At 42.4% G+C, this 118,189-nt stretch overlaps 2 protein-coding genes across 3 annotated transcripts; both read left to right on the forward strand.

Annotated features, from left to right (window-relative positions):
• Nucleotides 1-51,672: 51,672 nt before the first annotated feature.
• IL1RL1 (interleukin 1 receptor like 1) lies at nt 51,673-67,521 on the forward strand (the record flags this gene model as incomplete). The annotated part of the gene is made up of 10 exons (XM_082851688.1): nt 51,673-51,734; nt 53,909-54,080; nt 54,613-54,823; nt 55,798-56,231; nt 57,621-57,692; nt 59,224-59,365; nt 59,459-59,604; nt 62,931-63,077; nt 64,089-64,406; nt 67,124-67,521. The coding sequence occupies exons 2-10, from the start codon at nt 54,020-54,022 to the stop codon at nt 67,519-67,521; spliced, it is 1,929 nt and encodes a 642-aa protein (XP_082707814.1). The 5' UTR covers nt 51,673-51,734; nt 53,909-54,019.
• A 12,116-nt stretch (nt 67,522-79,637) lies between these two features.
• Nucleotides 79,638-111,945, forward strand: IL18R1 (interleukin 18 receptor 1; the record flags this gene model as incomplete). 2 transcript variants are annotated; one of them, XM_082851396.1, is made up of 10 exons in its annotated part: nt 79,638-79,720; nt 83,737-83,980; nt 87,234-87,399; nt 89,888-90,038; nt 96,693-96,755; nt 100,739-100,859; nt 104,027-104,166; nt 106,170-106,331; nt 109,118-109,276; nt 111,539-111,945. In XM_082851396.1, the coding sequence occupies 10 exons, from the start codon at nt 79,663-79,665 to the stop codon at nt 111,892-111,894; spliced, it is 1,620 nt and encodes a 539-aa protein (XP_082707522.1). In that variant the 3' UTR covers nt 111,895-111,945. The 2 variants fall into 2 exon arrangements, with proteins under 2 accessions (XP_082707522.1, XP_082707523.1); XM_082851397.1 differs by having other exon boundaries at nt 79,663-79,720; nt 83,740-83,980.
• Nucleotides 111,946-118,189: the final 6,244 nt, after the last annotated feature.

Genomic DNA, 118,189 nt, shown 5'->3' on the forward strand with positions numbered 1-118,189 from the left:
GAATGTTCCTGTCCGCAAAGTTCATATGTTGGAATCCTAACACCCAATGTCATGCTTTAGGAGGTGAGGCCTTGGGAGGTGATTAGGTCTTAAGGGAGGAGCCCTCATGGATGGGATTGGTGTTCTTTTTTTAAACACCTTTATTGGAGTATAATTGCTTTACAAGGTTGTGTTAGTTTCTGCTGTATAACAAAGTGAATCAGCTATACGTATACATATGTCTCCTCCGTCTTGAGTCTCCTGAAGCACTTTTAAAAGCCAGGTGAGGGAGGGGTGTGGCAGGGTCTGTGATCAGCTGTGCACAATTCTCTGATTAGCTGATGGTAAGGTAGCAGGGTGGTGTCACAGGGGTTAACACTATCAGTCTTGGGACTTCCCCGGTGGTCCAGTGGCTAAGACTCCGTGCTCCCAATGCAGGGGGGCCAGGTTCGATCCCTGATCAGGGAACTAGATCCACATGCCGCAACTAAGACCCTGAACGTCCAAATAAATAAATATTTAAAAACAAAACAGAACAAAACATTATCAGTCCTTAGACTCCAGGAAGCCTGGGGCTATGTGCTCACGGTCATCAGTCCACGTCTTCCATTTGTTGGAGAGGGGGAGGTTTTTTACATCTGTAACAACAACTGAGGAAATGTGCCTCAGACACTGTTACCTGGGTACTTCAGAGAGGAGCTACGGCGGAGGATATGATGGCGGGGGAGGTCTGTCCTGGGAAGGCCCCATGGGGTCCTGCTCGGTTACAGTGAGAGGTGAATAGGTCAGAGTGAAGGTGAAATACAGGTGCTGCGCCCCTCATTACCTTCTGGTTCACCTTCCTGTAATGACTGAGCTGGCCACAAAACCCACTTCCTTCGGTCTCCCACCTCAAACACTGTGAGTCTGCCCATGAGAAAGGGCAGGGTGAAGGCTGAGTCACATCATTTAAAGGGTCCAGGAAGGGCTGGTCTTTTCCCAAAAGACTGAGATGCAGATACACACGTGTAAGTGCTTGGCACGCTCTGTGGTTCCACGAGGCACTGTCTGACTAATGTGGGGAGTGGGCAGCGGAGCCCCTGTCCCTTCGTGCCTCCTGCCATCCCCCATGCCCCCCCGCACACTGACTCACAAGGCTTCCTGCTGTGTCCCAGGCCACTGACCTTTCCTCAGCTCTCCATCCTGCTTCATGTTTATAAACTTTCCTCCAACACTCATTTGTGTGGTTGATTTATCCAGGGCTGTGTCTGGAAAGTTAAGAAAGTGGATAATTCCTCCCTGGTTTCCTTTTTAGAGACTATTCTATAGACGACAAAGCCACAACATCTGGAATAAGTGACGGGCTGGGTCGGGTGGTGACCCGGGCTCTCAGAGCGGCAGGACATTGGGCCTGAACTGCTGGAAGCCACAGATCTCAACAGGAATTCTTCTGGGGCCCTTCAAGGAGGGAAACTCTGAGTGCGTCCATCCCTTCTCTCTTGCCGAACCCAGGCAGCTTCTAAGGGATGCTGACGTTGTCGTAGTGAAACTGAACCCTTGTCCCGTCCTCTTCCTCCTCTGAGAGGAAGGGAAAAGCAGACCTTGTAGCCCTGGGTCTTGTCCTGAGTCACCTCTCCCCAAAGGCTCTTTTATTGGTTTTACTATTTTTTAACTCAAATCCACAAAATCGAGAAAGCCAACACGATGCCTGCCTGTGAGTGGTAAAGGGAAGTGCGGAACCCATAATCTGCATGTTTGCCGGCACAAAACCAATCCATTCAGGTAGATTTTTCAGTAATGTGTCTATTTTTTCCTCGATAATCTGTTGGTTTGGGTCAACCATTGACTCAAACTCTGACAAAACACAAAAATTAGCTCTTTTCTACTTTGGCAGGGTGTAAACAAGATGCTTTAATATGACAAGCAGCTGTTTTGTTTTTCCTGCCTTTCTTGACTGCTGTGGAAGGGTTTGCATTCTAAGCGGTCTTTGTCAGAGGCTCTCTTGTTAATGACAGTGGCCACTGCTCACCTTTGATGCTCTGGCCTAACCATTCTTAGGAGCAGAGCTGACACTTATCTGCAAGGACCAAAAAGCTTTTACCGAAGGAGAAGGGAGAGCAAGAGAAAAGGGAATCCACCGGGAGACACCATCAGATGATTGGACCACAGGGTGGAGGTTTTCTTGTCTTTATCAGGAGGCTGCCCAGCCCCCATCTCCCACCCCCCTCAGAAGACACGTAAGTGCATCTTTTCGGATTTCAGGCCCAAAATGGGGCCAAGGGGGTTAAGAGTGCACTCACACCGGCCGAAACAGGCGGTACTAAAGTGTTTCGCTGGATGGGTCGTGCTGTGTTTTGGTCTGTCTCATCTTCTCTGCCTGCTTCCAATTTCCTGCTGCAGGAGGGGCTGGGGGTGGGATTCTGGAGACCCAGCTGGGCTCAGCCACAGAGGAGAGCTGGATGGGGTGAGAGCCTGGGGTCTCGGTGGGCAGGAAGCCTGTGCCTGTGCCCCTTCCCCTCTGTGTCCACAGTGAAATAATAAGCTATAACTGTTGCAAATGTCAGCAGACCAGGAAGAAAATTTCATTCTCAATTTTGAAATATACATAATAGTTGTTTTTGTTGAGCACTCATGAAAGTGATCAAAGTTCTTTTTTATCCATTGAGAAAATTAAAACCTATTTCTATTACGTCTAAGTAACCAGCTGGTCACCATTTAAGTATTTATACTTTGGCGCTGGTGTCAACTGAAAAACTGGCAAAACCCAAAGTGTGGTTACAGTTATAGAAAAATGTGAGGATAATGTGCAAAAGAAAAAATGTTCCCCCTTACTCAGTAGATGTATTATTTCTTAATCTGCATCACTGGGATCTACTGTTTTATTGATTTATTCATGTTGTCCCTGAACTTACCTGGAAAACCCTGGGGATGGAAGATTCATATGGTGATGGTGCTGTGGTTCCCGCGGGCCCTCTGACCCCCATTTCCCCCCATTTCCCTCTGTTTTTATTGCTGTATCAGCGGGATTTACTCGCCCTCCCCCCAAACACCACCATCTCCGCCGTCACTCCCCTTAGCTTCTTTCTGGAAAATAAAAACATTAATAAGGACCGAGGCTTGGGCAGGGGCTGGATGATTTTTCAAAATATCTATCAAACATGGCCAGCTCCCCAGACCAAGCCACGTGCAAGACAGACCAGGGCTGCAGAGCCTGGCTTCCCAGGATTTGGCTGAAGGACTTGCCTCATCTACCAGCAGCTTTCACATTTTTTAAACTGCGAACTACAGAATTAGATATGTTTTACATTGCAACCCAGTAAACACACGCACGCACACAAAAGAATGAAAAAAATTTTCTGTTCTATTATTGGTTCTATTCTATTCTGTTTAGTTTTGCTTAATTTTTTCGAAATGTGGAGCCCAGTCCCTCGATTGTTTAATGACCCACTTACGTGTTTCCAAAGTAATTAGACAAACACAGATCCAGCTTCCCAGCCTGCGGGTCACCACGCAGGAATGATAGTCCGCTTTCTTCAATCGACAGGCTTTATCGAGTAGCGATTTCGGCTCCTCTTTGATTGCCTAACTTCTGGGTCAATTCGTTTTATTTGTTGTTTTGTGACCGCAGGGCAGGAGAAGTCTTCCCAACAGCCAAGTGAACAGAACTTCCTGCCTGTGTAACAGGATGACATCGAGAGGAAAAGAAAGTCGCCCCGTGGGTGAAGAACCTTGGGAAAGAGAAAAGCATTTCCTCTCTTGAGACCCAGGGAAAGCGAGGTTCACCCCCCGACTTGGAGACATCAGACGACACGTGGGTCCTCCCCACGGCGCCACTGCGCCCTCTGCTGGTGGCCGAGACGCTGCTCTCCATCCCTCGGCGCGGAACCCCCTGGGCCAGGGGCTGCATCGCTGGGCCGAGAACGCATCCTCTTCTTCGCTGGCGCTCGCGTGCAGCCTGTCGGTGTCTCCACCTTAAGACCAAGAGTCTCCTTCTTCTTCTTAGGCTGTGGCAAACGTTGAGAGAGTGCCATTTTCTAAATCTGTCACTGTGTTCCTAATCCTTGGGCTTCTGAGACTGTAGCCATCTGTCCACAAGTTGTGACGGGGAACAAGAGGTCCTGATTATATGCCCACAAGGCAGGCATCTAAGGTGGTGGTTCCAGAAGGTTAGCCCTGCCATCAGCCTGCCTGGATTCCAGTCACAGCTCCACCACCTACTAACAGTGCATTTGCTAAACTGGTGACTTCTTAGCTTCTCAGGCAAGTCACAAACACTGTGCCTCAGTTTCTTCCTCTGTAAAAAGGGGATAATAAAAGTACCTACCTTGTAGGATAACCAGCAAGTAAAATGCTTCTTGGTGCTTAGCAATACGTCAGTGAACATTGGCTTTTATTATTATTATATTGTAATAATTAATATTATTTATACTCTATTCGTTTGCACTTATTATTTTTGTTACTACAGTAATCATGACGAAGATGAAGGGTAACATTTATGGAGCGCTCACAGCATTTCAGACGCTCTTCTGCATGCTTTATACTTATTGACTCATCGTCAGCCCTGTGAGGTGGCCCCCTAAGGACCTTCCTCACTTTGCAGGTGAGGAAGGAGGTATAGTCTGGTGTTCGAGGGGCTTGGGAGGCAGATAACCTGGGCTCAAGGTAGCTAATCTCTCTGTTCCGTTAGCCCAGTGTTCCATCCCTAGAATCCAGATAGAATAATACTTCCTTGATAAGAGGATGGTACGTATTAAATGCAATATGTGGAAAGCACTTTAAGCCCTAGACAAAACGGCTAGTTGGTATTACTGTGAATATGGTAAACCCAAGATTACCCTATATCACTGAGTACATATTTAGAGTAGTTCCACCTTAAGAAAAACCTGATTCTACCAAAAAATATATAAGCTCATGAATTCAGAGAGTGATTATATTTTTGCTTTTTTAGTGAAAGTATAGATTACAGGGCTCATTTGATGAGTGATTCTCAAAGTTTATATGAACCAAATTAAAAAGACACAAAACCACAAAACACTGAACATATATAGATGTATATTATATTGGATCCAAAGGAAAGGAAGGACATATTCTACTACATAATCACAAGTAAAGTAGAAAAGTGTAGAATAACCTGAAAAAGAATGTAAGCAAGCATATGAAAGATAAAGGTTGCCGTTCTTAATGCCCCCTAGAAAAAAGGCCAAAGGATATGAACAGGAAATTCACAAAATAAGGGCTAATTCGTGCAAATGCCTAGTGAATGAGAAAGTGGAAAACATCGTAAATCACCCGTTGCTACTAGTTTAGGACAGTTACAATGTGCCAGACTCTATGCTAACCTCTTTAATATACTCTCTCATTTATTACTCTCAATGATCCTATATTTTCTCCACTTTAAAAATGAATTAATTAAGGATGGAAGAGATCACCCAGGGGTAATGCAGTTGTAAGAAATGCCCTAGGAAAAGTATCACTAAGTGTTTCATGATACTGTAACATTACCATTAAATTTTTTGGTGTGATAACAGTAGCATTGTTAAGTTTCCAAAAGAGTCCTTGTGTTTTAGATGTGATATAGTGAAGCATTTATGGATGAAATACTAAGATGTCTGAGATTTGCCTCAAAATAATTCAGTGTAGGGAGAGGAGGAACCCTTTAGAGAATGGAGGAAACAAGATGGCCATGAATGAGGCTCATGGGGGCCCATCGTATTATTTTCTCTATTTTTGGATATGTATGAAATCTTCTCCAAAGTAAGCTTGAACGTTAAAGTAGTTAAAAAGATTTTTAAAAAAACAACTAACTCTCAGACACTTGAGCAAATTTGCCTATGAAAAAAGAAACACATTTTTCTTTTCTAGCTAGGGAAAAAGGCATTTGGTTGTCTATTGTTTTCAAAATATAATCAGCTTCTTCTTTTCCTGATTATTTGCTCATTGGAAAAATTCATAAAAACATGAAATTATTTTAAAAACAATATTTATTAGCATTTTGGTGTATATATGGCTATTTACATGGATTTGATCTTGCAATACATATCTAATTGTTCCCCAATAAAATATGAATATATCAGCATAATAACATATCATGGACATAATTACAAGCCAGTAACATAGAACTACATCTTTTTTTGTTGAAATATAATCGACATATAGCATTATGCTAGTTTCAGGAGTATGACATAATGATATAATATTTGTATATATTGTGAAATGATCAACACAGTAAGTCTGGTTAACATCCCTCGACATACATAGTTACCATGTTTTTTCTTGTCATGAGAACTTTTAAGATCTACTTTCTTAGCGACTTTCAAATATACAACACAGGATTATTAACTATGGTCCCCACACACCATTTTTAATGGTTGCATAGCATTCCCCTGGATAGATGTATTATCATTTTTAAACTAATCCTTGATTTAAGGATGTTTAGGTTGTTTCCAATTGGTTACTTTTGCAAATGTGGTGCATTCGTCTGATGATTTGCCTTGAATAGATGACTAGAAATAGAATTTCTAGGTTAAGACATCGGAAACATCCTTCCAAATTCCCCTCCAGAAAGTTTGTGGTTGTGACTCATACCATGCGTTGGTTGAAGATGCCAGAGAGTTAAGTATTTATTCTAAGGTGTCCCAGTGAAGAATTTCAGGCTCATGTTTGAGTTCCTATTTTGGTCATAACAATGGGAAATTTCTTCTTTCATATGTTTTTGCATGTTTCGAAAGAGATGATCAACAAGATGCATGGGGTGGGATGTTTGGGGTCTTGAAGGATGCAGTCACACACTTCTCGGTGCTGGGGTGCAGCTGTGCAATTCCCAGGCCCGTCTCCCTGGAGCGGGCACGTGTGGGATCCAGTGTGCTGTGCTGCTGGTGGCCCTGGAGGGTGTGGTCTCAAGCAGGACTTTGACGTGGAGGCGGGGCCACTCCTGCAGGTTTGGGTTCTGTTGCTGCCCCATCCAATTGGCTGCATCCTAAACCTTGAGGAGCCATAGTATTGGGTTGAGGAGAGGCCCGGGGCTCCAAACGAAGGGGAGTGGCATCTAGGCTGCTGCTACCGCTACCCACTCTGGTAGCGTAAGTTACTGCCACAACAGCAAGTCACAACCCGACTGTGTTTTCTCCTTTCCCACCCCACCCCAGGTGAGAGAGGCCAATGTCTTTGGGGTCTTTGGTTTTAGGGCCCCGTGGGGAAGAGGATGGAGTTCGGTCAGATAGGGTGCAGTGGTGAGCTGCTCTCCTATGAGGCAGAGCCCCTAAAACTAACAGGAGGCTTGGGCTTTCAGGATGTCCCTGCCCTGCTTCGATGTCACCCTCTCTGAGTTCATTTCCCACAGCATAGTTGATAGGGCACAGACATTCTTGAGAAGAGATGCTTGGGCCCTTGAGAAGGCTGTAGGTCTTGTGTGTAAGTATTAATATCTGCTTGTTGGAATAAATCAACAAAACCAAATCCTTTATTGGGGGAGGGGTGGGTGCACAATCGCAGGATATGTACTCCTAGCCTTTGTGCTTGAAAAACCATTCCCTTCTCAGTTTTCCCCCTTTTCGGTTTCAAGTAACATCAGTCAGCTTGGAAAATCCCCACAAATGACTAACTGAATGAGAGGCAGGCTCTGTCCGTTTCATTCAGGGTAAAAATAAAGCACCCACATCCCTTGACTCTGACAGCGGCCGTGTGTGCCCCCGGGGACACAGCCATTGCCTCCGGGGGAGTCAAGGGCCTCCAGCACAGCATGGTGCTGGCAGATCGGCGGATGAATGAGCAACGGGAACGTGGGACGCAGGGATATTTCCTTTTGGCCTGATGTTCTTTGTATCTATAATCTGAGACTGTGCCAGATTTCCGTTGCACTGCTGCAGTGCTGGTCTCCCTTAGGAAATTTTGCCCAGTGTGGCTCCCGGGGAAGCCGGGAACAGGTGAGCAGCCCAACACTGGGCGGGAGCCCCTCCCAGGGCTGTGCTGGCCCCGCCTCTCAGGGTGTGGCCAGGGAACCCGGAAGATGTGCTTTGCCTGTGTTCCTAGAAGCCCCATCTTTCACACACACACACACACACACACACACACACACACACACACCCCTGCTCCAGCCTTCACCTTCCATACCAACGGCGAGAGTCCAGTCTGTAGACACTCAAGAGACCAGGAAAGAGCCCTGGGAGGTCGTTTGTCAGAGCTACTGTGCTCCAACACGTGTCCCAAACAGGACTTTTGTGGTTTTATTGTCATCTTCTACCATATGTTCATTCAGCCAGTGGGCCTCCTACGTAGATACAAAGATGAACAAAACAGCCCGGTCTGTGCCCTGATGGTCTGTGCAAGCTGGTCGACAGGTGAGGTAGCAACAAGAAGGGGAGAGGAGGGACTTTCCTGGTGGTCCAGTGGGTAAGACTCTGCCCTCCCAATGCAGGGGTCCGGGAACTAGATCCCTTCCCGCATGCATAACACAACTAAGAAGGCAGCATGTCACAGCTAAAGATCCCGCATGCCATAAATAAATAAATATTTTTTTAAAAGGAGGGGAGATGGGCAGAGGGTGCAGGGGGGTGCAGAGCAGAGGGAGAGAAGAAAAAATCATGGGGGAGAAAGTTAACTGACTGGAGATCGTATATCTTATCTGTATCTCTAGCTATCTGTATCATCTGTAATATTTTAAATGCAACAAAGGTCACAAGGGGACATGGCTGGCCTGGATGTTACCTGGCTAAATGAAGAGGCTGCGGGGACCCAGCTGTTTTCCGTTGAGCACCCCCGTCCCCCATGGTCCGGCTCCCCACGGCCATCAGGCGTCCGCGTGGGAAAGAGCTGCGGCCAGAAGCCACTGGGATCCTTGAACAGGGCTGTGGCGTCTGCCAAGCTGGTTGGTTTAAATTAAACCTAAGACTAAACCCTCCACCAGACATGTCCGTTTCGGAGAATGGGGAATAAATCATTTAAAGTGGTTTTCCCTTAGTACTCGGGGAAATTGTCCCGAGGTTGGGGAGGGTGGCGGTAGCTGCGGGAGGGGGGAAGATTCAGCCTTGCTGACGACAGAGAATCTGGAGAAGAATGGCTTGTCCTCAGGGCTGCTGTCCCCTCCTCTGCCCCAGGGCAACCCCCAGCGCCCCAGCCCCGCCCCCAATCACGGCTGGCGGGTCGCTGTGGCGCAGCCCCTCTTGGGAACGCCACCGACTCCCCTGGGAGGTGGCTACCTGTGTGCTCCCAAGGACAAGATCGGACTGTAAACCCCCCTGTAGACAGCTTAAAGCTGGTGCTGAAGCAGGCGGCCCACGTGGCACCCGCGATTGCTCCAAGTGTCCTGCAGGGGTCGCCCTGGCGTTTTTTCTTCAATTTCTAAGGGTTCCTGTAAAGAACTGTAACGTTGATTTGACACAAAGCAATAAAAATCTATGCTAATAAAATACGGGGGGAGAACAGACTGGCTAGCTGATTCTACATTCCTCCTCCTTGCCTCAGAAACACAAGAAACGTCCGCTAGAGACACAACTCACAGCCTTAACTTCTGGTACGGTTGGATGGGTAAGTGTTTCGCTGGTGATTCTTCTAGAGATGGCCCATCAAGGATGGAAAAGTGCAACATGAAATCTCACTCCATCATCCCAACCACTCCCTAAGACTGGCAGCAGGTGGAAGACCCCAGGCAACTGAGCTACATGACTGTGGTACTAATGTGGTCGCCCCGCACCCGCCAATGCTGAGCCCTCTTCCCCATCAGCTCCCTTAATGAGCACTTGGCAGGATTTGATAGCTTCGTAGTCACTTTTGGTGCTTTGAAGTGTCATTTGGGGTCTAGAGGATGCAGCTCTAGTCCAGATTACGTCATCATTTGAGTCAGAGCCTTTCTGCTCCTCTCTGCCGCTAGGGGGAGGTGGGAGCTGAGCCTCCAGTGGTCGGATTGACGGTGGGTGTAGGTCATGCCCCCCTCCTCTTGCTCTCTCTCTCTTACCTTTGTTGGAGCAGTGAGATGGAAAAGATAGAAGCCTGTATCCTTGACTGTGCAAGGTGGCAGCCCGCTCCCTGGGGCATCTCAGTGGCTGTCCTAGCTCGTTGCCCACGGGACTGAGGTGGATGGATGGCGAACTTCATGTCTTACCTACAAGGAGCTCACACCTGGCTGTCCTTCCAGGCCCGGCATGCAGTGTGGGCCCTCACACCACATACCTCGGTGTTTGTGCTCCCGGCTCAGCTTCCTGCCATGGTCCCACACGCGCGGGATCCATCTTTCCAACTGCTTGGAAGCCAGAACCCCTGGTGCTGTGGGCACAGGTGGGAGTGGGCATCCCTGGCCTGCTCCACCTGGCAGTGCCCACCAAGCCAGCTCTTCTCAAGTCAACTTTTATCTAGCTCAGAAGCACAGGGGCCCTTCAGTCAATCTACCAGCGAAGCGGACACACAGCAGGAATTGAGATCCCGTCCCTCTTTCTTGCTAGCACTCTTAAGATTTCGGAACAATTCTCTTGGGCTTCCCCCACCAGGAGAGTAGAGGAGAAATAGTCTCTTTGCGTGAACCAAATACTCATAGCAGAGGTGGCCCATGACTTCTCTCCGGACGTGGGTGGTTGTTCCTCGGGGTGGGGTGTGTGCGCTGCTGAGCAGGACTTGGGCCAGCTCCTCTGCAGCATCCCTCCCTCTCAGGGGGCCTGTGGCCGAGCTGTCTGCTCTTAGATTATGGGGAATTAAGCACATTCTCTCCTCAGTCTTGAAAATCAGGGACAAGAGAAAAAAAAATCTGCTTGGGTTCCTTTTTCACAGATTTTTAGATGAGGAAGACGGAAGGTTTTAGGTGACGAGGTCGACACTTTATGAGCAGAGTTAGGTCCCTTAATTCGGTGCTCTTCCCAGAATCACCCCATGAGGCGCGATGCTAGAGGCATCCCCTCGCCTCTGTTCACCCAACTCTGACCCTACACACCTGTGAATCAGTGTCAGGGAAAGAAAGGAGATGGAAAGGCTGGAGGAAAGGGCTGTGAGAGGCATTTGGGGTCATCCTGACATGGACTGGAACAGGCTTTAATGGGAGAGAGCTCTTAAGAGAAATAGTGAATCAGCTATATGTATACATATATCCCCTCTTTTTTGGATTTCCTTCCCATGTAGGTCACCACAGAGCACTGAGTAGAGTTTCCTGTGCTACACAGTAGGTTCTCATCAGTAGTCTGTTTTATACATATTAGTGTATACATGTCCATCCCAATCTCCCAACTTATCCCACCCCCACTTTTCCCGTTAGTGTCCATATGTTTGTTCTCTACAACTGTGTCTCTATTTCTGCTTTGCAAATAAGTTCATCTGTACCATTTTTCTAGATTCCACATATATGCATTAATATATGATATTTGTTTTTCTCTGACTTACTTCACTCTGTATGACAGTCTCTAGGTCCATCCACCTCTCCACAAAAGACCCAATTTCATTCCTTTTTTATGGCTGAGTAATATTCCTTTGCACCACATCCTCTTTATCCATTCATCTGTCGATGGGCATTTAGGTTGCTTCCGTGTCCTGGCTATTGTAAATAGTGCTGCAATGAACATTGGGGTGCATGTGTCTTTTTGAACTATGGTTTTCTCAGGGTATACAGCCAGTAGTCGATTGCTGGGTCATACGGTAATTCTATTTTTAGATTTTTAAGGAACCTCCGTACGGTTTTCCATAGTGGCTATAAAGCAACTATACCCCAATTAAAAAAAAAAGTCATAGGTCACCAAAATATTTAGAGTAAGAAAACTATGCTAATTTTAAGACTAGCATACATAAACTTGGCCCAAATCCAAAAGAAAATAAGTACAGATATTGGTTAAATAACTCTTGGTTTCAAAGATATATTAAGATATGTTTTAATAGAATTCCCTTAAACAGTATATTCAAAAATATAAACATATGATGAAATATCATATTTGTCAAGTGTTAATTGTAAGTTTGAGAATTGTTCAACTCAGTAGCAAAAGTTTTCAGTGAAATTGTTTATGGTTTTAATGATTCTATATATTACAAGTGAATTTCCTTTTACTCTTATTTGAAAGAATAAAATGTGATATCTCATAAAAAAATAGTCTCTTAATTTCCCAAAAAAAAAAAAAAGTGAAAAGCTTGTGAATGACAAGAATCCGACTTTCAAGTTACAGAAACACAGAACCTCAGATCTGTCTTCTGGGTCGTCACTTAGCAGATTTGTGACCTTGGACAAGTCATTTATCAGAACTGAGCACTGGTCCCCAACGTCCTATCCAAAGCGGACACTTTGCTGGCTATTGCCAAACGCTCTTCACAGTGATTTAACCAGTTTGCAGTGCCACCAGCAGTGGAGGAGAGCTTGTAGCTGTCCAAGGTGTAGCCTGAAGAAATTCACATATGTGCAGAAGGACACATGTGTAAGAGCACTTACTGATGCATTGTTTGTAAGAGAGAAAATTCGGAAGCAAATTAAATATACCCATGGATAGGAAAACATCTAAGCTGTGGTATATCTCCCAGATCGACTATTATTCACAGTTTAAAGAGAATGAATTTGAGCCACATATATGAACATGGGTCAATTTCAAAGCAATGTTGATGGAAAGTTTCAGAAGAATACACACAATATTTAAACTAGTTACATATAAAAATACAGTAACATACAAAACAGTACTATATATTACTTATGGATATGCCTAGATGTTATGAAATTGTGAATGCAGTGGTGACCCTGGTGGAAGGAGACAGTGACATGGGCTGGGTGGGCCACATGGGGGTGCCTGGTTGTATCAATAAGTGTTTCATTTCCTTAAAAAGAAGAAAAGGAGAAGGGGGAGGAGAACTGAAACAAATGTTACAAACTGTAATTTGGGGAAGCTGAGAGATAGATGCATATATGTTAATTATATCATTCTCTGTATCTTTTTTACATGCACGAAGCATGCCATTATTAAACCAGACTCAGATGGGTACAGAGTTTCAGCTGCGGAAGATGAACCAGTTCTGGTGGTGATGGTTGCACAACAGTATGAATGGACTTGGTGCCACAGAGCTGTACTCTTAAACATAGTAAAATTTACGTCTTGTATATTGTACCATAATTCTTAAAACCTGAAATGGATCTGTCTCCGTGTGGCCCTTGCATGCCTACACTATGTCCTTGAAACAAAACAGTCATCTTAGTTGTGAGATTATCATCATCTTATTCACCTCTGAATCTAATGCAGGATCCTTTGATTGTCACATGTCATTCTGGGCTCAAGCTCTTGGGAACAACAGTGACTCTCAGCGACAGTCACTGAACACCGAGTATCTTTGATTCTATGTCACAGACAAAAGCTCTTTATTGACTTGAATGGTCCTTGAGGCCTAATACTTAATCCTGTGTCTCAATTAGATTTGGCTTTCTACATAGCTGGTTGGCCACCTGGTCAAATTTTAGGGACTCTAGAACTCTATGTTCCTCCAGAAAATCTCCATCAGTCTACTACTACCCTCGTCTCTGGAATTAAATGAAAAAAACAGTTAAGTGTGTGCAGTACCAGGAAGAGTAGTTTCTTAAAATGAAGATGTCCCCATTCACACACATGCAGGGGGAAACTTTGTTGATTGTGTCACAGAGTGATGGGTAGCTGAGGAGTGGAGGTATGAAACAGAAGCTTTGTTACAGGAAAGGACTGTAGTGTGGACTGTAGTGTTACAGGAAGAACTGACAGTGTGGACTGCTGTGGGGAGAGGGTATACATGGGCACCACACTGGGGTGCAGTGTATGTTCTTTGTAACCAGGAGGAAGGACAAAGTCGAATGAATGCGGGTGTTTGTAAAAACATGTAAACATGTCACAGGACACTACACCTGGTAACTTCAAATGGTACTTCTGATGACTACAGGGGCTAATGATTTGTTGAGCATCTACTATGCGCTGGGCACTTACCTTACAGATGCTCACAACACCCAGGTACATTTTGCAGATGCAAAAGTCAAGCTTTGGAATTTCAATACCTTTCCCAAATACCTAATAGTATTTGAACCCAGGGTTAGCTGACTTTAAAATTCAATATGCCATGATGTCTCTAAATGACGGTTTTCCTCCTGTTTATTCCTTGTTCCTAGACAGGACCTGGGTGTGTGGTGGACCACACTTCTGGTCTAACCCATACATTTTCTCACCCTTCTTTTGATTCCATTGAGAAACTCCTTCTTTTATGCATATGGACCCCGTGGTCTGTGACCCAGGCTTTGTCAATCCTAATACAGCATTGTCTGCACAGAATTTGAAGATAGCCTTGTGACCCAGGATGGGTGAGCGAGAATCCTCCAAGGTTCTTTTCAGCTGGACTAAGTGGGGAAAATTGTCTGCTTCTCTCTGTGTCTCTGTTTTCTTTCTCTCTTGGAAGTAGATTGCCAGTAGCAATTTTTCTTTCCATAAACATAGAAATTGTTAGACTTAAGAAAGAATCATGCCAAAAATGAAAAGCTACAGAGATAAGCAGAATCAGAGAAGGAGAAAGCGTGCTAGAAAGAGCAAGCCAGACTCATGACATTGTTGGAGACCCTGAATTCTGCCGTGCCTGAATTCCCTTAGAATACTCAAGTTCAGGAATTCGATCTTCCTCCTTTCTACTTAAATTGGATTTCTGCTTCTTGCAATTGAAAGAATTCTGACAAATATAAACCTCATCAACACTTTAACCTTTTCCTTCAGATTTTCTTTCTTATTGATATACAATCCAATTGTATATCGATGCATAAACAATGCAATTTTTTCTTCAGAATAATGTTGCTTATTTCCCCCCTTAACAAAGGAGATAAAATAACCATATTAGGTTTGGAGCTCCTTGGATGAGAGTGTTTTGGTTTAAATTATAAAATGGCTCAATGGCTCAGAAGCAATTTTTAATGTATATATTTGGTATAACCTAGCCACATAAATGCTTTTGATAGCCAGTCAAATGAAATGAAAGCTGAACCAACAATGGCAGGCTTCCCTACCCTTCTTCACTATGTCCGCCCACCACAAGTCTTAGGAATAAACGAGTGAATGGGGGCTGATCCCTGCTACTAATATGCAGCTTGGAGCAGACAGGTTAGTTATTAATGGGTCTCTTCTGGGCAGCTGGCATCTTCTTCTCCTCCTCCTTCTCCTTCGCCTTCTCCTTCTTCTTCTTCTCGTTCTCCTTCTCCTTCTCCTTCTCCTCCTTCTCCTTCTCCTTTTCTCCTTCTCTTTCTCCTCCTCCTCCTCCTCTTCCTCCTCCCCCTCCTCCTCCTCCTCCTCCTCCTCCTCCTCCTCCTCCTTCTTCTTCTTCTTCTTCTTCTTCTCCTTCTTCTTCTTCTTCTCCTTCCTCTCATTCTCCTTCTCCTTCTTCTTCTCCTTCTTTTCTCTCTCTCTCTCTCTCTCTCTCTCTCTCTCTCTGTTGTTGCTGCCTAACACGTACAGGATAAATTGCAGAAATACAAAACAAATTCTGCTGATAATATGCAGTTGTTTCTTCTGGCCAGGAAGCCCTGGTTTACTTACCACCTCACCACTACTACCATGTGTGAATTCACACATGAAAAGACAAGTTTGTTTACTCCTATTTGTTCCTGAACAAAAGAGTTTATTTATTTTTTACTCCCTTCGCTGGGCTCCCTAATAAGATGCCTTCCTTAAGAAAAGGAAAACAAACAAACAAAAAAAAACCCAACAAGCAAATATTGCAGAGGAGAAAGAAGAATCGTAAGGTACCTGTTGAGGGGGCAGTTCCAAAGGAAACCGTTGAAGATCAGAAAGGTCAGAAAGAGATTTGGATCATTGATGTTAGGACAAACATAACAGGCAGTGGTCAGAGAGTGTTTTGAACAATAAAACATGAAAAGTTAGTGAAGGCCCCAATGGAAACCTGTTCTGCCTTAGAGATCTCAACAGAGAGCTACTTATAAAGACTTAAAAAACTCTGTATTTTAAGTTTCTCTATGCCTATTTTCAAACAGACTACTGAAATCTGACTGAAGAACAGAACTATAAACATCCCTCGTAATGCTACCGATTTGTGTTTTCACAGATATTTTGATTGGGAGCAATAATCTGGTTTTAAGTCTGAGGGTTGGAGAGGAGCAAACTCTGCCACCTCAAAATCTGCCTGTTTGGCTTAAGGAGTATTTTGAGCTGATTTTTTTTAAGAAATGGCAGATACAGGAGAAGCTTGGAACAGAGTAGAAATTACCCTTTTCTAAGAGATATTTACACTTATAAAGGAAGTCTCCATTTGTAAGTCTCCCCTCAGTACCAGGAAGAGGATGACTGAATCACAGGAAACTCATCCAGGGAGAAGGCACCCTTCTGAAATCTGCATAACAACCTTACCCTTGTTTATTGTACTTTTTCTGATAATTTCCCATAACTGGTCCCCGCCCCCAACATCTTTCTTTTGTCTTTAACTGGAGATGATATTTAAGGTGGTGGCTTGGGCCATTTCAGGGAGTTTTACTAAGTTTTCCTGGGTTTCGCGCATATAGCAGAAGGTGTACCTGTTGTTAAACTTTTGTTTGTTTTTCTCTTGTGAATCTGTCTTTTATTGCAAGGAGACCTCAGTTACAGAATCTAGAAGGGTAGAGGGAAAACTATTTTTCTTCCCCTACAAGATTAAAACGTGAATGTGACACAGATCTTGAAAATAATCTGATTAAGAAATAAATTGAAGTGTTCTCAGCATAAGATAAAATATATCTCCCTCTTGCAATGAAACACCATCTTCAATCTGAGTCTGTTCTTCTTTCATCAATGTTCTTACCTACACATGATTTTAATGTGATGTAGGAAGAGCAGTGAGGATGGGGCACAGCAGGTCAGAGAAAACTTTTGGGAAAATGTGATCCCCAATCCAGCTGGAGCCAGAGCATGAAGCTGGAAGGAGGGTGGGGCTGAAACGTGGGTGAGCAGAGGGGGTGATGGAAGCGGGTGAGTGGGAGCCTGCAGCAGGGCACAGACTGAGAGAGGGTTAGGATTTCGTATGTGGATTACATTTTAAAAGACTTTTCTGATTATAAATACTCGAGTAAAATTTGGAAAATGCAAAAAAGCACAAGGAAAAACATTCACAATCTTAGCATACAGACATAAACACTGTTCATATTTTTATACTTTGTTTTCACACCTAGAAATGAGAGCTATCCCTTACTATTATACTTATTACTATACTTTCTTTCAGCACTTCCTTTGTTTATTCATTCATTTCCCAAGTTTCAACACATTTCTAAAGGTATTTTGATGTGAACTGCTTTGGATTTATGCATTAATTTACATTATGCCTCTTTAAAAATTTGTAATATCTCTCAACTCAATATTTCTTTAAGGTCCCTTCATATAATTTAATAATTTGTCCATATAGGTCTTTGCCCAAGCTTCTTATAGAGTTCCTTCTCAGGAATCATCTTGTTTTTGTTGTTATTGGGACTGTTACTAGTATCTTTTTTCCCTGGTTTTCTTTTAACCGTTAATTCTTGTTTTTTTTTTTCTGTTTTTTTTTTTTTTTTTTTTTTGCGGTACGCGGGCCTCTCACTGTTGTGGCCTCTCCCGCTGCAGAGCACAGGCTCTGGACGCGCAGGCCCAGCGGCCATGGCTCACGGGCCCAGCCGCTCCGCAGAATGTGGGATCCTCCCGGACCGGGGCACGAACCCGTGTCCCCTGCATCGGCAGGCGGACTCTCAACCACTGCGCCACCAGGGAAGCCCTAACCGTTAATTCTTGACTAATGGGGTACTGCTGATTTTTGTATTTTTATTTTATAACTGGCCAATTGCCACTAGTTTTAATATTTGGGGGCAGATTCAATTATTTTTCCTACATAGATGATCATAACCAAAAATAGTAATAGACTTGTCTTTTTCTTTCCATTATTTATGGTACTCGTTTCTTTTTCTTGTCTAGTTGTTCGAATGTCTAGAATTTTATTAATAGAAATGAGAATAGATATGTCTGTATGTTTTAACTTTAGCTATGATGTTGGCTGTTAAGATTTTTAAATTATTTCAGATTCAAATTGTTTTAAGTTTAATAATCTTTCAGGACTAATTTACTAAAAGTTTATATTGGAATGTGCTTGGATTTTATCATGAACCTTTGACATACATTAAGATGATTATATGCTTTTTCTCCTTTGACTTTTTGATGTGATTAAACATATTAATACATAACCTTGTATTAAACCACTTTTGCATTCCTGAATACCCATTGTTCTCTTATTTGTTAATACATTACATTTATCAAATTTTATTTGGAATTTTCATTTATATTTACAAATGAGATTGATCTTTACTTTTTAAAACTCGGTCCTGTAGAAATTTTGCTGGCTTTATAAAATGAATATGAAGATTTCCGTCTTTTATTGGCTCTGGAAGTGTTAACATAGACTGGTAACTCTTTCTTCCCTATAGGTTTGAAGACTTTGCCCATGAAACTATCTGAGTACAGTATCACTTTGGTGGCGATCCTTACATTGTATTTGTTATTTCTGTCACATTTATTGATTAATTTGGTTTTAAAAGTTTTCTTTAATCAATTTTGCTACTTTACAATTATCTAGAAATTGTGAAGACATCAAAAAATTTAAATTAATTACCATAAAGAGATATAAGTAATCCTCCTAAAAGCACTCATGTCCTAAATGTATACACTGTTGTTCTTTGTTTCATCTCTAACTTTGTTTCCTTTTGCATTCACTTTTCCCTCCTGCCTTTTGACCAGGCAGAGATGTCTATTTCACCTTCTACCCTCCACACCACTTGGATTTATCAATGCAAACATTTTCTCCTAGTCAATTAATTTCTTTTTATTTTTATCTTTAAGTCTTTCTACCCTTTTTTTAAACTTTATTTGTGACTGTTGATTTTTGTAACTTCCCAAGATAAATACGTAATAACTTAATTCAAGTACTTTATTTTTAAGATATAAAGAATTGTCCCCTCAGTACAGCTTTAGCTGTATCCCAGAAGTTTGATATGTGACATTCTTCTGGCTAATATTTAAGTTTTGATTTTTAAGTTTTTTTTCTTTCCAGTTTTATTGAGATATAATTGACATACAACACTGTAAGTTTAAGGTGTGCAACATAATGATTTGACTTACATAAATCACAAAATGATTACCACAATAAGTTTGGATTTTTTAAGTCTCAATTTCCATTTTCACCAATTTTAGTGACTTTCTTTTTTTCTAGTGGTTCTTTGTTTGCATGTAACATTGTTAATTATTTCTAGTCTTATTGCATCATGGCTAGGAAATTTATTCTTTACCATTCACAATAGAGTAAGTCCCCTACATATGAACCTTCAAGATGCAAACTTTCAAAGATGCAAACATGTGTTAGCATGTCCAATCATGTAAGTTAGTTCACGTGTCTGGCGTACATTGTCATGTGCGTGCATCCTCTACAAGTAATTGTGCTTTTGTGTACTTTACTGTACATATTGTATAGCGTACAGTAGTACGGTATCTTTATTTCAAGCCCAGGATGTCCGGAGGCAAGCATAAAAGCAGCGGTGATGTAGCTGGTACTGCTAAGAAGTGTTCTACTATACTTTTCAAAGTACTTGTACTGTAAGATGAAATATGCTTATCTTTTGTCTTTGTTTTTCATGTATTATTAGTGTGAAAAGTATTATAAACCGATTACAGCACAGTACTATATAACCAATTGTGTTGGTTGGGTACCTAGGCTAACTTTGTTGGACCTAATGAACAAATTAAACTTATGAACGCACTATCAGAATGGAACTTGTTTGTATGTAGGGGACTTACTGTAGAGTGTTAAATAATGTCTTGCACACATTGTTTTAATCCCATTGGCATTAGAAGGAAGATGATAATCTTCCTGTTACTACTTTGATTCCAAGTTTGCGCATTCTCAAATCATTTTACTCACAATTTGCTAAGTACTATGTCCAGCCAAGCATAACTTGGACATGGTTCAAAGTGCATAAAACAGATAACTAATGAGAACCTACTGTATAGCACAGGGAACTCTACTCAATGCTCTGTGGTGGCCTAAATGGGAAGGAAATCCAAAAAGGAGGGGATATATGTATACATACAGCTGATTCACTTCACTGTACAGCAGAAACTAACACAACATTATAAAGCAACTATACCCCAATTTAAAAAAAAAAAGGGCTGTAAGCATATCTGTTGCCAGAGGGCACATGTGAAAGGTACCTTCACCTCTAACCTGTCACTTCCTGTCCCTCACAGCTCAGGGACTGATAAGGGTGCTGTTACCTCAGGGGCATGTGATGGTGGAGGTCTGGGCTACAGAAACCTGCATTCTGAGCTCTGTTGTAAGTACAGGGTGGTCGGGATGACGGGGGTGGGGATCCATCTAGTGAAGTGCTGCTCTTGAAGGGCACATCTGGAATATCACAGGCGAGGCTGCGTTCACTGTCCTGGCAAGTACAGTGAGCTGAGGCAGGTGTCCTTCTAGGGCATTCTACACTGTGGACCAGAACCCCCATCTGTGCTGGTCTCTTTGGCCATAATTCATTCTCCTATGTGGGGTCATTCTTTCCCCCCCAAGAAAGCCACTGCTCTTTTCCTCTTTTCCCTGCATCTACCCCTGTAAGGGAAGACCTTGCCAGTGATTCAAAGGTGATGTGACTTTCTAAATGAGGATAGCCTCGCAGGGGATCCCAAGAGATTTCTTATCACTTATATTATGACATAGTGGAAACTTCTCTCGTTTAAGAGAATCAGTCCCTACATATATATTCAAGTTTAATTTCTGGCTAGGTGTCCCTCTGGTAGAGCCACTCATTACATACGAAAAAAGAAATATTCCCTGAATCTCTATTTTCTTTCCTTTATGTAGAGACCATTAACAAAATTTCATATGTATACCTTTAAGCTTCTAACTGGACCATAACTGGTTGCTTTGCTATTACTCTATTCTTCTTCTTTCTTTATACATTAATTTTTATTGAAGTACAGTTGCTTTACAATGTTGTGTTAGCTTCTACTGCACAGCAAAATGAATCAGCCATACATATATATCCCCTCCCTTTTGGATTTCCTTCCCATTTAGGACACCACAGTGCATTAAGTAGAGTTCCCTGTGCTCTACAGTATATTTCCATAAGTTGTCTATTTTATACATAGTATCGGTAGTGTATATGTGTCAATCCCAATCTCCCAGTTCCTACTCTATTCTTCTTTAATATTTGTCTTTACCTTCTTAATTATCCCTGAACATTCTTTTCCTAAAATGTACAATTCTTGCTCAAAGCTAATATCCATTACCTGTGAAAAAGCGACAAAATGAGTGAGAAGAGTGTCACTTGCATTTAGAAAAGCCAACTCCCATGCTCTTTCTAATATGACCCAATTGCACCTTATTTTGTTCAAAATGCCACAGTTTATCATTAGTTCTAGTTGTTATAGCAACAGAAAGAGCATGGATGACTTGAGTTCAGATCTCAACCCAGGGTCACAATATCTGGATGACTTTAAGAATACTTCTTAGCCTTTGCTTTCCGATCTGCAAGATGTAATAACATGTGGACATGTTTAGGGATAAAAATGAGAACCTGTAACATTGTTGGCTCTCAAACTGTAGCTGTTGTTGTTATTATTACCAGCCAGCCCGGCCTCCTCATGATGCTGCAGACAAGACTCTCCTTTCTCCAGTCTGTGCCTTTGCTCTGTCCCCATCTCTGATGCTTCTCTGTGCACACTCTCCCCCAGAGCAGAGCTCTCCGCTAGAACACGGTTCTCAACCAGGGGAGGGGGGATTGTGCCCCAGAGGACATCTGGCAATGTCCGGAGACATTTTTCTTTGTTATAACTGGGGGGATTGGGGCAGCTAGTGGCATCAGGTGAGTAGAGGTCAGGGTTGTTGCTGAACACCCTGCAATGTACGGGACAGTGCTCCCGATGAAGATTACCAGGAAACACCAGCCCAAACGGCAATCATGCTGAGGTTGAGAAACCCTCAGAATCACCTGGGGAGTTCCCTCCAGGTGTGGTCACTGAAGGATTCTGATATGCCATATGGAATTAGGGCAGAATAAGCCAGAAGGTTTAGCATCACTGACCCATAACAAGATGAGATCATCTCCTGAATGAAGCTGCCCTGGTTTCTCCAGCCTCTATTGACTGCTCTTTCCTTTGGTCTGATGGTACCAACCAGCAGAATGGCTTCCAAGAATGTCACTGGGCTTTGATTGTCTCCTGTGGGGAGGTTCAGTGAAAGCAGAAGCTTGACTGGGGCGTGAGATACTCCATGAAAGTGAATTTACCTCTCTTTTCTGTATTCTAAGCCCTTTGGGAATCTGAGGCCAAGTCTGGGGCCACTCTTGGCAATGCCGGGGGTGCTTATTTACAGAGTTGCTCATTGGTTGACTAATACTGAAGAAATAGCTCTTCATTTCACCAGTGGGAGTGGTAAGATGGATTTAGTGACAGGCAATTCAGACTTTCAAAACCACAGCAGTGTATCTCCTGAAAGTAGCAAATAACAAAGCAAAAAAAAAAAAAATTTCTTGCCTTTCTGAGAACATTTCCTTTCTCAGAAAAAAGGTGTTACAATCACTCTTTCTTGTAAAGTGGTAACTGAAAGCAGCCCTTTATCGTAATTGCTGATTCAGCTGGTCTCTAGAAGCCGTTGTGTCTTAGGCACAATTCCTCAGCCTTTCCACCCCCTCCCCATCTCCTTCACTCCTCCCCGCCACACACACACACACACACACACACACACACAATTATTCTTCCCTATGTGCTGAACAAACACAGTATTTTGCTGTATCTTCAGGATTGATATTTGTTTAAAAATGTATTTTTGCGTCTTTTATACCCCACTCATGTCAAGTTCACCTATAGGCATCCATGCTCTTTCCCCCCCTTGTTATAAGGATACACTTTAAAAAGTGCAAGTTTTTTTTCTCAAACTCCTGAGAATTTATTTGGGTAGAATTATCCATTGTCCCTTCATGTACTACCTTTCTTGTGTCATCATTGATGAAGGATTTTTCTTCTATTGCTTACAAAAATTAAACTATAAAATTTGGAAGTTAGGTAAATCTAAAATCTTTTGTAAAATCACATCAGGTTAAGTATAAATGCTGGATAAAAATGAGAAGCATTCAGATCGAAATTATAATTTTCAAAAAAAGTGCAAGTTTTAAGATGAACAAATGGTTATGAATTGATATGATAAGAGTGGTTCTTCCATGGAGTAGAAGAAAGATCAGCATTCTTTTCATTCTGTGTTCTTAAATAGTCTGCAGACTTAGAATGAAATTTCAAATATAAACACCTAGGGACTTACCAGTTCTCTTAACAATAATTACCTATAAATGACTACTTCTTAATTTTCCACCTAAATGCATCATTTTCTGTCTGCATATTTTGGAGACATTTTCATTTGTCTTCCTTTCTTGGGTCAATTTGTTACGTACCTTTCCTCGTCCTTAGTTTCCCCAAACCTAGAATGTGGAATATGGACAATATTAGTGGTTCTCAAACCTGGCTGCATAGAAGAATCACCTGGAGAGCTTAGAAAACTACATAATGCCCTGTCCCCAGCCCCAGTTGATTCCAGTGGCAGCAGGTGTGAGACATTTGGGCGGATCTCTTAGATGATTTCCAGCTTTAAAATTCTGTGATCTGACAGAATCAGATCCGTTTTGGTGAGGGTGGTGAAATTGGCAAGTCACTGATCTCAAATGGGATGGGTACGTTGCTATGGTGATTCTCAGGGCTAGTTTAGTTACAGACAGCTAACCTTTGACCCAGCAGTTCTGCTTCTAGGCCTTTATTCTTAAGAGAAAATTCATTTTGTTCCAAATATTTAGTTACAAAGATATTGACTTCAGTATTACATAAAATAGAGAAAAATAAAAATTAACCTAATTAGGGTGTGTTTAAATAAATTACAGTACAGCCATCCAGTGAAATACTATGCAGACAGTAAAAACAATAATTCTATAGAAAAATATTTTATATCATCAGAAAATGCTCATGAAACTAAGTGAAAAAGTAGGTAATATAATAATCTCATTTTGGGGTTAAATCATATATATATGTAAATATATGTATAATGACGTTTGTAAGGTTACAGACAAAATGATGACAATGGCTATCTCTAGGTATAGGGATTAGAAGTAATTTTGACTTCTTTTTACTTATCTATATTTTTCTAATTTACATATGGTCATTGTATATTATTTCTATAATTTAAAATGTTAGTTTCAAACAATTATTTAATCTGGCTTCTTCAAGACTTGCATGTATCCTCCTTAAGGTCTGCTCTATGCCTTTGCTTTCCAAATTGCAAACTGCTAGTGCTACAAATCCAGGTTTGCCAGGAATACTGAGCTCAAACCAGCATCAGGAGTGGGCTCCACTCCGCATCTTGCTGTCAGATCACCCAACATGGAGGAGATAGATTCCTAATCAAAATCACAATGCAAACAAGAGTGACCTAAGTGCTCAAGAAACGTGCAACCATTTACACAGTGGAGCTAAAGAGGAAGTTCTGAGCTGGGAGGATGCACAGAATCTTCCCAGGCTGAGGGGCATTGGAGAATGAGGTTTTCACCAGGTGGACCCTGCTGCAGAGATGATGGAAACATACACTCTAGGTTGTTTGAGTGCATGGCAAATTTGGAAAAAATAGAAGATTTGGGTCTGACTGTCAAGTAGGGAGAGGAATATGTAAGTGTTGAAGGGGGAAGTCCCAATCCTTACTCTACCTTTGGGCAAATTAGGGAAAGGAGCTTCCTCTTCTGACCAGACTCAGACTCAGCCCAGACCAGGGAACCCATTTGGTGATTAGAGCATGGGCTGGATTTCAGTTTCCACATGCTCCATCCACTGGGCACACTTGTGCAGTGTACAACCTGAGCAACTTTTCCTGCGGCAACACTATGAGGTAAAGCTACAGAAGCTCAAAGAAGGTAAATAATTTCTTCAAAACCCACAGCTCATCTGGAACAGGGACACACATCCAGAGAGAAGACCCTTAAGCAATGAATTTGGACATTATTGTAAGGACTGTGTGACCCATCGCTGGGTTTTGAGGAAGGCATTAAATTGAGTTCCCTAAGACTAGGGCACACGTGGAGGATAGTTAGGAAGCTATTGCCATAGTCCTGGTGAGATGATGAAGGTCTGAACTGGGCCATGTGGTGAGTGATGAAAGAGGTGGCTGAACACGATGCATGTTGTGTAGGTGGCATGAAGAGATTTGCAGGTAGGGTGACGTGAGGAGGTGCGAGACCTCGACATGGATCTTGACCATCAGCATCTGCTCATAGTTGTGATGCCAGAATGTTGGCTCTCTGTGCACCGATGTCAAAGAGAAGCATGGAGACAGAGTCTGGAGGAAAGAGAGAGTAGCTTTATTCTTTGCCGGGCAAAGAGAGAACACAGTAGGCAGGCGCCTCAAGGACTGTGCCCTCCTCCCCTGCGGAGTAGGGAAAGGTTTTTATAGCTGGAGCTCGTAGTCTGGGGTAGGTGATAAGCCTCAGAATAATGAAGGTCTTACATTTTTTTCTTTTCTTCTGTAAATTCATGGCCAAAGCTGGTGGCAGGAGGTTTAGCAACTGGGTCTGGTGTCCCTGAAGTTATCGGCCCGTGACCTTCTTTCTGCAACGAAGAGTGCTACAAGGGAGAGTAGGGGGAGAAGAATGCCAGGTGCAGGGTGTAATTCATATGGAGTCAGAGGGTAATTAGCTCTGTGAAGGACACATCTAGCTACAAGTGTTTGTTAGTAGTAACAGCTAAAGAATAACCAAGATTGCTTAACCCTTTCAGGCCTGTTTATGCTGTTTCCCCAGCCTGTTCATTGTTTCCTTATTTTCCTTATTTATCAGAAAAGAAAAAAGTCTCATTTCTATTTTTGCTGCAACATTTGAAGTGGGAATCCATGAGTGTCCCTGGAGAAAGCAGTAAGGACAGATCTTTAGACGATGACTGCATTAAACTGTGGGGCTGGCGAGAGGAATCAGTGAAGCATTCAAAATGCACCATCAGGGTGACAAGAGGGGGACCCGGAGGGGAGTGAGGTGTCACGGAGGCCGTGGGTGGCGTTTCGAAGAGGAAGTTGACACAGTGTCAAGTGGTCCCAGTGGAGAATAGAATGTAAACCAGGAGATTTTCGGGTACTTTTGAACTAGCAGTGCAGGCAGTACTGCAGAATCAGACTCTGAGGGTCCGAGGAGTAGGTATGCAGCGGGGGTGGTGAAGGCTGGAGCAGAGCCTTCTTCTCTAAGAACGTGGGCAGGGAAAGGAAGGAGAGAGGGGACAGCAGTTTCATAGGAATGTGAATAATATAAGGGAAGGCTTTAGTTATGGTGGGGAGCCCAGAACATCGTAGACAATGGGTGGAGGAAGCCGGTAGAGACAGATGTAAGAATGACACAGGGAGAACCTTTGAGAGGTAAGACTGCATCTGGGCTGGGGGTTGAGAGATCAAATTGAAAAGAGGCCCCCTTCTCAAGGAGGATGGAGAATATGGGTGAAGAGTCCGGGAAATTTTGAGTTGGGAAAGAGATATTGTGTCAGATGGTGTCCCTTTTCTCAGTGGCTAGGGGATGGGACCAGTGGCTCATAGCGAGGTTTTCCATGATGAATTTTCAAGCCAAACAGAAGGTCTAAAAGATGCTATGGGAACGTAAAGGAAAGGAGCCTTGGGTGAATAGAAGGGTGGGTCAGGACTGTGGCAGGCCTCCCACTGCAGTAGGGTAACTGTGGATTTGTTAATTTTATGAGGAGAGAAACTCTATTCATCCTGCTGATAAAGAGAAATTAATGTTTATCTCACCAGCCCATTTGTACGATATCACACAGTGCCTGGCCAGAGCAGGGGCTCCATAAATACCTGCTTAATGGATACTTTCTGTAATTGTGTTGAGCAGTAAAATGAGGTTAGCACTGCCAGCGTTATTTAGTAACCAGTGGAGAAAACAAGATTAGGGAAGATGCAGGGCCAGAAGGTAACCGCACCCTGGGTCCACCACCAAATGCAAGTCCCTTTGTTGTTGACGCCAGTGACCTTCCCCTGGTCACTCTCAAATGAACAGAGGGAGATATGGTGCCCTGAGGTCACAGAAACTTCCCACTTTCTCTTTTTTGTCAGTTTTCTCTCCTGAATCCGGTCCACCCAGCGAAGTGCAATCCATCACGTACACAGACAATGCCTGTCAATCGGGGGGCTTCCCCTGTACAGGTGACCTTGGCCTGGGATGGGCGGGGGCCCAGACCTGCTCTGGCTCAGCCCCCATCCTCTGCCTGCTCTTCATTGAGGCTTCAGTTGCTCTCTGCAGCAAGATGTTTCCCCTTTGGTTTTCAGTTCATCTTTAATTTCTGTCCTCCAGTTTCATACTAATCCATTCGCATCGGCCTCATCACGACCCTCCTCCACCACCGCATTTCTCTTTCGCTCTTTGAAGGCTGAAGACCTTTTCCCTGCCTGGAATCTGTGTGTTGATTCTCCGGCTTCCGGCTGGAACATCTTTCTGGGAACCGGTGGCCTCAGCGATGTGACTGATGTTCCCTCGAGCAAGTCTTACATGAAAATTTATGAATCTCATTTCTAGTAATGGGTGTTCTCGCTCTCTTACGTTCCCTGTGTTGGGTTACACATTTCCAAGGCCCCTTTGGGGGTGTAATCTTCCTGATCACGTGTCCTGAGTGGCCCTCGCTGAGACTTTTCTAGAAATTGCCTCATCTCTGGATAAGGTGTCTGGCTTTCTCTCCAGCTCTTCCACCCCCATTTCACCCTTCTGAACTCCTCTCAAGGCCATCAGCTTCCCTGGCCCATCTGGAGGCTGTGTTTTGGAATTTATATGCCTTAGAATAGGCAAAGAAAAAAAAAGGAAAATTCTTTGTTACCTGTTCGGCTGAAAAGCAAAAATTACACATACATTATGATACCAGAAAGGGGCAATTTCAAACCCAGTGTATTGAGAAATAGCAGAGAATCACTCTGAATCTGAGACCAAAGATTCTTGTCCCTGTGTTTAGGTGGCTGGTGACTTTCCCTGCAGGAGAGAGGGGCTCTTTTCTTGGGCCATGCTATTTTCCCTGTGAGCGTTTTCCTCTCCTAGAGCAGAAAGGCTGCAGAGGAATTATTCACACGGCTGGCGAATCCGTGACATTTCTGCGGGGCTGCCGGCCCTGGGAACGGGCGCTGCCTGGTGAAAATAAGGCAGGTTTGGCCAGTGAAACAATGCTTTAGGGGCCAACTGCAGGGCTGTCTTAGTGGAAACTCAGAGCTTTGAAAGGTCATCCATGGCAGACCCCTGGGCAGGCTTAGAAACCACGTCCCTCTCTGCATGAGACAGAAATGCAGAGTCAAGTAACCTCTGTGCTCCACGCCCACAAAAATCAGACTGGGGGTGGATTGCGGCCACTCTGGGGCAGGGGTCTTTCAAATCTGGTAACACGTAGCCACATCTGTATTAGTCAGCTCAGGCTCCATAACAAAATACCACAGATCAGGGCGTTCAAACAACAGGAGTTTTTCTTTTCACAGTCCTGGAGGCTGCAAGTCCAAGATCAAGGTGCTGGCGGGATTGGTTTCTCCTGAGGGCTCACTCTGTGGCATGCATACGGCAACCTCCTCCCTGTGTCCCCTGGGTCCTCCAGGGTCTTTCCTCTGTGCACCCATCCCTGGCATCTCTCTTCTAGCAGGGACCCCAGTCATAGTGGGTTAGGGCCCTGCCATGTGATTTCATTTAAGCTTATGAAACCATAAAGGCCTTATCTCTCAAGACAGCTACATTCCAAGGTATACTCAGGATCGGGGGTGAGGACTCCAGCCTAGGAATTTTTGCGGGGAGGGACACAATTCAGCCAATACCATTAGTGAAATCAAGAGCGTGGGCTTCAGTAGCAGCAAAAAATTTCACAGTGGAAAATGCTGGCCCCTAACCTCGAGCTTGTGGGATGGAAACCACCCTCTCCTATGGTTCTGTCTCCCCTTGAGGACATTATGCTCCGTGAAATAAGCCCGTCGCAAAGGGACAAAACTGTTTGATTTCACGAGGAACCTAGAGGAATCAGATCCATAGAGACAGAAAGTAAAGTGTGGGTGCCGGGGGAGGGATCTGGGGAGTTATTAGTTAAGGGGGACAGAGTTTCAGCTTTGCAAGATGAAAATAGTCCTGGAGATGGTTGGTGGTGATGGCTGTACCACAATGTGAATGTACTTAAAGCCACGGAACCTGCACTAAGCGATGGGTTAAAGTGGTCAGGTTTACGTTATGTGTATTTGATCACGATAATAAGAAAGAGTGGTGCTGAGGCCGGAGACCTGAGTTTCAGCCCGTGTCCCCCTTTCCCCACCCACACCATCATTTTATTTCATTAAGATGCAGGGTTTTGACCTACAAAGTTGGGGTGACTTTTCTTACTAGGTGATCAAAGGGGACAGTGAAGCTAAGGTTTTCAGCGAAGCCTTTGGGCTGTAATGAGCCTTCAGCCCAGGAGAGCTGAGGATGGTAACGGCGATGGAAGGACAGAAAATGTCATGTTCCAGTGGACGGTGGTGTTTCCTTTGGAGGGATTTGTTTGTGGCTGGAGTAGCAAGAACAGAGCACCCTGCCTGGGCTCAGGGAACTAAGGGGACTCCTTATCACATTGGAGCCTCTGGACCTGGGAGTCTCCCCCAGAAAGTGTCAAGGGAGTCCTATTTGAAAGAGCCTGTTGCTTTATCACACATGCAGCAAAGCCAAGCAAATGCAGGGGCAACGTGCCAGAGCTGCAGGGAACTGCCAGCTACTGCCTTGTCTCTCAGCTCTGGCCTCTGCCACTGCCCAGCTGGATCCTCACTCAGACCCCGCTGGCTGCCCGGCCAGTCCTGAGGCCACAGCCACCCACTAGACCTTGGCCTCATGCCTGGATACTCATGGCCTTTCCCAGACACCTTGCCGCCCCCAGACTTGGCTCAGTGAGGCTCCCCAGCCCTGGCTCCCCTCCTGCCACCCCGAGGGGGTCCACTTCCTGAGCCCTGAGCTGCTTCACTGTCCTAGCCTCGGCTGATGTCTGCTACTGTCACCCCTTCCACAGTTCCCTAAAAGCTAGTCCAGGGCCTAGACACTCAATAAAACCTTTATTGGGACACAAAGACATTCAGTTGCCCCTCATAAGAGCACAGCCCAGAGCAGAGGAGTGATTTCTAAATGTGGGTGTCGAGCAGAATCAAGCACCTGTGGGGTCTGCTTCACCCTTCCCATCTCCAGGCTCTGCTGTAGGAGTGGATCCTGACCTGCACCGCAGTTTGAGTATTATTGCCCCCAAGGGAGACCTTCCTGGGGAAGGGAGGGAGGCTGGATTGCAGAGCCACGTTGCTCTGAGATCCACAGTGCTATGAGGCTTTTTTTTTTTTTTTCCGGTACGCGGACCTTTCACTGCTGTGGCCCCTCCCGCTGCGGAGCACAGGCTCCGGACGCGCAGGCGCAGCGGCCATGGCTCACGGGCCCAGCCGCTCCGCGGCATGTGGGATCTTCCCGGACCGGGGCACGAACCCGTGTCCCCTGCATTGGCAGGCGGACCCCCAACCACTGCACCACCAGGGAAGCCCTTAAAGTTAGAGGGTTTTTTTTTGTTTGTTTGTTTGTTTGCGGTACGCGGGCCTCTCACTGCTGTGGCCTCTCCCGCTGCGGAGCACAGGCTCCGGACGCGCAGGCTCAGCGGCCATGGCTCACGGTCGCAGCTGCTCCGCGGCCTGTGGGATCTTCCCAGACCGGGGCACAAACCCGTGTCCCCTGCATCGGCAGGCGGACTCCCAACCACTGCGCCACCAGGGAAGCCGCTGGGGCATCTTCTTGATGGCAGCAGTTCGAGAAGTCCAGGTGAGCACTGGTCCCTCACCCGTGGTCAGGCCTCCCCAGACCCCCTTCAGATCTCGCTCAGCCTGGTAGAGGCCCCTCACCAACCCCCCCGCCAAGTACTGCTGCCCATCCAACTTCCTGTCTCCATCCAGGGCTGTGCTGTGCCCGGCCTGCTAGCTGCACATGGGTTGGTCCAGGGGAAAACCTCCAGTTTTCTCCTCCCCACCCGCTCACCCTGCCCTCTCTCACCCATCAACTTTCTTGTGCTTCCCGACGTTGCTGGTTTGACAGCTTGCCTCACATTTTCCTTATTATCCTTTTGGGTATCCTGGCTGGAACTAACAATGTGGCCCTGACCGCCCCTGCGTGGCGTGTAACATTTGTCTTTGCCTCCGTTTCCCTTCCAGTTTGTGCTCCATTTCTTTCTTCTCCTTTACAGCAAAATTCCCTGGAGTAGTTCTATATACTTACTGTCTTTAATTCCTTTGCTCCCACTCTTTCTTAAAATATTCTAAATAGGTCTTCATACCTACTATTCTACAAACACCAGCTTCTCAATGTTGCCGTGGCATCTATGTTGTTAAGCCAGTGATTTGCTTCCCGGTGCTGATTGGAACCGCCTGCAGCGTTGGCGTGATGAATCATTCCTTCCTCTTTGAAATATTTCTCACCTAGTTTTTAGACTCCAAACACCCCTGGTTTTCTTCCCATCTAACTGGTCTCTTTCTCTCTCTCCATTGCTATTTCTTATTCTACCCAGCCTCTCAGCACAGGAGGGACCCAGGGCTCATTCTGCCTTCTTTCCATCTGGGTGATCGCATCTAGATTCTCTCTCTCTCTCTCTCTCTCTCTCTCTCTCTCTCTCTCTCTCTCTCTCTCTCGGTAAGAACTATTAACAAGAGATCTACCTTACTATATTTTTCTGAACACAGTACAGTATTGTGAACTATAGACACAGTGCTTCACAGCAGGTCTCTAGAACTTATTCATCTTGCATAATTGAAACTTTAGACCCATTGAACAGCCAGCCCCTTTTCCCCCTCTCCCCAGACCTTAGCCACCACCATTGCATTTTCTGTTTCTATGAGTTTGACTGTTTTAGAAAGTGGAATCATGCAGTGTTTTTTCTTCTGTGACTGGTTTATTTCACTTACCATAATTTCGTCCAGGTCTGTCTGTGTTGTCACATATGCCAGGATTTCCTTGTTTTTTTGCAGCGGAATCATATTCCGTCGAATGTATAAACCACACTTTCTTCTCAGTTATGTGTTGGTGGCTATTTGGGTGGTTCCATTTCTTGACTTATGGGTAATATGCTGTAATGAACATGGGACTGCAGGTGTCTCTTTAGGATCCTGATTCCAATGCTGTTGAATACACACCCCAAAGTGTGACTGATGGATCATATGGTAGACAAGTGGGACTACATCAAGTTAAAACCTTTTGCACAGCAAAAGAAACAATCAACCGAGTGAAAAGGCAACCTATGGAACGGGAGAAACTATTTGAAAACCATGTATCTGATAAGGAGTTAATATCCAGAATATATAAGGAATTCCAACAGTTACCATTCCATTGTTAGTAGACATCCTTCACCCCTAAATTCTTCAGAGAACATTCTTTGTAGCTCCTGGACTTAACCGAGACCTGATTCTCCTCTGAGGACACCAAGTCTCCCGTGGGGTTTCTTCATCGCCCCTCTTCGTGTCTCTGAGAGGAGAAGGCAGGGGTCTTTGCATTCGTTACCATTTCCAAACAACCACACGTTGCACTTAGTGTTCTCACTTCTCCTAGCATTTCTTTCCAACTCACTGTGTCCTGCCTGGGCTACCCTCACCAGCTCTGAAGTCACTTTAAATGATGTCATTAGTGACTGCACTGGTTGCTGATGGGAACTTCTCCATCTTTAACCTCTTTTACTTTCCTGTGTGGGTGCCAGTCCCTCTCCTGCCCATCGGGTGTCATGCGTCCCAGAACTCCTTCCTTGTCCCTTGCAGTTCTTGCTCTGTTCTTTCCTCCTGAAGGGACCTGGATTATCCCCATGACTTGAGTACAATTTGCACACTGACAAATCCCAAATTAATAGGTCTAGCCCATAATTTTACCGACGTATTTCTAACAGCTTAATGTCAAGACAGCCCCTCAAAGTTAGCTTATCCAAAATTGAACCCACCATTGCTTTCCTACTAACTCCTCCTCCTCCAGTATTTGGTATCTCTGTGAATGGTTGTCAAACATCCCACCTGGTTTGAGAGCTATCCCCCAAACTCCTTTCCATCTTTCCTTCCCAATGCAAAATAACTTAATAAATCTAATTGATTCTACTCTTAAACATAGGAATACAATCTGTTCTTCCTTCCTACTTCATTCTAACAGCTGTTTTCCAAATTCAAGCCCTTACCACCTCTTGGTGGGATTCTTGCAGAAGGCTCCCAACTGGTATCTCACTTTCTGGTTGGTTACCTGGGATCCTCTAAGCTGTTACCACAAGAATTTAGAACCTAAACTGACTCTTGTATTTAATGATAACGAAGGTTGGGTTTCATAGAGCTGTGGGATAGAATGATGAGGACCCTTCCCTATTTCTCCTTTCTCCGTCCCTATCTCTTCTCTCTACACAACTCCCTCCCATCAACCCTAATTCCTTGGATCACTATTTTATTCCTCAGATATTCTTCTGAGTTCTTCCATAAACAAACAATGCCATGGATATGCATTTTCTGAAATAAAGTTAAAATAAAATTAAAAGAAAAAGTTTAAATTTCAATTTATAGTGCTCTTCGTTTTAAATAATCTCCCTTTAAAGAAGGATGAGCCATATCAGAACATGCTAGGCTTTAATATGGGGGATCCCATCATGCATGAATGCTCAGATGTCCATCTGTTTATTTCCCAACACACTGTTTTCCTAAGGTCCGTGGATTCTGTGGCATTTCTAATCATGTATTTTCAACATGTAGTTGTGGCCTTTTGTTCTTTTAACAACACATATGACAATTCATCTAGTTTTAAAATACTGTCATAAAGGAGAAACTACAAATTTTTCAACATTTCCTAAATAGTTAATTCATCTGTAACGTCATCTTTGCTTTGTACTTTATTCTAAGTATATAATCTCTTACAGTATTGGGTCAATGCATTATTATTTTTAAGTGTTATTGTTCAAGAAAACTCAGAGAATGCTGACCTAGAGAACTCTGAGGTCCTCTGTTATTTCTAGAAATGTGTTGACTTTTTTGCTTTCAAAAGCATTTCTTGAATAGTCAGTTCTGGGGGATCACATGATATTTATACTTCTCTGAGCATGTGCATTTATTTTGAGACAACTTATCTGTCTCTGCAAATGCTGTCAATACATCCCTCTTGGCACAGAAAGTTCTAGAAGGCAGGAAGCTTATGTGTGGTCTCTTCTCATATCATGTCTAGATCAATGATCTATTCAGGGCTACTGGGTGTCAGTTAACAAACACAAGGCAAACAAGATGCTGCAATAGCATTTGTTACTGCTAATGTTACTGATTAGATCACACCCTATGTCCTTACCCTTAGCCAAAGCCTCCCACCTCAAAGATGGAAGAGAAGTGGTCAATGAAAACAAAGGCTTGGTAGACAGAATCATGGTAGGAGCAGGTGTTGGGGTCCACTTGATTGAACCTTGATCATGGCTTTCCTGCTTCCTGACTATGTAACTGCTAGGTCTGTGTGCCTCAGTTTCCTATACCACCAGGGTGCTCATACCTTAATCTCAGAGTTGTTTTTAGCATGCAAATGGGGTATAAATGTGTATATGTAACATATGTAAAGAGCTTAGCTCAGGGCCTGGCACATACAAATTTCTCAATAAATGGTAGCCACTGCTGACAGGAAAAAAATCACACAACCAAAGTTGAGAGTTATCTTTTATTCAGGGACCTTACTGAGGACTATAGCCTGGGAGACAACCTCTCAGATAGCTCTGAGGAACTGTTCCAAACAGGTAAGGGAGGAGCCAGAATACATATGAGTTTTTGCTGAAAAAGAAAAAAAATCCAAGTAGTCGAACATCAGACATCTCAGTCGCTGATGGCCTGATGGAGGGCAGCATTCGTTGTTTACTGCAGTGGCGGGAAACATTTTTTTTTTGTCCACACACTATGATTTGAACCACAGTACTCCCTGCCATGTGTAACAGCCTCTTTCCCCACCACTTTTTTGGTAAGAAGTTGTGGAGTTATCTTTGTGTTAAACTAGTGCATGTGGGAACCTTGAGTGCATTGATTTCATCAGCTGCTCTGATCACAGAGGGAATGCTAGCTCCGCCCCCGGGAATGTTGAAGATTCAGGTACAGCTGAAGAGATGACATCTTTGGTTCTGTAGGAAATGCCCCCAATGGTTGTGGATCTGCTCAGCTTCCCCTGGAAGGTACATGTCATGGTTGCCAATGTACTGATGTCACAGTATATCAGCTGAACACCTGTCCTTATATAACAAGCTCTCTGACCCTAGAAAAGGGAAGAGGAAGTTATTCATCCAATTCCCCAGTTTCTAGAAAGACTACTTCCCAGGGTGCAGTGATTGAAAAAGGGACGTGAAATAAATATACATTCTTACCCTTCTTCTCTATAAGCTGTCAGCTGAGTTTGAATCAGTTGAGAGATTGACTTACTAATAAATCTCTGGACCTGACCCCTCTTGTTGAAAATGAGACAATATGTTAATAAATGAGAAATGGAACCGTCTTTCTGTTTATTCCCTAACTGCTTTCTGTTCAGGACTCTGCAGAGGTTGGCCTGATGCTTTCAGCCAGAGGGGTCTCTCTGAGGCTGGTGAGGAAGGGTGACTTGAATTAGGTCAGATGCCTGTCTGCGTACTCTAGATGCAGATGGAGGGCCATTCTCTACAATTCTTGCTCCAGGAATCTGACAGCAGGTGCGAGACCATGACCCTTGCATGAAGATTTAAGAGCACACTGAACCTTTCTCTTTTTTTTTTTAATTATTATTATTTTTTTGCGGTACACGGGCCTCTCACTGTTGTGGCCTCTCCCGTTGCGGAGCACAGGCTCTGGACACGCAGGCTCAGCGGCCATGGCTCACGGGCCCAGCCGCTCCGCGGCATGTGGGATCTTCCCGGACCGGGGCACGAACCCGTGTCCCCTGCATCGGCAGGCGGACTCCCAACCACTGCGCCACCAGGGAAGCTCTGTAATCATTTTTGATTTAAACAATCAATTATCTTTTAAGTGATTGAAACGATAAGTAAAAATCTCTATATTGACCTACATAGTTCACTTTTCTGGTGTCTGCATTCTTTCATGCAGTTTCAAATTTCTGCCTGGTATCTTTCTTTCTGTTTGAAGGGCTTTCCTTTAAAATTTCTCATAGCACTTTTCTGTTGTTGATGAATTTTTTCAATTGTTATATGTCTGAAAAAGTCTTTATTTCATATTCATTTTTGAGCAATATTTTAACTGGGTAAAGAATTCTAAGGTGACTTTTTTTTGGTACTTTAAAGATCTTGTTCCACTATCTTCCTGCTTGTTTCTGATGAGAAATCTGATATAATCTCTGTCTTTGTTGCTCTGTAGGAACATGATTTTCCTCCCATGACTTTTTAAAGTTTCCCTTTTATCACTTGATTACGGTGTGCCTTTTGGGGTACTTTTCTTCATGCTCTTCATTGTCGAGTTTCACTGAGCTTCCTGGACTTGGGGGTTTTATAATTTTCATCAAATTTGCAACATTGTGGGGCCATTGTTTTTTCAAATAACGTTTTTCTGTCCCATTTCTAGCTCCTCTCCTTCAGAGACTCAAATTACATTTGTATGAGATACCTTGAAAATTTCCCACACCTCCCTGATGCTCTATTTTTTTCTGATTTTTTTTATTTCTGTGTTTCATGTTGTGTAACCTCTATTAACATACCTTGCATTTTTTTATCTGAAATATTTTAGTTTTTAACTGTAGGAGTTCTCTTTGGGTCTTTTTTTTGTATCTACCATGTCTCTGCTTAACACTTTCAGTCTTTCATGTAGTTTTTTGAAACATATGAAATTCAGATATAATAGCTGATTTAATGTTTTTTACTAATTCTACCCTGTATGCCAATTCTGGGTCAGTTTTAATTGTTTGTCTTTTCATTAAGAGTAGTATTTTTCGGCTCTTTTATATACTTGATAATCTTCGGATGTCAGGCAATGTTCATTTTGACTTGCTAGATACTGAATATTTTTTGTATCCCTATAACTGTTCTTTATCTGTCCTCTGAATCAGTGTTAAGTTGCACTGAAACAGTTGGATTTTGGGGGTCTTTTAAATTTTTTTAGGTGTAACCAGAGCAGCATTTAGTCTAAGGTTAATTTATACTACTACTGAGACAAAATCTTCCTAAACAACCTATATGACAACTCATGAATTATATCATTTTCTATTCTGAATAGTGGGAGTAAGTACTATTCCTGGCCCTATATGAACTGTGATGATTATTCCCTGTAATCTTTTGGTGTGCTTCTTTCCTTGGCTTCAGATAATTTCCACATAAGCATGAGCTGATCGGCACTCAGTTGAGAAACTGAAGGGACCTTCTGCAGATCTCTCTATGCAGGGCTCTCCTTGTTGGTACTCTGCTTTCTGAACTCTAGTTACCTTGGCTTTCCAGACTGTCGGTTCTGACCCTCAACTCAGAGCCACTGCTGGGCTCCATCTCTTTCTCCCTCCCAGTGCCGTAGCCTAGAAACACTCCAGGCAGTAAACTGGGGCAATCTCAGGCTCTCTCCCATCTCTCAGAGTTCATTATCATTTATTGCCTGACGTCAGTATCTTGAGAGCTATTGGTTCATATATCTTATGCAGTTTTTAATTGTTTTAGAAAGGAGTATAAATCTAGTCCCTGTTACACCACTTTGGCTGGAAGTGAAAATCAGAAAACCTGTTCTTCAAACACTTAAAATATGTCACAAACATTTCCTGTTTCTTAAATATGATTAGCCTACATCATTTCTGATGATGACAAAGTATTTTATTATTTAGCAGTACCATAGATTATTTAATCAATTGTTCAATTTGTATATTTAGTTTTTTTCCCATTGTCCACAACACTGCCAATGAGAGGCTAAATATTTTTGAACATCCATGATTTTTTCAAACATATTAATAGAAGACAAACTATTGTCTTCTATTAAAAACAAGTTAAAGTATTTTGATATAAACTTCCAAATTATCCTCTGGAAAACTTGTACCAGTTTATGCATCTGTAATCTCCCCACACTTTTTGTCAGTATTGGATATTATAATTTTGTAATGTTTTTACAAATTTGAGGAGTGAAAATGGTATTTAGGGATTTAAATTTGAATTTCTCAATTACTTTTTGATGCATTATATTCTATTGAAGCTTATTGAAAACTCCTATACCCTCTTTTTTGAACTGCCTGTTCATAACATTTGCCTATCTTAAAAATTAAGTTGTTTTCTTTCCTGTTAGTGATTTATAAAATATACTTGTATAGAATATATATATTCGAGTGTGTATATATGCTAGATATATAAGCTATATATAAATTTTCAAACTTTCAAATATTTTCCCAGCCTTTTGCTTGCTGTCTGTTTATAATATATTCAGATGTAATGAAATTGATTTGATCTCTGCTGTTATGGTTTCTATATGTATTATTGTGCTTAGAAAACCAATATTACTCCCACTTCATAATCAAATAAACATTATATTCTATTTGTTTACAGCTTTAAATTTTTTCTGGGTAATCTCTAATCCATCTGGAATTTAGTTTTTTCATCAGTTGAACTTGATTTTTCTATTGCTTGTAATATATTTTATAATGCTTATATTAAAACATTTACAATGCTTGAATAAATCTAAAATGGTCTTAACACAATTTATTTAGTATCTATTCTTTTCCCCAGATTTGATATACTGGGTTTTTTTATCATCTTATGATAAGTTCTTAGGAATATTTAGATCTGTTTCTAGATTTTCCATTCTGTTCTATTAAACTGTCTCCTCCTGTGGCTGTTCCGTGTTATTTTGTTTTGCTTTTAATTTGTTTTTCTTTTTTGTTCCATATTATTTTAATTACTGAAACTTAATTGGACAACAGTAGGCCCAAGAGAAAACATGTGGAAGGATAAATCAGCCATTCCCTTAACTTTTTACTGCTTTTTAACATTTCAGTGGCTGGTCTCAAACATTCCTGGGAAGTCGAGAAGCCATGCAGACATCAGGTAGAGAGCAAGCTTCACTTTCATAGCATTCAGGTTCAAATCCCACGTCCCCAGCTGACTAGCAGGTGGCCCAGCAAATATACTCACTTCTCTGTGGCACAGTTTCCTTACCTTGAGAGTGTGGGTAATAATAGTCCTTACCTTATTAGTTTATTATGATGACGATGATTACGGTGGATGGAACCAGTGCCTAGCACACATGAGCATTGCGTAAAAAGTTAGTTTTGCTATTTTTATTTCTTTTTAATTCTAGAATTATTTTGTCAAAGTTCAACATAATTATGATTTTTATTAATTGAGTCTTCTCTAGAGACATCATAGGATTCTCCTTTTACTTTTTTTGTGTCTTTTACATCTTTTTGTTGTATGTGTATATGTGTATATATATATAAAATATTTATTCATGATTATATATACCTCGCACAATTGTATTCACATACACATTCTTAGAAATAGGGCTGACAGGAAATATGTGAGCATGTTTAAAATGATTATCCTAAGTATTATGGAGAATATTCAGAAATACTCAAAATTTCTTTACTGAATATTACTCATAATAGTCAGAAATACATGATTTTTAAATTAGTCTGGCACCCCAATATTCTATTGCTTTGTGCTTCAGACAAAAGTGTAGTGCCTGTTACATATTAGGTGCTGTGTAATGCACAAGTATATGGGCAAATTGTTTTTTTCAATGTGTTATCAATTAGGGAAGTTGATTTCATGAGACAAATTTCATAGGACATTGAGAAAACAATTTTAAGCGGATGATGAAAGTGAATTCCTGAAAATGCATGACTCTGGTTTCTGTGAAATTACCTTTTTTTTCCTCCATAATCCTAATCCTAATCCTCTTTCCTTCCTAAATCTAAATTTTCTTGGAATGCTTCAGAATATCTGGACTTGATCTCAGAAGATAATCTGAGAACAAGTATTTACAGGATTGGAGAATTTCAGCAAATGATAAACACATTTAAATTTTTACCAACCCTGGATGGAAGCTTCTAGATTGCTAGGTTTTAGAAGACATAGGGCCATGAAAGAAAATGTCGACATTTATTTAAACAGGAGGAATGAATGAGAACAGGACCTACAGTTGGGCCTTTCCTCTTAGGTTCTTACAAAGTTAGAAGGCAGGGGCTGTAACCGAGACTCCAGAGAAGAAAGGCCAGCACACAGGGGAGTATTGAGACCATAACCTACACATCAGATGTCCTCTCACACTCTCACTGTGTTAGAAGCTAAGGCATTTGTGTGAGATTCCAGGGAGCAAAGGCTGCTAGAGGAGACATCACATCAAGATGAGAACATTTCTGATCAAGGCAAAGACAGTCTGCCCAAAGTCATGAACTCCCTGCCCGAGCCACAGCCCCTGACCTCTGCTCTTCTGAACCCTTGGCTTTCCTCCTGTGACATCTGCTGCCTGTTTGCTGTGCTCCTAATACCCACAAGTGGGTCATCTCACTGCCCACAGAGACCTGTCCTCATGAGTCCTCTCAGATGCCCCTGCTGACCAGCATTTCAAAGGCAGCATGATGAAATGTTGCTTCCTGTTATAAAAACACTGTTTGCTTCCTTCTGATACACAGGCAATGATCTGTTGAATATATAGAGTGAGCATGTAGCAGAGAAGAAACTTTATCTGATTAGACTAGGGAAGGAGTGTTTTTAAGAACAGTGGAACAATCTCTAACATAGGAAGTTGCCTCTGATAAGGGAAACCCAAGAGATACAGTGGAGCAGCTTCCTGACAACACAGATAGCAAAAGGCCTCTTAAGTAGGACTGGAAGTTGTAGTTTTGAATGAAAGCCATTCCGTGCTAACAAGGACCCCTGACTTCTACCTCCTGTCAATAGATTCACAAGGAAAATGGAGATAGACACATTATTATCAGCTATCAGTAACCTACTGCTGTGTAACAAATGACTAAAATTTGGTAGCCTAACCTATAAACACTCCTTATCTCACACACTTTTTTGATGGTCCGGGATCTGAGAGTGACTTACCTGGGTGGTTCTACTTCAGGGTCTTTCATAAAGTTGTGCTCAACCTGTTGGCTAGAAGTTGTCATCTCTGAAGACCTGAATGCAACTGGAAGACCTCCCTCCAAGCTCGCCCATGTGGGTTGTTGTCAGAAAGCTCTGGTACCTCTCCATGTGGAGCAGTCATGGGGCTGCTCCACACATGGCTTGTCGGAGACAGAGTGATTCTAGAGAGAGAGCCCTAGACGGCAGCCACATGCCTTTTATAACCTCATCTTGGGGGTGGCATGTGACTCCTTACTCCGTGATTTACTGGTCACGTCGACCTCCCTGGTACAGAGTGGAGAGGACCCTGCGAAGGTGTGAACAACAGGAAGCAGGGATTATTGGGGGCCGTCCTGGAGCCTGGCTGCCACACCTGCTAAAGGTGCTTTTTATTGGGACCTCACAATTTCTAGAGACTCAGTTGCTCATCCTTTCGTTTAAACTGGCAGGGAACACATGAACCTTGAACCTTGTTGAAACACGGAGGGAGCTAAACATATTTTATAAAAGCCATTGACTAAACATTTTCCGTTCTTTGTTGTTGTTGTTTTGGAGGAGGAGACGTGTGTGTGTGTGTGTATGTGTGTATGTGGGAGAGAGAGACAGAGACGGGGGGGAAGGAAAGGGAGAAGGAGAGAAAGAAAGAATGTAAAAAACTCTAATTTTTCAGATCAAAATGATCTTTTCTTCCAATTGACATATGGCTTCAGCATAACTCTTATTCTTCAACTCCCAAAGCAAGCACCTCTGTGAACTCTCACTTACACACAGGCTTTTTGTTTGGAACTATGGGATAGGAGTAAGAAGGAAGGGACAAAACACTAGCTTTCGTGCTTGGTTTTAAGTTCTAATTTCTCAAAGAGAGAGAGAGAGAGTACTGCAAGCCAAAGTCTTTGACTTATACGACTCATTAGGGTGAGTAGAAGTCAATTATTGAAGACAGTTGCTTCAGAAAGTCAAGAATGTAGAAACTCCTGAAAATAGAAAGCTTGTTACCTCTTTATGTGATCATGAACGATCTGAAAGAACTTTCCATAGTGTGACTGTGAAATAAGGTTGAGTTTTTATTTCCTGTTAAATAGGATGAAGAGGACAGTGACCCACGTTGAAGGGTGAGGCAGAGACATACAGAGCTCGTCTTACAAGGAGGGAAAGTTTCCGGTTATGTATTAGATTTGATTCTAGTTTTCTGGGGTAAAACATTAATCCTACAATCTTCTCTTTTTCATAGATGCTGAGATTCCTTTATAAGCTATTTGGATACCTGTATTTATAAGTTTTTTCTGATTTTCAAGAAACTCTTTCCTTCTTGGGGGAGTGAAGCAGCAGGTCTTACTGGTGAACATATTTGGTGAGTTGTAGTAACCAGGTAAGAGGAGAGAAGGTGCTAGCAGGGGAAAAGCTCTCATGGGGAGGGGAGGAGAGCAAAGGCAGATGTGACAGAGAAATGAATTTGCCATCTATAGCCTCAGCTTCTTTCTAGAAGGGAGCCGCTTTCATAGCTGCCTAGCGCCATGGGGGATTTGGGGTGTGCACATCTGGGGACAGACACTGAGGAGAAGTGAGAGGCTTCTGAGCACCTCTGGGAGGGAAGGGGTGGTGATGACCAGGTGCAAGAGGGGAGGAAGGAGGGGAAGCTGTGAGATACTGCAGGTGACGTACACGTCGTCAGCTTGGTGCCCCACATTTCAGACCTGTTGGTGTACGTGGATTTCTCGTGCAGGTTGGAGAAAGGGCGAGTCCCGGACTGATGCTGAGCGGAACAGAGACGGGACTCCCGGGCACAGAAGCCTGAGGCAGAGACACCTCGAGATCAGGAGCCCCCGGAATTAGGAGACCTCATAGGGAAGACTCTGGGTGGTTATGTGGTTGTGGAATTGGCAGTGGGTCTGAACTAATTATTCCTACTTCTCCAAGGCGCAAGGAAGGCCCGCTAACTTTTCCGTTTTGGCAGGTCAGTGCGATTTTTGACATTTAAAAGCTTTTGGTTTGGGTACAGAGCTAAGATGTCCTCTCCACGTGGATGAAACCCACATGCAAACACAAATAAGCTCTTGTACACGTGTGTGCATGCACACACACACAACAAACACATTTCTGCTCTTCCAGCTGCACCAATCTGTTCTCATTTCAGACAAACAAGTCTGGCCAATTTTGATCTTTCCTTTCATGTCGTTGAATGGTAAGTTGTCACAGATGTTCTGTGCCCCCATAGAGAAGCATTGCCTTCCATTGGTTCTGGGTCACTTTTGTTTAGGAGAGTCACCTCCAAGAGGTACAGTCATTTTTAGTGGGTGTGGCCTGAGAGCAAATTATGCGTGGGGTGCAGTGTCAGATCTTTGGGCCTGGAGAGAGATCCTCAAGGGAGCAGGCTGTGTCCCCTCCCAGGCTCACCCAGCTTCTCCCTGCCAGTTGGATGCATCAGCAAGAATCTCTGGATTCTACATTTTGCAGAGCCCTTGAAGACAGAAGGATAAAGAGGAACTTCCTGAAGCAACCCATGGCTACTGCGGCCCCTCTATCTTACATCAAATGTTCCCTTCTCTATTACAAAACCTCATAGGCCTTGATAGATGCTGGCCTCCCTGGACTTCACGAAATGTCTTGAACAGTCAATGGAAACATTGAAGATGCTGTTAGTCATCTTGGTAACAGTCAAGTACGTAAGTGCCAGTGCTGACAAACTCTTTGAAAGACAGATTCCACAGCAGAGTTCTCTCTCTTTTTTTCTGGCCACCCCATTTAATATTGATAACCATACCCTTTGCACCAGAGCTTTAGAGAGGATGGAGAGCTGGACCCAAGCTACACTGTCAGTGAGAGGAAAAGCAGCTGTATCTAAAGGTCCTGCTCCTTCTACTATATTAGAGAGTTCTTTGGCAGCTGGCACATCCTGATCATTTGGAAGTCACCAACAGTCTGAAAAAGAAAATCACATCGATGATTAAAGTTGGTTTATTCAGAATTCTAACAGGTGCAACATGAGTCCACAAATCTGTATCACAGCCATCCAAGACAGGCCATCTGGAGACACATGGAAAGAGTCCAGTTATGGAGGCTTTGGATTCTGGCTTTACCCTGTACTGGCTCTTGCCTTGAGTAAGGTAATTAATCTGCCTCTCTGAGCCTCCGGTAAGCCTCTGAGGAATGGAAGTGTCAGCGTGTGCAAGAGTGTCTGCACACAGAGCCTGGTATACGCTTAACTCACCCAGTCGTATCAGATGTTTTCAAAACATTGACGTTGAAGCATCAACAGTAAAACTTCCCAGAGAAAAGTGCACCGTTGTTCTTAGAGCTGCAGCTTTTGGGAGGTTGTAGCTGCCAACTCGCACTGTAAGGGCACTGAGGGACCTGCCGCCAAGAGAGAGTGGAGGTTTTGCTGAGGAAGTCACCCACAAGGGAGGTAAGATAGAACTAGAGGAAATGTGACCATCTATGGAGATAACGTTACAGCTGGAAGTGCAGCTTCATCAGAGACCTTTCGAGTAGAGAATGTGATGCCAACTGAGTTGGTCTTTGTTAACAGTACCCTGAATCAGTGTTAGCTTATCAGTAAGCTGGTTCCTGTGTCTTCACTGATAAGGAAAATGGGAAGTTTTAAGAGAGAGGTGGCTGTCGTATTTAGCACAGAGCTATTAGAGAAATTCGTTTTTAGAGTTAACAAACTCTGTTGGTAGGAAGTTGAGGAAGAAAGAGCGCATCGGACTGATGGTAAGTGTCTTTCCTTGGGGTGTTTTTCAAAAATGCATTTATCTCAAAGGGAATGGAATTTTAAAACAAAACTGTGGGTTAAACTTAATCATTGCTCTCAATTTTCTGTTTATGAAAAAGATAGTGTTACCCCATGGGAAACCCAAGTTACAGACTCATGAAGTCCTGTGAAGTCTTGTTTGTATGAGGTGGAACTTTGCCTCGTGTAATGGAAAATAAATGGGGGAGGATGGGCTTGGGAGGGGGCCTTGCAGTATACAGTACATACAAAGTACTCATATGCCAGAATTATCCTTGCTGGAACCCACTAAAGTCCAGAAGTGGAGTCTGCTCAGACCGTGGAGAAGGGAAAAGTGCTTAGCAAGCAAGGAGCTGCGGGGCAAAGGGTATGTGGTATGGGGAAGAGAAGTCAGCCCCTCAGGGAGAAGGAGATGCAGGATGAGAAAGGAGAGTGCCAGGTATGGGGAGCAGGGCTGCCGAGGGCCCATCTTTCTGGGGGAGTGGTGGGTAGGGAGGAATATACCTGATTTAAGTTCACGCTTGGCATTGGCACCTCCAGTTGACAGCTCCATTTCTTTCCTCTCTGAAGTCTCCCAACAAAGCGTGTAGAGTCAGATGTGGCAGAGCTGACCCCCAAAGCCGTACCCCTGAGCGTCAGGGACAGAGAAGTGGGAGGTGTGCTCCCTCTGGCTGCAACAGTTCTCTCTCTTTTTTTCTTTTTTTTGGCCACCCCATGTGGCATGAGGGATCTTAGTTTCCCGACCAGGGGTCGAACCTGCGACCCCTGCAGTGGAAGCATGGCTTCTTAACCACTGGACCGCCAGGGAAGACCCCTTCTTTTTTCTTTTTTTGCAGCCATTCTTGAGGCCAAAAATACTCATGTGTCATTGCCCCCAAATCTCAATATGGACCTTCTTATCCCCTTTCTGCTATTCTACATACAGTATGTGAGAGAAAGCTCTGACTTACACAGAACTGCACTTAATCCCTGCCGATGACTTACCGATGACTCTAGGCCACTCATCTGACCTCTTTAATTCTTGTATTCTTTACCTATAAAACCAGCATCTTAGTACTAATACCAAGCTAAGAGGGTGGTTTCTAAAGATTAAATGGATGTAAAGTAACAGCACCGCACCTAGCTGTCAGCAAACGCTTAATAATGTCAGCCATCGTCATTATTTTTTACCTTTCCTGCTCTGGGAACCTTCATCTCTGTGCCCTGCTGGCAGCACGCCGTGTCTGCTGATTTGAATTACAGAATCCCCAGCAGGACATTGGGTTGTCTCTGCTCTTGAACAGGTTGTATAGATGAGGACGTTTCTCCCTCTGTGTCTGAAGATGTGGACTAATAGCTCAAACAGATCTGGGACGTCTTTGGTTTTCAGATTCCTGCTTTTCCATCGGGAGAACTCTTCATATGTGTCCTTCAAAATGTTTGTCCTGTGATTATGAGGGTCCATAGTTCTCTGCTCGCCCCTCCACACTTCCCAGTTTTCTGTGAATGCAGAGATAGAAAAGCGCAAAGGAGAGGATCTCCAGAGATTTGGGTAACATTGATATCCAAGGGGTATCCAAGGGACACCAAACCAGCTCTGAGGTGGGACAAGCTTGGGGTGTTGGGGGAAGAGGAAGGAGAAAAGTGTGGACTGAGGGTGGGACACATGGAAGACCTGAATCAGAGAAGTGTGAAGGGTGGCAGACCATGGAGGGCCTTTTAATCCATTACAGAGACTTCGGTGTTCACTTAATAAAAGGAGAGGTTGGAGGAGAGGAGTGGTTAAAAGGATCGTGCTGGTTTCTGCTTTGAAAATAGATTCTAAGGGGGCAAGGGAAGGACCAAAGAGACTAATTCAGAGGCTACTGCAATAATCCAGGCAAGAGATGGTGGTAGCCTGGACCACCAGTGAGTGTCACGAGCAGTGTCACGTGGTTGAGCTCTGAATATACTTGGAAAGTAGATGCGGTGGGACTTGCTGATGGTTTGGATGAGATGTGTTGGAGACAGAGGCATAAAGAAACCGCCGTGGGTTTTGACCTGAGCAGTTGTAAAGATGGAGTTGCCATCAACCAAGATGATAAGGGCTGTTGGAAGGGCAGATTTTGGTGTGAAGAACAGGAATAAGTCTTGACAGGTTAATTTGGAGACATCTCCAAATTAATAGGATACAGATAAGTGGAGGGTTAATAGGATACAGATAAGTGGAGGGTCAAGTCAGCAAGTGCATATCTGAGTCTGAAGTTCAGGGGGTTAGTCTGGACGGCAGGTTTCACTTTGAGAGTAGAATCCGCATACAGATGAAGTCTACAACCAGGAAAGTGGATGACATCACATGAGGAATGAGTGTAGACAGAGAAGAAAAGAGACTCAAGGACTGAGCCATGCAGTGGTGGGGAAAAGAGGAGATGTGAAGAGCAGCCAGCGGTGTCCTGAAGAAGGACGGGGAGAAACTGTTCCACTGGGACAGAGGCTGCCCAGAGCTCAAGGCAAGATGAAGACTAAGCACGCACAGTGGTTTTAGCAATTACGTGGAGGTAATTGGTGGCATTGACAAGGGCAGGATGCCATTGCAATCCTAGCTAGTTATTAACAGAATTGAAATTTAGAAAAAGAAGCAATGCAGTGTTTCCAAAGTGGGTTCAGATTCTATAAGGTTATTTGCAAATCAAGCAAACAAACAAAACAAAATGAGAAACAGAAACAAAGAAAGAAAGGATTCTAATAGAAACTTATTCTAACTTACGCTAAATTCTCAGCACTTCCGCAGTGATTTACACGCAGAGATGCAAATTTATCTGTTTGGGAAAGATGAATATCTCTCCCCAGGGAAGCTTTCCAGTGAAAATAAGCAGTTGCTCTTTTGTAACCTCATGATCTATCTATATACTTTCACTCTTGAAGATCTCATCTAGTCTGGTGGGTTTAATTTTATCTATACACTGACATATTCCAAATTTATATATATCTGGATGATATATCTCTAGCCCAAATGTGTCTCCTGAACTTCAGAAGCAAACAGCCCGCTGGTGTCTTGACATCTCCAGTTGTATGTCTAAGAGATATGCCAAGCTGAATATGTCCAAAACTGCTTGACTCTCATTCCAAAACCTGTTCCACATCCAGTCCCCCATCTCAGTAAATAGCAACCCCCTATGCCCAGTTGCTTGGGCAAAAGTCTTGAAGTCGTCTTTGGCCACTGTCTTTCTCTCCTACCCTATACCTTGTTCATCAAGAAATTCTGTCAGCAAACCTCAAAATACAGCCCAAATCCAACCTTGTCTCACAACCTACACTTCCACAGCCTGGTCCAAGCCACCATGTCTCTCATCTGGGCCATCACAAAGCCTCCTAACTTGCTTTCTTCCTCATCCCTTGCCCTCCCGAAGGCTATTCTCAGCACCCAGAGCCTTCTTGCTAAAACCCACGTCAGGTCCTGCCATTCCTTGGCTTGTTCCCTCCCGTGGTTCCCCCCTCTCTGAGCAAAGGACCAAAGTGCTTAAGCTGACTCGTGAGGCCGTGCACGGTTTGGTCACTGGACCTCTCCGAGCTGCTCTGACTTCCCTGCCAGTCACAGGGCTCCCTGCCGCTCCTCAGACACAGCAGGCGTGCTTCTGCCTGGGCTGTACTTCGACTGTTTATCAAATGCCACCTTCCTAGTTGGCCTTCCAGGTCACCGTACCTAAAACTGCACACCTCTCCAATCCTCCTTACTTCCCTCCTCTGCTTTCTTTTTCTCCCCGAATGTATCACCATGTAAAACCTTTCATAAATACTTTTTACTTATTTATATAAATATCGTCTTCCTTCTCCACTAGGCTGAAAATTCCACATGGGCAGGTATTTCTGTCTTCCTTTGTTCTGCGTGGTATTTGGAGTGATGGTATCGTTTTAGAACTAGATAGAGGTGTTGGTTGCACAACATTGTCAATGTACCGAATGTCACTGAATTGTCACTTTAAAATGATTAAGTTTTGTTATGTGAACTTAACATCAATAAAAAAAATTATTCAGCAGCAAAAAAAGAAAAGAAAATTGAATAGTCAGGCTAAGTCTTATTGAGAAGGTGCTATAGGAGCAACGACTTGAGGAGGTGAGAAAGTTAGCCTTGTAGGTAATTGGAAGGAGGCGACCAGACAGAAGGAAGAGTGAGTGCAGAGTACTGGCTGTACATTCAAGGAGGACCCAGGAGCCAGGACTGGAAAGGAGGACCCAGGTGGCCTCATATAATGTGGGCACCATAGCTGCTGTAAGAGTGTTGGCGTTTCCTCTGGGCGAAGTGGAGGCGCATATGATTTGACTTAGGTTTTAACAAGATCTCTGGAGCCTCTGTATGAGGAATAGTCTGAAGAGGGGCACTTGTGGAAGCAGAGAGAACTGTTAGAAACTATTTTTAAAATCCAGGTGAGAGATAATGGTGGCTCGGATGGGGACGTGACCATGGAGGTGGGGCCGGGGAGATGGGGGATGTCATTGTAGGTAGGATGTACTTTGAAGATGAAACTATTAGGATGTCCTGATACATGAGGAAGAGGAGAGCCATTCATATATGGAGAGTTTTGGCTTGAGCAACTCTCAAGGGGGAAGATGGAGTTGTCACCACTGAGACAAGGAAGATTGTGGGAGAAGTTTTTCTTAGGGGCAAGGGAGCGGAGGAAGGTTGGAGGGTTATATCTCCAGTTTAGTTCTGAAGATATAAAGTCTCTGTTAATTCCAGTTTGTCCTTGAATATATACAAGTTGCTTCTAGTTTTTGAAGGGGAGAATTGGCTGAGGCCAAAAGAAGCATGGAGGGAGGGAGATAAATGCTGAGTGCCCCAACAGTTTGGAGTGTGGCAAAGAAGCAGCAAAGAGATGAAAGTGTAACCAAAGGAGACACAGTGGGTAGACTGGGCCCAGAGCCTTTTCTGGAGATGCAGGGCAGACCACCTAACACTGCACAGGATCTGCCCCCATCTGTCACCGGCTTTATGCCCATTTTCATCAGGAAAGACAGAAGGAAAGTGGGGTCTAAAATGCTCTCTAATGAAATGAGGGGGAAAAAAATCCATTTGCTTATCGTCAGAATTATTGAGTGAGAACCTGACTCGCTTAAATTCACAAAAGTTTAATAGGACAAGTATTTCCTCGTTTTCACATGTTTACAGTAAGACCAGGCTACAGATGGCCAAGCTCTGCGGTGTGTTGACATCGTATCTCCATTTAGCTGTGACACCGGCCAAAACAAATGAATAAGCCTCACAGGATATCTTCTAGGTTATGAAATACTTGGGTGCCACGTTGCAAATGCAAGCAGCTAGATGTTCCTCTGGCAAATAAAGGTTTTGTTTTTTGTTTGTTAGTGGAACTGTCAGAGAATTAGATTATATGTGGGGACATGCAAGATTTCAAAACTGTAACCCCAAAACCAGAAAAAAATGTATGGCCAAATTAGGTTAGATTAATTTTGAAAATGAAGAGTAATTCTGAGGAGTCTTAAAAAGACGCTATCTGCCAATGAAACCAGCAGGCACTGGAAGACTTCTGCTCAACTTGGCAGAATTCATGCCTGCCCAAGAGCTTGGATTTAGTTATTTATTAGAAGCCCTTGTCTTGCTGAGTTATTATAAACCATTACACTTCTACGCTGGATGGTGTCATAGTGGTTAGAAGCCAGAATTGTCTGGTTCTTTACAGAAAAGAGGCTTAAAGGAAATTAGAGCTGCTTATTTTGTTTAATCTCCCAGTCACAATCATAAGAAGGAAAGCTTTACCACTCTAATCTCTCTCTCTCTGTTTTCAGTTGATATTAGAAAAAAAAAGCGCCTTGTCTCTGAGGTTCAGCAAGTCTGGTTTCAAACCCAGCCACAACTGGGTGAGCTTGGTCAAATGATTTCACCAGTCTCGTCCTTGGTTTTTTATTTTAATCTGGAAACTTTGAAGGAGGCTAATGCTAAGTACCATGCAGTATTTTACTTTGAATAAAAGGACTTCATTGCTGAATAATGGACTGAATTAAAACAATAGCTTTTATTTATCATAATAGCTAGACTTTATTAAATGCTTCTGCAAGACGTCATGATTATGATATTAAAACTCTGACTGAAACCTTATTTAAAACTAAGAAATCAAGGTAACTATGGCCTCATCTAAATGAATAAATTGAATTTCAAAATTTTAAGATGTTTTAGGGTATAAAATATAAGTTCGTATTCAAGTGTAAGAATGTTCAAGTGGGTATCATTTTGTTTAGAAAGAGAAAAACAAATATCGTATATTAACGCATATATGTGGAATCTAGAAAAATGGTACAGATGACCTTATTTGCAAAGCAGAAATAGAGACACAGACATAGAGAACAAACATATGGATACCAAAGGGGAAAGGGCATGGTGCGATGAATTGGGAGATGGGGATTGACATATATACACTATTAATACTATGTATTAAATAGATAACTAATGAGAACTTGCTGTATAGCACAGGGAACTCTACTCAGTGCTCTGTGGTGACCTAAATGGAAAGGAAATCCAAAACAGAGGGGATATATGTATACGTGTAGCTGGTTCACTTTGCTGTATAGTAGAAATTAATAGAACATTGTAAAGCAACTGTACTCCAAAAAAGTTAATTAAAAAATGTCATCTAGGGCTTCCCTGGTGGCGCAGTGGTTGGGAGTCCGCCTGCTGATGCAGGGGACGCGTGTTCGTGCCCCGGTCCGGAAAGATCCCACATGCCGCAGAGCGGCTGGGCCCGTGAGCCATGGCCGCTGAGCCTGCACGTCCAGAGCCTGTGCTCCGCAACGGGAGAGGCCACGGCAGCGAGAGGCCCGCGTACCGCAAAAAAAAAAAAAAAAAAAAAAAAGTTATCTAGAGCTTACAGTGTCCTGGGCACTGTTCCAGTCTTGCCTGCTCCTGACTCTTCGGTCTCAGTGCCAAAACGCATGTTCTTGACAAGTAAGTCAAGAATAGCAATGAACAGATCTAATTCCTTGAAGTGACACCAAACATGGTGGTGAATCTCCCAGCAGTGACCAGACTTTGCATCTCTTCCTCTGAGAGCACACGACTGGTGTCCCTGCAGGTAGGGATGCCTGTTCAAGAACATTGCCAACCACAGGGGAGTGGGGAGAGGGGGATGGTACGGTCAACTGGTTCCAAAAACCTACTAGAATTATTCTTTGGCTGTACCTCCTCTCTTGACCTTCTTCAGCTGGTGGCAGGATGATTTAGTGGTCAGGAATCTAGCCTTTGGAGCCAACCTGCTTGGGTTCAAATTCTGGTTCCTCCTCTTAGCGTAACATGACTTGGACGGTTTGCTTACCCTCTCCGTGTCTCAGTGTCCTTGTCTGTAAAACGGCCATAATAATGGTAGCGCCTGCTTCATTGGGTGGTTATGAGAATGAAGACGTTAATACATGTAAGTCATTTAGAACTGTATCTGGCATAGAGTGAGTTCCAGAGAAGGCTTAGCTTTCGTTGTTATATTATTGTACGGGTCTGGGATTAGTCCCTGAATCCTTCTGGGATGTGGTGAGTTTTAGAAGTAAGTCGAATTTACCCATGATTGACTCATACCCGCTATTCCTAGCTAAAAGCAAATCTTGCGGTTAGCATTTGTTTTACATGGAGCCCAGGAGTTGAGGGTTATGATTTTCCTTGTCATTCCCCTTAAGGCAGCCTTCGTACTCAAAACTTCCCTCTATTTCTCTGAACTCCTTAGAAAAACTCCTTTTTCCCATCCAAGAGCCCTGTAGGGACTTAAATCTGAGGTTCTGGAATCTGTTTTTGGAGGAGACTGTGTCAATTCTGGACCCTAAACAGAACATTTGCAGAATTCCGTACGGTCCTGTTTACTTCTCATTGCTTGCCCCCTTGCTGCTTTTGAAACTCTCTGCACCAAAGCTGCCGTAACGGCCGCGCCTTCCTCACTAGTGTCTGCTAAATGAAGTGTCAGAGGAGTATCTGGAAGAGCGGTCTCGAGGGCCCCAAGGTTTCCAGATCATTTGGAACTCAGTGTAATAATATCAGTGCGATCAACAACAAGCATTAGCTTGAGTCACTGATGCTAAAACAGGGAGATGATTTGATTACTTTTTCTAAAGGATTATTCAACGTTGTCCCTACATCTAAATATTTATGTACCAAGGTCAGAATTCTTGGTACATGATGCAGCAGCACTTTTGAACAAGTCATGAATTTTGGCTAGAAATCAAATTTCAGGGTGGGTGGAGTGGTGAGTTGAAGGATGTCTTTGAGTATCTCCCCTTTAAAATAAAAGAGAGCGTGCAAGTGAGTAGTCTGCAGGGAAGGAGCTACAAGATCTGGAAACTATTCACAGCTCAGTCATTCACTTGAAATTCATTCCTCCTGCCCTTCAGTTTGGGTAAGCATCAATTACTTATCTAAAATCTGTAGTGAAAACTTTTCCAGACACATAATAAGGAAAGTATCAACAACTCATGTTTAGAGGAAATGTGCTTTCTGAAAATATATTAAGGGTTGTTGTATTCATTCTATATTTGTCAGTTTCTGTATTGGTTCCATCTCTCTCCTAACTTTTTAAGAAAAAAATGATATGGTTAAGTTATCCTTTTGCTGAAAGAACAAGTATGTCATTATTTTTCACAGACCTTCAACTCTTCTTAGAAAGCTTTTGGCGAATCTTGGGGATAAGCAGGGGCAGGGACACATGTCTGAGGGCTTGGTATAGTGTCTAGGGCAACTATTTGATGACTGTTTTACCCATCTAAACTTTCCTATATTCCTTAGTTGCTTTGGGATGACCGTTTGTTTGCCTGTGTGCTTGAGGTTAGGCGGGAGTCATGTGTGTGTACACATGTGTGTGTACAGCTGCCATCCTGTGTGGATGTCTGGGTTTCATATCTGCATTTATAATATTGTATTTTCTAAGGTCTGTTGAATTTTATAATTTTCTTTTTTTTCAAAAATAGAAACCCATTTTCTTTCCTCTTAATTTAGCTTCGGTACATTCTCACGAGACGGTGATACAGCATGGCTGTCGTAGCCCTGCGTGGTCCAAAAGTCCAGTAGGAATAAATGCAATGATACGTGTCTGAAGTCTGCTCCTATACATGTTTATACATATTAAAGATCTGTGCATGAATAATTTTCCTGGGCGGTATTGAGCAAGTAAAAATCATGGCTGTAAATATTTTGCTTGTGATTTTGTCTGACTTATTTTTTGGTGTCTTTTTGTCAGAGATACTGACAACTCTTTCCAACTATAAATCTTAGGGAATACCATCAACCACCTAGAGGGGAGCCTCCCCATCGTGTGTCACAGGTCTGCCTTGAATCGTCTTGAGAATCGGTTACCAACACTTGCTCTAGATTGAGAAACTGAGAATGAGACTTTGGGTCTTGGTAATTCCAGCAATTCTCATACCTTCCACATCAGCTACATTTAGTAAGTATTGCTTTTGAACTGACATTTGAAATTTTTTTAATTAAGTAATTCCAAGAACATTTGCCTAGTTTTAAATTGCCTGCTTCCAATTGCCCTAGCTGAATGGTAACCTAGAAAATTCATTTATGCTCTGCAGTCATTCTTCATCACCAATCTATCAGGACATATATATATATGCCCATAACAAATATAGCATAATTTTAATTTTACATATTCATATACGTCAAAATTTAATACGGTGCCTGCACGTAGAAGGTATTGACAGCGTTTGTTGACTGACAACACACTTTGTGTAGATGACATGGATGCTTTCCTTTGGAGCAATGTGAAGGATCTAGCTCCAAATTAAGTCACTAATCTGTGTATCCATTAGAATATTTCCTAAAAGATCTTAGATCATTTACTTATTCTTTCTCAAAGTGTGACCAGTTTCTAAATTTAATCCTAGAAGGGGATATTTAGAATACAGAAATTGTAATCCTTTTTATATGATCACTTCAGGATGATATTTATACATATTTTTTATTTGCAGGCAAATCATCTTGGGGCCTGGAAAATGAGGCTTTAATTGTGAGATGTCCCAGACAAGAAAAATCTCGGTACCCTGTGGTCTGGTATTACTCAAAAACCAACAAACACATTACCACCCAGAGAAGAAGTCGTGTAGTTGCCTCAGGGGAACGTCTTAAGTTTCTCCCAGCCAAAGTCAATGATTCCGGATTTTATACTTGCATTATCAGAAGGTATTATCCAGTCCTGTTCCTTTGTCTTTAAGAGTTGATAGTCTGAGCTGCCTCACTTCCCTTCTCTTTCTAGACCTCTCTGCAGCAATTGAATTTATAAAGTGATTGGAATAAAAGAGCACCTGAGGAACACCATCAGGTTGGGCTTTAGGTGATGGTGAACTCTCTGGATGTATAATGACAGGGTTTAATTTGTAGCCCAATTAGAAAAAGACCTAGCTTTTCTAGTGACCAGGAAAACTGAGAGCAGTGGCTCACGTTGGGCTCCAAATCAGAACAAACCAGCAGCCTAGATGTGGGGTGTCAGGAGGCTTATGATGGGTGTAAAAGGGGGGTCATCTGTGCCTCCCACGTGAGGGGCAAACCCAAGAAGTTTACCTGAGACTGGGGGCCCACAAGTCCCTCACTCTACATGTAAATTGCCAACTCTTGTGATATTGTGCCTGTTTGGTACGTGCAAGGTGTCAGATGAACTAAGTCAAAAGGCAAGATGGGTACAGTTAGGTGCCTAGGTTCTGAGGTCAGACAGCGTTAGTTTCAAAGTCACGGTGCGTCACTAGTTAGCTGTGCATTGCTGGTAAGTTACTTCTCCATCCTTGTTTCCTCATCTGTAAAATACACGTGATAGTAGAACCCACTTCAAAGCGTGGCTATGAGAGTAAAATGAGATACACAGTAAACTCTTAATAAACACTAATTATCTTTATTATATCAGGTCTCCGTGTTACAGCACATACAGTGTATACAGAAATGGTGAGGGATCATTTTAAAGGCTACTGTAGGGCTTGCGTTTTACCTAAAATGTAACAAAAAGCATTTAAAACTCTAGATTTTAATGATTATTTTAGAAGAAGAACCACTATCTGTCAATTGTTTTAGGAAGAAAAGCAATATTAAGTAAAAGTTAGAGCTGGGTTAAGTTATTTCATAACGCTAAGTGACTTTTTAAAAAATTGTTTGATTTATTTTCATAGTCCTACCTCCAATAAGACTGGATATGTGAATGTCACCATTTATAAAAAACAACCAGGTTGTGATATTCCAGACTTTCTGATATATTCAACAACATCTGGATCAGAAAGAAATTCCAAAATATATTGTCCTACAATTGACCTCTACAATTGGACAGCGCCTGTGGAGTGGTTTAAGGTAAAAGGAAACGTGCAGGAAATAGATGAAAATCACACCATCAGAATAGGTGGAAGTAAAGAATTACTGAAAGTGGACTGGAACTTTTCATTTCAGAATTGTGAAGTTCTTCAAGGACCCAGGTACCGAGCACACAAGTCATTTTTGCTGATTGACCATGCAAACAGCAAGGACACTGGTGATTATACATGTAAATTTATACACAATGAAAATGGAGTCAATTATACTGTGACTGCAACCAGGTCATTCACAGTTATTGGTAAGCTACTGAATTCAACAAAATGCAATACTTGGGAAAAGCTAACGTGACAGAAATTGTGTCCTTCTTGTTGATTTGCCGGTACTCCATGCTCCTCCCCAAACTTCCTCCTGACTCATCTTATGTGTATTTTCTAATGTGACGCAAAGAGATTTTCTAAATGCACTATCAAGATGTAAGACATTTTGGAGGGAAATTACGCTGCTGATCCAAAGCCACATCTGTTCTGTCCTCTGTGGCTTCATTTTTCAAAGATAATGTGATCTGAATGCTAACCTAACGTTTTTTTGAATGGCAGTACCACTATTTGGAGAGCAAGATTAACTCTCTGTCTCGCAGTTTGTTGTCAGAGGTTCTGTAAATAGAGGAAAATCGATTTCATCTCTGTCATGACTAGCCGGTTAGAAGTTGCGTGAGAAGCTTTGCAAAGAGATACATAGATATTGTCGGCTGATTTGCAATCTCGATTTGCAATGCTTTCATCATCATCCAGGACCTTAAGGAGGTCATTTAATTCTACCTTTTTTTTTTCAAAATTACTTTAAATTCTATAAAAGTCCATCAGGGGTGAGACTTCACAGTCAAGCCTGTTAAATCTACAAAGAGTTGGGGTCTCCTTAGCAGAGCTTGATCTATGGGTGGAGATGAAGCAGGACCTGTATGTCTGGCAGAGTCCTCAGGGCAGAGCAGTCGTGGAGAGGAGTTTTGGTTTGTAGTTTTCCAGTGCCCCACCGCTGTAACATAAGCATCGCTGGACCACATTTGTGTTAGTACCTCTCAGTGTTCAACATCAAAACCCGCAGGGGTCCTTAATCACACCATCCCGAAATAAATGAGAATCAAGGGGTGCAGGAATGCAGCCGTGCATTCACCGTGTCTAGGCGTCAGTGCCACAGGCATTTGAACTTCCTGATAGGGTGGGCCACACGGGTGGAACGCTGTGAGCAGAAGTGTGGACTTACGTGTTTATCACTTCAGGAGTCGTCTGAACTCGTCCCTGTAGCGTTCGTTATGCTTTTTCCTATAGAATCGTCGTTTTCTGACAAATGCTGCGTCATGCAATTAATTTAATGCTCCGGATGGCATTTGTTTTGATGATAAAAAGAGAATAGAAAATATCAAAAAACATCATAGGTAGTAAGAGGACGTATTGCTGGAACGTTTTTGTTTCGCGTGTGTGCGCGTGTGTATGCATGTGTCTTTGTTGCCATGGATCACAACGAGAAAAATCTGAGAAACATCACTGTGAAAAAGGACAGAAATATGAAAATACAAGCTTTATATTGATGACCACCCAATGCTTGCCTCATATTTACATTTTTACATATTTATATTTAAATGTTTAAATATTTATATAGATTTACATATTTATATTCTCTTTGATTTCAGATAAGCAAAGCTTTTCTTTGCTTCCAGTAATTATAGCCCCTCCACAGAATGAAACAAAGGAAGTGGAAATTGGTAAGAAAACTTTAAGAATACTGTAAATGTTTCGTCTGGAACATCTTTCCATATGACCCCTGTTCTGAATTCCCCAAGCAGGGGTCAGGCTGTTACCATAGCGGATCGTGAGGATTAAATGAGATGCGTATTTGGAAACACCCACCTTGGGCCCTTGCTAATATTAGGAATATGTGGTCACAGCAACGTACAGCACTTACATTTGTACTGCACTTGGCTCTATTTTATTTATTTATTTTGGTGCTTTCATGTGTGCTACCTCATTTCACTCTCATTTCTATCCAACTGTCCAAGGAGGTAGATATCGTCCCCACTTTATGCTTGTGGATGCCTAGGCTTAGAGAGGCTCAATGACATACCCAAGGATGTGGCGTGAATAAATGGTGATGGAGGAGAACCCAGATTGTATGCCTCTGTCCGTCTCTGCTTTTCCTGGTTCCCTGAGAGAATGGGGTCAAAATCAAAGTGCTTAGCACGTAAAGCAAAACGACGCTGACTGCCTCAGAGCTGCTCTACTGCTTTGCAGGGTTTTCCACGTTCCTCCCTGCTTTCGCCAACGCCCTCCTTCCCACCCGTCGACATGAAGCTCGAGTGCCCCCTCCTCCGTGAAATCCCCCTGCCCGCCTCCTTACCTGCCAGGGAGCACGATCAGAGCCAGCATCCGGCTCTGATCCAGGGCCACCAGCACCAGCCCTGCTCCCTGCCCTGATGGCTCCCTCTGTATTCCCATGCCACTCGTCTGTCTTTCTGTTAAAACACTAGAATACCGTGTGTTCTGATCGTTTGCTTATACCGTTGTCACCTCCCTGGAGACTCTAAGTTCCTCATCCCTCTTCAGATGCTTAATTCTTGACACAGGGACGAAGAACTCAGTAAAGGATGGCTGAGTACCCAACCCAAGGCAGGAATCAGCCCTTAAGCTTTTAGTTCTAAAAGGAGGAAATCGCAAATTAACAGGAGTGGGAGTGGAGAGGCTCTTGTTGGACGATTAAGCAGTGGGATTGTGGCTGATTCAGGTGAAACGGTTTTACCGACAAAGGTAGCTTACAGAGAGATGAAGGGGATTCCATAGGAGAAGAAAGGAGTGGAAGACATCCAAGGAAGAGGGGATATACATATATACATGTGACTGATTGATTCACTTTGCTGTACAGCAGAAACTAACACAACATTGTAAAGCAACTCTACTCCAATTAAAAAAAAAAAAGGAAAAGAAATGGCAATGCGTAGTAAGGGGAAATCTTAGATTATAACGTGGCATTGGTGAAGCCTCTATAGTTTCCACTGCAGGGGAGAGGGGAGAGGGGCCTGAGCTTCAACCTGAACTGTGAGTGTGATGAAAACGATGGGAGACGGAGAAGGTGGCAAAGTGAGGGCAGAGAAGGAGGAAGGTGCTGAAGATGAGGAAAGGAAATGGGAATCAATTCATGACACACACTAGACGTTCAATGACTTTTTCTCACCTGCAGTTAAATTAAGTCCTCTCTGCAGAACTGACTTCTATTGGTGAATCGCTTTCCTTCTCATCTAGGAAAACCAGCAAACCTAAGGTGCTCTGCTTGCTTTGGGAAAGGCTCTCAGACCATGGCTGACATCCTGTGGCAGGTTAACGGAAGCAACGTTGAGAACTTCGGTGAGGCAAGAATGCAAGTGTTGCAAGAGCAAACTCAAAGGTATTTTGCAGTCTCAGTTAAAGCATCCCCTTCCCTTCCCACAAAGTTTGCAATTGCAAAATAAGCACTGAAAGTAACAGGTTGTCTTACTAGTTCTCGCAGCGAGCTGACTTGCCTAAACGCCGTGTTAAGAATAGCGGATGTAAAGGAAGAGGATTTCTCACTGAAGTACGACTGTCTGGCCATGAATTTCCGTGGCCTGATCACGCACACCGTAAGACTAAGGAGGAAAAATCCAAGTAAGCCATGTCTCTGAGACTTGGGTCACCTGAGTTTGCTGTTAACAACCGGAAGCTGAATCATATTCTTAGAGAACAGTGTATTGGAGTGTGGCTCCAGGGGAATCCATCAAGTCAGAGTGGTCCATCTCATAGATTGGAGGCAGGGGGAGAAAAGATCTGTCTTGGGTGTAGGCAACAGAAGGACATATTGTGTGTAGAGAATTCAAGACAAAAACGAAGCCACGCCACATTCACTGTGCTTCCCGTCCTCGGCACGTCCAGACAGCGTTAAACGAGTCCGTGAGGACGTGCCCCTCCTCTCGGGTGCAAAGGCATCTTGCTTCCACTCCCTCCGTGTATCACTGCGCACACAATGATGGCAGAAAAGTAGTTTTACAAACATTTCCTTCCTGACCACCTGTCAATTTCCTCACTTGTTTGCATGTCCAGATAAAGACACCCCATTGGTTAGATGTAGCATTTAATCCGGTGTAATGAAGGGTGGGGAGAAAATTTTGATACTTTAACTTGTCACTCCATGTACCACTGTGTAGAAATTATGTAATGTGTTTGTCACATAGTCATAGGGAGAGGTAAACTCCCAGTTTATACCCCTAAGTGGGGTATAGTCCAGATTAATTTGGATAAACCCACAAAGGTACAACATGGTTGGGAGAGATGAGAAAACAGACCGCCAGTCAGATAGGGTCTTTTGAATTCAACTTTAACCACCGATTTGCAAGCTGTTATAAAACAAATGGAATCATGACTACTGTAGATGATTTTAAATGCTGTCATGTTCCATGGGTCATCAGGATTCTGCCAGTTATAACTGTGTCACCCCAGGACATGCGGACCCTGTTGAGATGTCATTTTAGGGTGACATTTGTGGTTCTGGTGGGCACGGAAGATCCCGCAAGAAAGAGGAAGCCACCTCCACCCCTAGCACTGCCATGCTGTCCTTATCCCCATGCTTTTCTCACATTGTCATTATATGAACGTTCTCCGGGTGCCTGTGTATTGGAATTGTTTTCACGTTACATGTACTTGGTGATTTTGTTCCTTCTAATTCATCTGTATATGCTACCTTTCACCTGTGTTTCTTCAAAGCAACACAATTATACTCTGTCTCAACAACTATGTCAATTAAACAAAAACTGTTACAACTGCTCTCAAAGGTCACAATGAATTCCCTTATTTCTAATCATACAATAAAAGAAATTACACATTGTCCTGAATTTTAAAAACAAAAACTAAAAAACCTGTGTCCCCATATTATTAAATATCATTAAACATTTGATACTACTGCTATTAATAATAATAGTACACATTTATTCATTGTTCCCTAGGTACCAGGACCTGTCATTATTTCCCATATAATTTTTCATTTATTTTATCAAAAATCCATGATGAAGAGACTATTACCATCATCTAGTTTTATAGGTGAGGAAACTGAGGCAAAGAGAGGTTGAATAATTGGCCAGGCTGCAGTTACAGAGCCAGGATTCAAAGGCAAGCAGTGCTTCCTGTTTATAAGCTCTTACAGAAAGTATTCAGTGTTTAGTCAACACGTACAAGGATCACTTACACATTTATAAAATAACTAACATTTAGGAAGATACTGAACTTCAACTTGCCTTAAGGTCTTGGATTAACTTCTTTCTTCTAGTTAGCTAGTCACATGCATAACTACTTCACGAGAAATAGGGATTCCCGGCATGCATCCAGATAGGATTTTTAGAAAGAGTGACCTGGAAAGGAATCCTGTTGAAATAATTCACTCAGGGAGTATTTATCATTTAAACTGATGACAGTGCAGACACTAGGCTCACTCACAATTTTCAGTTTTGGATCGGTTCACCTTGGTCATTCTTTTTTTAATTAAAAAAAATCTTTTGACCATGCCATGCAGCACGTGGGATCTTAGTTCCCCGACCAGAAATCGAACCCGCACCCCCCTGCAGTGGAAGCTCGGAGTCCTAACCTCTGGACTGCCAGGAGAGTCCCCACCTTGGTCATTCTTGATTTCATAGTGTGGATATGCAGGGAGCTGATGAACTAATGAAGGGATTTGCAAATACAGACCAGGGATTTTCTATGGCAAAACTGGGAGCCTGTGTTTTGAGATCAGATGAAAATGAAAAGGGAGCTATCTAGCCAAATCTCATTTGAGAGTCTTTTCACATTTATCTTTAAGTGGGACTATTTGTAAGATGGGATAGTTAACGATTCTAAGGAGGGAAGTAAACTTAAAACAGCCAAAAATACTATTGACGAGCACAGTTCTTACATTCAATTTGTATATATCTGATTCAATAAATACGGGGGCCATCTTGCATATATACGTTATGAAGCAATGAGTAAGGATAAAAGTTCAGTGATGGCTAATAATGTTCATCAGAAGGGAAATATAGGGCATATTTAGGACCTAAAACCCAGTCATTTGACTTCATCAAATACACATTAGAGACTTAGATAGCTCTTGTTCCTTCCCTGCTTTCCTATGCCACCAACCCAGATGCAATAAGTCCCCAAGACCTGTTGATTCTTTGTCCTTAACGCCGCCAACGCCAGGTTTGTCCATTCCTTCCTCATTATTGCATGAATCTGGCCCCTACTGCAGAAACTTCTCATCCCATTCGACTCCGAGGACCTGTGAGTCACAGAAACAAAACTTCCACTACCATCAGATTAATCTCGCTTGTAAACCACTTTCGCTGTTAACGAACCACTCAGCACTCTTCAGTGGCTCTCATGACCAGAATAGAGACAAAATGCTGTAGCTGGAGCCTCAAAGCTGATCAGAACCTAGCCCTAGACCCACCATTCCAATCATATGTTCCAGTAATTCCCCAAACTGGATCATCCCCCTTCCTCAGAAGACACACCCCGTCTCTGCCCTTGGGCTCACAGCATCCTCTCTTGCCAGGAATACATTTTTTTTTTTTTTTTTTTTGCAGCTATCTAAATCTTACTCATCCTCCAGAGACCTTATTCTGCAAGAAGCCTTCACTGCCCAATCCAGCATGGAGTGAGCACACCTTCCTAAAACCTCTGCTAGCTAAAACTAATGCTTTCACTTCCAATCTTAGCTAAGTTTACATGTGTCTGTCTTTCTCTTATGCTTTGAAAATCCCCTACAATGCCTAGCCTGGTGCCTTGCACAGAGTAGGGGCTCACTAAACATTAATTTACTGATTCTTAAAACAGCCATGAAAATGCCATGTAGGCATCCCTTGTATAAATCTCTCATCCCAGTGGAAGCCAGCATCCACGTATTTGTTTATTTTCTCCTGTTTTAGGAATAATAATGATCATTTTTCTCCTCCCCCTATCTTGAATAGTGGATCAACAAAGCACCTACTACGTGCTTGCAGGATTTAGCATATTATTCTTGCTAATCAATGTCTCGGTGGTAATTCTAAAAGCATTCTGGATTGAGATTATTCTGCTCTGGAGAGACATAGCTAGACCTCACAAAACTAGGAACGGTAAGTGGCACGTTTCAAGTTTTCTTCAAAAGAAAAGGTTCTATAAGGGCTGTTGGTTGTTTATCGAATAATCTCTTAATAGTTATGCTACTTAACACAGATTCCCTTTTGCTTGCTAGCATGTTATCAATAAACCTTTTTGAGTCCACTCAGAGGACACTCTCCATCCTGCCTTGTCACTCCTCGTGGTTCTGAGGTTCATCCCAACAGCTCCAGTTTTCTCCCCCGTAGAATTGCTGTTCTTACTAAATCCCCTGTAGCAGAATCTGCTCCAAGCCCAGAAAGGGCATTTTGGAAAATGGGAAAACTTTATGGAAGTCAAAACATTAACAAAATTGTTCCTGTTTTCCAGATGTGAACAGGTTAGAAAGGTCCATCAGAATGCAATGTATTTTACCAGAAACCCTGTTCCATAAAGAGTCTTACCTACCTACAGGTGTATACCCATGAAAGAAGACAGTGCTGCCTGCTTATTTAAATATGAACACCGTTCTTTCATTTGGAGGCAGATAAAATTTAGATTTTCCATATGGGTCACTCAACTAGAGCTAATTATTTGATTTGTGGGAAATTCAGATCCTTAAAAACTGCTACTCTTTGGCCACCGTTAATTACCCTTTAGCATTTTCACGTCCCCATGGGGAAAACGAAAGCTAAACTTGAGATCTGCTCAGCATAGCAGAAAGCCCCTTAGCCATGAGTATAAATACTTATTAACAGATTATTAATCAAACTTGACAATATGGTTTGAACTAAACTAGTCAGGCTTTTGCCTGTTTTTTATCATTCAGTCTGAGATGGTAAAAAGGAGAACTTTGGGACTAAGACTGGTTTCCTGATGACATTTTGTGGCAGTAGATTGTTGTCATGGTCTCTGGATTCTAGATTATTTGGGGCGATGAGATACATTCACCAACAGCCATAAAACTCCCTGAAGAATGTCTACTAAGAGTCCAGTGAGAATTTTTGAGGACCAAGTAATAACATTGTGTTCTTTGTTCTCATCTTCAGATGGGAAGATCTATGATGCTTACGTGATCTATCCACGGAACTGTAAAAACAGTCCAGAGGGGGCCGGCTCTGTGGAGTACTTTGTTCACCAGATTCTGCCTGACGTTCTTGAAAATAAATGTGGCTACGACTTATACATTTATGGGAGAGATCTGCTCCCTGGAGAAGGTAAAACTGTCAACAACCATCAGGGACAGAAATTCATATTCATCAGAAGGATAAGTAATAGGTGGTCTTATCCCTGCCATCATCAGGAGCTGCAATTATTATTCCAGGTCATAAGACTAGAGCTTTTCAATATTTCTCCAGGAGAAGGAGGTACTTACTCTTTGCTTCTCCTGCCCCCATCACCACCCTGATCCTGAGGTCTTCACAGTCGTGTCAGTGATGTGAAGACAGGATAAGGCATCCTTGCTTGTGGATTTAGCAGGGTCCAGCCCCTACTTCATTCCCCATGTCCACCACTAGGATAACTGACATCTCTGAAGTCCCTCTAGAAGATTTGAAGGAGGACTTGAAATCCAAGGAATTTTGTTCTACTGTCCAGAGGCACTGGCTAAAATATTTGAAAGGACTCAGAAAGGCTTTATGATTTTCCTTATATTGGTGACACATTTGCAAATTTATATCCTCACAAGAACAGATAGAATTGTGTCTTCTGTTTCTTAATATTCCTAGTTGATTTCATGTGATTTTGACAGTTGGGTCACAATTCTGGCATTTCAGTAGTCGTTCTCCTTTCCCTCCATATTTATGTCAGGTATCTAGGAACCCTCTTTCTAGCCCTTCTCACATTCCTCAGGGACCAGGAAGTGTGTGGAATATGAATAAGGCAGGGACATCAGGAGTGTAAGTCCTCTAAAGTCAATGTTTAATAGACTGTGAGTTTAAACTGGCATTCCTACCGCAAAGAGGGCTTCAAGTGTCTATGGAATTAAATGTATACACGACAGGTGAATCTGGTTTATCCTGCAATATTTGGATAATGTTAATGGCCTAGGACCAGCTTGGGAGACATGTATAGAGCGCAATTCAGGAGAACGTAACCCACATCTCGCCCGAGGCTCTCTTCTTGCTTCAGCTCTCCCCACTGGCTACCCCTGCAAGTCGAGAGCAATGTCATGTTATTCAGATGCTCATTGCCTGTTACGCATCTGCTTATGAGGCTGCAGGGACTCCAGTTGTTTGTGATGTCACACCAGGTGCGACATGCTCTCCATCTCTTCTTTCTTAGGTCCGCCGACCTCATTGCTAGTTACACCTCTCCCCAGCCAAACGTGAGTGCCAGCTCACTGGTGCTCAAGCTTGTGTGGCCTTTATCGTGCTGTTTTTCATTTGGAAAAGTTTCCCACCTCCACCTCTCTCAAGGATGTCCTCTGACCTTACCTCAACCAAAGTAAAACAAAATCCAACAAAACACACCAAACTTCACTCTTCCCTTAGAAACAGTTCATGACAGGCCCATGCAGTGTATTTCTTCCCATGACAATTACTCTCCATTTGCTCCTTCAAATTCATTCTGCCCCCTCCTCCATCCAGTGGTCTGGTAGCTGATCCTTACAGAGGCGTCTCCCCCTTGCTCTCTGCTCCACGCTGGGCTTGGCCAATGGGAGGCACTGGCAGGTGCTCGGAGGGCAGGGTGCATCCCTGTTCCCTCTGGGTGGGGTCCCCTGGGTAGCTGTGCCCCTCTCTGCTGAAGCACTGGCTCCTGTCAGCTGGCCATCCTCAGACACCTACCTGCTTTGGGCTCCATCACCGCTCCCCTCCCGTCACACCTGGAGGGCAGTTGTGGCTCCCTGACATCACCTGCTGTGGGGCTCTGCACCATCTCTTGTTGATTTCCTTTGGCTCTGCCCACATCTTTTATAAACTGTCCTTTCATTAGATTCTCTTTAGTCAGTACTTTTGAGGGTGCCGAGCTTTTTGTTAGGATCCTGACTGACACAAGGTCTCTGTCGGGCACTATTCGACATTCATTTCCTGTTTCAGACCATGTGGACCGGCAGTCTTCAGCCTCCACTGCCTAAGAATGTCTTGAGTTGTTTTGTTCATGGTTGTGCTTCCTTAATCATGCCGTTCCCTCCTTGCCGTGAGAGCTGGGTGGTTTTACATGTTCTAAGTCCACCCAGAAGTTAAGTGAAATCACCATGGAGTTGACGATCCATAAACACTGATTTGATAAGGGGATCTGATCTCCCTTAAGATTTCCCTAGTCTGGATCAAATCAGCTTCTAAAACAGAGACTATTAGGGGATGAAGTGGATCCAGGACTCCCTAGAGACTTTAGTCAGTTCAGAGAAGCAAGGGTTCCTGAGTTTGCACTCTTTTTTTTCCCCCCCACCGTCCCTTTTTATTTTATTTATTTAAGATTTATTTTTCTTGCGGTAACATTCGTTGAATGTGAGTTTCATATGTACAACGTATTTCTACTTCTGTACAACCTACAGCGTGCTCACCACCAAAAATTTAGTTTCCATCCATCACCATACGCTTGGCCCCCTTTACTCATTTTGCCCTCCCTGCGCCTCCCCCTCTGGTAACCACTGCTCTGCTCATTGACCCGGTGGGTGTTCACAGCATATGCTCTTCACCATATACTTGTGATTTTTCCCACTTTCTTCCGGTAGCTGATTTCTACTTTCATACTATTGTGATTGGAAGAGATGCTTGATAGGATTTCAATCTTAAACTTATTGAGACTTGTCTGGTGTCCCAACACATAATCTAACCTTGAGAATGTACCATGTGTGTTGAGAAGAACCTGTGTTCTGCTGCATTTGCACGGAACGTTCTGTAAGAAGAGAGTGAAAATTCTAAGTCCCTTTACAACACGTAAGCTAATATTCTAAGAAGATAAGATGTATCGATAGCTAGTGAACCTGAATTCGAAGCCTCCTGCTACATATCTCTACGTTCCCACTGAACTGAAGGACTCTGGACTGCTCTGCCTGGGAGAGAAGAAGGCTTGGGGTGGATATTCTCATCGTGAAAGAGCTGTGTGTCCTCACCCCTCCCACTGTGTCTTTTATCACTAGATGTAGCTACCACAGTGGAAACCAGCATTCAGAAGAGCAGGCGGCACATCTTCATCCTGACCCCTGAGGTCACGCACAGCAAGGAGTGTGCCTACGAGTGGGAGATCGCCTTGCACAACACCCTCATCCGGAACGACTCCAAGGCCATCCTGATTGAAATGGAGGCTCTGTGCCCGCCCAGCGGACTGCAGTTTGGGGAGCTTCAGGACTCCCTCAAGCATCTCGTCAAAGTGCAGGGGACCATCAAGTGGAGGGAGGACCTCGTGGCCAACAAACAGTCTCTGAATTCCAAGTTCTGGAAGCACATAAGGTACCACATGCCGGTGCCAAGCCAACTTCCAAGAGAGACTCCCCGCTCGGTATCCTCGAGTGCGCAGGGGCAGCAGTGCTTGCTTTGACGGCTAATGCACTGCGTTTGGGGGATCCAGATCGCTCCCAGCTGGGTCACGCCGCTGTACCAGACACTGGGGGAGGAGGCTCCAGAAATGGGAGTATCGAGGGTATTCCGACTTCAGGTTTCATGCACTGACTTTCCTTCCATTTCCCTGGTTCTGGCTGGATGCAAAATACCCCGAGATTTTCATCCTCAGGCTCGCTGTCTTCACCTCACATCCCCTGCCTCATCTCCCGTGGCTGGTCCTCCATCGTGGCCCAGCATCTTCTCACTACTCTTCCCCTCTCTCTCTCTTTCTCTCTCTCCTTATTCTTTGTTGATATTCTACATTTTGAACATCAAACTAAAAGTTTTAGAGTTAAATTTTAATGTGATCTTGAACACTCAGATCCCCTCAAGCAGAACGCTGGTACTGAATCTTGTTCCCAATGCCAGAATGTGTTCGATTTTATTTGATCAGACGCTTAAGTTGTATCATATCAATACTGTCCATTTGGTTGGAGTACCTTACCCAATTATCATTATATTTAAGTTTTTTTAATTCTAAAATTTCTTTCATATATTTTTATTCTCTTTAGAAATATCTTTTCTTCCTGTACAAGTTATAAAAGAACAGAAAGTATGAAAGAAAAAATAACAGAAATTGTTCATAAATCCATCATCCTAAGATTATGACTTTTATACATTTTGGTAAATTTGCATTTTAAGAAATTTTAATTTATACTTAAATATACCATTTATATAGCTGAGATTATACAGCATGTAGTTTTTACATTTTTATCTACTTAAAATCATAATAAAAGCATTTGACAAGTCATTCAAATTTTAACGTTTTAAAATATTCATAGTGTTCCAGCTCCTGGTTGTGCTACAGGTGACATGCCTAATTACTTATTGTTGGATATTTAAGTTGTGTCCAATTTAAATAGTCATCGTTATAAGTAATTCTGCAGTGGCCATATCATTATACTTTACATCTTCCAATTAAAACAATTTTTTTTTAATTTGAGAAACTTCTTTAAATTTAATTTTTTTTAATTTGAGAAACAAATTAAATTTGTTGTAACATTTCCATGAAATAAGTAGGGCATTTTGGCAGAAGTGTTTTAGTAAAACTGAAGTCAATTTGCACAGTCAGGGCCACTCCCATCAGTTCCTTGGAGTTCGCACACCATCAGAGCCCACCAGAGCTAAGGCTGAGGGACCCTCAGACTGGGAGTCCTGTCAGAGCTCAGATTTTGCAAGTGGATGGAGGTCCTATCCTCAACTGAGCTGCTCCTGGGCCTCAGTTTCTGCAACTGCAAAGTGGGAGGATGGAGAAGAAGAGCTGTGAGGGCTTTCTCAGCTCCGATAGCCCAGGGTTCCAAGCCCTACACTCACAGAGAGGTTGGGGAACTGCCAGAAGACCTGGCTTCTCATACCAGCAGTGCCACTAACCTCTCTTAGTTTCTTCTTCTTCTTTCTTTTTAAACAATTGTTGACCTATTTTATTTTTTTATTTTTAAATCTTTTTAAAATTTTTATTTTATATTGGAGAACAGTTGATTAACAACTGTTGTGTTAGTTTCAGGTGTACAGCAAAGCGATTTAGTTATATATATATACATGTATCTATTCTTTTTCAAATTCTTTTCCCATTTAGGTTATTACAGGATATTTAGCAGAGTTCCCTGTGCTATACTGTAGGTCCCTGTTGGTTGTCTATTTTAAATATAGTGCTATATATATGTCAATCCCAAACTCCCAATTTATCCCCTGCAAACAAATAAGTTTTTCTAAGTCTGTGCTTCATCTGTACAGTGAGAGTAATAGATGCTTCACCTTCCACACAAGATCCTGTGAATAAAATGAATTCAGTCAAACTTGTTGAGTGTCTACCATATGGTCATGGTGAAAATTCCCGTGAATTATAAAAATCACAAGGAATTATTTTTAATTCAGTCAAACCTGAGTACGATAAAATGCAGCTCCTAAGTTTGATGAGTTGTGACAGTCATACCTACCTGTGTAGTTATCACCCCAAACAAGACAGAAATATTTCCTTCATCCCAGAAAGATTCCTCCTGCCATTTCTCAGTCAATCCCTCTCCTTCCTCAAAGGCAAACGATGTTCTGATTTCTATCTCCGTGGATTGGTTTTGTCTGATCTTGGAATTCATATCAATACAGTCAGCCAGCATTACTTCCACACAACATATCATTCATGTATCATTCAGGGAAGGTAAAACCTTTTGTACATTTTTAAATTGGTGTTGTTTCCCTTCATTGTTGATGTGTGGAAATTATTTCTATATTCTGGATACAAGTTCCTTTTCAGAGAGATGTAAGGTGAGAATTTCCTAGGCTTTTACTTATTCATTTTTCAATGGTATTACTGATTGGCAGACATTTAAAATTTTGATGACATCCAATTTATCAAATTTTCTTACAAGGTCAGTGCTTTCTGTGTCCTGAAATTTTTTTTGCTTGTTCCAAGGTCATGGAGATATTCGCCTATGTATTTATATAAACTGATGATGGTTCCAGCTTTTATGTTTAAGTCTATGGTCCATTGTGAATTAATATTTGTATATAGAATGAGGTAAAGGTCAAGGCTCTTTTCTCCTTTCCCCATAGAGATACCAGTTATTTCAGCGACATTTGTGAAAGGCTTTTCATTCCCTATTGAACTGACATGGTGCCTTGGTCAAATATTTATAGACTATATATATATGGGTCTATTCTTCTCCTCTCTTTTATTTTCTACTTATATGCTCGTGCAAATATCACACTGCCAAGATTACTATTGCCTTATTATAAACCAAGTCAGTGTAATTCCTCTAACTTTGTTCTTTGTTTTTCAAGATTGCTCTGACTATTGTAGATCGTTTGCAATTTCATATAAATTTTGGAAACTGTTTCTCAATTTCTTTGAAAATTCCTCCTGTGATTTGGATAGACTTTATAACCTACAGAGTCTAAAACTGTATAGACTCTATAAACTCTCCAGTTTGTGGAGAACAGATATCTTAACAATGAGTTTCCCAATTCATGAACAAGGTATAGCCCTCCATTCACTGAGGTCTTTCATCTCTCCCAGTAATATCTTGTAGATTTTATAGTAGATACCTTGTACATCTTTCAAACAATTTCTCCTTTGGTATTTGATTTTTTATGCTATTGTAAGTGGTTCATTTTTTTTAAACAAAGTTCATTTTTTCATATTTCTATTACTAGTATATGGAATTACAACTGATTTTTGTATATTTACCTTGTATTCCATGGTCTTGCTAAACTCAGTTATTGATTCCAACAGGCTTTATTTGTAGATTTCAAAGGGTGATCTACATAAAATGATGCCCTCTGTCAAAACCAGTAGTTTTATTTCTTCCTTTCCAATATTTATGCCTTGTATTTTTATTTCGAGATGATTTCAGTTACAAACATCCTCATCTTGTTCCCCATCCTAGGAAAACGCCAAGTGTTTCACTATTTATTAAGAAGTTACTTGTAGCTTTCTTATAGGTGCTCTTCATCAGATTAAGAATGGTCCCTTCTAAACACAAAAGACCCCAAACAGCCAAAGCAATCTTGAGAAAGAAAAACAGAGCTGGAGGAATCAGGCTCCCTGGCTTCAGACTATACTACAAAGCTACAGTAATCAAGACAGTATGGTACTGGCACAAAAACAGAAATATAGATCAATGGAACAGGATAGAAAGCCCAGAGATAAACCCACACACATATGGTCACCTTATCTTTGATAAAGGAGGCAAGAATATACAATGGAGAAAAGACAGCCTCTTCAATAAGTGGTGCTGGGAAAACTGCACAGCTACATGTAAAAGAATGAAATTAGAACACTCTCCAACACCATACACAAAAATAAGCTCAAAATGGATTAGAGACCTAAATGTAAGGCCAGACACTATCAAATTCTTAGAAGAAAACATAGGCAGAACACTCTATGACATAAATCACAGCAAGATCCTTTTTGACCCACCTCCTAGAGAAATGGAAATAGAAACAAAAATAAACAAATGGGACCTATTGAAACTTAAAAGCTTTTGCACAGCAAAGGAAACCATAAACAAGACAAAAAGACAACCCTCAGAATGGGAGAAAATATTTGCAAATGAAGCAACTGACAAAGGATTAATCTCCAAAATATACAAGCAACTCATGCAGCTCAATATCAAAAAAACAAACAACCCAATCCAAAATGGGCAGAAGACCTAAATAGACATTTCTCCAGAGAAGATATACAGATTGCCAACAAACACATGAAAGGATGCTCAACATCACTAATCATTAGAGAAATGCAAATCAAAACTACAGTGAGGTATCACCTCACACCAGTCAGATGGCCATCATCAAAAAATCTACAAACAATAAATGCTGGAGAGGGTGTGGAGAAAAGGGAACCCTTTTGCACTGTTGGTGGGAATGTAAATTGATACAGCCACTATGGAGAACAATATGGAGGTTCCTTAAAAAACTAAAAATAGAACTACCATATGACCCAGCAATCCCACTACTGGGCATATACCCTGAGAAAACCATAATTCAAAAAGAGTCATCGGGGCTTCCCTGGTAGCGCAGTGGTTGAGAGTCCGCCTGCCGATGCAGGGGACGCGGGTTCGTGCCCCGGTCCGGGAGGATCCCACATGCCGTGGAGCGGCTGGGCCAGTGAGCCATGGCTGCTGGGCCTGTGCGTCTGGAGCCTGTGCTCCACAACGGAAGAGGCCACAACAGTGAGAGGCCCAAGTACCGCAAAAAAAAAAAAGAGTCATGTACCACAATGTTCATTGCAGCTCTATTTACAATAGCCAGGACATGGAAGCAACCTAAGTGTCCATGGACAGATGAATGGATAAAGAAGATGTGGCACATGGGTACAGTGGAATATTACTCAGCCATAAAAAGAAACGAAATTGAGTTATTTGTAGTGAGGTGGATGGACCTAGAGTCTGTCATACAGAGTGAAGTAAGTCAGAAAGAGAAAAACAAATATCGTGTATTAACACATATATATGGAATCTAAAAAAAAAAAAAAGGTCATGAAGAACCTAGGGGCAGGACAGGAATAAAGACACAGACGTAGAGAATGGACTTGAGGGGAGGGGGAAGGGTAAGCTGGGACGAAGTGATAGAGTGGCATGGACATATATACACTACCAAATGTAAAATAGATAGCTAGTGGGAAGCAGCCGCATAGCACAGGGAGATCAGCTCAGTGCTTTGTGACCACCTAGAGGGGTGGGATAGGGAGGGTGGGAGGGAGACGTGAGAGGGAAGAGATATGGGGATATATGTATAGCTGATTCAGTTTGTTATACAGCCGAAACTAACACACAATTGTAAAGCAATTATACTCTAATAAAGATGTTAAAAAAAAGAATGGTCCTTTCTATTCTCAGTTTCTCAGGTGTTATTAATCAAGAAAGGGTATTGACGAGTGCAAAATGCTTTTTAATTGCATTTACTGAGATACTTATACGATTTTTCTCTTTTATTATGTGGTGAATGACTTTGATTGGATAAAAAGAATGAAATTCATTCTCATTAAACCTTTTCGCTGCCTGCTGTGGGTTTCATTTTTCATTTTTGTTTGAAAGGTCCAATCACAGACCAGTCTAAAAATGTATCCTGAGTTCCACCACACCATAAAAACTTATTAACACGCTTTCTCCACTGGCCTCCTTTTCTTCTAACCAATTTAAAATCTCAATTTAACACCTCTGCGCCCCTCTTCTACTTCCCAATGGCGAACCACCCACCCCTCAGGTTAAGCAGAAGGCATTAGGACGGAGCCAGGACCCCAGGGCTGGAACCACAAGTCTCCGCACCTTTGGTTGGCCTCGGGGAGCCGCCCGGTGGCGTTGGGTCGACTCCTCGGCCTCCGTCGTGTCCCCAGCCGGCCCCAGCCCCTTCCCCTAAGCGCAGATGCTGCCCCTCCGCCAGGCCGGGGCTGACAACCTCCTCACCTGGCTCTGGTGCCGGGTGCCCCGCCGCCCGGAGGGTGCGTAGGAGCCGCCCAGGCCCGCCCCCTCCTGGCCCCGCGGCTCGCCCGGCCACCGCCCACGGCCCGCCAGCTCCCGGGACCCAGGCGCGTCGCCCCCGGCCCCCAGCAAGGTGCCGGATTTTCCAGCTGCGCGCCTTTACCCCCGCGAGCGAGCCGCTCCCGGAACCCACGGGCGGCGCGCCCAGCCAGAGAAGCCAGTACCCCGAGCGCCGCGAGGAGCGCGCACGCCGACCCGGAGCGCCGCCACTGAGGAGCATCCCCGGACCCGCGGGAGCCCGTCCCGAAGCGCCCGGAACCCGACACACCCAAGACCAGGAACGCCCCCGCGCAGGAGCATCCTTAGACTGGGAGCGGCGCGGGTCCGCGGCATCCCCAGACCGGAAGCACTGCGGACCCAGAGCGGCCCCGCGGACCCAGAGCGGCCCCGCGGAGGAGCGGGAGTGGGAGGACCCGGACCGAGAGCAAACCCAGTCAAGGAGCGTCCCAGACCCAGGACACAGCCCAGGCCGCGGGGCAGGAAGCAGCGCCGCACCCGCGGCCTCGGCCAGCCGAGTTTTGCCAGACGCTTTTTCTTTCTTCAGACTTTCTGTTCTTTTTCAGCTTTCTCTGGTTGCCTTATCTCTTGCGTTACGCTTGCGGCTCCTCTCCTTTCTGGTTTCACGGTGGTAGGAAGGCAGCTTTTGCTCTTTCTCAACTGCCTCGCCATCGGGTGTCCAGGGGAACAGCCGCCCCCTCCCCAGCCTCCGGACGCCTTCTGAAGGTAAGGACAGACCTGCCTCTGCCACCTGCGGCCCCTCCCACTGCCCTCTGCTGCCGGCTGCGGACAAGGGGCGACCCAGCCTCAGGGGCAGGGGTTCTGAAAGATCCGTTAAAAATGCATGCATATACATATAGCTATTATATATAATATATATTATTTTAAATAATTAGCACATATGCATGCATATGTGTGTATCCACACGAATAACTGGTGATTCAGCGTCATCAACTTTCCCTAATAGTGTAGTTTTAGTGGTTAAACCAGTCCCAGTTTTTTTCTAGAAAGGTGAGAACAGCTAAAAGAAGTGATAGTTTTCATTTATTAAGCAGTTACTTGTGTCTGACACTTTTAGATGCATCGTTTTCGCTTAAGCCTCCTACAGGCCAAATGCAGTATGCTTCTTAAGAGGAGGGGAACCGAGCCCAGAGAGGTTCAGTAGTTTACCCAAGGGCATCCAGCTACTAAGTAACAGATCCCAGATTCACACCCAGATTTTCCTGATTTCAAAACCTTCGTCTGCATCCCAGGTGCCTCCAGGAGTTAGAAGCCCGGCAGCTGTACTGCAGTTAGCAGACCAACAGATGACTGGGCAGCCCCTTCAGGTACAGGCACCTGAGCTCGCTGTATTACATAACACCCATTTGGTTCTGTGCAGTGCTGGACTCTGGGGCCCACTTTCCAAATCTGAGGGTCTTGGATGGACCAGGAGGGGGTAAATTTGGAGGAAACTGGGTTTGTGCAAGTTCTGGGCTAGCTAGAGAGCTTCCATGCGCAGGCAGCCACTGGGCCAAACTGCTAGGACCTCAGGGAGTGTGCAGCTGGAAGTGTGGAGGGTGACCCCAACGGCAGGACCAGGGGTGGAGACTGGGGAAGCGTAAGGGTAGCAACAACAGACATTGTGTGACCAGAACTGCGGGATGGGAATGATTCTTCTGGCCTCCCCAAGAGAAACCTATTTTGACATAAATTCTTCTTAGAGTGGAAGTGTGTGCACGCATATACACGCTTGTACGTGTGCGTGATGTCCAAGATCATTTTCTCCACTTGGCATTTGATTGTTTTGTCATCTCAAAAGATGAATGAACAAACACTGTTTGATCATTTCACCTGGTCTAGTCTCAGGTTCCTTGAGAGAAGGAGCTCTGAAGTGGCCTAGCAACTCTGAGTTTCTGTGCATTATTTTTTCTAGAGAACCGTCACTTTGCTCAGAATGGGGTCTATAAACAGGGCAGTTGGGCAGAACGAGGAGCTCAGGAGATGACCCTTCAGATGCTCTGGAGGCACCTTTGACTGTGTAGCCTTCGGGGCAGAGGGAGTGGTCAGCTTGGATCTGACCCTCACCCAGGGTCACACAATCTTTGGAAGAGAGCCTTTTTCATTTAGAGAAAACTTCATGCCATCGGGTGATTTACGGAACGTTTGTGAGTTTTCTTGGGGGGGGGTGTGTGTGTGTGTGCATGCACATACGTACCTACCTGTGCACACATACACGTATTCGTACGTATACATGCACGTATATTTATATCTTAATTTTAGGTATTCTTATTAATTATATGTTTAGGATATTTTAAATTTACTTTTAAGTATAGAAGTCAGTCCCCTGGATCTGTGTCTGCCTACCTTTGCTACATATTAGAATCATCGGAGGAGTGTTACAAATCGATATGCCCAGACTCTATTCCAGACATCTAGGTGGAACCCAGGCAGCAGTTGTTGTTTTTTTAAACACCAAGCAAGGATGATTGCTCTAGACTTAACATCAGTCGTTAAAACATACTTTGCAGGATGTTATGATTTAAGAAGCAGGTCACAGGTAGAAGATTATCTTAATCTTTTAACAATGGATCAGATAATCACGTAAGACTCCAAACTGTACATATTTTATGAATTTGATGCATTCATTAATTCAGCAAATAACAAACAAGCAAACAAAGATAAGATGATAGTACGTCAGTTGGTGATAAGTGCTAGGAATAAAAGAACAAAACAAAGTGGGAGAGCAAAGACAGAGAGGTGTGTGTATGTACGCACGCACGTGCTTGCGTGTGTGCACTCGGTCACACGCTTGTGTGTATTCGCTCTCAAGCAGATGTTAGATTTTTCTATGTTAGATTTCCCACAGATTGCTCAGGGAGGCCCTGTACAATATGACTACAGTATCAACCAACTCTAAAGGAAAGACAGGATTTTTAACTAATGATAGAGTAGTAATTAGGAGCCATTTGGGAAAAATAAATTAAGTTAGACCCTATCTTCATACCAAACAACAAAGTTAATTGTTAAAGGGTAAAAAATTAAATGCAAAAAAACCCTATTAAGCCATAAAAATGAAGAAAATACAGGTAGGTATCTGTCTGACTACTGAGGGCAAAGGAATGTTCTAACTGTAAAGGTTATGGAAAAGTCACAAAAGAATGATAGGTTTGACTGCATACATATAAAATTGTCCATATGTTAAGACATCAGAAGAGGAATTGGAAAGGAAAACTGTGCAACAAGTTGAAAAAAAACACTAAAAATTTAAGAACTGGACAAAAAAGCATAAAAAATGGCAATAAAATAGCTAAAAACTACATGATTAATATTTTGCCTCATTTATACCAGTAGAAATGCAGATTAATAAGCCATGAGATACCATTTTACCAGTTTAAATACCTACTTAGATTTACAGAATGAGAGCGCTCAAATGCTTCTGTGGGTATAGGGGAGGGATGTTGTCTTTCACTGCTGAGGGGTATGAATGATTACACTTCTGGGTGCGGCTTGGCGGTATGCATTCATCCTGTTTAAAATGTACTCTTTGACTCATAGACTATACTGCCATGAAGTAGCACCAAGAAAATAATAAGAAATGTAGATGAGTAATAACAGCTTAGTGATATTTATTATTCACCAGTTACTATTTGCCGTAGTAACTCATGGAACCTTCACATCAGCTCTGGGAGATAGTATTGTTATTCCCTTTTACGGATGAAGTGATTGAGGAACAGAGATGGTAAGTGACCAGCCCAATGTTATTCAGCTGGTAAAGAGTAGAATGAGGATTCAACCAGCCCGTCTGGTGTCAGAGGTCATGCTCCAAAAACTGATCTGTACTGCCTTGCATGACAAGATGGTCATAGGGTTATTTTATAGTAAAATACATCTTCTAAATTATAATATATCCTCCAGAAGGAATATTGTGTGGCAATTAAAACGATAACAGAGTATTTTCTGACACAGGAAAATGCTGTTTTATTAAGTAAGAACAGCAGGATATGAGATTATTTAAAACCTTAATTATTTGAAGATATATAGAAAAAGTATGACAATGCTAAAGTATTATGCATGTTGAGATTATTTTCTCCTTTTCTATTTTCATGTTATAAGTGTCCTATAATGGGAATATGTTACTTTAGAAATCAGAAAAAATTTTTAAGAGAAAGAAGAACAAAAGAAAGAGAAGAAGAAATTTAAAGATTATGAAAAGGCCAAAAAATGGGACCATCATCAAATATAACACTAAAAGAACCCCCAAAATTCCCATACGCAAGAAATGTAATATTTATATCCTCCTACATATATTTCGTTAATACTTACTAGGGTATCTATGACAGATTTGTCTTTTGGAAATGAGTTCCATTATTTAATATCTTAATCTTTTAAATCCATGGTAAGTACATTAAAAATTTTATATAGACACATAGAGCAGGGCAGATGTCAGCTAATTTGCATGCTGGGATCTTAACATGTTTCATATTGAAACTCAGAGTTAACTCATCAGAATGCTGAGTAATCTCATAATAACTTTATCTCTTAGTAAACCTTGATAATTAAAAAAAATCAAACAAAAATCCCCAGCAGTGCCCTCTGTAAGGCTGTGTCAACCTAAACCAGAGGAAACAACACTTTTCATTCTACCTGAGATAAGAGGATGGAGAGAGTTAATAATAGAGTGGTGTGTGTGGGCTGGAGGACTGAGTTCAAACCATAGCCATCTTCTAAGTTGGTTATGAATAGTTGGCACTTTCCACACATACTGTCCCTCTGTCTTTACATTATTGATTATCACCTCTCGGAAATTTCATCAAAGGCTTGGCGATGTTATTCATAAGGCTTGATGTGAAAGGTTTGGCAGTTTAGCCATTAAACTTCACCAAGGATTTGGGCATTAACAGTACCCTTTTTTAGTATGGCAGGGGCGGTGAGTGACAGTTGGTGAAAGAATTATTTGGGGTTGAACGGTTACCATGCACCCAGGAAGGCTTCATAAATACTTCAGTACTTTTGGCACATAGGCCTTCTTATCAACCCCATTTTGGTAATGAGCAAACAGGCTCTGAGACTTCTAAGTAACTTGCCCGACGTTGCACAGCTTGTCGAGACTCAAGCAGGAACGCCAGTCCAGTTGTGTGGGCCCAAAATCCAAGCTCCTTCCATCGTGCTGTGCTTCCTACGCCCAATGGGGCTAGGTGTGTGGTATACGGGAGCATGTGTTTGTTTATGAAATAGACTTGGTATATGAGCCCCAATGCACCCTTCCTCTACTCTCTCAACTTGTAATTAGTAGAACCAAAGATAGGTTGCAGTAGGATCAAAATTCAGCACAGATTTGCATTCATTGAGTGGGTGTGGATTAGGCATCCGGATGGCAGGAAACTCCCAGATTTGTGTCTTCATTTCCTAAAATAAACACTAGGGGCATGTGAGTGTAGACACGTGCACACACGTGCACACACCTTTGCCTCTTAACAAGGATTAATCAGTGCTTACTTTGTGGGAGGCGTTGATTTTAGTGATACAGTGATGAACAAAACAGACTTAGTTCCTAACTTAGTTCTGAAGAAAGAACAATATTTAAAACTTCAGCCCATAAGTGAAGATTGCGATGAACATTTTGGTGTGGTGAGAGGGAAAAAAAGCGGCTGGAACACACACACACCTACATGGGCAGACTGTCCGTTCATAGGATGGTAGATTTTCTGGAAATACTGTCGTGCTCAACTTTGACTTTGGAGGGCAGACTGTCCGTTCATAGGATGGTAGATTTTCTGGAAATACTGTCGTGCTCAACTTTGACTTTGGAGGTAAGATTTAGTAGACCAGACCTAAAATACAGCAGACTCTCTTGTCTTAGAAATTTGCATTATTAGGGATTTCCCCTGGGTGCCCAAATTTATGCCTTGAAATTTTATTAATTCTACATGGCTGGAAGTTCTGAGGAAAACTGGTGACTCTATGAAGGGATATGAAAATTTGCTGGGCTGATTTTTTTAAAGTCTGTATGCCAGACGACTTTTTAAAACCTCCTGCATGAGACAGGTATGCTTTTGTTTGAAAGTCTTGGCCGAACCTGTCTTATTCTGTTTTCCAGAGAAACCATCTGAAGCAGAATCATAAACATGCATCGTAGAGAAATACCCCTGACACTTTTGGTGCTTATGTTTATAAGCACCTCAGGTAAGTAATTATAATCAATCGCAAACATACTTCATTGGTCGTCTAGAGGGAATATCAAAGTTTGGCTTATTTATGTGGAGGTGGTTACTGAAGATGTTGGATTTATTAAAATTCGTGGTTTAAAATTTTACTTTAGAAAGTTGCCAACCATTTGGTATGCCTGGAATAGAGAATAAAAGATTCATAGCGGGCTTCCCTGGTGGCGCAGTGGTTGGGAGTCTGCCTGCCGATGCAGGGAACACGGGTTCATGCCCCGGTCCGGGAAGATCCCACATGCCGCGGAGCGGCTGGGCCCGTGAGCCATGGCCGCTGAGCCTGCGCGTCCGGAGCCTGTGCTCCACAACGGGAGAGGCCACAACAGTGAGAGGCCCGCGTACCACAAAAAAAAAAAAAAAAAAAAAAAAGTAAGGATTCAGCCCTATGAGTTTATGTAGAGAGAGCAGGAAGTGAAAACTTTTATCCTGAAATACATTTGTCTGAGATAAAAATTTGCTTAGTTTCACGTTATTTGAAACTGAAGCGATCACAGCCGTCCTTGTTACTGATTTTTACAAAGTTTTAACACATTGTTTCCTCCCCGAAAGGAAGGCAAAAATTCATCTCATTATCTAGGTAGTGAGGAAAGTGAGTGGGAATACCTTACAGATCTTAAAGAAAATATTAGAGTTAGAAGGAATACATTAGAAAGAGTCTGCTCGGACCAGGAAGACAGGTAGGCTTTGTGTCCAGTGTCAGGTACCGATTTTAATTTATTAGAAGTCACTGCTTGGAGACTCTCACTGAGAAGGTTCTGAGATCTCAGCAGGTTCTCTGAAGAAGAGTTCCGTGATTGATTAACAAGGTTCTCCAAAGGCTTTGGAGAAGAAAGAAGGGGCACAATTGTTGATTTGCCTTGATCCAGTATCTGGAGGAGGGAAGACATGAGCGCATGTCCCCTACTTTGAGAATTACTAATGAAGAGATTACAGTTTGGTTATTGATACTTTCAAACAATTCAGGTCCAATATCTGGGTATATTTACATAAGAGGATCTATGTATCGTTGAGATCCACACAGTGCAACATTACCCAGGTGTTAAAGGAAGGAGACAGACCTCTTCTTGTTGATACGGAAGGACCTGTCAGAACAGGTGAGAGAGACCAAGGTGTAGGAAAGTGTGCATCGCATGAAAAGGCCCCCTGCTCTAAAAGCCCCTATAGACATAGGCTGATAACCTTGCTCCCAGGTTATTATGAAAACATGCTGCAGGCTCCCAACAGCCACGCAGCCTTTGCTGTAAGGATGCTAAGGTCTCAGCTCTATGTCCTTTGAGGTATTTGAAGAGCACCTTTTGTGAAGGGGTCTCTCTAGGCAGACTTGACAATATTTTACGTGTCAGGTTCATTTAGCTGAAGTTGGATGACATCCTATTATTGCCGAAACTCAGGACAATTCCAAACCCAGACATCATTGCAGAGGCTGTAGTCTCTTGACCCTACTGGATCGTGGTGCTCCATTCTTGTAAGATGGGGAGGGTGTTCTGGGCCATCCATACCCTTTGAGCTCCACTCATTTCTCCAGTCAAAAGCCATTTCAAATCAACAGAGCCTGCAATGTTAAATGTAAGATTAGATCTCTGAAGCCATTAGCTGCCTGGGGAATATGAACTTTCAACTGCCAACCATGCACCCTGGAGAGTATGAATTCCAGGCTAGGTTTCTTTAAGTGATAACTGTCCCCAAAGAGGAATAAGTGCCTATGTCTGTACAAACACAGGCACAGGGGTTCATAGAAGCTTTTTTTTTTCATTGATTTTTATTGGAGTATAGTTGATTTACAGTGTTGTGTTAGTTTCTGCTGTGCAGCAAAGTGAATCAGTTATACATATACATATATCCACTCATTTTTAGATTCTGTTCCCATATAGGTCATTAGAGTACTGAGTAGAGTTCACTGTGCTATACAGTAGGTCCTTATTAGTTATCTATTTTATATATAGTAGTGTTTGTATGTCAAGCCCAGTCTCCCAATTTATCCCTCCCCCCCCGACCTTTCCCCTTTGGTAATCATGTTTGTTTTCTACACCTGTGACTCTAGTTTTTTAAATAGGTTCATTTGTACCACATTTTTAGATTCCACATATAAGCTCTATCATCTGCTATTTTTCTTTCTGTTTCTGACTTACTTCACTCAGTATGACACTTTCTAGGCCCATCCATGTCGCTGCAAATGGCATTATTTTGTTCTTTTTTATGGCTGAGTAATATTCCACTGTATATATGTACCACGTCTTCTCTATCCATTCCTCCATCGATGGACATTTAGGTTGCTTCCATGTCCTGGCTATTGTGAATAGTGCTGCAGTGAACATTGGGGTACATGTACCTTTTCGACTTATGGTTTTCTCCAGATATATGCCCAGGAGTGGGATTGCTGGATCATATGGTAGCTCTCATAGAAGCTTTTTCATGATTGACCAAAACCTCGAAATCACCCAAATGTTCAACACCAATAGAATGGATAAATAAATTGTCAAATACTACCACAATTAGATACTACATAACTATGAAAAAGAGAACAGATCACCACTACATGCAGCAACATGATTGCCCATCATAGACGTAATGATGTCCAAAAAGTCCAGACACAATAGAGCACATGATGTATGACTTCTGCGCTTTGTTATATGTAGATTATATCCTAAAACTAGAAAATAAATCAAGCTGTTAATGACCTACCATCCTTTTAGGTGTCAGTTAAAACTAACACCCACATTTACACATGCATCACACCTTCTAAGCTGAAGTCCTGAATTGTGAGATGAAGATTTAATAACAACCACCAGATGCAAGGTTGATGTTCACTAAATGTTGTGCTTCTGGGTAGGTTTGACAGCCATGTTTTCAAAGAGTGTTTTTGCCATTAGAGCCACCTCCTCTCTACCTTGTGGTTAACAACCTTGTGGTTAAAATCAGACAGTTGCTTTGAGAAATAAACCCTGACTATAGAGAAAGCATGTTCTCTGTGGCCTCAGAGAATTGCTCTGTTCAGTTTAAGAGTTCTCATTCTCAAAATACAGTCAAAGGTTGCTGCTGAAAGACAGGATACAGGGAAGGTCCATTCACACTGACTTTGAACTGCTGCAAGTGAAGAAGGAGGGAAATGATGACCCTGTACAGCACAAAGGATCAGATAAATCTCTAAAGCCAGAGTATCTGGGTTAGTTGAGAAAGAAGGAAGAAGAGAGAGAGAGGCAGAGAGAGAGACAGAGAGAGAGACAGAGAGAGAGAGAGAGAGAGAGAGAGAGAGAGAGAGAGAGAGAGGAAGGAGAGGGAGAGGGAGAGGGAGAGAGAGAGATCTCAGAAAGAGGAAGTGACAGATACCCAGATTTGCAGTGAGTCAATATGAATTAATTATCAGTATGAACTGTATGCATCATGTATTGAGTATCCACATGGTAACCTAGAGAGGTAATGGGTTTATACACATGTAGGCGCACCTTTAACCATCCCCACGTCTGCCCGGGGAATGGTTAGGTAGAGGGGTTGAGAACAAGACCCGTGAGACTTCTGACGATACAAGTGGAAAACTCTGCGGTCTCTAGGTTTCTCTTTTTATTATCCTTGGAGATTCCTCAGCTAGGGATGTTTTGGGGTAGGTGTGGCAACACTGTGACTTTGGTGGCTTTCCTTAAGAGGAAGCTGTAATGTGTAACATTTCTTTTAAAAGATTACAGTGAATTTATGTGTCTTCTAGCTTTGGTAGGTTAAGTTCCGGTTATCTTCCTGTTTGGGAGAAGCTGTTGGAAGGTTTTTCTGTCTTCATTTATATTCTGAAAGTGCCTTAGTGTTAGAAAGATTGACCTCCTGTTTTTAGTGTTGGAAAGATTGACCCTAAAATAAAAGAATCCACAGAAATGAGACATTGAGACTTTTCAGGACGCTACTAACCCAGCTTCTTCACCTAATGCATTAGGGAAAAAAATTTACCTTTGTTATTCTGTTTTTATATTTTTCTTTTACTTTGCTAATCTTTAGAAGAAACTTGTACCTCGCGTCTTCACATTACTGCAGTTGAAGGGGAACCTTTCTATCTGAAGTATTGTTCATCTTCATCTGAGCATGAGAATAAAACCACCACCATAAAATGGTACAAAAATGAATCGCATGGACCCCTTGAGCTGAGCTCGAGTAGTTCACCCAGAATTATTTTGCTCGATTATGTTTTGGAGTTTTGGCCGGTTCATTTGAATGACAGTGGATCTTACTCTATCCGAATGGGGTGAGTATACCTTCTCTTTGTGTTGGCGTATTTCATAGCACTCTTGGACTTTGTTCGGCAAATCAAATATACAGTCATTGGGAAGGTCAGATACTCCATCCATTTCCTTCTCCCTACTCTTCCTACAACATGAAATAAATACTTCATTCTTGAAAAATTAAATTAAATACTGCCCTGTGTTTATTTTCTTAGTAATCATAATGAAAGGAGATGACCTTAGTATGATTTACTTTTAGGTGATCCTTGCCAAAGATAAGTGAGGATTGAACGAAATTCATTTTTAAATTCAGCTGCTTCCATTGCCTAGAGCTGCTGGTCAAAGGAAATAAATGGCGAGCGCTTCGTAGTGTTATGAGCAGGTAGTGAAGGAGGGCAGTGTCAGCTTCCTGGGTGGTAACGTCAAGCTGGGGAGATGGGTTGGTATTGGTGTAGACACATCCTAGTCCAGTTTCCAGGGGTTTGTTGAGAGCCAGGTGGCGGTACTGGTGAAAGACGTGTGTGTCAGCCAATGACAAATTTATAGCCAGGGACAGTGAGAGAGGGGAACACCGAAAGGGCTTTGCACAGCCTTCTCAGGCTAACCCTAGAGTCTTCCAGGGTATTCGTAGTCAAGAATCCTAAATTCTGTGAAATGACGGCAACCCACTGACTGTGTCCATGATTATTACTGAACTTGGTTCTCTTTATACTTTATTTTGTGAGATGGGGAAGGAGTAACTTGGACAAGAAAACTTCTATGTGATGAACCGTTAGTGAGAACATTGATGGCATAGTGTTTATCCAGTACATTTGTGATGTTGTGTCTGTACTTATGTATGTGTGTATTTTTTTTTTTTTTTTTTTTTTGCGGTACATGGGCCTCTCACTGCTGTCGCCTCTCCCGTTGTGGAGCACAGGCTCTGGACGCGCAGGCTCAGCGGCCATGGCTCACGGGCGCAGCCGCTCCGCGGCATGTGGGATCTTCCCGGACCGGGGCATGAACCCGTGTCCCCTGCCTCGGCAGGCGGACTCTCAACCACTGCGCCACCAGGGAAGCCCCACAGTGAAATCTTGATAGCACTCCTGTGGTTTTGCACAAAAAGGGGTCATTTTGGTTTGTTTTTATATATGGGAACTCCCAGGAGTTAGAAATAAGTTCAGAAACTCTTGTTAACCAATGAATTTTATGTGACCTTTTAAGAGGGACGATTCCAGAAGTGGGTCACAACTGGGTCTTTTCAAACTAAGGTAGAATGTATACTCACAATAGGGGTAGAGGAAGAAGAAAATCTCCCTAATCCTGATTGAAGAAAGACGTGATTCAAATGCACAAACTCTTCTGGACAAGGCAGAAAGGACAAATTGATGGGGAGAGTCAGTCATCTACGAATGTCACTTGGAGACAGGGAGGGACAGGGGCATTAACTGTCTTTCTGATGTGAAAGGTGGAGAACACAGCCTGGGGTAGGCAGAGAAAGTGGACTCGTCAGGTGGAGGCAGGATGTCAGAGAGGCATGGAGGGGCCAGGAATAGGACAGGGAGGGTGGCGGGCTCAGAGTGCTGTGTGATAAGCTTTGAAGCGGTTGGAGGCTGATGAATAACACGAGACTAAAGCGATGGTGGGCGCAGCAGCCTTGACGGTGGTTTTGAAAATAAATGGGACCCTACACAGGAGAAGGTGGTTTTGAACACCTGAGAGCGTTGAAGATAGAAACTTTTTCAAATATAGTGCAACTGGTGAACAGTATTCTGTTTCTGCACAGAGGTGTGAGTGTGTGTGTGTATGCATGTGTGTATGTGTGCATGTATGTGTGTGTACATCATTTGGGTGAGTGAGTCTTTGTAGTTTTGTGTGGGAGTCATCAATGACCAGACCCTGCTCCTGGAATCCTCCTTTAATTTTTCAGGCGGCCTCTACTAATAATCAAATGTCTCTGGAGACTGATACTTTAATCCTACAGTGAAAATCGCATTGTCTGATCAAAGTTTTGTGAGAGTATAGTATTGTACCAAGCACTCCTGGCCTTGAGGGCCAAACTGATGTGCGTTTGCATCTTGGCCCGACTGTGTACCAGGTGTGTTACCTTGGGCGAGTTATTTAACCTTGCCTGAAGGTTAGGTTTCTCATCTAACGTAAGGAAAAGAGTCATCTCAGTGCACACACGTGGTACAATACCTGGAACTCTGTGAGTGCCAGTTTTCTGTCCATCTGATCGTAGACTCAAAAGGAGAGCTGGAAGAGCCTCTGGGGGGCGAGTACAGATGTGTCAGGCACACGGGACAATGTAACCTCGTGTAGTATTTAGTATATGTATCTCTATGTAACGTGCAGTTCAAGCACACATGAGATTGCAAACATTTTCTTTTTTAAAAGATCATTTCCACTACTATATTTAAAATGGATAACCGACAATGACCGACTGACTGTATAGCACAGGGCACTCTGCTCAATATTATGTAACAACCTAACCCCCCAAAAATTCAAAAAGAATTTGAAAAAAATAGATACATGTATATGTATAACTGAATCACTTTGCTGTACACCTGAAACTAACACAACATTGTTAAGCAACTATACTCCAGTATAAAATAAAAAGTTAACAAAAAGATCGTTTCCAAAAATGCTGTTAAAATTTTTTCCTCCTCTATATTCCTAACTTCTAACCAGAAGGAACAACAATGGCATCTATTCAAACTAATTTTTGCTTAGTAAGGTACTTAAAGTGCTAATATAACTACATGGAGAGCAGCCACTCCAGACACGGTTTACTCAACAGTAAGAGAAGAGGATAGGAACAAAGTGTCCTGAGAAATATAAAACGCAGTGTATATATACAGACCTTCAGAAAGCATTATAGTCCTCATGAAACCACCTCCACTCTCCCATCCTGGGTTAAGAATCTTTGAACCTGTCCATCTCTAAAGACCATTGACGTTTTAAACATTTCTGTCCTGACATCCATAATACATATGGTCTGATGTAGGTTTGTGTGTGTGAGTGTGTGTGTGTGTGTGTGTGTGTGTGTGTGTGTGTGTGTGTGTTTAGGACATCTCGGGTTTTTCTCATTTACTACCCCCTACACCCCCTCCCATGGCGGTTATTAAATTTCTTGCTGCACTGAACCAAAAAGAGACAGAGCAGGATTTGGGCATCAACGAATGAATCTCTTTATACAAAAAGAAGGGAAATTTTTCACTGGATTGGTTACTAAAAGGTGGTATTTGCAAAGTCTCTGTACTAATGATAAAATATGTCTAACCCTTTATTTCCTAGAAATGATACTCATGACTGGAAATTAAATGTCATCAGAAGACCTAAACACAGCTGTTTTACTGAGAAACAAGTAATGAGTAAATCTGTGGAAGTTAAAAAATCTTTGCAGATAGCCTGTGAACATAGTTACTATCAAAAACTGGTCAACAGAACGTTATTGTATAAGGTAACGCTTTTAAAATATTTTAACTTAAAACTTGACAGAAAAGACAAAATTCCAAAGTGAGGGTCTGATGGCTGTGAAGCATTTTGGCCTTGTAACATACAAACTGGGAGTCCACACAGCTCAGGTGGCCTGTCTGAGCTCCTACACGTAACGCAGGCGTCAAGGTTCCTGCCCCGTGTTGGGCATTCAATAAATGATAACAGCTTCCTCTCCCTTCCTTAATTTTCCTTTTCTTTCAAAAAATTTAATTTTTAGGAATGCTAGTTCATTTTATTCTGCTGCATATACTTAAAATTTTAAATTCTGTTGTATATGTTTGTTCTGAATATATGCATTTACAAAATTGGAAGATGGAAAAAATGAATGATGAAGATAGCAGAGATCATTCATAATCCCACCAGCCAGAGAATGGGGTTTTTCTCCATGTAAACATCTACTTTTAAAAAGTGGTATTTTCCTTTATCCACTAAAAATTATACTGTGATGATTTCTCCACATCTTTAAACATTTTCCCAAACATGGATTCCATGTGTATACACTTGTATCTAAGCCCCTGTTATTGGACGTTTGTTAATTTCCTACTTTTCACTATTATTTATAAGGCTAAAATAAATATCATTCCCATAACTCAGGAGGTGTATTATGATTTTATTCTTTAACTAAATCCCTAAAAGTAGAATAACTGGATCAAAGGCTATGAGCATGTTTATGGCTTTTGATTTAAATTATCAGGCTGCTCTCCAGGCAGCTACACCAGGTTAAAACCCTCTTTTTCTCATATCACTACCACATGGGAATGAATACTTTTAAGAACATTTAAAAATCGGACGTGCAAAACTTCTGTAACTCTTAGTATCTTTCCCCCAGTTCTTTCCTTAATAACAAGTTAAACATTTTTATGTATTTACTACATCTTAATATTACTTCTCTTGTGAACTATTTTCTTCAGTTGATGTACCTTTTACTTGTTGAGTTGTAAGAGCTCCTTTAGACGATCCTATGGAAATTGTATATACACAAGTATGTATGCAGTCACATGTACTTGCATAATATGCATACACATACATGCACACACACAACACAAATGATATTATTTCTATAGAGGAACAAATCTGAAAGGTGTAACTCTGTCATGGAAACTTTGAAGAGCTGTGAGAGAGGGTGGTCTGAAGAGACGACCTTGAGGAAGTTCAAGCTACTGATGATGATTCCTTAGAAATGTTTGTTTGTAGCTTTTGCTTGAACACTGTTTACTTGTGATTTTTCAAGGGAAGCTCTTATCCAAAATGTTTTCCAAATATCTGTATCAGCCCTGAGTTGACTTGACTCTATTTCCTGTCACGTGTACAAATGTTTTTACAGTATATATAAATGTGTGGGGATCAGTGTACTGGGTTTTAAGAAATCCCTCTATGCAGGTATTTGAATTTAGAAAATAGACGTATTGAGCATGTTTTTAGCTAGAAAATTGAGGGGAGGGGAGCAAGGAAGCTAAATCAGTAAACGATTGGAAAAAAAATAAAGATATTTTTATATGCCTTGGGATTGATATTTTAATATGCCTTAGAAAAATAAGGTGGGGTTTATAAAAATTTGGTGTATGCAGAAACAGTTCACTGATGTGAGATACACATGTGGGTGCTTCACAAGCCCATTCTAAGCATCCTCTGGGTCTATCTCCGCTTGCTACCAGCTTTGGCAGCTTTGAGAGGAGTCTGTGGGCAGTAGCTGCTCCTTGGTTGGTATTTACAGGAACAGTGTCACCTAGTGAAGGTTAGCAATTTAGTTTCCCTTTTCCCCATCTCATTCTTAGATTGCTTCAGAACCTATTTATTGGTACCTGATGGCTGGATTGAAAAAGGTGGCCTTTTTGTTATTATTCATTCCTACAGCATACATAAATTTGTGATACAGAGACATGTTTGTGTGTGCCTATACGTTGGAATATTTTTCATGCATTTCTCATCAGTCCACTGTCTTCTGGTGGAGGACATCAATGGGTATGGGTAGTCTGCTAGGTACCTGGTTCTCTGAGTAATTCTGTTCCCACCTCCACTACCCATCCCCAGGATGGGTAGTCCTGAATACATGGCATTCAGCTAAAAGCATTAAGAAATAGAATTGCTTGGAAAGTTTTGATCCAAGCAGGGATTTTTTTTTGTTGTAGTGGGTGTTTTTCCTTTCTCCTCTTCTTCCCTCTCTTTGTGTGTAAAGAGAGAGATTAAAGGAGAATGAGGAAAGCAGGTACAGCGCCCCCTATACTCTATTTCCCAGCATGAATTAATAATAATGACAATACCAGGAATGGGACTCTATTTCATTGTTCCAGTAGAGGCAGTGCCAGATCACTGAGACATTTGCTCAGAAATTGCTAGTTTTTATTCTGTTTCCCTCTTTCTCTAAAGATCTTTAACTGTAACATTTTGAATTCTTGTCCTATGATACCACTCTCACTTAAAATATTTTAACTTGCTTTTTTTAATAACAGAACTGTGAAAAGATAGAGAACAATCAAAACCCATTTTTAAAGAAGAATGCAGAGTTTAAAGATCAGGGATATTATACCTGCATGTTTTTCCTTCTTCGTAATGGCAAACTATTTAACGTCACCAAAACCTTCAATATAACAATAGTTGGAGGTAAGAGAAATCTTAGAATCGGGAAAAAACAAATGCATCGTAGTAAAATGGAATATTTTCTTTTTTTCGAAAGCCGTACGGAAAGCCTGAGGCAAACTTAGTTGGAGTCGTGACCACATCACTAGTTCAAATTTAAGGGTGAAAATCATTTCGGCATCACCTGCCATGCTGAAAAATTTTGGGGGGGGATAATAATGAAGGTTTATATAGGTGAACCTCTGATGCGTCAGTTCTCTTATTTGGTATTTGACTAAATTGTGGAATCTTTTGTTATTAAGCATCTGCTTGCACTCAGTAAATACTTATTGATGGGTGTCTATACTCAGTAAACTGTACTGGGTATTGGGAGGTAAGGGAAGCATGGAAATACAAAATGGAGTGAATACGATTCTCAGGAATTTGATTATAGTCAGGAAAGGTTGAAGCCAAACCCGGCCTCTGTACCCCGACACCAAATTAAATCTCTGAGACAGAGTTGTGGGTGAAGTAGAAAGAAACAGCTTTATTGCTTTGCCAGGCAGAGGGGACCACAGCGGGTTCATGCCCTCTAGACTGTGTCGGGCCCTGGAGCGGGTCGTGAGGAGTCTTATAGCGTTCAAGGAGCAGGGCGTGGTCAGCTCGTGGACACTCCTCTGATTGGCTGGTGGTGAGGTCATCTGGAGTCGGCATCATCAACCTTCTGGTTCCAACCGGTCTGGGATCTAGGTGCTTACTGTAGTCGACCTAAAAAATATGCACAACCTAAAAGCTGAGAGTTATGTTTTATTCAGTGGGAATTTTTAGGATTTCAAACCTGGGAGGCAGCATCTCAAGTAACCCTGCGAGAACTGCTCCGAGGAAGCGAGGGGGGGACCCAGGTTATATAGAAGTTTTGCAACAAAGGGCAGGTAGTCTGAACGTCAAAAGATTATTGTTAATTAAAGAAAGCCAGATATCCCAAGTTAAGGAATTTATCGCTTTTCTATGTATGGGAAGATGCAAGAGTCTGGGCTGTCTGGCATCATTCCTCTGATGTGCACCTCAGCTATCTGGGACCAGTATCCTGTGTTTTCTCACCCTGAGTTTCTTCAGGGCACCCTAAGGAGTGGCTGCAGTCTGATGGCTGCTGGATGGTAGGTATTCTTTTCTTCCTGGGTTTCCTCAGGGCTCACCAGCTCCCTTGGAGGGCTGCAATCGCTGATGACTGTGACATCCTTTGTTTACTGATATGGCAGGAAATATTCCATTTATCACCATTAACTTCTCCCGCCTGGAGGGGGTTTCAGTATCTGCAAAACAGCTGAAATATATCGTTGTGTGTATCCCTTGAAGGGAACCAGAACCCTGCCCCAAGGCTGCACTGTTGTTTCCTGACTGCTCCTCCCTTGTCTCTGCATCCCCTCCCTTCCCTGATTAGCATCTGTTTGAACCTGTCAGTGGAACTTGGGGAAGGTCCTGGAGGCTGAATGAAGCCTATTTCCTGTAATCCAGAAATGGGGGACATAGAAAGGCTTTTGTGCCCAGGAGCCCCACAGGGCCCTGCTCAGTATCGAGGTGATAAGCCCCATAGAAGCACCGTAGAATACGAAATTGGAGTCATCTGTGAGGTGTTCAGGGTGCAGAGAGAGTCCAGAGGAAGAATAGATGTCGGAGGCTCTGTGTGAGCTAGTTCTCAGAGGCTGCGTGTGATGGACGGGCAGAAGGACGAGCTGGGGTCGGGCTGGAATAAGAACGTATAAGGAGCACAGGCGTGGCTGTAGAAAAGGGCTGTATATTTTGGGATGATGGCTACTAGTTTGGTTTATCATGAACCCAGACCATATATAATGGAAAAACTGAAGCCTGGAATTTTAGGGTGACAGAGACCCTGGAAGTAATTTAATTAAACCCTATCCAGTGAAGATGTCCTTCATATGACTCAACCAATAATAGATCATTCAGGAACTACCATAGAAATTACCAAATCACACAGCAGACGGGTCCAGATTTTTTAAAATTAATTAATTAATTCACTTTTGGCCGCGTTGGGTCTTCATTGCTGTGCACGGGCTTTCTCTAGTTGCGGCGAGCAAGGGCTACTCTTCATCACGGTGCACGGGCTTCTCATTGTGGTGGCTTCTCTTGTTGCAGAGCACGGGCTCTAGGCACGCGGACTTCAGTAGTTGCAGCACGCAGGCTCAGTAGTTGTGGCTCGCGGGCTCTAGAGCACAGGCTCAGTAGGTGTGGTGCACGGGCTTAATTGCTCCGCAGCATGTGGGATCTTCCCGGACCGGGGCTTGAACCCGTGTCCCCTGCATTGGCAGGTGGATTCTTAACCACTGCGCCACCAGGGAAGCCCTGGGTCCAGATTTTAAGGATTGATTGTAGAGAAGTCTTTTTTTCTTATTGAGTCCAATTACTCCTTCTTGTAGCTTCCACTCACTGTTTGTGTTTGCCTTGAGTAACCCCACAGATTGTCTGGTCCCTTCTGAAAATGACAGCTCCTTCGAGTGTCTGAAGACAGGTGACTGACCCACCCTTCACGTTCTTTCTCATCATCCAGGAAGCTGTAAACTCCTGGGATGACTCATTCAACAACGTTGTGGGTTCACGGTTACCGGAGCTCATCGACTTTAGAAGCGTTTTCCCTCTTCTCTCCAGCCATCCACTTATATAGCTGTACTCCACGCATTGCGAATGGACAAAGTACCACAAACTTCCTGTCTTCAAACTGCACAGATGTGTTAGCTTACAGTGCTGGAGGTCAGAAATCTGAACCGGGTTCACTGGGCTGAAATCAGGGTTTTGGTAGGATTGCATTCCTGCTGGAGGTTCTGGAGGAGAATCGATTCCTTGCCTTCTGCAGCTTCTAGAGGCGCCTTGCATCCTTGGTGCACGCCACGTCCTCCGTCCTCAGGGCCCACAGTGCAGCGTCTTCAGATCTCTTTCACCTCTTCCTTCATCTCGTCATCTCCTTTTCGGACTCTGACCATCTGCTTCCTGCTTCTGAGGATGCTTGTGATCACACTAGGCCCACCTGGCTAGTCCAGAACACCCTCTGTATCCGAAAATCCTAAATTAAATCATATTGCAAAGTCCCTTTTGCCGTGTAAGGTATAATATTCAGCATCTGGGGGTTAGGATGTGAACACCTTTGGTGGGGGGACATTATCCTGCTTGTCACGCCCCATAACCTGGGTATCCCATAACTAAATTCTTAAACTCAATAAGTTCTATTTATCTACCTTAAATCCTTCAGTTTGACTTTCTTTAATATCGTGTAAATCCTACATCTCTGGTCCCTTGACGCTTCCACCGCCAACTTCCTCCCTTCATCCATCTCTGCTTTCTGCCCATCAGCTCCTCTTTCCTTCCTTCTTGGAAGGAGCAGTAAGAACATCCATTATTGGGCTTCCCTCGTGGCGCAGTGGTTGAGAGTCCGCCTGCCGATGCAGGGGACATGGGTTCGTGCCCCGGTCCGGGAGGATCCCACATGCCGCGGAGCGGCTGGGCCCGTGAGCCATGGCCGCTGAGCCTGCGCGTCCGGAGCCTGTGCTCTGCAATGGGAGAGGCCACAACAGTGAGAGGCCCGCGTACCGCAAAAAAAAAAAAAAAGAAGAAGAAGAAGAATATCCATTATCCAAAGAGCATGTGCACAAGACCAGGAATTGTGCCAGATTCTTTCATTGAACCCTGTGAGCTTGTGACCTTGGCTGAGTTAAATGACTGAGTTTTTCTCTGCCTCTCATTCCTCACTAGTGACATGGGACAGTAATGAGTTGAGTCATCCCTCAGAGGGTTGCCTTGAGGACCGAGTGAGTGAGGTTGTAGAGCCTTGATAGTGGTGCCAGGGACATGGAAAGCTCTGTTATTACCATCTTAGTATTACCGTCTCCCATCTCCTCACTCCCATATCCCCACACTGCCCCACGTGCTATTCTTCTGTCTTAACCACCCATCTTGTTTTCCTCGTCTTCTTGGAGAACGCCACCTGTGTCTTTCAGGACTCAGCTAAGTGTCCGTCCTCCTCCGTGCTCCCACGGCCTCTTGTTCTTATTTCTGGTTGCTGTCAGAATCAGATGACATGTCTGTTCCTGTCACTAGAATGAGAGCTCCTGGAAAGAAGGGATTAACCTGTGTTCTATTCCTCATGTTGGTCTCTCCTGTACTTACGGCTGGACCTTTGTACATGTGCTCATTACATGTCTGTTGAGTGAATTACAGGCATACCTCATTTTATTGCATTTTGCAGATATTGCATTTTTTTTTTTTTTTTGCAAATTGAAGGTTTGCGGAAACCCAGCATTGAGCCAGTGTATCAGCACCATTTTTCCAACAGCATTATTTTTAAATTAAAATATGTACATTGCTTTTTAGACATAATGCTATTGCACGCTTAATAGACTGTAGTACGGTGTAAACGGTGTAAACATAACTTTTATATGTGCTGGGAAACCAAAAGAGTTGTGTGACTCGCTTTATGGTCACATTCATTTTATTGTGGTGGTCTGGACAGAACCCGCAATACCTCCAAGGTCGCTCTGTACTGAGATAGGAACAGTTTCTTCAGTCGTGCCTCATTCAACAGGAAGTCAGGACTCTTCACCATCCTGGCCCTTTTCCTCTGGATTTGGTGACGTTTGCCACCATTCTTTTAAAATGCGGAGCTTAGAGTTGACGCTGATGATCAGGAGGTATCATGGCCTCTGCTGAGGGCAGCGGGACTGAGCGCCTACCTTGTCTGTGCTCACCTGTGGTCACGGATGTAGAGCTCTGCACTGTCACGTGGGGAGCATCACTGCTGTGGATCACGGGCCTCTCAACCCACCTGGCCTCTCTGCCTTTTGTCTTCATCTCACTCTCTGGCTGACCTGCTGATGTCTCTCCTCCTGCAGCTGACCGTCTCTGTGCCATTTTGATCCAGGGATAGTAACTTCAGAGGTAGACGAGCCATGCCAGGGGCACACACTGAAGTGTTCTCTTCCTTCTGTTACCTTCAGTAGGATTGTACCCTTCACTTTACACCAGTTGTACAAACCCAGTACTGCTCTGGGTTCTCCAGGATCTGCTTCGAGTTCTAGTGGATGGCATCCTTTCTCAAAGATGTCCTTTCATAAAGATGTCCTTTACACCTCCTCTTCCCAGGACTCCCACCAAATTCCTGAGAAAAGGAGATCGATGAAGAGAAAAATAATCAGTAGCAATTTTCTCCAGTACTCAAAACCACCTCCTGCCCCTGTGTGCTTGAAGCAACCTCTGTTCCTCTGTGCTCAGACCTGAGGGTCAGCTCCTTGTCCGGCAGCGGTTCCTCCAGCTCTTCCTGCTGACGTGAATTCTAGTCTTGCCTGGAGTCTGAATCCCAGAAGAGATTCTTACCCTGGGATTTTTGTTTTTTGTTTTTAATTATCTGTGATCTACCTCTCAGCTCATTACAAAGATAGTTGAAGATCACCGTATTTTAACTATTTTATTTAAAATTTTTATTTATCTATTTATTTTTGGCTGCACTGCACAGCTTGCGGGATCTTACTTCCCCGACCAGGGATTGAACCCGTGCCCCCTGCAGTGGAAGCACGGAGTCTTATTAACCACTGGACCTCCAGGGAAGTCCTTTACCCTGAGGTTTTGCTACGCTAGTTTCTTTCTGTATCCTTGCCCGCATGACTCCTCCTTTCCCTTCTTTGCTCTTCACTCTGGAGCGCGTGCTTCCTGGGAGAGCCTAGGAGGGCGTGGGTGCTGCAGGAGAGCCCCTGAGTCCCCTTTAGTCCTCGTGAGCAAGCACATCTGCTGGGCGCCTGGGAGCCCCCATGAGGGAGGCACTGGACATTACTTGTAAATGCCCCAGAAGCACCGGAAGCACTTAGAAGGGGGAGTCCAGGTCTTGAAGAAAGTTGCCGATGCTGCTAATGGGAGCAGCAGGGACTGGACTACGTACCTTGTGAATGCGGGACCACAGGGCTGTCCGCGTTCTGCAGTTATTAGCATCCTAGGTTGTGGGTAGTCCTCAGTGGGAGGTTGCTGCGGGATTGCTTCCTTCCTCAGTGTTACTCAATGGGGCTGAGGTAGAGCATATCTATGTACCTCCAGTCTGGGTCAGAGGTCACTAAGGAACAGAAGTAGAACTGAGTTTACAGGGGTGGACACCCCAGCAGGACTGGGACTAAGGTGAGGCAAGTGAGGCATCCAGGGGCACTCCTCTCACTGTCCTGCCAGGGGAGGGTCTCAGGAGGCTTCTGAGAGTAAGTGCTTTGCCTACCCTACCTGAGTCTTGACCTTGCACCCAGTAAATCTATCTTGAGGAGTTGAGAGCAGATGGAAGGAAGAAAGGCAGAGCAGAAAGACATATCCCAGTGACTCTGCATCTTCTAAGTCCTAAAAGTTTCATTGTCTCCCTGGATGAGCATCTTCTTCTGGCTTTTATCTGAAGCGGCAGAAGGCAGAGGCTGGAATTGAGGGGAGACCAAATTCAGTGTGCTTTCTCCGGTGAGGTGAGCTTTGAGTTGATGGAAAGTGAAACAACGACCAGTATTCCCTGCAACCCTTATTTAATGAAAATACATTAAAGAATAAATGTAAAGTGATGACTTTAGTTAGAATCTTGGTTACCTGGAATAATAAGTGTATTACAACAAATGTCTGTCTTAGCAAAACTCCTTGTAACACTAATGCATTTTTCTTTTCTTTTTTCACTTTCAGACAACAGTAATATAATTCCAGCTCTTCTTGGACCAAAGCTTACGCATGTTAAAGTGGAATTAGGTATATTTTGACATACGTATATTTTGGATTTGTGAATGGGGGTCATAATAGTCTTCCAAGGCTAAATCTGGTTCCTTATTGATCAACATTGTGTTCATAACACATACCATGTTTACTGAAGAATATTGAAAAAGCAGGAAAACCTTGTCATTGTTTGAATGTTGCCCTTTTTAGTAATAATTACAGTTAACAGTCTGTTCAAAAGATTATGGAAGTGCCTGTGGTTTGCAGACCTGTGGTTTTAGTCACTTTGTATGTGGCTTTCCTCTAATAGTATCTATGATCATTTTTAAATATGAAAACTCAATGAGAATACTCTGGAGAAATGATTCAAACGTATTGTGTGGTTTGAATATTTGATTAATGGGTTCACTTTGAATCAATGGACTCGACTCTGCATTTAGGGTTTGTTTAGACGGGTCTTGATGAATCGATATGTCCAGTTGAGTAATTTCTTTCAAAGGAGAAAGGACGGAAGGAAAAGAATAAATTCTCCTATGCTAAACTGAGTATTGGATTAGGTAACTGAAATATGTTATTGTCTTAAATCCTCAGAGCAACTCTGAGGGGTATTGTTCCCATTTAAGCTTTGGATTAAATGACCAAAGCTCAGAAAGGTTAAGTAATTTGTCTGAAGTTAAACCCCCAGGAAAGGGGCAGAGCTGGGATTCAAGTTTCTTACATTGTTTGTTTGTTGTTGATTGTCATTTGATCCTGTTGATTGTTTCCAAAGCACACACCCTTTGACTACAGATGGCCACAGTCATGTATATGACCACATATGCCCAGTGGAGCTCAGATACTTTGCCATTTGTGTTTGTGGCTTGCCTGCTTTCTAGTTTTATGGATTTCTGAACTTTATTATTTTTTCTTCTCATTTTAGGCTTAATTTGCACCTCATTTTTCCTTTGTACACATGAAGAGTTAGAGAATTAATTTAAATTCTCCTCTCCTGTAGTATGTGTATTTTAAGTTCTAAATTTCCCTCGAATCACTGTTTAGCTGTTTCCAACAATGTTGATATGCCATATTTTCATAACTATTCAGTTCAAAGTTTTAACTATTGAAAAAATTTTTCCTTGTGATATTTCTTTCATCTATGGATTACTTAATGTTTCTTAATTTCCAAATATGTGGAGGATTTTCCAGTTATTTTTCTGTTATTGATGTCCAGTTTAGTTCCATTATGGTCCAAGAGTATACATTGTATCATTTAAATCTTAAAATTTGTAGTAACTTACTTGGACCAGAATGTTCTAAGTGCATTTGAAACAAATGTGTATTCTGCAGATTTTGGTTTAGTCCTTCTATAAATATCAATTAGGTGAAGTTGGTTAATGGTACTCTTCAAATCATCAATATCCTTACTAATTGCCAAGAGAGATGTTAATATCTCCAGCTATGATTGTCAAGTTGTCTACATATCCTTTAGTTCTGTCTATTTTTGCTTTATGTATGTTGAGGTTACCTTACGGGCACATACAAATTGATGCCTCTTGAATTGACACTTTAACATTATGAAATTTCTCTCTTTATCTATCATACGATCTTTTCCCAGTCCCTACTCTCTCTCATGTTAGATAGACACACCAGTTTTCTTTTGTTTGGGACTGGCATGTTTTATCTTTTTTCACATCCTTTCACTTTTAACATTTCATTGTCTTTATACACAAAATATGTCTCACACAAACTGCATATGTTTGGATCTTTGTTGAAATCCAGTCTGTATAGTGTTTAGTACATTTACGTTTAATGACTTACTAATACAGTCGGTTTGAGACCTCTCGTGTTGCTGTTTACCAGTTGTCCTACGTCTTATTTCTTCCTTTTATTCTCCTTTCCTTTCAGATTAATATTTTTTTATTTAATCTGTTTTGTTTTCCTCTTAGTTATGCCATTTTGTATTCTTCATTAGTAGTTCTCCTAGAGATTACAATATATATCCTCTTACTACAATAAGGCAAATGCACATATTAGTACGTTGACAATTTCACAGACACGTGAGAACCTCACAACAGTTAATTTCATTCATCCTCTTATCTCACTTTAAACTACTATTTTATGTATTTCTCTCCTGCATATGTTATAAAACTCACAATAATTTGGCATTATTATTGCTTGAAACACAAAAATTATTTTGTATTTACCCAAATGTCTGTCCTTTATTGCACTGTTCATTTCTTAATGTATGTCCTTGCTTTCATCTGGGATAATTTTTCTTTGAGAGTGAAAAATTTCCTTTGGTATTTCTTATAGTGTGGTTATGCTGGCAATAAATCCTTTTGGCTATTATTTACTTGAAAATCTCTCTACCTCCAATTTTGAAGATTTTTTTCAATAATTTCAATAATTCTAGGTTGGCAGTTTTTTCCTGCACTTTAAAGATGCCCTTCTGTTGTTCACTGGTTTCCATAGTTTCTGCTGAAAGACTGGCCTTTAGTCTTATTGTTGGTACTTTGATGTGTCTTCTTCTTCTGGCTGCTTTCAGAATTTTCTCTTTCTCTTTGATTTTGATGCATCCGGGTGTGGTGTTCTTTGCATTTATCCTGATTTTGGTCCCTCTGAGCTTCTTGAGTCTGCAAAGGATGTATTTAATTAATTTGGGAGAGATCCTCTGCCATTATGTCCGAATATTTCTTCTGCCCCTTTCTTCTCTCCTCTCCTGGGCCTCCAATTACATGTATTATGCTCTTGCTCTGTTATTTTTATTTTTTTCCCTTCTGTACTTTAGTTTTGATCTTGGCCTGTAATCAGCCTTAGCAATCCTGACTTCTTTTATGCTCAGACTCTGTTAAAACCATTGAGTTCTTAAATTCATGTTTTTTTCAGTTATCAGTTGCTCATTTGATTCTTTTAAAATAGGTTACTCTTCTTTGTTGAAAACATCCATCTTTTCATCTACTTGTCCATCTTTTCCTCTGTTTTCTTTAACCTATTTATATTAGTTATTTCATACTCTTTATCTGCCAAGTCAGGCATTTGGATCATCTTTGGGTCAACTTCTATTACCTATTTTTTCTATTGATTACTGTCCCCTTTTTTTGCCCTTTGTATGTCTCTCTTTGTTGTTGTTGTTTGTTGTTGTTGATCTTTCTGTATCTAAAACAACCAAGGTGAATGAAGTTTGTATTACTTTTCCCTAAGAGTGTTTGCCTTTTCTTTGTTAGGCAGATAATGTGAGGGTTTGATCATCTCAATCCAGTCAGGAATTGAGCTGAGCAGTAGCTAGGATGCAGGTTTGTTGGATTTAACCTGCTTTTCATCTCTTATGGCTGGGGGGAGACTCCAGTCACGTGTGTGTTGTCCTCCAGTGGGACTTACTCTGCTGAGTACCATGAGACTGCAGGAGAAATCATTAGGCCTTTCCAGCCTCCTATGCTGCCCAAGCCCTTAGCAATAATCCTGTGAGCCCATGTGGCTGTCAGCATCTCCACTGGACTCTCTTTTCTCCATGATGTTCCCTCTATTTTGTACAAACCAAAGCAAATTCCTTCAAGGAATAAAATGGTGGCTATCTCAGCTCAGCCTGGAAGGACTTTATTCCTGACTGTAGTTTCAGTTCATCTGTTTCTCTTTGTTTTCCCTGCACTTTGATGTCTTTAATTTTTAGCTAATTTAATTTTTTTTGTTGTTTTGTATCCATTTTGTTTTTCCAGAAGTTGCAGTGGGTATGTAGGCCTGACACTACCTATTAGACTATAGGTTGAAAAGAAAGTCCACTGGCCATCCTAAGTTTTAATAATTGATTTAGACATAAACATTTGAAGAGTAGCCAGTTCATAGTTTGGTGATGACTTGTAATTGCAACTTAATTTCTCTGATTTATAATTTTTTTTTAATTGGAAAACAAGGCATTTTTTTCCTTAGATGCAGCTCTATATTGTCGTTGTATATTAGGTTAATATACGTTGGCTGTATTAATTTCAACCTTTGAGAAACCTGAGTTTCTAAAATCTGAACATCGGTTGTCAACTTTTACCTAGGAAAAGATGTACAGCTCAACTGCTCTGCCTTGCTGAATGAAAAGGACGTGATTTACTGGAACATCTGGAAAAAAAATGGAAAGGATCCTAATGTACACGAAGAGGAAGGGACAAGAATTAGGTATGAATATGTGATATATATAATACATATCATGATATACAAAAATCATATAGTATCATATATATATGAGATAAAAACACCAGACTCCTGAGTGGCTGACAGGATGCTTGAGATGAGTTTAACTCATAACTTACATATTTTATAATTCGCATACTCTAGGCTGACGCATTATGCAGAAATTTATTGCTGAGACCTAAATTAGAAAAAGAAGGTCAGGGCTTCCCTGGTGACGCAGTGGTTGAGAGTCCGCCTGCCGATGCAGGGGACGTGGGTTCGTGCCCCGGTCCGGGAAGATCCCACATGCTGCGGAGCGGCTGGGCCCGTGAGCCATGGCCGCTGAGCCTGCGTGTCTGGAGCCTGTGCTCCGCAACGGGAGAGGCCCGTGTACCGCAAAAAAAAAAAGAAAAAAAAGAAAAAGAAGGTCAATGAGGCTTTTTAGCATCGCCTTACAGAAGTAGCTTTTGGTCAGTCAGGATCTGATGGGGTGGGGACTTTACCTAAGCATCTTATAAAAGAGCGATTACCTAGGCCACTGTCATTTGAATTTTGAAAATTGCGTTAAATGCTTTGTTTTTACTAGTGTACCAGAGAAAAGTCCAGGTCAGGAGCCTGGGACACGTACAAGTTATTCCAGGCCCCTTGTGTGCAGTAGGCGTGCCTAGTTGTGTTGCCCACGTGTCACCGTGGGGCCCGCTGGGTATCCATAGGTGACAAAGCACGTCATCAGTTCCTTTCCCTGAGGACCCTGGGGGCAGCCCTGGACACAGGTAGGCCATCCATCTATGGCTACCTGTCCAGATCTATGCCCTGAACTTGGCTTACACACACAGCTTTCTTTGTTCTGGTTGTTGAAAAGAATTCATTATAAGATACTTGAGAATTACCAGAAACCACAAAGAGAGAAATAGCCCTCTGAAGACAGCTTTGTGTGTGTGGCAGGGGCAGTGGGGTGGGTGGATTTCTTTGCTGGGCGTGAGATATGCTGACACAGACACTGCTTCCAGCTCTTTAGAGATAGTTCAGAGCTTCTTTCTAGAACATTCCTGACAGGGATTATCTTTCTTAAAGGTGAGAAGTGAGGAATTTTCTCGAGTCCAGAAGGGTCCCCAAAGATTGTCAGATGCCAGTGATGACCCAAGAAAATACTAATTTAAATGACCAGTCTCCTGCCCTGTGACATCGTTGTTGGTCCATCGCCACTGATCGTAATTATGGCAGCACTCTCCTGTCAGAGTCCATTAATGGAAACTAGAAACACACTAAGAACAGCTAGAAAACGCAAACAGGGCAATGGTTAGATATAAATATCTAGGAGGCAGAGTTGATGCAAAAATTTCCAAATGCCGTCTAGTTTAAATAGCCTGTATTAAGGAATGGTTATACTTATTAAAACAAAACATGCGAAGCCTGTGGCCATTACAATGTTTCTGAATGGCTTTGGGTCATTACTGTCGTTATTAAGGTAACTATACACTCAGGTTCTAGGGAGTAGTGGTCCGAAGGTGTCTGTCACCTTCGCTGCACTTGTGAGGTTTTTTTTATCCCCTCGCCCAGAGCCGGGTGCGTGATTAGTGCTCATGGAGTGTTGGCTCGGCTGGATTGCGTGGCTATCCTGCCACTTCATCTTGTCCTCAGTGTCTGTCCCCCACCGGATTCCTGCATTTCCTCCTTCTCATGATCCATTGTTTATCTCTGGAGGCACAGAAGACCAATTCACCAAACTTACTAGAGACGGAGCTTCAGCTAAGCTAAGGGCTTAAGCGAGGCTAAATCCTTCCTCACACTGGGCTCATGAACTTATGTCATCTATTCTGGCTTCTCAGTGGGGTTTGTTTTACTTTCTTTGTGGATTTTACATTGATGTTAGATGGTTGATATTTCTGGGTGGGTGACTTCTGTACAGATGTATGACTTCTCTTCTAAAATGCATTTGAGACAGTTAGAGGCTACAGTGGGTACCACGTCCAGCTGCGGGGGGCCTGCCGTGTGAGCGACTACACCTGGGAGTGCTGGCTGACGGCGCACCTTCAGAGCCTGCCACTAGCAGGAGGCAGGTGCCAAGAGCGTGTGCCCTGCATCAGGGACAGGGTGGCTTGAGTCCTTTTAGTAGAGAAAGAGAGCTGGCCGCTCCTGGTGGCCTCCGGTCATTTTCTGACACTCACTGAGCAGCTTAATTGGCATTTCTCATGTGCTTGGGGGTGCCTGAGAATAGTGGTTTTAATTTATTTTAAATGCTGAACAAAAGAGGAGTGGTCGTTAGGACTGCTAGGACACACTTGATATGAATCTGCGTCTGTATTAACGATCCGCGGCATCGTCACAGCTGGTGGAGACTTCACAGTGGGAGGAATGCTGAGTCGTCAGGACAGGAGGAACGGGGGAAAACGCAGACACACCTGGGAGATATTGAGGGTTCAGTTCCAGACCACCGCAGTAAAGCAAATATCAAAATAAAGCAAGTCACGTGAATGTTTTGATTTCCCCATGCATAGAAAAGTTATGTTTACACTATACTGTAGTCTATTAAGTGTGCAATAGCATTGCATCTTTAAAAATGATGTACATACCTTAATTAAAAATACTTTATTGCTAAAAAAAATACTTTATTGCTAAAATAAATGCCCAAAGCATTATGATAGTAACATCAAAGACCACCGATCACAGGTCCCCTTAACAAATATAACGATAATGAAAAAATGTGAAAGTTTGAGAATTACCAGAATGTGACACAGAAACATAAAGTGAGCAAATGCTGTTGGGAAAATGGCACCAAAAGACTTGCTTGAGACCCTGTTGCCACAAACATTCAATTTGTAAAAAGTGCAGTTTCTGCGAAGCATAATAAAGCAAAACTCAGTACAGTGAAGTGTGCCTGTAATTGAGAGAGAGAATATTTTCTTGTGTTTTCAACTGAGCATCGTTACCTCCCAGGCGTTTTAATTTTAGGCAGTTTGCAGCGCCGTCCGCAGATGGTCTCAGGAGGGCTGAGACCCCCGGGGAGCAGGAGACTCACACCTGAAGAGAACCCACCGGAAGGGGACGATTCCCTGGAGTCCACAGAGCCGTGTCTTTGTGCAGATGCATTTGCACATACAAATTCCTCTTTCGTGGGTAACGTGTTGGCAATGCCACAAAGCCTATTGCTAAACCATTTTCCTCTCTTACAGGACTTCAGAAGGCAAATGGCTTGCTTCAAAAATACTGAGAGTTGAGACTGTTAATAAAAACAATCTGAACTTTTCATATAATTGCACTGCAGCCAGCGAGGGAGGCATAGACACCAAAAGCTTCATCTTATTGAAAAAAGGTGTGAGAAATTTTATCTTTGGCAGTTTGTGGAAACCTAGAATGTAGCGGCTGAGAGACCTGTCGTCGCTCATCACTTCCTCATCTTACACACCAGGAACCAAGCTCCTGAGAGGTGAAGGGTTTGCCCTGTGTCACAGGCGTTCCGTGGCAGAGCTAGTGCTCAGCCCTTGCTGCAATCCCCTGTGCCCTGATTCCAAGCAGAGAATGAAAACCTCAAGCGTATTCTTTTGCTCTCAAACATATTCCAATCCTGTGTAGCAACCAGGGGCCCAGAGCGGGGAGGTAGGTAGAGCTCAGGGTTGGTGAGTCACAGGGGAGGTGGTCCGGGCAGCTCTGGCACACTCTGAACAACAGGAGGAAAGTTTGCTTCTCCGTGTAGGATGAGACCAGTGGTCCAGGAGTAATTGCTGCCTCCACCCTACCTTAGCTGGGCCCTGGGCACAGGTGTGTCTGTGGTGTGGTCTTTCGTTCAACAAAGACTCACTTAGGCTTCCCTCTCTTGGGATAGTCCCTGGACTTGGCAAGTGGACAGTTAGTTGATGGCTCTGATCACTGGACTCAGAGTTTTTCAGTGCCCACCTGATGGAGGGCATCCTCCACCAAAACAGTCCAACCGAGGGCCACAGACTCAGGAGCTGCTCAGAAGTAGTTCTGTAAACTGTCCTAGATCAATGCGTGGCTGTGCTCTCTCTGCCATAGATGTTTCTACCCTGATCATTTTTTCCTTCTGCTGGGCTCACAAATGTTGTGTGGGGAATAGGGTCTTTGACTCCACCATCATCCCCGGAGGAGTGTGTGGGCCAACGTGAGAGTGGTATTTGTGCGGCACAGTCATAGATATGTAAGCCTTTCAGAGATGCCGGAACCCCAGGGGCTGGCTTTATTCAGAGTTCACTTACCAAGCAACGATGGTTGCTTACTTACATCCTAATAATTAATTTTACTGGAAAGATAATCCCTAAAATTGTGCCACGATGGCAAGAGTTTTATGTATGCTTACTCTTTTTGACCTAGAAACCCCACCTTCATTAGAATCTACTCTAGGGAAATAATCAGAAACATAGATAAGGATTTATGCCTGTGTTCATTGCAGCATTCTGTATATTTATGAAAAATTGCAGTCGATCTAAATACTGAGATAATATGAATTATAATTTTAAAGACCTAGAGAAATGCTCCTAATATAATGTTAAGAAATAAAGAGTGATGTTTTCAGGGAAAAAACAAAACCTGGAAGGAAATGTACTAGCCTGTTGGCGGTGGCCGTTGCCACACTGTGGGATGGTTATTAAATAATTATTCTATCCTTCGGACTCCTCTGTGGTATCTCATGTTGTCCACAATGAGCATAAACTGAATCAATCTAGGAAACGTAACTTTTTTCTCAAAGGACACTTTCATATGAAAACATACAAAAACTCTCAGAGCTGAGTGCCAGGCACTGTGTCAACTACTTATGTGTAATATTTAACCCTCCTCCAAAACAGCAACCCTGTAAGTGAAGGAGACAATATCACTAGCTTGATAGCTGTATTATGTGCACAGATGAAATTCTTAGAGTTAGGGCGTCAGTGACTTTCCCTAGGATACAAAGTAGATGATGGAGCCAGGCTGGAGCCCACACAGACTCAGCTCAGTGCTTTTGCTCTCCCAAGGTTCTGCGCCTCCATATATGTTCCCAAGCCGCTAGCTGAGGTTTCGGTGTGGGCCCCTCTGAATCTCATCCTAGTGTCTTATCATCCTAGAGATCCAACTTCCAAAAGTGTGGACAGACTACATCGTAATGCTTTCAGTTCACGTCTCTGAATACCCTTGTACACATTTTTATGGAGCAGAGAGGTCACCACTGGAGACTAGAGGCAGGACTGCAGAGTAACTCAATGGAATGTGTTGGGTAGACAAGTAGATTTGTGTTAAAGGTGAAAGCTGACCACCACAGAGTGATGGCGAAAGATGCTGGTGAAATTTCTCTAGTTTTTCCCATTTTCTTTTTCTTTCTAGAAGACCCAGTTGACATCCCCGGCCACATCTTCACTAGAGGAATGATCGTAGCTGTTTTGATCTCAGTGGTCATTGTGTGCCTAGTGACCGTGTGTGCCATTTATAGAGTTGACTTGGTTCTATTTTATAGACATTTCTTGGGAAGAGATGAAACCTTAACAGGTAATGAATGTCGTCATGCTGGGATTTCTTATTTTACAGTTTTATTAAGAAGCTATATAAATAAACATTAATCTTCACCTCATTTTGATTATATTGTAGACATATTGGCGGTAGAAGTTTTCCATAAGAAAAATTGATCTAAACGAAGTGTCCGTTATGAATGTTGTCTGGGCCACTTTTTCTTGTGCGTACTTATCTGTTGCCAAAAATTGTTCTCTAATTGTTTCATGCATGTGTGTCATGTCCTTCTAAATGCCCTGTGAGATGGTTAGGCCCAGGGACTGTGTGTCTGAATGTCATTGCTCACACGCCATCTGGTGCCTTTACAAAGTTCACACTCAATAAAGGTCATTTAAATTGAATGGAATTGGGAATGCCCTGGCTGTCCAGTGCTTAAGCCTCTTGTGCTTCCAGTGCAGGGGCACGGGTTCAATCCCTGGTCAGGGAACAAAGATCCCATGTGCCACGTGGCAAGGCCAAAAAAATAAAGAACTGTATTATGGTTCATTATTTTAACCTGGCAAAGGAGGCTGCGTGATGTACTTGTAAGAACCTTGAAGTGCACACCAAATGACCTGAGTTCCAGTCCCCTAGATCTGCCACTTTTCATCTACTCCAGCTTCTATCTGGTGACTGTCTCAGTTTCTCTATTTTTGCAGGTGACTAGAAGTCCTCAAGATTCGAAATAGCTACCAAATTTTAAAAAATAAATCTAATCCATTGCACTTGCTTTTGTTTCCGTGTGTGTGTGTGTGTGTGTGTGTGTGTGTGTGTGTGTGTAGGACATACGTAGTTCAAACACCAAAAGTCTTAGAAATTACACATGTACACTTGCCCCGTGCCTGTTTCCTACCCCATCCCACATTGATGTACATCCAAACCAATACGAATAGAGAATCTTATTTCACTCCTGTTTAAAAGACAAATCTTGGCATGCTATGTGCCCTATTCTGAACTTTGCTGTACTATACCTTGGGTACCCTTCCATATTAGTTTATAAAATCTCTCATTTTTTAGGGTTGCACAGTGTTTTATTTCTGTGGATGTATTATTGTTTATTTAGTCACCGTGTGATGGACGTTTGGGTTGCTTAAGACCTTTTGTTACTGCAGAAATGACGTGGTGGATAACTTTTGTACAGTTATTGTTTCACATGTGTGCAGTGTAACTGAAGGAAAAATTCCCTAAAGTGGAATTACTAGAAGTGCAGAGGTGGATATAGTTGTTATTTTGATTGATATTACCAATTTGCACTCCATATTTCTCTACTGCCTACCACCTTCAAAGGACGGGAGTACATTTTTTTCTCATAGCCTTACCCACAACCTTTTGGATATTTGCCAATCTGATAGATAAAATCTGAGGGGTATCGAAGTGTAGTTTTCACTTGCATTTTGCTTACTGTGCAGAAGTATGAGCAGCTTCTCATGTGTTTAAGACCCATTTGTATTTCCTTTTTCAAAGTACCCATTCATATTCTTTGCCCATGCTTCTACTGGGTTGTTGACTTTTTTTTTTTTTTTGCTTGCTTATTTTTAGCAGCTATTTACATTTTAGGGAGGTTAGCCTATTGTCTATAATATAAAATGCAAATATTATTCCCAGGTTGGTGACAGTGGTGTGCTTTTGACTTTCTTGATACTGGTGTGCTACATGGAAGACTTTTTAATGTGCAGGCATACCTTGAAGATACTGTGGGTTCAGTTTCAGACCACTGCATAGAGCTAATATCGCAATAAAGTTAGTAACACGAATTTTTTGGTTTCCCAGTGCATATAAAAAATATGTTTACACCATAGGGTAGTGTATCAAGTGTAAAATAGAATATGCCTAAAAAACAATGTATATACCATAACTTAAAAATACTTTGTTGCTAAAAATTGCTAGACATTATTTGAACCTTCAGGAAGTCATAATCTTTTTGTTGGGTCTTTGTTCGAGGGTCTGGCCTCGATGTTGATGGCTACTGACTGATCAGGGTGGTGGCCTCTGAAGGTTGGAGTGGCTGTGGGGCTTTTTAAAAGTAAGACAACAGTGAAATTTGCTGCATCGATTGACTCTTCCTTTCACAAATGATTTCTCTGTAGCATGGGATGCTGTTTGATAGCATTTTTCCCATGGTAGACCTTCTTCCAAAACTGGAGTCAGTCCTCTCAAACCCTGCTGCTGCTTTATCAACTAACTTTATGTAATATTCTGAGTCCTTTGTTGTCAGGTCAACAATCTTCACAGTATCTTCACCAGGAGTAGATTCCATCTCAGGAAAACATTTTCTTTGCTCATCCGTTGAAAGTTTCATCGTGCAATTAAGTCACATCTTCAGGCTCCACTTCTAATTCTAGTTCTCTTGCTGTTTCCATCATAGCTACAGTTACCTCTCCCATGAAGTCTTGAACCCCTCAAAGTCATAAAATAATTTTCATATTTTTCCTTTGAGTTTTTATAGATTTATTATTCACATTTACAACTTCTAATTTACTAATATAAAAATAACGAAGTTAATTCACTTTGCTTTGAGCTAAATTTGTCATTAAGTTATAGAATTATTTGTTTTCTATGAAAAATATTTTATTCTTTAATTTAAGAGCTTCATTGAGGTATGATCAATATACAACAAACTACACATATTTAATGCACACTGTTCGATGCATTTAGAGGTGAGGATGCTATATTTAACTCTTCTTTTTCAATGATTCTGTTCCCATTTTTCAGAACTTTCGCTCCAATTTGTACTTAAATAAACCCTTATTTTCACACTAATTAAAAGAGTTAACCTTATCTCCTAGATGGGAAAACGTACGATGCTTTTGTGTCTTACCTAAAAGAATGTCGGCCCGAGAACGGAGAGGAGCACACCTTTGCTGTGGAGATTTTGCCCAGGGTGTTGGAGAAGCATTTTGGGTATAAATTATGCATATTTGAACGGGATGTGGTGCCTGGAAGAGGTAAGAAAGGAAATATCAGATAGAAAACTAGTGGAGTTTTCATCTTTAACTTCATCTTTACTTTTAGAAGATGAAGAGCTTAGCCTTACAGAAGGCTATTCTGCTTGCTTAAAAACAAACAAATGAAGTAGTCCTCTAAACCAGAAATAACCAGCTAAATCAATACAAGCAGTAGTGAGAAGATGAGAAGATTGCACTGTTTCCAAAAATGGCCTCTTGGGGACCTGGTCTCTTCACTTGGCTTCACAGTTCTCTGAGTCTTTGGAGAAAGGAAGTGGGCATTCCATTCTCAGAAGCAGGTCCAGAATCATTATCATGAGGCATTTATCTAGAAATACCCCACAGTAAGAATACCTCTTTTGATGATATTTTGTACAGCAGAACCAGTACTTAATTTAATATGTGATCCTTTGGACTATAAAACAGGTTAATTCTTACCAGAAAATGTTTCTTCTTTATCGCATTAACATTGCTGAGAAAATTGAAGTAGAAATTAGGACTGATGGCAAAGGATGAATAAAAGGAGATTGGTGGTTCCTAGAATAATTTAGTTGTGAAATTTTATTTTTTAATTAATATGTGAATACAAATGTCTATAACACATATATTGAAGTATATTACAGTCAAAATCAAAGAAATTTAGTAACATTTCCATGTTTTCTCTGAAAGTTCTCCAGAGCTTTGAAGTCTTCCAGAGATTTGGAATCTGGTGTCAAATTATGTTGGATGCTGACGCATCACAGATGATGCAATACAGATGTCTTCATAGTTACCATCACTCATTCATTCATCCAACATTTACTGAGCACCATCCTTGTGCCAAATTCTAAGCTGGGCATTTAGGACAGAGTAGGAAATAAGAAACAGTTGTGTTTATTTTTTTTCCTCCTGGGTTACAAATTAAGAAGGGAAAATATTACAAATCAGAAATAGAGAATACTTTTTAGTAATAGATAACTTCTCAAAAGGAATAATATGCCAAATTGTCAGATGCATTCAACACTGTGATATTTTTGTGCATCACTCTTTGTATCTAAGAAGACATTCTGTCACGTACAAAGTATTTCTGCTTGACTTTACATCGATTACATCAATTTTATTATATTGGGGTTGGCCCAAAAGTTCATTTGGGTTTCTCCATAAGATGTTACAGAAAAAGCCAAAAGAACTTTTGGGCCAACCCAATATTTCCATTATTTTTCTAGGAGTCATTTTAAAAACATATTTCTTCTTAGTTTTTAAATAAAAATAGAGAATGTTTGTATATTTGATATGATTAGTTTTGGCTAAGAACTCTATCTGAGGAGGGCTAGAGGTCTAGAACAGAGGTTGGCAGTCTTCCATCCACCGGTCAGGTCCTGCCTGCCACTCTTATTGAAACATCTCTACACATATGTTCATGTGTGGTCTGTGGCTGCTTTTGAGTTACAAAAGCAGAGTTGAGTAGCTGTGACAAAGACTGTATGACCCACAAAGGCTAAAATAGTTACCACCTGGCCCCTTTACAGGAAAAAGTTTAGCAACCTGTGGTCTAGAATAATGGCAGGATTTTGTAAAAAAATTTTTAATTCAAATTTTACCATGTTCCACCATCCATGTAAAGAGGCAAGATAGTGGAATGTTTAGGAACGTACACTCCAGAACCAGACCACTTGGGTTCAGATTCTGGTTCTGCCATTTACTAGCCACGTGACTCTGGGCAAGTTACTTAGCCACTCTGCTTTGGCTTCTTCATCTGTAAAATGGGGGTGATCACAATACTTTCTTCATAGGGTCATTATGATGATTAAATGAGTTAATATACATAAAATATTTAGAAGAAGGTATGGCACAGAAAAAGTGCCAAGTAGGTATTCATTATATCATTGTGTAGATGATTGCTTTTTTAATAGGCATATAAAGTTGAGAATTAATGGTTTATCTCAAAGAAAAACTTACTAGTGAATTTGAGTTAATACAAAATAGGACTGTGCAAAATGATTTTTTTTTTTTTTTTTTTTGCGGTACACGGGCCTCTCACTGCTGTGGCCTCTTCCGTTGCGGAGCACAGGCTCCGGACGCGCAGGCTCAGCGGCCATGGCTCACGGGCCCAGCCGCTCTGCGGCACGTGGGATCTTCCCGGACCGGGGCACGAACCCGCATCCCCTGCATCGGCAGGCGGACTCTCAACCACTGCGCCACCAGGGAAGCCCTGTGCAAAATGATTTTAATCTCGTGCCCACCCTTTCAGTTTTCTTAATCTGCCACTTCTCGTATTTTCAGCTGTTGTCGATGAAATCCATTCATTGATAGAGAAAAGCCGAAGACTGATAATTGTCCTGAGTAAAAGTTATATGTCTAATGAAGTCAGGTATGAACTTGAAAGTGGACTCCATGAAGCACTAGTGGAAAGGAAAATTAAAATCATCTTAATTGAATTTACACCAGTCGGTGACTTCACATTCTTGCCTCAATCACTGAAGCTTTTGAAATCCCACAGAGTTCTGAAGTGGCAGGCCGATAAATCTCTGTCTTATAACTCAAGGTTCTGGAAGAATCTTCTTTATCTGATGCCCGCAAAAGCAGTCAAACCATATAGAGAAGAAGCAGAAGTCTTGCCTGTTTTTTCGCAGCCCTGATCTTCAGAAAAGCTGAGCAGAAGAAAGAACTCTTGACACTCTGGGGACTGAGTGTATGAGCCTATTGATAATGAAGGGCATTATTCAAATATTTAACTCTACTCTGTGAATGTCCTAGTCACAGTCTGAAGATGAAACTTGTCATTAGGTTGCCGGGGATAAGACTAAACATTGAGCTATAGTCGTGGGCTCTCAGAAGACCCTGGAATTCAACAGAAATGGGTCTCCTGTTTCTCCCTCTTCCATAACTGGATGCAGGCACTCTGCTCAATCCCATTCAGCAACTGTGAGACTGCACACGGTGCAGAATAATTTATGCCTTAAAATAAGGGCACGTCTTTAAGAGATTTTTTAATGCTAACAATTGAACTGAAGGATTTTAAGTTCACAAAGTGGCATTTCTCTATGAGCCAGTAGGTGACACAGGAACTGGAATGGTGCCTTCACGAACCCACAATAGCTCCCTACCTCTAAACACCTCTGACAGTGCCTGGGATGCGGGGTGCAGAGTGGGGCTCTGGGAGAACCGACAGGGCTGCGAGCAGAGCAGGGAGCGAGGTGTGAGCTGCTGTAGCAGGGCCTCAGCCTCAGAGCACGTGCATTAATGTATCCTGGCTACAGCTGTAGGCCTACAGTTCTTGAAACCCCACTAAGATGCTGCAGAGGGCTTGCTTAATTGGACCTATTTGTGGGAACTTCTTAAAAAGAACTCAAAACAACTTTTTAATCTTTCATGCCAGACACAAGTTTTAATTCAAATAATTTTCTGGGTCTTTCCAAAAAATGGTCTAAAACATTTGTTGATTCTGCATAAAGGTTTAGACACAGGATGGGTGCCAGATCAGATGAGTTATTCAACAGCCAAAAAAGGATGGTTACTTGCTTGATTTTTAAAAGGCGACAGATTTTAAATGCCCTTTGGGTGGAGGCAGCATGGCAGCCAAGACACTTGAGCTCAAATCCCGGGTTTACCACTTCCTCTGTGATCTCCGGAAACTCTTCTAACTCATCTGTGATGCAATTTCCTCATCTGTAACATTAGAATTTATAAGAACTGTACAGGGGGACTAAGTGAATAAATACAAATGAAGCTCTTACAACAGTTCTTGACACAAACTTAACACTCAATAAGTGTTGGTATTGCTACGTTTGTTATTGTTATTAGTTATCACCTAGGTCAGTTATTTAGCGGTGGAAAGAGAACAAGATCTGGAAAGGAAGGCAGTTTTGACTTGAGGCGATTCATTCTTACAGAGAAGCCTAGAGGAGCAGCACATCAGCATATCTGCATTGGACGTCTGCAACTTTTCACATTGGAAGACATATATCTGTCTCCTTAGTACTGGGCCTTCTTGACGGCCTCAGAGGTCTGTTCATGAAAATCACTGAGTGAGTGATAAATAGCGTGCAGCCTTACAGAGAAAGGAAAGAGCTGGGTCAGTTTGGAAGGCTGGTTAGAAGATATGGGTGCAGCATGAATGTTCCAGAAAAATTTAAAGCAGAGACTGTTTAAAACAGCTGTGGTGCTACTCTATATAAAGTAGATAATCAACAAGGACCTACCGTATAGCACAGAGAACTCTACTGAATGTTCTGTAATAACCTATATGGGAAAAGGGTCTAAAAAAGAACGGATCAGGTGAATCACTTTGCTGTACACCTGAAACTAGCAGAACATTGTAAATCAACTATACTCCAATATAAAATAAAAAATAAATAAAATCAGGCAACTTAAATAATAAAATAGCTGTGGTAGATACTACTGAAAATCAAAGAAAAATGAGATTTTCATCAGATTTTCAGTATAAGAAAGTGGTCTAATTTTTGTAGCACTTAAAATTTTGCGTGCTAGTTGGATGGCTAAAAAAAGTAAAGGGATTTAATTACTAAGAAGATTTATATGTGAAAATATATGGTCGTGAGAAATTTTATTGCTATCATCATAGTCTCTAATAGAATGATCTGCTTTTCTTTTTTATTATGTATGATTTAAATACATTAAATGTATTTTGTATTAAATGTGTTAAATGTATACAGTAAATATATGCTTTAAAATACATTAATGAACCATTGGTCTCGTGCCTTTATTTTTGAAAAATCTCGACATCTTTTTCACTTAGTTTAAAATTTCAGGGGCTTCCTTGGTGGCACAGTGGTTGGGAGTCCGCCTGCCGATGCAGGGGACACGGGTTCGTGCCCCGGTCTGGGAAGATCCCACATGCCGCGGAGTGGCTGGGCCCATGAGCCATGGCCACTGGGCCTGTGCGTCTGGAGCCTGTGCTCGGCAAAGCGAGAGGCCACAGCGGTGAGAGGCCTGCATACCGCAAAAAAAAAAAAAAAAAAAAAAAAAAAAAAAATTTCAATCCCTCAGTCTCAACATAGATTCCCACCTTTTAAAATGAGATATGGGTCATTCAAAATGAATGCTTAGATCTATCTTTTCTTATGTCAAATTACTTTGTACCTACCTTCTTTAAAATCCATCCAGGAGCAAAAGAAGAATTCCATTCCCTCTCACAAGGCCACCCAATATCCAGCACAAATATTAGGTCTTCACGTGCCGGTTAACTCATGTGCATATTTTAAAATTTAAATGCTAAGCATTTCCAATCAGGACCAGTACCTAACTTTTATTGATAGAATAATGTCATTCTCTTCTATGACTTCAAATGTCCTTACACTGTGGAGTCCATTTCAGAGAATCAGTGAACAACCAGCTGTCTAAGATGTATAAAGAAACAACCCATGTATGTCTATTACATGCTGGAACCATTTATTAAATTCGAGTTATACTCTCGTAAAGCAGAGAGAGACCTTATTACCCACATGTTCTAAACCCAGGAACCTGAGACATGGTCTGTCCAGGGACTTGACCTGGGTATGCAATTAGCTAGTGTGACCAGGCCGGGGCAGAGAGGGATACCGTCTCCTCTCTGGAATTGCCTGTTGCAGGGAGACCAGGTAAGTTCTGGGAGGCTGTAGGCACTTTCCTGGGGAGGCACCTTGTACTAGGAGGGTCTAGAACAGTCTTGCAGAGAGGAAGCAGGGCTGCTTAGGACTGGCTCTCAGGAGGTTAAAAGAGTATGAGGGCTCTTCTAGGCTACTAGGGTAAGGATGGAGGGAGAATAGCACTCAAATCCTCCACAGGATGGAAGTGTACACGTGACTGTGGCATCTGCTGAGGTAGGGGGAGTTAAGAGCCCTGAGAGGTACTGGGAGCTCATCCTGAGTTGATGCTGAGTGGTTGACCAGCTGGCTGCGGAGGAGTGTCAGCAAGGCTCAGAGTGGGTGCACCTCCTTGCAGCCATCAACATGCTTGTCTGAACCGGGGACACGGGCAAAACCGAGTTGAATCAAAGCTTTAAATACTCAGAGGAAATAGCTCATCAACCTGGCACGAGTGCACCTCTGAGGGAGGAGAGCTGGGGTTTGGGGGAAGCCATCTTTCTGAGCAGAAGCTACTCTGAGAAACGGGGTCAGGGCCAAGAAGTTGTGGCCAGGCCACGACTCTAACAGGAAACGGGCTGTGTGCGCTGTGGGCAGGACACTGCGTGCTTCAGCCCCACCTGCGGGCCGCACTGATAGCGATCGCAGAGTCCAGCCTGGGAGTGCTGAGACCAATGCCTACTTTTCTGTGAGAGGCTTGTGAAAACCAGCTTTCATCTCTTTGCAGCCTACCTTGTGGTTGCACATACCATCCGGGGAACATGATACCCCATTTAAACAATTGCTACAACTCGATGTGCAAGTTTAATCATTCATGGTGGCCGTGTTAAAATCGACTTTCAAATTGGGTTTCAGGAGTCCCAGGTCTCTTCAGAGGTGCCTTAGTGACCGTCCCGGGCAGTGGGAGCATGTGTGCCTGGTCCCAGCCCTCTCCCCACCTCCCATTCCTTCCAAATATCAGTACTTCAACAGGAGTAGCGCTGCTCTTACCCATTTTTATGTTGAGATTCCACATAACAATTTTATTTGGCAAAATCAAACACTTCTGAATAGGCCATGGTTTAGATGTAATGAACGTAATCCTCCCTGGCTAGTTTAAACAGAAATGGTTATAGAATTGTTTAGAAAGGGGAAGAAATAGACTCTAGTCTATTCTTCCAAGGATATAGTCCAAAGTCACCCAGAAAAACACTGGGCTGCCAAGAGCTGCTGATCCTGCCACAGACAGGAAGAAATCTCTGGAATCATAAAGATTCTGCTGCAGATGTCAGCTCAGACCATCCTGCAGGCTAGCTGTGGAGCTGCTGAGAGCTAAAAAAACCAACTGCTTCTGTTCACCCAACTGAGTCCACCAGCAGCAACTTAGTTATTCCTTTGCTTTTTCCCACAATATACACAATAGCCTCAGAAGGAAGATCATACTAACAACGCCATCAATATTTTGTTGACTAAAAACAGTTCAAGACTTTGGGGGGACTGTTTTATGCCTTGAGAACCTCCCATTAGAATGTAAAGTCAAGTCGGTGTGTCCTAAAGTCATGTGAAATGATTCCTCTTGACGTAGTTTTGCTGACTCAGTATACAGTTAGATTTATGTCTTTTATTGTGCTTTTTTAGGAATTGCTGCTTAAATTGTATTTTGTTTTATAATAATGCAAAATATTTACATCCTTCTAAGAGCAAATCTGCAAAATAAGGTATATGCAGAGAAGTCCATCTTCTACCCTTCTTGTTCTCCCCTTCCCCACAGGTAAACCTTTCTCAAAGTGATGTTGATTTACCCTTCTGTTTTGTAATATAATTAAATAGGCATACATATTTAATCTCCCCACGTCTTACAGATAAATCGTAGTGTATTAAGTACAATTTTTCCACCTTGCTTTTCCCACTCAATATATTCCAGAGATCACTCCCTAACTGTATATGGAGCTGTTTCTCATTCTTACAGTTACGTGGTACACCATTGTGTGGCTTGGTTATACTATAGTTTATACAGCCAATCTCAGATGTTTCCAGTCTTTTGCTATTACAGATTATGTTGTAAAGAATTATGTTGTCTTATGCATGCATCTTTTTTATCTTTCTTTTTGGTCACGCTGCGGGCATGTGGGATCTTATTTCCCTGACCAGTGATCAAACCTGTGCTCCCTGCAATGGAAGTGTAGAGTCTTAACCACTGGAGCACCAGGGAAGTCCCCTTATGCATGCATCTTTTCACATTTTTCAAGATTATTTTGGGGATAGATTCCAAATGTAGAATACATGAGTCAGAGGGCAATGTACATGTAATTTTGCTGGATATTGCCATATTCCTTTTCGTAGGGGTAAAGTAATATCATTTTCCATTCCCATCAGCAATGTAAGGAGCGCTAGCCCCTTAGCTTTTGTCAATTTTACTGTAGCGATGTTGATCTTTTTCATCCCTGTTGTTGAAAGGTCTTTACATATTAGAACTAAGACATTGTGATGTAAGTTGCAAATATTTTTCTTTCCCACTTTGTCCCTTGTGTTTTTAACTTTGCTTTTGATATTTACCCATTCCCTGATTATAGAGGAATTCACCCATATTTCCAGTACTCATAGAGATTAATTTTTAAAATTTAAATCTTCAATCCATTTGGAATTTGTACTGGTGTGCAGTGCAAGGAATGAATCCATTGAATCATTTTTCAGATGACAGTCCATTTACCACAATACTACGTTTTTACTTTTACCCACTGATTTGAGATGCCCCTTCTAACATACTCAATTTCCATTTCCTATTAGATCTATTTCTGGACTATCTAGTCTATTCTATTGGTCAACTTGCTATTCATGTGGTAATACCACACTGTTTCAGTTGCAGAGACTTTAAAACATATTTTAATATCTTGTAGGGGCTATGTCCCTAACCTCACCCCAAAGCTCCTATTTTTCAGTGATTTCCTGACTTTTCGTGCATGTTTTTTTCTTCCAAATGAACTTTATAATTAGTATGCTTAACTCCAGGAAAAAAAAAAACTGATGACATTTTATTGAGTTCACATTAAAGTTTTAAATTAATATAGGGAGGATCAACTTATTTTTGAGATTGTGTGTTCCTAGCCAAGAACATAAGATGTCTCTCCACTTGTTCAAATATGCATTTGGTTCATTCAGGATTGTTTTATAGTTTTACTCATAGAGATTTTGGATATCTCATGTTAAGTTTGGACTATTTTGCTATTAAAATGGTGTCTTCTCTTTGGTGATCTTCTAATTTGTTTTTACATATATACACTAAGGCAATTGAAATATCTCAAAATTGAAGGACATGAGTTTCTAGATTGAAAGGGCTACCAATTTCCCAGCAAAACAGAGAATCACTTCC

This window comes from Leucopleurus acutus, assembly GCF_964270905.1.
Source record: "Leucopleurus acutus genome assembly, chromosome: 12".
Classification (NCBI taxonomy): Eukaryota; Metazoa; Chordata; class Mammalia; order Artiodactyla; family Delphinidae; genus Leucopleurus; species Leucopleurus acutus.